At 47.9% G+C, this 133,518-nt stretch overlaps 1 protein-coding gene and 1 long non-coding RNA gene across 2 annotated transcripts; both read right to left on the reverse strand.

Moving 5' to 3' along the window:
* Positions 1-18,053: 18,053 nt before the first annotated feature.
* Positions 18,054-86,005, reverse strand: Pink1 (PTEN-induced putative kinase 1). Its single transcript, XM_077695377.1, has 11 exons — positions 85,864-86,005; positions 85,285-85,762; positions 75,479-75,683; positions 72,514-72,600; positions 68,280-68,372; positions 64,322-64,505; positions 57,872-58,042; positions 50,154-50,320; positions 38,903-39,027; positions 31,751-31,978; positions 18,054-19,048 (listed from the first exon to the last, which is right to left on the reverse strand). Exons 2-11 carry the CDS (start codon positions 85,705-85,707, stop codon positions 18,653-18,655), a joined length of 2,079 nt encoding a protein of 692 aa, XP_077551503.1. The 5' UTR covers positions 85,708-85,762; positions 85,864-86,005; the 3' UTR covers positions 18,054-18,652.
* Positions 86,006-128,421: 42,416 nt separating this feature from the next.
* Positions 128,422-130,086, reverse strand: LOC144165251 (uncharacterized). Its single transcript, XR_013321425.1, has 2 exons — positions 129,970-130,086; positions 128,422-129,721 (listed from the first exon to the last, which is right to left on the reverse strand). It is a non-coding gene; the product is annotated as an uncharacterized LOC144165251 (long non-coding RNA).
* Between the last annotated feature and the right edge of the window lie 3,432 nt (positions 130,087-133,518).

Here is a 133,518-nt window from a genome sequence, read left to right on the forward strand (position 1 = left end):
CGGCGAGGAGAATGGGGGAGGGGCGGACGCCGACGACGACGCCGGATGCAGAGATAAGGCGAGTGAATGAGATGCCTTCGCATCTAAAAGTGCTGCGCTTACAGCGGCCCCTGTCCAGTGCAACGTGCCTCCGCAGCTATCGGAGATTACGACGAACCGTAAGAGCGCAATCGGGCCACTGCGAGAAACTAGCGGAGAAACGGTCGCGGTGCGGTACCCGGAACGTCTGCGCATGCGCACAACCAGTTTGTTCGCCTCGGCGCAGGCGCAGTGGCGCCGGTACCGAACCGGGACCACTTCTCTGCTCTGCTATAACTCTCTATTCTCGTTCGCAGAGCAGCGCTCAGGCCATCTTTTCTTTCCAGGTGATCTGTACGAACTGCCCGCTCCATCAGGTGGGGCTAAATTGAATCCTCGGCAGCTTTGATTCGCTCGCAGTGCCATCTGCAACTGCTGGCATAAAACGTAGAAGTTGTACCAATCAACATCAACAGTACCTATCAGTACCGGCAATGTTGTTCAGCCCCTAGGCCAAAACACGACCGAGTAAATAAATACGGAACTTCTGAGGTAAACTGTGGACTCGAGCAGCGCAGGACAGGAGCCGTTGGATGTCAGTGGGAGACGCCTTCGTCCTGCAAAAGGCCTGAGTAGGCTGATGATGATGATGACCTTGAACTTCCGTGCAAACTTCAACGTACACAAGTAAACCACACTGGTGCCATGCCTGTCTGCTCGACTAGCATAATTTATTTTTGAGCGTTCCTATTTATTCAAATATTAAACGTTTTGTCGGCTTTCAATTTATTCGATGAGCTTTGTTTTTTGCTTGAAGTTCTATGCACAGGCAGAATTTCACTATAGTTGCCCGAGTTTGGGTAAAGTAGCCTTAACAGGCAGCCTTCTGTGTTGAACCGCCGTCATTTTGGCGCGAAAACAATTTTTTTTTTTTTCAGCGATTAGAGCACTAATGTAGGCAAACATTGCCAACAGCTGCGGCTTTTTCACAATTAATTGCAGCCATGCTTAGCACAGCTCTCTCGGCGTGGCTTCCAAATACACGAAATTCAAAGTTATAACTTTGACTCCCCGCACGTGCCTGAGATGAGAACTGTAGATATCTGCCGGACATCTTCTTCAGCCACTGCACGCATACCTAAGCGGTGGGCATCTAGTGAAAAAAAAATTTCTTTGCCGTGCGGCCCCGTGCCTTTCTCCTGTGCAGCAACAATTTACCATCGCGTACGATTATCTGTTCACTGGAAGCCCAATGCAAAAGTCACAAAAGAAGCCTGAGCGTATTCTTATGTGATGAGAGCACGAAAGCGTTGGTCCCGGCTAGGTTTGTCGCGGAGTCTTTACCAGACACACTGCTGCTACTTGTGGCGAAATTCCTATCCATGCTGCTGCGACACTGCCTGCACTGAAGATGAAGGCCGACCGAGACATCTAGGAGATTTCTATTACCGACATGTTTCTTCGTGGATTTTTGTGATTCACGCGGTATGGAACGCGTCGAAGCCAAGGGAAATTGAACGCGCGCTGAGCATTTATTCCTGTAATAATATTTTCCGACTTAGTACATCGATCAGCGCGCGCCAAGTGCTTGCATAGTTTATTTTTTATTCACGCCATGAAACAAACAGCACGGAATATTTCTTTTGCGTTTAATTTTTTCGGATGCATGCGTCGTTATGGGAATCGTGGAACGCTACTCAATGCGTTAGAAAAGGGTTAGCTGCTCCGACGTTTTCCGCGGACGATATGCCGGTTAGCTTTCTGTTGACGCCAGCCTGGTGCGCGCTTTTTTTCGCCGGTCTAGCCAAGCAGCGCTTTCGCGTTAAAAATTCACCTAATTTAGGCACAACGTCGAGGCCGCACAAGGAGCCTGGGGTAGGGGCAGATTTCTGTTGACATTAATTGAAAGGAAACGCTTTTATGACCCCCGGCCTGTAACAGTTAAAGATCATACCATATCTTACGGAATGCGTCCGCAACATTCGAGCGCTTGATGGACATGCTTCTTTACGGCCTTAAATGTTACACTTGTTGGTGCTACCTGGACGATGCTGTTTTTTTCCCCGTGACGCTCGAAGCTGACCTTGAACTTATCTGTGCAGTTCTTGAAATTTTTTTGTGCTCGCGGACAGCAGCTTAACCCGGCCAAGTGCCCTTTCAGTTGCCGCCAGCGTACCATCTTCGGCCATCTTATAGACGCCACAGATATTCGGCCTAACACGGCTAAAATTCAGGCCATCACAAACTTTCCGCTGCCTCGGTTCCGCAAAATATATCAGCAACTTTATCGCGCTTCACCCTTACTCCCTGCGTTTCATCGAGAACTTCGCAAAACATCGCTTGCCCTTTTACCGACATCCTTAAGCAGAATGTTCCCTTTACGTGGAGCGACTCTCAAGCCCAAGACCTCTACTCTGGTCGCACTCTGTTACGAGACTGTTGGCCATGGCGCCATATTCAAGCGGTGGCAGCGACGACACATTAACAAAACTGCCAGCACCAGAAAATAATTGATGGCAGCTTTCACTCACGCACAAGACTTCAATGACGAAGCTGTTGTAGGTGAGCATTGCCGGACACAGAGTTAAGTTTCAGTATCATTTTTTGTTTGCATAGTTGCGGTGCCAGGAATCGTCGTCATATGCATCGAAGAGGACGCGTCGCCTTCTTCGCGGCGAGTGGTGGATGTAAAGATTTCCTCAGCGTTCTAGACTTCCACCAGCTCTTCGTCATGGACTCGAGGCAGCTTTGGCGGGATCTGCAAGTCGTCTCGCCAAGGAGTGGCACACTCGCAACCATGTCTCCAATTATCCATAATGCATTCTACAGAATGCAGCGGCCGCAGTGACTTCTCCCAAGCAAGGTGTCTTTTAACCGTTAGAATTAGCGCTAGAGTTTTTTTCTTACATGCGCGGTATAGCGCTTGACGACAGCGCTGGAGTTTTTCTTCTTTTTCTTTTGCTAAAACCACTGCGTGTGCCGGGGACTCGGCGATCGTGGCGAGGCCCCGAGCGCTCGGCATATTTTTGTATTTTTTTTTTCGGCAACGGCAAACGTACGGCGAGTAAAAAGAGCTACGCTGTTATAAAAAAGCGAAGATCACAAAAGTTCTCCATGGTGCAGAGGCAAATGCACTGAAGCCGAGAATGAAGAGAGACAATGTAGAGCAAGCCAAGAGGATGAAAGAGTGCCTCGAACAGAGGTGGAGGAGAGACGAGACGTCAGCATCTGACATTCAGGCCCTTTACGTACCAATACGCTCATACAGTTGAACACGGATATATCGAACACGGATATATCGAATTATTGTCTATATCGAACAGTGTAAACATCCCCTTGAAAATCCCATGCAAAAGTATAGGGCTGTTGTGCGCGTGTATCGAACTCCTGATCACGGGCAAATTCGATATATCGAATTCCGCGCCGAAGGCTCCCCTGAAAGTTTGCGTCCTCTGATGGGGTGGAGTTGATGATAATGTTGACTCATCGCAGGCGCTGCCTGGCTTGGTGAGAAATAGGTGGCGTCCGTGGCATTATGTCGCTTCGATGGCCTTCAACAGCTTGTTTTCACGCTAGCACGAGGGGCAGCTCCATCATAGCTAGAACGCGGATAGTGTTTGGGGCGAAAGGACATAAAGGAGCAAAAGAAATTGACCGGGGGAACTCTTTTTCTGTGACTGATCTGTTTGTTGGCTCATGCAGGGGGACCGATGCGGCGTTGTATGTTTGTTTTGTACAAGTCATTTATTTCGGAGCAACGAAGGCGGGAATTCGTCGGGTGCAGGATGCTGAAACGATCTTGGTTGAAAAGGCGTTCGGAATTCCTCGCAGTAGTTTTGAGGGCGATGCACCCATCAACGTCGACGTAAAGGCGAATGCAGCACAACCCGCCCCAGCTATTCCGGAGCGTGTTGTGTGCAAAGCGACTTCGTTGCACGCCTCTAGATGGGGGAGGTGTTCGGTTCGGATACTGAAGATAACGGCACGCAGTGCCTGACAACGTTCCCAACCGCCTACTGCAGCCGAGGTTACGTCAGCGTTATTCGCCTTTGTTGTGGCACAGTGTACAGCGTTGATTTTCTCATTTGTGTGTGTTTGTAACCTTGAAGACAATTTGGCGAACTCTACGGCGCAGAAGAAAAAACAAGCGAAGTTCAAAGACATTTCAATGATAATTAAAGTGCGGTGGTCATCATGCTGCTGTTCGAATTTTCCGTGCTTTGACGGTCAAAGCGGTAAATTACCGTTTACCACGACTTCAGAAAACTCTCAGTGATGTGCGGAGTTGTCAGATAATCTTCAGATAGGCCTATTTTATATATCGAATTATCGATATATCGAATTCTTTCACGATCCCCTTGGAGTTCGATATATCCGTGTTCGACTGTATTTGAATGTCATTTCCTCCAGGTTAGGCAGTATTCGGGTCTAGGAGAACTCGTCAAAAGTGAACTCGTCGCAGCCAACTCGTCATAGGTGAATTCGTCACATAGGGCAAGTCGTCATAGGCCATCTCGCACTAGGGAAACTCGTACCCTAGGGCAACTGTACACTCGGCCAACTCGTCAAGATTTACGTTTTTCGTCTATAATGTTCAAATTAAAGAGTACAGAAGCTTGTATAATTTTCATCTTATGCGTAAACATTCTTACACTCCTCCTTCAATTCACCACCCTTAATGTTTCCTTTGTCGCCTTCGAGGAACGCGCCAGCCAGACAGCGTATCTTATTTTTTTTCTTTGTGCAGCTAATTACGTGAGTCTTTTATATTAGATTTAGTTTGCCCGTTCTGTTTTTTCTAATAATTTTTTTTATTTCTTGGTAATGAAGTGACGGCGCTGTATTGGGATTAGCGATTTCGTTCTGTGTTTTGGCTTTTTAGTATTTTGATATTTTGTTTTCATGCCTGCTGCCAAACGATGATTGTCAAGCTGGGTAACTTTCGTATTGTTAGTCTTCATATCACCTATACATGGGAGCGAACGTCAAGGCAGGGCTTAAAAGTTGACCCCCCCCCACAAACACACACTCCCACAAAAAAGTGTGACGAATATTCTTTAGAAGGAGAAAAAAAGCAAAACAAACCGGAAGTTGTGCTGAAACCGAAAAGCCGATTTCAACCACCACCTGCAAGCAAACAAGACGCCAACATATACACAAGCAGGCAAAAACCTTCAAAAGATACCGCAAAAAGAGAGAAAAAAAAAGGAAAAGTCCACCCCCCCTCTACAGAAAAAGTGTGAGGATTATTTTTTGGAAGGTGAAGGAAAAAAATAAACCTGAAAAGAAACCCCATACCCAGTAAAAAAATTCCCCGCATTTCCCCGAGGGGAATAATGTGAAAGTGCGAATGCAGGAGTTGAATTTGCGCGGTTCGGTAATGTTCGCGAAAGAGAGATCACACACACACACACAACTACAAAGAAAGAAAGATGCATTTATTCACAGACACCTATTTGTGTTGTCGTTGTACTTGATTGCTAGAGCGGATCTCAGCTTTGAAATTTCGTGTCAGTGCTCCTTTAAGCGGGTGCATTAGCCCTTCTCACGCCCGATTCCTGGCCAATCCCCCACGTGGGTATGTGCCATGTCAGCGGCCAGGCAGCGCGCGCCCATCTCCCCCCGTTGCTAGGGAAGACGAGGAGCGCGCGCACCCGCAGCTGTTGCTATGCGGACTACGGCGGCGGACGATTCAGGCTCGCTTAAGAAGTGCATTCGCACTTAAAAAATGTGACTTTTTTTTTTTGCAACCAGAAGGGAAATAAGAAGGGTACAGAGGAAAATGTGTTAAAATAGAAAGACCATTTCAACCACAGCCTGCAAACTAACAAAAGCAGAGGACCTCCCGAACTCTCAAGAGGTCAACCTGGGAGTATAAGATTAGACGTTACTAACTTCCTCTCCCCATTTCCTCGACATCGGCCAAAAAGGGAACCGCGAGACTTTTCCTAGCACGAGAAGGTCAGTGCTACCACTTTTCCTAGTACGGGATCACCTAGAACGAGATGCCCTCTTTGGCCAGTTTCCCTATGACCAGTTTTCCTAGGACGAGTTGGCTGCGACGAGTGGGCCGGTTCCCATGCACTGTTGGCCTGTTTATGCGTCTCATCCATCGGAAGAAAGGAATGCGCAGAGATTCCGGTCTCATATTATATAAAATTTACGTTAGCCCTATTTTGAGTGTTTGGCTGCGTGTTATTCTCAGGGTCTGCGGAGTATAAACTGCGTCGTTTGGTTCTTCTGTAGTGCCAGTGTCTCGCTGCTGCTTAGGTCTACCTTAGTATACCGCTAATGCTGCACTTGAAGCGCGCGTTCCTCCTCTGCTAAATAGGTTCCACATACGTACCGTGGAAACCTCTCTGAGGGCCTATGATTTTGGGGTTAACAGGCTGCAGTCTGGCCCAGATCATACTTCCCGCAAAGCACTTTATTACAGTCTTTTTTTTTTTCGTTAGGTTTAGAAATCAATAGGTTGACTCCTCTGCTTGATAAGAGTTTCGCCTTTCTAGAAACTTCCACAACATCTTCCCCCAAAACGCCAACCACTTGCATGTGCGACTACTCAACGGTCTCCTCCCAGATCATTCGGCCTTCACGCAGCCAGTCCTGAGCTATATATTATAGGCCTCCTGCGCTGGAGTTTTGGCGACATGCAGCGCCCCTAGCGGCCAACGCCTCTGGGTAGTACAAAAGCAGACGACCCTCGCCGCCCTCCATGTGTTTTCAATTACAAGCCAGAGTGAAAGTTGGTTGTGGCGTTTTGTGGCGTGTTTAAATGACTGCACACTGTATGAAATAGCCCTTAAAGTAGTTGCAGAGGCCAAACAAAATAATATCCACTAAGAGAAGCCGATTTGTCGGCTTTCTCTTGAGCGAGCTGTCGCGGTGGTCGCGGCGTGGGATAGTATCGCCATGTCGGGTGGTTTAACTGTTTGACGACAGTTACAGTTTTTAAATGCAGAGCATTTCAGTAACTCACGATGTCACCCGCGTTGGCGTCCGTAGTCCGCACCGTCATTGTCCTTACTATATAAAAAAATTACAATCCGTCGCCAGGTTTCGATCCCTCGACCTGCGGGCGGGACGCAATGTACGCAACACTCTACCCACTGCGCCACAAAGCCGACACAGAATGGAAGGCTACAGACACGCCTTATATCCTTGACTCATTCAAATTACTGTTGACGAGCGCTCTCTCGTCAGCAGTTGCCACAAGTGCAACAACATTAACGTAACGCAAACTACTTAACGTCGTGCGCCCTCGGAAATGCTCTGCATTTGATCGTGCCCCTCGCGAGGGGGATGTTGACGCTACCTCTTGCAAAGACCGAGTACAACCGCCGAGAACAAGGTCCCACAGGGCTCGCAAGCTTGGACGTTCCCTGTCTTCCCTATAGGCGGCGTAAAAATCGACGCCCCACGTGACCAACCTTGACCAACCTAAAGCGCTGTTTTCGACCATCAAGCCCACCAGACGGCGCAGGCAAAATGTTACTTTTGGTATAGAATACAAAACATTCATTCCGTGACTCAAAGAGCCCACACAGTTCGCTTACAATGTGTTATTTAAAAATACTATTAACAAGTTCCGCATCAAACATCCGTTGAGCAAAAATGTACGCAACTTTTTACGAACAGCCGACTGGTGCACCACCTCGTTTCTGAATTCGCAACCACAAAGCCGCCAATTCAAATTGAAACCGCTGCAACGGCCGACCGTTTCAATGTGCGCGGAGCACCGGTTTCGTGACTGTTATTGCTGTTATGTGCTTTTGCGTCCATCAGTTGTTGAGAGGACTGGCAAAACACGAGAATTGAGTGCTTGTGGAATGACAAATGTGGGAAATTCCGCATCGGAAGGCAGCTGTCGAGGCCAGAATATTCGATTCTTCAAACAGAAGGTGAGTGTTATGCACTCCGCTAGAAAGACGGTGCAAAGGAAACCGTTGTCGCCGTCAATACTTCATTTGTGCCCTTCGTTCGAAATCTTAGCGCAAGTGAACGAGTTGTTATGGCAAAAAAAAAAATGTTGTCACGAAAGCGACGTACAATTGCAGCGATCGAAATGAAATGATGTCCTGGCCTCTGTAAACTTGCGGATGTCAATAAACGATTTGTTCTCACTTGCTGCTCACTGTGGTCTGTGCCAGTCGAGGCCATCTGGTCACCTGGCGTAACATCACTTCACTAGCGCGGCGCAAGTAAACACGCGACCAGCGTGCCAGCCAGGAGCCAGCAGGAGCAGCCACGGCCGGACTCGACGCCCCTTTCGCGCGCGGGAGGAGGAGAGTCGAGTCCGGCCGTGGAGCAGCGAGCCGGCGGCCGCCGTGCGAGGGCAGCCATGTTATTAAGGAGCTCAAGCGGCCTGTGCAAAAAGCATCCGCCATGTTTACAAAGCCGTGTTTACAGCGCCATCAAGCGGGCGTACTGGGTAGTTCACGACGCCGCCACTACGCTTTTTCTGGCACTACAGGCAAAGCTAGACCTTTGCTTCTCTAAAATCCTCCCTGTTCTGTGGGTCCCACGAGCGGCGCGCGCGCCATGGACTGGTGGCGCCATCTGTCAGATGCGACGCGAACTACTATCAAGGCAGTGCGAAAAACAAACGCGCGAAATACAAACTTTTTCTTCTTGCGTGCGGTCGACAAAGGAAAGTTCACGCGTAGCATAAACACGGAGCGCTGCTCATCCTATATCCTGAGGTAACTGCAAAAGGTTGCTTCAGCGGGAGCATGCAAGCGAACGCATGAATTGCGCAGCTGCCTCAGCTGACACTGCTGGCCTGCAGCACCGCCTTGCAAACGAGCGGAAATTTTGTTTTGTGTTTTCGCAAACTAAATGATTCTTGCGTAACGTTTTACGCCACACGACTTACGAACGGCAGGGTACATGTATACTAGCGAGTAGGTGGGGCAATAGCGCCAAATAAACAAATTAGGCGCTATCAAAGGACGCAAAACATGCACCAAATCACACGCCCGCTGCCTGCAGAGATGATGTACTTCTATCACATAACAGAGCCGCATACACGGCTCGGGGCCCCGAATATTTATATACGATCATCACTGACTGTGTTGGTTTTCTAGTGCAGGGCCCGTCGAATCTGAACGCCGACTCGCCGGTTTTGACTTCAAATGGAGCTAGACAGCGAGACAAGAATAGAGAATTGGCGTCCTCCATTTAAATTGCCCCCCCCCCATCTTCACACTTCGCCAGATTATTGTCAAATATTATTAAAAATTCGCTAAATTTTTTCTCTTTGCATTCAAAGCCCCCCTCCCCCCCCCCCCCCCCCCCATTTGCCGTCCAGCCCTCCGCTGTGTCGGCTGCATGGCCGTTGCTGACCCTCATTCTAGGCTGTTAAGTGCGAACTGGGAATGTATGCTGCAAGAGCGTAATTAAGTAACGTGAGAGCAAACAAGAAAAGCGAGCGGCCTCTCAGTTCGCCCGATCACCTCGTTTTACCGCCACTAATTTTAGAATCGCAAAACAGATTTCACGCTACTGACGGTAGCGGCATTTTGTCACTGAGACACGCAACAAAACGGCAAGCTAACGCTGCACCATGTATTCGTAACGGCGACGCAAACGAGCACTATTTAATGAATGTGCACGCATAGTGTGCAGGTACGCAAAAGAGCGGCGCACCGCAGCAGGCGAGCCTGCGGTCCGACGGACTCTGGCTTTTTAAAGCGCGATCATCGCCGATTGCGTCAGTCTTCTTTTTTGATCGGCTGTTTTTGAGAAGTCTTTGTCACCTAGAGTGTTAGTTTAAACTAGAAATTTCACTTAAAATTTCATTTCGTACGACCATCGATCGGTGAACTTGCGAGTAGCAGACGCCGTCACGGTCCCGGAACTTTCGTCAGCGCTGTAAACGTGCTTAGCGCTGCAAATCTTTTTCCCCAAATGCGAAGTTGATCGCTGAAATAGATCGGACGCGTCGGGGATGAGCTGGTGACCACAACGCAAAATAATCGGGAGCGTCGAGCTCATTTTGCTTCTGTCAACACGGGATCCTATGGGACCCCCGCAGCTTTGTACTACCCGGAAGTACTGCCCGGAAGCCGCTTGCGCAGCGCCCCCTGGGCAGCGCAGGAGGCCTATACAGATACCTCCCAGAGCGATCAAAAGCACGGAATAGCTATATTTTCCACCTCCTTTAATTGGTCGTTTTTCAGTCCGTCTATTAGGCTTTATTTTTATATTTCACGCAGAATTTTTGGCAATTACCTAATTGGCTCTCCGTAAATTGGATGCATCAATTGTGCCCCCGGTAAGAATTTCAGATTCGCTTTCAGTCTGCTTAGCTCTTACTGTCCCTAAAGAGAACCCTCTCCAACGCACGTTTAAGTCACTCCTGCCGTATCTGATTGAAATCCAACTTCTTTGCGCACCTGGACATGCGGGGATCTCTTCAAATGAAGCCGCTGACTCTCTAGAAAGAATGGCGCTATTTGTGGCCGTCATAGAAAACCGGGGATACTTAAAATGCGTCAGTACCACATTCCTCATTCCTGAAGTTGCATATTTTTTTTCTCGCCTTCGATCGGTACGTAATGTGTGACGTAAGTGTATTACTTCCTTGCTCTATGAAAGGTTTGAACTGTTTATTTGGTTTGTGCACTTCATTCACGAAAATTTTCATCATGCTGTGCCCTCAGAGCCGTGTCTTGAGTATTGGCCTACCTTTCACACCCTGCTCTCGGTTCAGAAGCCCAGAATGCAGCATTTGCAAGCAGAATCCAAACACCGTGACACAGAAACACGCAGCTGCTACCACCTAAACTGACGTTACCCTGAGCAACTAGACAGGCATAGACGTGAATGCATCACCACTACAGGCAATGTTGCCACCGACTCGGTTCGAGGTCTTTTCTTTGCACACTAGCTCCTTGGTTCTACGTTCTTACATTAGTCTGTGCCCACAGATTGACGGTAATCTTTTTTTGCTGGCGTGCCGCATGCATCGCTAACGCAGTAAAAAAAACAAGCAAAGGGAATGAACGTGAACAGCCGTCCACGTGCCCCGCAAGGGCAAATGCACATCCCGGGAGACTCCGACGTGAATGTCTGTAACATTGGCTGTGAACGCGTGCGCAGCCAGCCACTGATTATGGGGACACCACCAGTTGGGAAATCACTTGTAGCACGAAGATGGAACGAAGGCAGAGTTATGGTCCGACCAGCTCGGCACCTTACCAGTGGTCTGGTTGTGACGGCGGCTGTGCGGGGCAACTTTCAAAGACGTTTGCAACCTAGGTCTCAGGGTTAGTTTCAGATCATTGTGTGCTCTCTTACATTGTTAGCCTGTATACAATACTGAATGGTATCATTCCCAACAGCTTCGCTAGCCATCCAGTTCTGTAAGACGACTCCTCGATTTTTTTAGCGGGAACGGGCAAATAGCTGCAGGGAAGGATGCAATCTTTCAGGCGCATTTGTGTCTTGAAGGGCTCCTTTGAAAGCTCGGCTAAGGCACTGGACTGCCTACAAACACTTTGCTGATACTAGCAGCTTGGTAGCCAAGACGTCAATTAACACCACGCTATGCTTGGAAAGGGACTTGGTACATTCGTGTGCTTAGTCCACATTCCTGGCAGAAAGCATTAAGCAACTTCATAATTCGGCGGCACTCTTCAGTCAGAATATCAGCTTATTTAGAAGGACCAAGAAAGGCCGTCCCTGGGCTGGTTCCTGACAGAGCTATTTAGAACTCAAATCTGTCCTAGACGAAATTCCCGGATTTCCTGTTCTAAAACTGTCAAAAGTTCTGAGCAGCAATCATCCTGAAATTCCAAGTCAGAAATGTATTGAGCGCTCCGAATGTAAAGTAGAGTCCGAAAACTTCACAAGACGTTGAGCATTCTTTTATCGCCTATATCTGCTCAAAAGAGGCACACCTTGCTGAAAGCAGACTCTGAGCTGGGAAAAAATTAGTTCTACTTTGTCACTTTTGACGAATAAATGACAAATAAATATTCGCAGTTTTGCGTATACGCTTAAAGTTGACTCAGTTCCGTAAAATACAGGTCGGGCTCTACATTCCCAGATTCACTGCAGATAGTCCACAGGTAGTCTGAGGAAAAACAAAAACCTGATATCTTCTCGGGGAGTTCGTGGTAAGTATGTGACTAATAAATCGAAAAACCATACTGCATTTTTGCTGAACGACTTCAGTTGAGCACCATTTAGCGTACGTTTTTCTGTGCTCTTCCCCGTTTTTTCCTCCTTTATAGGCAGGAGATAAAAAACGATGGAGAGAAAAAGGGTAGGTAGAGAGGCTAAGAAGGAAGAGTAAGGAGTATTGATAGCAGGAACGGGCGGACTACACGCAGTGCATTCAGCATTCTAAGTGGCACAGGTTACCAAGCAGCAGAGCACCTTCACTGCATACGCTGCTACAAATTGTCTTGGTTCCATGGTAGGTGATCAATACCCTCCTCCGCCACGACGGTTAGACATGGGCAGCACCCTACTTTAAGTCCAGATTACAAAAGTGAAAGGGCCACTCAACTACAAATACTTGGAGAAGAACATCCTCGTCCGCGAAACATTTCAGAGAAAGGATCGAGCAGTTGCATCAGCAAATTACAAGGCAGATATTTTTGAGCCAAAAAAGGCGACACGACCAGAAGGCAGTGAATTGATAAGGATTCAATTAAGACATGCGGAAAATGTGGTTGGAAAAGTTCTGAGGAACATTCAGGCTGTGTGCTTATAATCATCCTGGCAGACTCAAAGCATATTCCTGTTGCCATGCTTCCCTGTGCTGATTGAACTAGTGTGCACATTCGACCCTGTGTTGTAGAGCGTTTGCAGTTTTGCCAGCACAACGTACAACTTGGAGTACAACTCGATTGAATGAGCACAGGTGACTTTTGACATTGGTCAGGCTTGCGGCAGTGACTGTTCTTCCTCTTGGTGGAATGGCTGCTTCTGTGTGCAGCACAAGGAGGGCCGCGGAAACAGTAGTCATGGGTGCATGACGCCATGGGAGAAGGTGTTTTGGTCAGGGGAGGCTCGCCGTAGAAGTCAGTATACAGCTACGACCACTCACAACAGGATGAACTTTGCTCTTTGCTGTCATTTTCGAGGTTCGTGATGATGATGAGCTGAGAGAGTTCCTGCACAAAGGAAATAGAGGGACACCAAAGTACCGTGTCAGTGCAGATGGCTTATCTGTTAGCACCCTCGTATTGCACCGCCACTGGGTGTAATTAGGCCACGTAAGGCAGTCGCGGCTGCAGGCTGGCTCACCACTTGCTGCAGCAATTTTTTCCTGCGAGGTGCACAGCTACCAAACTTTACATGTCTTTCCGCTGATTTGCTTTAACGTTCACGCTGTTCACTAATAGGACGGCGTAATAGTGAGGCACTTGCATTTGGAAGTCCGCATCACAAGGCTGCCTGCAGTAATCGCCGTCCGTGCAAACATCGCATTCAGCCGCTGAGTGCAGTGACATCAACGGCGATAACAAGCTTAGCGCAATGTCTTGGCTAACCTGGCCTTTACTATTAAAAGCTCTCTCACCGTGGAATCGGGCGATATACGTGAACACAATAAATTCGACCGCGTCTCGCTCGCCCATTTACCATGTATTGCATCATCGCAATCACAATCCAAATTGATACGTCCAGATTGCCACCCCAATTCATTACATCAAAGCACTTCATTTGATCATGTGGCGAACTCTGGCGCTTGATGCATGTTATCAGCTGATGGCAACGTGATTTGTAAAAAAGGAGCACAGAAGTAGTCGTGGCAAACTTTGTCCTCTGTTGCTGGTTCAATTCTTCAGCAGATGGCTCGGTGCCGTCGTGCTGTCTCCGTTTTGGCGGCGTTGTTCGAAGCAGTATTGTCACTTGCAGAGCTCACTGTCGAGAACTCAGCACGCCGGCTTTGCCTGTGGGCTGGCTCAGGCGAGAACAGAACGCGAAGCCGAGCGATAACAGCTCGACGCTGCACTTACTTGACCACGACCATGGAGGAAAGAAAAGTTTAGGAGGGAGCGTCACGTGACAATTGTGAAGCCTAGTCATAAAAAATAAAAAGGAAAGACTGATGGGAGGTGTTCTATTCACGTGACAGGCAAGCGGTAGTTCTTTGCGCCTCATGTGGCCTTCGCCGACGCTGCGTGCGTGCGTGCGTCTATCCGTTTGGTTGCCGGGCCGTCCGCGTATTCGAGTTTCGGCGACGAGTCGTTGCGCGCGCACAGCTCTGCCTGCAACCCGAAACGCGCAGCGGCCTGATCGTGCGGGCAAAGTCGTCGGACGGGAGAGGCAGAAAACATCTTTGTTTACTGAGCTTTCCGACCCGTCGAAGTTCACGCCGCAGTCGGAGAGTTGTGTGCCGCCGCCACGTGCAGAAGTGGAAATGATCTTTTCAACTTTGCCGCACAGGCAAAGTTGAAAAGATCAACCATTTCAACCATTTGTTTAACCATTTATTGGCAAGGCGCAGTCAGTCCACAATTCAGCAAGGTCCCTCCCAGGCGTAATCTAGCATTCGTTTTTCTTTCTTTTTTTTTTTTTTTTTTTTTCATATACGTATCGCACCGATCGAGCGGTCCTCGCGGACAAACAGCTGGCGTACTGCTTGCGACGCGAGGTGGTCACACCCAACATAAGGGTTCTGAACTCTTTGTTTTCCAGTGCATTGAAGTAGATAAAAACGTACCATCACGCCGGAGCACCGAAAAGGCGAACGTATGCAAAAGCGCGCGCGAGCGAAACCAAAGCTAGTTTCACCACCTCCCCGCCAACACGACACTCGTTACGCGCGATAACACAGCAGAATGCCAAACGCAATCGTCACAGCACACCTGGCAAACACCGCGCAGCTGTAGGCCGCTCCATGCTTGTGAATGTTTACGGCGGCGCGTTCGAGCGATCCAACGTCAGAAGTGAAATTCGGCTTGCAGCTCGTGAGGGTGCTTCGTAAGAATGCGATCGAAGTCTCGCCTTGCTTTGAACAGCGACAACTAGTACTTCCACGATATGAAGCTTGGAGCGCAACGCTGGCGAACAATCTTGTACGGCGCCTTCGGCGACGGCGCTCGCCTCCATCTCCACCGGCAGCCAGCCGGAGCCGCTAAATGCTACCGCGGGCCTGAGCGTGGTGGATTTTCCATAATGCATTGCGCGGGAGGAGCCCGAGGAGAGGAGAAAGCGGCGTCAGAGGAGTGGCTTGCCGAAGCTGGGCCGCCTGACGTCATGCTCCCTCCTAACATTTTTCTTCCTCCATGACCACGACAACGTTATCCCACGCATAACGTTTACGTTGAGAGAAACCAACTCGAACGCCATACGCCGAAGCGACCGTACCACAAAAACAAACGCACAAAGTATTCGTGTGTAAAGAAAGTGACGAAAAAGTCTTTGTCGCATGACTTTTGGCTGTGACGTCGCGCTGTTATTAGAGAGTTTTAGCTGACCGAGCGGGGCCCCGCTCCGCTAGCCGGGGCCTCTTAGCGGACCGTCGCCCGCGATGCGAGCGCGCTCCCGCGAACTCCGTTTTTTTAGTTGAAATGCGAGCGAACAAATCGCGAAAGTTCTTCCAAATGGGCAAAGGTGCCACACTCATCAACAAGCTTTAGTATGGAAGCGAAGGCAAGCGAAAATTACGCCCACCTCCCCTCGCGGGAACCCTGGTGTGATGCGACGCTGAGGGGGGTTCAAGCGCAAGCGGAGAGCAACCGTCGACCGAAAGGCCGCCGGAGAGCGGCACACCGGTTATATGCGCAGCGCGCCCGAAGGAGAGGAGACCGCGGAGAGAGGGAGTACTGCACATGCGCAGCACCGCGCGCAGCGCCGCCCACCGGCGAAGTGAGAGCGCGCTGGGCCGCACACCCGCACATGTTGAGAGAGAGTGTTCGCTCTCACTTGGGCACGCGCCGGCGCCAGTGCGTCTGCCGCGGCTATGACGCAACACAATCCACTTTAATCCAAATCCAATCCAAGCCAATCGAATCCAATCCAATTCCCCTCGCGAGAGTGTGTTCGCTATCGGAGAGGGGGTGAGCGAAGGAGAGTGCGGACGCCGACGACGACGGACGCACGCAGGAAGGACAGGGCCGCCGACAAGAGATGCTCTCAGCGTCGCATCTAAAACTATGGTACTAAAACGTCGACCGAAGCGCGGGTACAGTGAACTACAATACTTGGGCAGTGTAAAAAGCGGCGGCTGCTCCCTACGGCGCCCTTGAAGCCAAACATGTTAACCGCCGCGTGTGGCGCGCTGGTGTGCCCGCCTGAGGAGATCCCGAAACGGCGCGCGTTGATTCACGCTGTGTTTTGGCGTTTTTTTTAACCGCTGCACACGATCTTTTTTGTGTGTAATTGCAAGAGGAGCCTAGCAGGCACTGCACTGATCCTTGAGTGTTCTTGATTCTGTCTTTTATTGGTGATACGGACAGGGTGTTATGCGTGCGACGGTCTCTCATTGCAGAAGGGCCATGGCGCATGCAGTTTGAAAGGATTGTGCAATATTGTGGGGTGAGACTGCACCCCTAATAAATTTGTGCGATTGATAGAAATATTTTATATTTGCGATTTGTTTTATTTCCTTTTATTTGTTGAGTTCGTAACTGTTCGTAATTATCTTACGTCTGCAAGACGTGGGCAGTACATTTCATGCACTTCTGCATTTCTAAAGCAGTAATTATTTTATGTTAATGGGTGACCAGCGTTTCAATGAACTGTGCAGTTTTAAAATGATCGCGTGATAGTGTGCCGTGTAGTGCTTTTCTGAGAACTACGTACGGTTGCACATGTCGATACTTTTCTTGCTCAGAAAACTTGGTTAGCTTTCAAATTCGGCATCTCTGCTTTGAGCATCCGGCAACCCTTGCCCAATGTCACATAGGAACAGCAATAAGGTCATTTTTTTGCAACTACAGTTAAACGTGGATATAACAAAGTTGACAAAAATTTGCAAATTTTCGTAGCATCCAGGTTTTCGTTACAAGCAGGTTTCAGGTAAATGAAGCAGAAACGAAACCAAAATGCTATAGACATCGGTGATGGTGCACACACACACTCTTCAGGATTTATTTCACAGTGAAGAACTGCGTGGTTTGTGCCAGCGGCTTTTTACGAAGTCACTATACTGCACTCCGAAGAGGCAAGCTTACTTACCTCCGTTTACTTACTCGAGTCTTTTGACACTTTTCGGTGCCTCAACCCGTTTCAATGTCCAGACTTACGCTGAAAGGGCGCCTTTTCGCGAACTTGATGCTTTTTTCCACACTCAAAATTGTTGATAGGGTGTTAGCTGGGATACCGTATACCGGCGGCGACGTTCTTCTCGCCGGCAGAGATGGCACTGCAATTGCGGACTTCTCTTGAAAAGACAAAACTTTTCGTTTCCTGCAAGCAGAACTCGTCATTGATGGACCGACAGCACAAATAGCAGTAGAGATGCGTGACTAGATGCCGACAGGGAGGCCTAATCGACACTGCTCTGTCACTGGAAAAATGCATGGTAGATTGTGGTGCGGGTGAAGTTCGCTAACTTAGTCCATTTCTCCAGCCGATTTTTGAGAAAAAGTGCAAAAAAAAAATGCCTCATCAGCGTAGCGAATTCGTTACTCAAGGCTAACCACTGCAATGTCTTCGTTACAGAAAGGTCGAAAACACGTGGGTTTCAATGGGGCTGGAAATGGGGAATTGAAAAACTTCGTTAAATCCAGGAATTTGTTAAAGTTTCGTTACATCCAGGTTTAACTGTACATAGAAATTTCCAGCCTGCACCCCTCATGTAGTTCAGGACGATACACCAAACTCAGCTTTTACCACACAAGACCCAATCAATGAGTTGAGTCTAGGACAGTAGTTAGACATAGTAGGTGCAGATTCTGCACAGAAGCAGCAGTGACGGAAAAACCAAAAATTTTCCCCAACTTGAGTAGTGGTGCCCTAGGTTGAAGTGTTCTCGTCACTCCCATGCCCAGTGGTGTTCCCACTGGTTATGTGGAACTCTGTCCACAGCACTTTTTACGAGGCTATTCAAGAACCGAGACGCAAGTCGAGAGAAACATACAGCGGCCATTCTGGCCAAAACATTATTTTATTGAGACAGCCAGTGAATATCGTGTCCTGCAATTTATTCCCGTGCCATCAACACAGTCCCACAACCTATTCTAAGGTAAGACAGGCACAAAATTAGGTAACGTGACTAAGTAGTTGTGTTAATGCATGTGGAGTGCGCCACTAACTGTTCTGTGCACTGTGTGCCACTCTGCTAGTGCCGGCAGCATCTCCTGGCCTCTGGCAAAGTCCGAAGTTTTAATTCTGCTTCACGAAAAATTTCAGGAAAACAAAACCGGTTCATTCGAGCCACAAATTCACAAAAGCAACCTGCACTATATCACAGGAGGGTGGGACATATCACTGCCTTGCCGCCATAGGCTACCTTCCTCTAAGAGTACACAGAGAGCCTACAAACTTTGCTTGTCAGTTGTAAAGCGAGGCCTCAAACTTTGTCAGTAGCGAGGTCCTTCTTGCCAATCATGGTAACCACGGCGCAACTAGAAACCTCACAAAGATCAGTGAGGCAGAAGATTGACTATGCAAGCAGTGCTACGCTGCAAGCTTGTTTGACCCTTCCCCTTCCTCTTCAACAACCTCCTCATTATTTCCCGTCCTCCCAGTGCTCTCGGATGTAGCGCAGCGCTTCGAGTGCCTGCGGCAGGCTGACCCTCGACAGCAGCACCCTGGCGAGTTCCAGGGGCACGGGGCAGGGTTTGGTTGATCCACATCCGGCATCGGAGATGGATGGTTTAGGCAGGGGCAGGCTCCCTGTCCCGTCCGTGTGAATGGCTTCCGTGTAGTCCTGCGGCGGGGACTGCCTCTTCCCGGAAGCGTGGTCCCCGCGGTGGTTCCAGTGGGGCAGCGAGTGGGCCATCAGGCGGCAGAGCCAGCGCAGCAGCCGTCGAGCGTCCGAGGGGTCATTGGGGCCGCGCAGGAGGTCGGGGGGCGCCAGCAGCAGCAGCTGGCACACGGTGGCCGCCAGGGCGGCACTGGGGCGCTGGCAGGGCAGGCGTAGGGGAGGGCACGGGACGGGGGGTCAGAGGGCAGGAGGGCACTGTTACCTCGCTAAAGCTTCGCAATGCATAGAAAGCAGAACTTTGAGCAGCACCTCAAAGTCTGGCAGATGCTAGCCTCTTTACAATAGCACCCACCAAAGTTACATGCCGTGTTTATTCGAATATATAAGTAGAGTTTTTTTTTTCAAAACTACGTAGTCTTAAAGTCATACCCCGCCTTATATTCGAAGCTCAGTTTATATAAATGGCAATTGTTTTGACTCTCCAAGCTGTACCCCCACCTTATAATCGTGAGTGCCTTATAATCAAATAAATACGGTACTTAAAAAAACCTTATGCGTAAATATTACAACTAATCTCCTCTAACCTTACCATGTGCAAAGGGGGGTTTGCAGGGCATGCCAATGTCCCTCGGTAGCTGTTTGCAGAGTCATGTTTTGACACGTACACTTTGCGGCAACTGGCAGTAGACCTCACTTTGTTCTGCTGCGAACGGTTGCAACAGTTGTTCAGTTGTCTCTATTATACCTTAACCTATCTGCACTGTACTTCTGAAGCCAGAAAGAACCATTTGGCTGTGAGCTAGATACAAATGCTGGTTTATGTTTAAGGAAGGCTGTTTTGAGGCCTAGGACGTGGTGGGAAATATTTAATAGAGCTCGTAGATTTCACCGCAAGTGGACTTAGCAGCACCGAAAATTCGCGCTACTGCTACTCTGAAGACATGCGTATGATGGGTATTATGCAGATCTCCACTTTTGTCTCGGTTAAAACAGCTGTTGGGACAGTTTATTTATTTATTTTTATTTCAACATACTGCAGGCCCTTCAGGGCCCATGCAGGAGTGGTTACAATGAATTCAAGTTTTCATCGTAAGGATAACATAGGTATTCAAAAGGCAAGAAACACGAACAATATAGAATACTTATGGACAGAAGCATACTATACAGTGTAAACGTTTAGTTCACAAAAGGAAGTTATATAAACACTAAATATGCAATTTTTCTTTTATCAAGCGTTAAAATTCTAGATTATTTATGGCTCTTAGAAAACACTCTACAGATGTGCTGTTGACGGCGTCCGCCGGTAATCTGTTCCACAGTCCGATGGCTGATGGAAATAACGAGTGCTTATGTGTGTTTATGTTGCTATGAGGTTGCCTGATAGTCCTATCATGATTTGTGCGCGAAGAATGCCTGAAGGGAGCTTGGAGGTAGTTAGTTCGGGGTATTTTATAATGATCGTGAAACAAAAGATAAAGGAACTTTAATCTAGATATCATTCTGCAGTCTGAGAGAGTTCGGAGGTCTGCCCGTTTTCGTAAGTCGGAAACGCTAGTAAAGCGGGAGTAGTCGGAAAAGATAAAACGCAAAGCCAAGTTCTGTACGCGTTCAAGTTTGTATACTAAATATTTTTGGTGAGGGCTCCATATAATGTCGGCGTACTCTAGAGTTGGCTTAATCAGAGATTTATAGGCATTAAGTTTAACCTTTAAGGGTGCCTGGCGTAGTCGCCGTCTTAAGAAGTTCAGCTTACCTAGTGCTTTACTACATATGTTGTCAATATGGCTTTCCCAGGATAAGTTGCTAGAAAAGGTGACACCTAAATACTTTACCTGGTCAACCTTGACCACTTCAGTATCCTGAATTTTATACTGGAAATTTAAAGGAGCTTTCTTATTGGTGAAACTGATGCTGAACGTTTTGGTTTTGTTTAGTTTCATGCCCCAGTCTTTGCACCACGCCTGGATAGAAGTTAACGATTTGTTAAGTTTTAGCTGATCTTCTGTGTTGTTAACTGCTGTATACATCACACAGTCATCTGCGAACAGTCTAGTTGTAATAGATGGGTCAACAGAGAATTGAATATCGTTGATATAAATTAAAAATAAAATTGGGGCAAGGACTGAGCCTTGTGGCACACCAGAAAATACATTCGGAGTCTTTGAGTTGTGTTCATTTAAAGCAACATATTGTTTTCGGTTTTTTAAATAGCACTGAATCCATGAGACAACTTTCGTTTCTACTCCTATGGCATTTAGTTTTGTTATAAGGTCCTGATGGGGAACGACATCATATGCTTTAGAAAAATCTAAAAAGATCGCATCTAATTGTCCTCTTTCATTTAGTGTGTCGGCAATATCGTTAGTAAATTCAGCAAGTTGGGTAACCGTTGACAGGCCAACTCTAAAACCATGTTGACGCTCGTAAAGCAGAGAATTAGATTCTAAATGGGTCATAATTGCTTTGAAGATAATATGTTCAAACATTTTACAGCACGTGCTTGTCAATGAAATTGGCCTATAATTATTAAAATCTTGGTTTGAGCCTGACTTATGGATCGGTTTTATTTTTGCACAGCGCCAATCATCTGGAATTGTGGCGGTGTTAAGAGAGGCTGTGTAAATATTGTACAGGTATTTTGAAGTCCACTCAGCGTATTTAAATAGGAAGTTGTTTGTTATGCTATCAGGGCCAGGAGATTTTTTTAAGTCGAGCTTGCGTAAAAGGCTGAGGACACCCTCCTCGCTGATGTTTATTTCAGGCATAGGGTTGTTAACAGTATATGGTTTTAAGGCTACTTGTGAGCAAGAACGGGTAAATACTGACTGGAAAAACCTATTAAACTTTTCGGCTACGGTTACAGGATCAACCACCGTTTCATTAGGCGATTTCATTTCTGGGACTGGGGTCTTTTCAGCTGATAGGTAACGCCAAAACTTATGCGGCTCATGGCGCATAAACGAAGGAAGCGTGTTCGTGAAGAAATGCTCCTTTGCGGCGCGCACTTTATCTCGCATCTCAGTGATAAGGATTTGAAGCTGGCTTGTGTCGCCATGCTTGCGTCGCCTTTTTATCTTTCTTTTTAGGTGAATTATTTCTCTTGTCACCCAAGGGTATTCGCGGTTCACCCGTTGCTTTCGTACTGGTATAAAGCGTGTTTCGCAAAACGAGACAATGGCCTTAAAGCGGGACCACATCGTGCATACATCAGTAATAACAGCGAATTGGGCGAAACAGGATTCTAAGTATTTCATGATAGCCGCGTCGTTTGCACGGGTGTAGTCTTTAAAAAAGGTGGTTTTGGGCTTTACCCTTTTTCGCGAAGTTGAAAATGGACAGGTTAGGTTTATCATCATGTGATCGGAAATACCAGTCTCTACTGTGGTCCTACAATCTTCTAACGAACTACTAACAAGCATAAGATCAAGCGTAGAGGAACATCTAGTGTTATCGGTAACAAGCTGGTTTAATGAGAAACTGAAGGCAGTGAACAGTAAAGAATCGGCACTTGAGGTTTCCTTGCCATCGTGCGTCAGGTTAAGCCAATTGATACCTGGTAGATTAAAATCTCCCGTAATAATTATTTTTGAGCGAGACTTAGTGTGTCGACCTAAGTAATCATGAATTACTTCAACATATTCTGGACCAGATTTAGGTGGTCGGTATACGCCCCCTAAAGTAATTGCTTTGTCACAATATGCCAGTTTGCACCACACACTTTCATGGTTAATGATGTCAGGCATGCGAGAAAATTTAACGTTGTTTTTTATGGCAATAGCTACCCCACCACCCCGTGAGCCTCGATCATTGCGGTAGCCAGTCATTCATGGTAGCCATTTTTTTTTCACACTAAAGGCTGAATGAAATTTTGTTTCAACTGAAAGATTGTACATTTCGTAGCTCTCTCGGCTTTTGTTCAACAGGCAACAATGCGTTATTCGCTGAGAAATAAGTAAACAAAGCCGGCATTTGTTTCTCCCGTTTCCCTTTCACGTTTTGGTGACATAGCCACTGACTACATCACAAAATAGGAGCGAGGCACCGCTACAAGCTAGAGTGTAAACGGTTGGTGCTACGCACTCTCAGGCTGCCAATGGTAGTTCCTACCCCCGAGAACATTTCTCTGGTCGAGGCAACGCCTTTACTTCACCTCATTTGGCAATCACGGCCATCTCATATTCTCTCCTCTCGCGTGAACTTAGCATGGAAGTCTACGCTCGTTACAGCGGATCCGGCAACAATGGACTTTCGGTTGCAACAGACCATTTCTGTTGGATTATTTGGTCCCCATGCATTTTAAGTGGAGTCCACTACGCTCACAACGGACCCGGCTAGAGCAGACTGTCGGCTACAACAGACTAAATTTCAGGCGAAAACTGTTTCGACTGAAAGTTTATAGCGGACTTCCGCGGGGCCAGCATTCAATGCGCTTTTTCTTTGTTTAGTTTGGCAAGAAAACGATTATGTCTGGCAACATTGCTGGCAGCCGGGTTGTTGGTGCAGCCAAGGCAGCACCAGTGGCTTTTTTTTTTTTTTTGTGCGACCAGCGGCATAAGCGGCGGGGTAGCCGATTTCGCTGTCGGATAAATGAAGCGTAATTAACGCCGTCGAACATGGGCAAAAACAGGCAAACATGGCCAGAAGTGCAGGCCTGTCTAAGCAGAGTGTCCGCTCTACCGTCAAGAACAAGGCCGCTGCCGATAAACGCGACTCCGGTGAGACTGAACAACAGCGCTATCGAATACGCAAAGTGGTGCACCCAAAGGCGAGTCTGCCCTCGTTCGTTTTTTTTTTATGTAATAAAAAGCTCAGGTTCAGTGGAGTTCAGTCTTTACTATTCCCACGCATGCATCGTTCCCGTTCCGTTCGGTGAAAAAAGTAAGAAATGCCTCAAGTGGGGGGTTGGTTCCCATCCATTTGTGCAATCTTCCCGTAACCGTGCGCAGTCCAGCTGGTCTAACTCTCGATTTCACAGCTTTCCGTCATCAGATTATTTCATAACAGCTGTTTCAATGACCAGACTAAAATCACAAAAATTGTGGAAGCTGCCTTGGGAGAACGCCAGGCAGAGATCCGATTTGTTTGACAAACAGTTTCGGGTAAACCTTCCTCATCACAAAGGGGTTTAAAAAAGCTTAGCTAATTCTGATGACCACAACTGATGTTTTATAGCTGGTTAATAACTGCGCCTAGTTATATTCTTGCTTTATTTGCTCAGCTTATCATCCGTCTTTACACGCGCTTGACCGCATGTGCTAGGCCTTTTTCCAAGTGCCGGTGCTAAGCTTTGGAAATGGTGATTACATGATTCTTTCCCCTCGCGCAAACACTGTGCAGAGGTGCTGCAGGCGTGTAGAAAGAACAAAGTGTATGTACTATGCGTATGCAATATCGGCCAAAGTACCCACTTTAGGGCTCATACCCCCCCAACCCCCGGCAATATGCTGCATACTTCGGCTACAGCGGGCGTTTTTTTTTCGGATAAAGAGGGTTTGTTGTAACAGGCGTAGACTGTAAACACTTCCTGACACCCGTGTCAAATAGTCCTTGTGGCCAAAACTCCCTGGGGCCAAACATAACAAGGGCAGAGCTGAAATACGCATGATTTATGGATCCATTAAGCTTTGGTGTTTGAAATGCGCATTCAAAATGGTTCCTTGCCACTGGTGGTACCAAGGTTTACTGAGCTGTAAAATTAGTTCCAAGCAGTGCATCGAAAAACCAGTTCTCTTATTGCACTCACCGGTGTTCATAGCGTTGGAAAATATGAAGATTACAGTTTTATGACTAGCACTGTTTTGTATATTGTTCTTCCAAGTATGGCTAATCATCTCTTATTATCTTGGTAACTAATTGACTTACCATATTTATTCGAATCTAAGCCGGTAGTTTTTTTGAAATACTGATACAGTGTAGACCATTTATAACGTAACCGCTTATAGTGCGGGACCGGATATAACGCGGGTTTTTGTGACCACCGGTTTGCCTCCCATAGAACTCAATGCATAAGCATACCACTTAAGATCCGGTTGCCCGAACCACAATACCGTTTATAGCGCGGTTTCTCGGCGGGTCTGCTGATCGACCGGCGCAGCTGGGGCATCGTTTTAGGGTAGCAAAAGAAAAAAAGAAATGATGAAATTGGCCACCTGACGCAGCGCACACCCCTTGCTCTCCTCTAACTTCGACGCAGAAGAAAAAAAATAGGCCCCCTTTAGTTCGCGCGTACGTGATAATCACAGCTGCCCTTGCTTGATGCACCTCGGAAGATAGCGACCGACTCCCCGTCCGCGCGTGGCAAGTTGTTTCTATTAATCGTGAACCGCATGGCCCGTTTTCGCACACGAATTGTGCACATCGGCGTTGCGCATGCGTTTTTTTTCATGCTCGCGTCTACGATTCCGCGCTCGCGGTGGCTTCTTCGCATGGCAGTGGGAGGAGCCTGACGACTTGCACCAATGGAAAGACGCGCACCTAATGGCGGGAGATTCGAAGCACTCCGAGCCGGCTAGCCGCGCCATGGGTGTTTAGGCTAAAGTCCCTCGATCAGATGAAGGGACTTTAGTTTAGGCTTACCACCGCGGTATTTTTTGATGGACGCTTTCACAAGCAGCGTGGATGGCAGTTTATATTCCACTTTGCGGTCACATTTTTCTTGCATGAGCATCTTCGCTTGCGCCTCGTGCGGCATTTCAGCGAGCGGTTAGAAGTGGTCGCTGGAGCTGCCTGCACCGCTTCACGGCCAGTGCTGACGCCATGTTGCCGCCTCTTACCGCGTCGCACACATTACGCCAGTTGCAAAGCCAGTTGTATCCGCGCCGGCTTCGCCGCGCCTGCGGCGTGCGCTGCACGTTTTCGCGAGAAATCGCTCCATGCGGTTCACGCTTTAGAACATTGTGTAGATAAGCCACCGCTCTTTCCGAACAAGCGAGCCGCGCGAAGATTTCCACCACCAGTACGTTGCGCTGATAAGCAGCCGCCTTCGGCATCGTGAACACAAGGTGGGGTAAAAAAAAAAGAAAATCCCGCTGGCCTTTCTTATCATGTCCTGCGGCATCTTCATAGACGCAAAAAACGCAGCCATGGTCTTTCAAAACACAAACACAACGGAAGTTGAAGCCGCACTCGCCGTTTGTAAGACTGCGCTTTTGCAATGTGTGAGACCCGGCAGCAGCGGCTGATATTAAAAATAATACGAAATAAAGACCCTTCCTTCGTTTTTAGGCGCTGTGCGTTTGGGTGATAAAAAATTTAGGATGACTTGAGAGGTAGGTGGCGATTTGGTTGAATTCGCGCACGTTTTGGTTATAGTGCGGTACCACTTATAGTGCGGATTTTTGCGGCTCCCGCGACATACCGTATTTATTCGAAAATAGGTCGAGCACGAATATAGGTCGACCCCCTAAAAATTGAAGTCGCTGAAAAAAAAAATAATATATTCGATTATAGGTCGACCCATACTTTTAAGAAAAAACTTGAGGAAACTTTTTAAAACTCCCATTTATTTACAACGCGGTCACCTCACTGGTTGGAGCCACACACTGCGTCGTCGTCGGAACTTGCGCCGCATGCGCCACAGTTCATTACCCACCCCCGCCCCCGACTGGCTTTGAAGGCTGAACGGCCAATCCTGCCTCGCAGCGCTAACTGTTGAGCTTTGGTCTGAATATCGCACGCTCCTCTTCCACGTGCAGCCGGAGTTTTTTCTCGAGAGCATCGTGCCTCCCAATTGTAGGGCCACGAAACGCAGGACGCAGTCCCCTACAAGCAAAAAGTTCGTCCCGCTGTTTCCGCCATCCCCTGATCAGCTTTTCATTAACGTCTAACTCTCGCTGAGCGGCGCAGTTGTTCAAGTTCTCAGCAAACAGGATCACCGACCGCTTAAAGTCCGACGTGACATCGCGAAATGCGCACGAGAAAAACGTTATGTGCGGAAATCACAACGAAGCAAACACAAAGAAAGCGCATGAAACGGAGAACGGGAGATAGTAGAGACAGCGAGCGAAGCAGGCAACGCCGTTCCGTTCACGAGGTGGCTACACTAGGTGGCGAAAGTCACCTTTACCCCCACCTCGCGCTAGCCGCTACCGCGGCTCTGAAGACACCAAGCCAAGCCAATCTGGCTCTCTAGCCAGTACGTCAGCTCGCTCGTGTCCGGTTCGGCCGCGGGTAATGCGCGATAGCCGGCAGTGACTGTGGGTGGTTTTCTTACGCTGATTGTTTTGTTATTTTTTCCTTTATTTTCTTGCCTGTCTTTGTTCTAGATGCTCCGCGCTGCCGCCTCAAATTGAGGAGCGCCGGGCGCGACGGAGAAACGGATCGCTCGGTGCGCTCGCCATTTTTGATCACGACTATAGGTCGAGGTTCTTCGGTCACGATTATAGGTCGACCCTCAATTTTTAAGCACATTTTCGGAAAAAAAAGGTCGACCTATATTTGAATAAATACGGTACGTTATAAGCGGTCTACACTGTATATCAAACTCCAGGGTCGGCTTGGATTCGAGGATTTTGAAACGCGCCAATTTCCAAGTGAAATTGAGGGAAGTGGCGCGCAGCTAGCGCCACCCAGAAAAGAAAGTATTGTAGCCATTACTAGACAAGCCAGTAGCCACTTAAGGGGGGACACTGCTCTTAAAACAGCTTCACTTAATTGTTAAGTAAACTCTGTGAAACTCGTCAGTCTCGCTGATTTTTTTCCACTGATGTCAAATATGCCCTTATTTCTTGAGTCAGTAAATTAGTTGCCAAGAGAATTCGAAATAATTACAGTCGAATCCCGCTACAACGAAATTGACGGGACGTGCGAAAAATTTCGTTGAAGCGAAAATTCGTTGAGTCGAAATCTGCCCCAACACACCACGGAAAGGCCAGAAAAATAGCCCCGTGCGTTTCCGCAACATTGGCAGCATAATACAATGTTTAGAAAAAGGAGTGATGCGCAATAACTCATGTTTATTCGGATAACAAACATACGGATGGTTATCTGATTTTTCACCACCCAAAGAACGCGTTACGGAGGGGGGTGAAGATATGCAGGTGCAAAACGTATCGCTGTACAACAAGGCGTGTCCACCGAGCTGATTACTTGCAGATAGCTGCTAGGCTGTGGGAAGCCCCCCTCTCGCTTGTGGCAGGAGCAGTGCCGTTATCTTATCCTATGACAGGGCACGGCAGCTACTGACCTTGGCAGCCAAGATGCGCGCGCTTGCATTTAACATGACCGCGCGCTCGCGACTAAGATAGGATGACTAGGCTTCAAGACCAAACGCGCAAACATGATTTTCACTCTTGGCTATGAAGAATGGTAGAAGGAAAACGGCAAGGACAGCTGCTCACAACGCATACATGACGGCACCGCGCCAGCAGCGGAGCACATTCATGCAATTTCAACTGGATATGGATTGGCTGTAGCTCTGGGGCTCCGCCTTGGCGAAGCGGGCCTGCGCCTCGTGTAAAGACGGCCAGCCACATCGTTATCACCATCAAGCAATGGCGTGCGCCTATGAGTTATTTTTTGTTTTGTTTTGGGTGGCAGTGTGGTCGCAACGCGCATTTTCGGTGAAACTAAGCGTCCTGAATGTATAAAAAGTTACAGATAGCTGGCGCTATGCTTATTTTATTGTAAAATAATCGTTCGAACCCAGCCCTAATCATCGAAAATTTCGTTGAAGCGAAAGCAAGCCTGACAAATGGTTCGTTGTGGCGAGGACTTTGTTGCATTGACTTCTATGGCTAGCTGACGGGGAATTGCAAATATTTCGTTGAAGCGGAAATTTCGTTGAAGCGGCGTTCGTTGTAGCGGGGTTCGACTGTAGTCATTTCTGGAGGAACAATAGACAAAACAGTGTTAGTTAAGAAACTAATCGTTAGGTTTTCCAGTACTATGAACCTTGGTGAGTGCAATAAGAGAATCGGTTTCTTGATGCACTGCTTGGAACTAATTTTACAGCTCATTAAACTTTGGTGGCACCACTGGCAAGGAACAATTTCGAACACCCATTTCAAACACCAAAGTTTAATGAGCTGTAAAATTAGTTCCAAGTGATGTATTGCATTCACCAGTGTTCATAGTATTGGAAAATGTAAAGATTACAGTGGTATGACCAACATTGTTTTGGCTATTGTTCTTCCAAAAATGACTAATTCTCTCTAATTATCTTTGCAACTAGTTGACTTACTAAAAAAATAATAGCATATTTGAAATACGGGGAGAAAAAGCAGCAAGACTAACAAAATTCACAGAGTTTGCTTAAAAATCAAAGAAGTTTTTTTAAGAGCAGTGTCCCCACTTAAGGGGCCATAGCTGGTGGTGATGCTGCCGTTTTGAAGCGTGCGGATAGTGGCCTGCAAGCGGTGGGCGTTTGGTTTTGACAGTGCAATGGCACCAACCAAGCGGTGCCATTATAGCGCCGCTTTTAAAAGGAAAGTTGTTTTAGCCGCGGAGTTGTCGTCGAACGTTCAAGCCGGGCGGGACTTCAGCGTGGATGGAAAAGACGTCCGTTGTTGGAGGACGCAACGGGAGAGGATATTTGTGTGCGCCGCAACGAGGATGGCATTCAGAGGCTAGCAGCGATGACGACTCAGAATGAGCACCGCATCTTCATGTTCAATAAACGTGCTTTCTTTTTGTGAACGCTGACCTCGCCTTTTTGTTCGGCCTACATTCGAGGTATGTTTTTTTTTTTTTTTTTTCGTGGCTTCGGACTTTCGAGTGTCACCTTAGAATCGGGGCCAGCCTGGATTCGAATAAATACGGTACTCAAAAAATAACGCCATGTTTAAAATCAGTGGGGAAAAAGCAGCAAGCCTGACAAGTTTCAGAGAGTTTACTTCAAAATTAAAAAAAAATCGTTTGAAGAGCCTTCTGTGCCTCGCTGACAGCCACGTTGCCCCAGAACACACTGCAGAAAAGCCAACTTTCTCTGACGATGACCATGAATGTAGCTGAAGTGAAAGATGGTTGAAATGCGAAGCTTCCCCTGGCCGAAAGCCAAGCTCTTCAAAGTCCAAAGTCAAAGCCCAAAATCCACATAATTACACCGAAAAGGCACTGCAGGTGAGCCAACTCAGTGGGTTTCCCCAAGGGCCCATCAAGTGCCTCAAGAGGGAAAGCCCTTCCCGTGGTCTGAATTGAACCTACATCCCTCGCGTAACGAAGCTGACGATTTTGGACTTGGGTTGCACGGGAGAAAGCTTTGCGTTTTACCCATCTATTTTTTTTTTTATTCCCATTTCTCACGTTCTTCCGTAGGTGTTCAGTTTCATTTTTTGAAGATGTAATGGTGCACACCTTTGAAATTTTCACAGTTCTTTCGTGCAGTTTTTTTTCCCCTATTTCTTGCATTTTTTGGTGTTCCAAAATGTTGTTTGACCAATTACAGTGGAATCTCGGTCATACGAATCTCAAGGGGCGGCAAAAATATTCGTATCACCCGAAAATTCGTATCATCAGAAAACGAGAAAAAATGGAAGAGTGCCGCGCATGTGACAGGCGGCGGCAACATGGCGTCGGCTGTTGCCGTGAAGAGGTGCAAGTAGCTTCAGCGACCGCTTGTAACCTTTTGTTAAAAGGCAGCTCAAGGTGTAAATTGCTCATGCGGGAAAGAGCTCACAAAGTGGGCGAAAACTGCGCTATAAAATATCATCCGCGCCAAATATGCGCCGCGGAGGTGGCCCACAAAGCTGCTGCGAGCGCTTCGAAATTGCCGCCATGAGGCACAAGGCACACGTCTCCCCGTTGGCACAAGTCATGAGGCTCCTCCCACTGCCGTTCGCGGCAACGTTGGCGGCAACCGAGGCTGAGCACGGCCGGGCTAGGGCGGTGGCGTGCGCTGTGTCGATACCAACTCGCGCACGCGGCCGCTCTAGCCCGGCCGTGGGCAGAGGTACCACCCCAGCAGAGGCTGGCGCCGGGGTGCCGGCCCGAATCGTCAACGCGGGAGTCAAAAGAACGCGCGCTCACCTTCGACGCGACGTGCGCACGCACGCGAACCGCATGCGTTTCGTGCGCGTCGGCGTTGCGCGCGCATGATTTTCACGCCCGCGTTGACGATTTCGCCCCCGCGACAGATGCTACCTCGCTCGGAAAATGACGCCCGACGTGCGCGGCAGTGGGAGGAGCCTGCCGACTTGCGCCAATGGCGAGGTGCACTCTTCATGGCGGCAGTTTGAAAACGCTCCGGACAGCCCGGTGGCCCCGCCGGAGATGTTTAGGCCTAACACCCCAGCAGACATTGAATGGGCGCTTTCACTACCGGCGCGGATGATGTTTTATAGTACCGTTTTCACAGCTCATTTACCGCTCAAGCAACTTCGTGCGTGCCTTGAGCGATATTTTAGAGAGCGCTTCGAAGCGGTCGATCGAACTCCCGACACGACTTCGCGGCCGAAGCCGCCGCCATGTTGCCGCCGCTGACCGCGGCGCGTGCAGGTGGTTACGCGGCAGGGTGAGCGCGCCTGTGGCGTGCGCGGCGCGTTTTCGCGAGCAGAAAACGCTCCATGCGGTTCACGCTCAATGCTTTTGTGCCCGCGCGCAACCAAGGCCGCAAGGCCGCACGGCCGCACCAACACTCCCGTCTACGCCGCAGTCGTCTGCTCGCGGCTCCCGTGTTCGTATCACCCGCACCGGAGTGGTAAATGCGTACGGATCATCCGAATTTTTTTACATTGCATGCAATACATTTTCGCCGGGGAATTTTAAAAATTCGTATCACAACGAAATTCGTATCAACCGAATTCGTATCACCGAGATTCCACTGTATCTCCACGATGTGTTCCATCTGCCAATTTTGGTGGTACTCGGCAAAGAATGCTCCGCATTAATAAGAGAGACCTCAAGATTGTGTGAAGGAAAGTCAAGGGTCCACCCACCCCATTTCGGAGGGGAAGACACACACACCTTGCGGGGCTCCCTGCGCAGCATGTCTCTGACCAGGGCCCGCACCACGGGGGGCATGTCCTGGGGGGGCCGCGGAAGCTCCTGCTCGGCGTACGTGCGGCTGTCCATGCGGTGGCCGTAGAAGGGGTTGGGGGCCCCCCACAGCTCGTAGGCCAGCGTGGCCGCCACCCACACGTCCGCCCGCCTGTAGTCCAGCACCGACAGCGGGCCCGGCTGGGCAGCAGATACCTGGGCAGTCCGACGGGGGAGGTCACGCGCACGCCTTACGTCAGCAAAATAAACGGGACGCTAAACAGACAAGGACAAATGTAGACACAAGGGACATACTATACAGGCGCCTGTAGATGTCTACTTTCCTCCTCGTCTGTTTAGCGTCCTGTTCTTCATACTGCATAAATGAACCAACTAGCTCAACACGTTTCACTACATCATCACTATTGTCTTCATCAGCAACTCGCTAATTAACCCTTTCGGCCCTGGTGGTGTCAACTGACACCATCGCATAAAAGTTTCTCCAGTGCATAGAGAACAAAACCAAAACTGCTAGTTTCTTGGGGAACTGTTCTTTAATGATACCTACTGCGATAGACATCACTGTTGTTTCATTTTAGTGGATTCATCTGATGGATCGACCTCGCTACAAAGAAGAGGAAGTTCTAGTGAAAACAAAATTGTGACATTGAGGCTGAAAAAAATATGGTGGACCAAGTTTTATTCCCAAACATGTAAATCTATCAATACGTGCACTACTAAGCTTGTGTTTTGTTTGTAGGTTCATGCAGGCATAACCTTTATAAAAATATCCAACGTTATTGGATATCCAACGTATTGGATATAAAAATATCTAATAAATAACGTCTGTGACGTTATGTCCAACATCATATGTTCAAATTAATTGCCTCGTTAATAAATTTCTTATTTCTTGCACCCACAGCTCTATTTTTTTGTCTAAGAGCTTATGGGGCCTAAAAATTTAGGAAAACACACAAAATATTGTTTTGCTTGAAATGAAAAATCAGGGCTGAAAGGGTTAAGGTCCACATTACACAAACCACTCCACCCCTTGCACTGCCAGAGTCCGTTCTTTGGCCCCTATTTCTCTCCACTCGTCCCTCGATCGAGTCAACAATCTTTACCAGCTTCTATAGGCCCATATTTCAGTAAACATTCACTTACCATAAGAATGGCATCTATTACAGGGAGACAAAAATGAGAAAGGCCGCAGCAACAGGAGGGGAAGGAATGCAGAAATCCAGCTATGCAAACACTCTCTGAAGGCAGTGTGCATCGGGTTTGGTGGGCATTTAGATCGGGCATTTGAAGCTCTTATCGCAGAAGCAAGGTGTAGATAAAGTGGAAGCACGAGCGGCATGCTTGTTTTGAGGAGCAGTAGCGGGCAACGGAGGCGCTATGGCAAATGATCTTGTAGTTGGGTAATTGCGTAGTAGCGCCATATATGAATTTCGCACTGCAAAAACAAAACTGAAACTGCTGGAAACTGTTTGAAAATGTCAGGCACACTTGATAGACATGCGGGGGACCATCAGAAATAAGCTTTGGGAGAATAAAGCTGCCCTTTGTCCGAACCAAAGATCATTAGTGAATAGCTGGCGCCATTTTCAAGTAATTATCACCTCTCAACGCCGTCGGATTACAAAGCTGACCGCATTATTTGGTATTTGACTTGCCAGGAGCCTTTTGACAAAAAAAATATTATGGTAATGCAGCCTAACCACGATCTGCATCCTTTTTTCTCAAGTGCACCGCCACGCCCCCTTCCTCAAAAACACACACCTCAGCTCGCAAAAAACGCCGTCAAAAGTCTCAACGTCGCCGGAGTGGGAAAATTTAAACTGAGTCTAAAAGGGCAGTGCCTAGACTAAGCACTGGCCGCATTAGGTGTACGAGAAACGACTACAACATGTTGAAATAGGCATTATAATCATCTATCACCGGTGATCGATTTGAATAGGCGTGGTAACGAAAGAGTTAATGCACACATGAAAGCGTACCATGTGAGACATACCAAGTATCTGCGGTGCAGTGGCTTCAATTTCGACATCCCTAATTTTTATTATCTTACCATTGCTCAGGAAACTTTTACATGCAGTTTTCTACTTGACAGCACCATGCCACTACTAAGCAAAACTACTCCAACGTAACCTGCGACAATGTCAACCCAAAGCACTAGCCGAACCTCGTTATAAGAGACACTGATGTAAGAGACAAATGGGTATAAGAGACACTATTGACCCACATGGTTGGCTGCCCTATCTTTCCCATTAGATCGACCTCTTTTATAACAGACATCGGATGTAGAAGATTGGTTATAAGGGACAAGTCATCCTTGAACTTTAATCAATAATCTCGCTTGTAACAGACATTTTAACTTCAGACGCACTGCCACCAGTCACTAATTGCAGTTGCTTCCATCCTGGAAGCACAGGTGAATGACAGACGCCTGCAGTCACTATTTATTATAACTTCAGCAAACACACAGTGGTTCATTCAGTCAGCTATGAGATGACGATGAGAAGCCCTGCCAATGGAAATGCAACTGACAGAAGTGGTTGAAGCTTACTGCCATCTATTGGATGGAGTGCGATCGCACATGTGGGTTCTCCCACTCGCATAGCTCCCAATCAAGAAGCATCGCAGATGTTGAGTCCTGCAAGCATAATGAATAGCCTGAGCCCACAACAGAAGAAGCTGTGCGCTCTGCCTATTCATCAGGCTTGTGAACTCAACATGTACGATTCATCTTCCACAAACGAGGAAAGAAAAAAAAAGCTTGCAGAATCGGTTGTAAAATACAGTGTAAATACAGTCATGAAGCAAACAAGATTCGGAACTGTTTCATAAATTCTGGGGGCCAAACATAAATTAGAATGGATCTTTTGCAACATGCTGTGGCGTTCTTTTGAGCTTATTTTAGTCATATGGTGCCCACATTGAACTGGGGTCTGATTAGTAAGTGAAAAAATGGTTCCCTGCTTATAAGAGACATCTGATATAAGAGACAGAAACTGCTCCCCGGTACGTGTCTCTTATAAAGGGGTTCAACTACGGCTTCGGATGCGGCTTTGTCTTGATGCGGCTTGGAAGAGGCTTGATGGCTGTTGGCTACATCGTTCCCACAATCAGACAGTAGTGCCCTCTCTAGCAGTGGACAGCATCTCATCAAACGCTGTTTTGTGAAAAAAAATTTACTACACTACAGGACAACTTCGGCTTGCTTGTGATGTTGCAAAGAATTGCTCGTTTGTTCTCGAACAAATGAGAAATTCTAATTTTTGTTGCATGACACAAGCCAACGAAATCTATTGATTGAGAAGAAAAACCATGTCTAGCAAAAACTTTGTGGAGCAGCATTCGTTGTAGCAGGGGCCGAGTGCACAGTAGTGTTTTCAAGTGAAGCTTGTATTGGATGATGTCGCCAGTGGTGTAGAGTAGTTAATAAAGCATTTGAGAAGGCGTTTTGCTTCCACGAATCCTCTTAATTTAAGCATGCACACAATCCAGACAAAAATAAACTGCAATCGAATGCGATAGTAAATTTCTCACATGGAAGCAATTGAAGCTTCCACCCGGATTTTCAGACTCAACTGAACCAATTGGGAAGCAACCAACTGTGGCCAGTTCTGTGACCATTCAAACCATTTGGCTCCAAAAAGGCGGTAGGCGAGGCCAGTTGATGAAATCATTTGAACCCAACTGTTTTTTTTTTACCAACTAGAAAACTGTTGGAGAATAAACAAATGTCTCTGAATTTTCCTCCTGAACTCTGTTCACTGCACACTTCAGAGCAGAATAAGGTTTAAAAAGGGCACACTGGTCTTAAACACTTCTTTTTTTTTCGCTTTCCAACCAATTTTGATGAAACTTCATGGGCTTGTTCAGTTTTTTAGCTAATTTCAAATATTCAATTAGTTCTGATGTGAGAAAATTGGTTTCTGAGGTAATTAAAAATCATCCTTGATTGTTCTTGAGAACAAGAGGGAAAAACCCATTCAACAAAAAATTACCAGCCCGGCATGAATAGATACCAGAAGTTGTGGAAACTGAATTGTAGGAAGCAGTTTTTTTGTTTTGCAATCACATACAAGTTTACATCAATTCTAACTTCAAGGTTTGAAGTACTCATGCTAACCAACTAAAAAATAACGCTAATTAAGCAACAACTGAAATGCAAAATGCAAACTATGCTTCCCTTATTGGATAGGTTAAGCATTCAGCTTCAAAGTGCAAAAGAAATGATCTTCCTAGCTGCACTATATGCTAAGATGTACCCCCCCCCCCCCCCCCCCCCCCCCCCCCCCCCCCGAGAATTTCCTATCACCGTGACATCACTTGCGGCAAAGAACTGGGGAATTTCAGTAAAATATTTTTTTGTTGAAATCGAGCCCCTATGGCTTTTGTAAGTTCCTGGTACTGTTCCAAGTATAATTTTTTTCAGAGGAAGAGCTGCAAATCAAGAGGAAAGTGACAACTAAAAAATGTTTTTTTTTTTTTTTAGAATTTTTTGGTCCCAAAGACCCATGTGCCCCCTTAAGGATGACTCTTAAAACAACTTTTTAATTTTTAAGGAACCTCTGTGAAACCTGTAAGCCTTGCTGCTTTTGCCCTATAAATTTCAAATATGCCATTATTTTTTGAGAAAGTCAACAAGTTCCAAGATAATTAGAGATTATTTACCATATGTGGAGGAACAATAGACAAAACAGTATTGGTCATAGCGCTGTAGTCTTTACGTTTTCAAACACTATGGACACTGGTGAGTGCAATAATCGAAGCGGTTGCTTGATGCACCAGTTGGAACTAATTTTACAGCTCAATTTGGGCACTCAAAATGGTTCCTCACCACTGGTGCCACCAAAGTTAGTTCCAAGCAGTGCATCAAGAAACCGCTTCGATTACTGCACTCACCAGTGTTCATGGTGTTGAAAAATGCAACGACTACAGCGCTATGACCAACACTGTTCCGCCTATTGGTCCTCCAAGTATGGCTAATCATCTTTAATAATCTTGGGAACCAATAGATGGACTCAAAAAATAATGGCATATTTGAAATTTGTGGGGAAAAGCAGCAAGGCTGAGAAGTTTCAGACAGTTTACTTAAAAATTAAAATTTTTTTTCAGAGCAGTGAAGGAAATGAAGGAAAGTAATGTGGGTGAAAAGAAGCAGGGCCCGCTTGCTCGAAGCGAAATAAGACAGTCTTATTCGCAGTCTAATCTTATTGGCTGATTGATTGATTGATTGATTGATTGATTGAGGGGTTTAACGCGCCGACGCAACGCAGGCGATGAGGCGCGCCGTAGTGGAGGGCTCCGGATTAGTTTTGACCACCTGGGGATCTTTATCGTGCGCCGAAATCTCGTACACACGGGCGTTTTTGCTTTTCGCCTCCATCAGAAAAGCGGCCGCCGCGGCCGGGAATCGAACCCGCGACCTCGTGCTCAGCAGCGCAACGCCTTAGCCACTAATCTTATTGGCAGTCTTATTCGGGGTCTTATGTTCCCTAGGCTATAAGACGCTTTCTGGAAACTTATAAGACAGTGAATAAGACTCTAAATAAGAACGCAACAAGACTGTGAATAAGCCTGCTCCGAGCAGTCTTATTCACAGTCTTATGCTGACGTGGTCGGTCATTTCATCATAAAGATCGACCTCCATACCGTGAAAAACGAGTGCAGTAGCCGTAGAAGTGGCGAACGATACCAGACGATACCGAGCGGTGGCCGTTCGACCGTCTGCTTGGAACAAATAAATGCCTGATCCGAGGAGATCGACACCGTTGTAAACACCGTCGGGAGAGAGGGTGGAAAGAGACAGACAACGCAGGCGCCGGAAGCCGCAAGGCCTACCTACTTTGAAGTGGCACCGATGGCTGCAGCCAACCCCCGTTTTCAAATTTCGCTGTGCGCCATGGGCGTGTGCTTGTTTTTTCCGGGTAGCGCGGCTTTTTTTCTCCATCAGGTCAAACAAAGATGGGCACGAGTGATAGTCTGCGGCCCGATATTAGTCCCGAGCAGACATCGGGCAGCCAAGCGCGCGGTATGAATGTGTGATCGTCTGCTATGTCGGCTGTCACCACAGTAGCTACGAAAAGGTGGCATGGAAAGGACGGAACAAATGTATTGTTTTATAAAATCATGCCCATTAACCCAGGAACAACAAATAGGCGTTCACAATAGAACTACAATGTGACAACAAAATTACACACATCATCAAAATGCTAGCAACATCAAAATGCTAGTACCTCTGCCCGTGAGCGTCAAATAAAATCCCGTTTTCAACGAGAAGCTGCGCAGACTCGCGTCTTTCCATCCTTCTCTTCGAAAGTGGCGGTTACGAAGCACATTCTGCTTGAGCAAATGGGATCCGGAGGCGACACGTAAAAGCGGCATGCGTAATACCAACATTCGGCTATATTCTACAGCGCGATTGTTTACATCGGCAGCCCTCGCTAACATGCTGCCGGCTAGGCAGCGGGTTGTTGCGATCGTGTGACGTGTCGCCGTTCCAGGTGGCGTGAGCCGCTGGAGTGCTCGTTACATCCGAGTCTACGACGATGAACCGGAAGCCAATTCGCAACTTTCTAATTTACGGTGAGATGAAACGCATGACTCGTGTTGCGACAACGTCAAACGTTGCTGCTTTTTGCGTCAGCCCAGTGGGTTTCTTGCGCCCACGCTTCGAGCAGACGATCTTTGTTTTACGCGGCCGGGCGACCGAGGCCCGGTTGGCGTACCAAGGATGGCGGATCATTGTAACACATGTGTCACAAGGACCAAATACGGTATCTGATGGTCAGCATTTCTTGAATTTATCCAATCATGGTTGAAAATAAACGCTTGCGCCACGCCGGCGACGGCAACAAGCAGTTTTGCGGCGTATTCCCCGCTTTTCCCTAGGGGCCTCTCTCGTGCTCATCTAGGTACCCGCTGTCCCTATAGTCTTCAATAAGACCGCTCTGTATACTGGCCCGAGTGCTTTCGAGCAAGCGCACTAGCCCGAATCTTATTCGTGGTCTTATTGAAGTCCGTGAATAAGACTAGACTGTGAATAAGATTGCCAATAAGAACGTGTGTTCGTGCAAGCGGGCCCAGGTTTGGGAAGATTAGGGGAGCCCCTAAACAAGGGCATCTCACCTCGGGCGGCATGAGGGCGGCATTTCCCCCGCGGTTGATCTCCTCCGAGGGGAAGGGCAGCTGCAGGCTGCCTTCAGCCAGGCAGCTCCCAAAGTCGGACACCACCAGCCGAGGGCTCCGCACGCCTGCGCGTGGACAGACAGCGGGGCAGTCTCTTTCAGGATAGTCTGGGAATTTCAATGAGGAAGCTGAAATTGACAATTTCGCAAGCACGCCTCCACAAAGGGCCCGTAGAAAAAAAAACGGACCATCTCCACTAACGTGAAACCTGGTGGCAGGCAAAGCGCGCAGTGTATAACTGTTTTCTCGGTGCCCTGGCGTTTTTGCCAACAGATGAAACGGTTGGGGGATACAGGTTCACAGCTTTGCTGTAAAAGTTCTCGTGTCTTTGAAGCACGAAGCTCTCTGGCATGAGGTGTACATGAGTGCCCCGGTATTTTAGTACCATGACTACATGAGACGACGATTACGATGACGACGACAGTAGACACCAACAGTCCCAGCCCCTGCAGGGCCTCGCCCCTAAAACAAGAGGCTCATCTAGAAGGATTAGTGAAATTTTCCTCTGGTGCGAAACAAACACAAAGCAGCTATCCCGCTGCTTTTAGCTTTATTGACAGTATTTATTTTTATGTGGGACAACTATCATCTCGTGCGGTGACCTCAACTACAAAAGCTCCAGTGTGTTAGTGTAATTAGGGTAGCACCATAAGTCCTGAGAAGTGTATGATTAAAACAATTGCCAAAAATTGTTTTATATGGAAATCTACACTGCATAAAAATCAAGTTGTAACTGTTGCAGTTTCATGAACTTTTGTGTCAGTTCTACAAAGAAAAAGAAAACTTGGCATGTGGGGCAACCCAAAACATCAATAATTAGCTGGATTTACAAACCCTCTCATAGCATGTTGGAAGCATCCTCACTTTACATGAGCCTGATTACGGGTCCCTTGTTTACATTTTTCATTCAATGAAAAATGTGTACATTTTTCATTCAAAACACTTGCACCACACGCACAATAACTTTAAAGTTCCGCAAAGAGCACACTTGAGATTAAAATTGAACCACACAAAACACGCACTGTGAGCTTTGTTAGTGTGCAGCGTCAACACCTTTTTGCTACGAAAGCTTTATCATGTTTTCTCTAGAAGTAAGAAGCTAGACAAGATTGCAGTCTTTTGCAAGCCTCATACAGAATGAAAAAAGCAAAATTACCGTAAAATAAAGATCAACTTCGCCCATTATTTGACTAGAAAGCCTGAAACTACCCCGGTCGGAAGCTGGGCTTTCTTATCCGGCTTGCAACTGTTGACTGGGCGTTGATTGAGCGTTGACTGGGTCAGCTTGAAACCAACTTTATCAGGACGTGAGAAGAAAAGCACAAGAGAGGGTTTTGCCCAGTTCCAAGGAGATAAGAGGCGCAACAAAAAAAAAAGGCACCTTCGCGTCGTGTGGTTTATCTGCAAAGCCAGCTGCCATGGCTCTTCAACAACTCTAGAGAGTTTTCAGACCATGGGGCCACAGGGGTGCCCAAGTAGTCTGTCACTTGTCTGTCACAGCTCACGCAATGAGCTGCCATATTTGCTAGACTAATTTACTCAATTCTAAGCAGATAACAAAAAAAAAATGTAAATACAGAAGTGATGCTGCACTTAGATTAAAAGATTTACATTCAAGAGCAATCAGTAGTTGCCTCCAGAGCTTTCAGCGCTACCTGGAAGTTCCACTAAAAAAAAAAAAAAAAAAAGCCCTCTTGCGGTCATGAATAGCCAGTACTACCTGTGATGGCTAACAGCACAAAAACAAAAAAAAACAGCACTTGTTTGTGTCCTCCCCTTTCATGTTTCTGTCCAGTTTTTGCACTGTTAGCGAATATGGAACAGTACCAACTAGTCCAGCTTACAACACTCCTGTAGTATCCATGGCAAAATACAGGCCGCCATTTTGAACGCTGTTCCACTCCTTCCGCATCGAATTGGCAAGTGCACTGGCTTGGTTACTGCTATGTTGGCAGCAGTCTTGGGCAGTAACTAGTTACTAGTAACGCGTTACCGGTAACTAGTTACTTTTTTCAGTAACTTGTAACTGTAACTAGTTACTTTTAAGTTAGAGGAACTTGTAACTGTAACGATATTACTGTTACTTTTTTGTTGAGTAACTGTAACAAGAAATATCGTTACAGTTACTTTATTTCTATAAAAAATTATCCAATGGCAACACTCATTAACGACCGGTGTACAGTTTGCCCATTTCCCTTTTTCGGCCTTTCTTCTGCAGAACCTTCGTCTGCAACTATGCCAGCTCACTCCCTTCTCGTGGGTGAAAAACATCTGGACTAGAAATGTTTAGGCGTGCACGTGTGCGTCGTGTCCCACGCGGTCTACTAAGGGCTCGAAGTTTCTGAGTCTAAGCTGCAGTAGTTTCCTCAGCAGCGTGACATCGCTCTCACCCAGGCCATAAATAGCGCTGCGACACGCGCCTAGCGCACGTGGATGCATTTTCGCCACATCTGGAGGGCAGTAAAAGTGTTTGACACAAAGGCGAACAGGAAAACAAACACCCACAAACGCCGCACAATGCACTGAAACCTTTTCACTTTTGCGGAAGCCTGGAAAACTCCGGTCAGGGCGTCGCTTTCTCATTAGCGATGTGCAGCCCCGTTTGCAGGGTCATAAAACGCCGCGGGGAGTCTCTCGGTGGCCTCACGCTCGTCCAGCCCTGTGCGCATTGTAGAGTGTCCGATTGACAAGTCGCAGTTGCTTGCGACCATTGTTCGCTTTAGAGACCCCTGGCCGTATTTGGGACCACACGTTTGGGACCCCTGGTCTAGGGGCTCCATCGAGCTGTACCAAGTGCTCGAACGAGGTCTAGGAAGTAATAAATTTCATGCCCCTCCACACATACGACGACCCCAACGATGGTGGCCCCCGAGTGCCCTCACACCAACCACATCTTGGCCGGCAGAAGTCTGACCACAGTGCCACTGCACGAAGAAATGTTCTTGGGAAGCCTCCCGACTTCGTTTCGAGGGCTGTGGCCGAAACGAAAACAGTAGCTACATCTGCTTTTGAATGTTGGGTGCAAGGAATACTTGGGTGAGCTTCGTTCGGCCTACGCCTCAAAGCAAACGAAGGGAGCGGTTCCTGGGATCGGAGACGTGAGTGCTGTGGAAGGCTGGGATTGTGAGAGCAGTTTTTTCCGGTCGGGACGCAAAATCCGCTTTTGTGAGGACGGCGGAGGGGGGGGGGGGGGGGTGAGGAGAGGAAGGGGAGGACGAAAACAGTAAAGCGTTCGTTTCAGTTTCTATTCCCTTTGGAAATATCTTGTCTCATTCCGGGGATGGGGGCGGCTGCGGGTTGGGGCGGGAGAACGACTCCGAGGGCCCCCGGACAAACGCCGCTTCGGCAATGGCTCAAATTGGTCTTCGTCTCCGACCACAAGTACGAAATAAAAAGTCAACGAAGCGCTTTTTTTTTAGTATCCTTCAAAAACACCTCGAGAACCGATGTACTCCCACGCCCGTTTCCCCTTTCCTACGAGGGCCTTCCGTCGATCCGCCACCTCCGCCCCCTTTTTTCCATTCTCTCTCACTGCGCAGGGCGGTCAAGAGACGGCATTGTAGGCGAAAATAAATTAAGTTGACATTGAAAGATTGTTTCGGCTGTGTTGTCCTCCAGTTCGTCCTCTCTGATTCGAACTTTAAAAAACAACTAATTCTATGCTACAATGATGTTTGCAAATAAATTTCTTCCAGCAAAAGTGCAGCAACCAAAAAATAAAGTTCCTTATGATGGATAGCAAAACTTCCGTAATAAAAAAAGTGAGCCGTAAACAACGATTGTTTGGGCATGAGTGCATCATTTTAGGTCCCCTCGTGTATAGCTTTACTACGTGTAATTTTTACTACCTGCATGCCTTTGTACGTTTCTATTAAATAAGCCAAATCTTTTTAGCTATTACTTAGTTTTATACAGTAACGGAAAAGTAACGACGTTACTTTTTTGCAGTAACTGTAACTGTAACTAGTTACTTTTGGAAAATTCGTAACTGTAACTCTAACAGAGTTACTTTTTTTGGTTAGGTAACTGTAACTGTAACACTGTTACTTTTTTTCGGTAACGTGCCCATGACTGGTTGGCAGTGATGGCGGCGCAGAGCTCGTCAAATCTCTAGGCAAGGCGTAGTAACTTGACACTGGTGATAGAAAATTCCCCCTTGCTGGGTTCTTGCCACAATCCTGGTATGACACGTCGGAAGGCTTGACCGAAAAGCTTGTCTTTGGCTGCCTATTCAGAAGTATTTGAAAGTATGGAATAGCTGCATTGGGATCGAAACGAATAATGAACCGAGGGCAATTCGATCGAACACTCGGCAACACCGAATATTTCGCCCATCCCTACACATTTGCATTTTCAGAGAGCTGAGGGAACCGAGAGTGCTGTGAATCCACAAGAAGGGCAAGAAATCTTACAAAGCTGGCAAGCCTGCGCGGCAAAGTCCAGCCAAGCCATGCCGTGCTTTTCGTTTGGTAAGCAAAAAGGCGACGACAACTAAGTGCGGTAGAACGTGTACACTCATGAAGAAGACTGCTAGAGGCGTTGCTAGAGGTGTAGCGTTGTTCTACATCAAACGCGTGTGCATCATGTCATCAAGAAGTGCTGGAGGTATGTCTAACGCCCGCATAACTTTGGCAAGCATGAACCCGGCTGCTGTGCGACCCATCTTGTACCCGTCACCTCTGTCATTTCCTACTTAACACTTAAGCTCAAGTCATCTTCTGCACCAGGAAAAAAATATTTCCCACAGTACCCAAACAACACTGATAATTCCACAATCACGAAAGTGTTCATCATCTTAGTTAGGTTACGAACTTGTACATTGTTAAATTAGATCCCTGTCATCTAGAGAAATTTGCGTGTGTACCTGGATAATAAGTAAAAAATGTGCTGCCATGTTTCATTGCTTGGTCTCAACGTACTACTGGTTCTGATAGAACTAATATGCATTGCATCAGCTTATTGCCACTAATAGACACCACTAGACCCATCAGACTAATACACACTAATTAGTGGCAATAACCTTATACAGCTATCTGTTTTTGTATAAGAATTTTTGCGAGGGTGTGTATGCCTCCTCTATTCCATAGCCTTTCGATGCTTCCAAAACTACAGTGGTACTTTCATTTCCACTTTACTCCTTCTGCTCTCTTTGCTTCCACCATCGTTCATTCTGGCGCACCTTGCCGCTTCGGACGTCCTTGTTCCTTCGTTAACAAATACCTCACAATGAAGGGACTCCACAGAATGGTGAATGCCTTTTTGAAGTTGGGTGTGTTGAGATTTTGTAGTGGGATAAAAGGTTTCCAACAGCTAAAAACAAAATGTTCCAACAGCTGAAAAAATGTTTAAGAAGCACATCTATTTATTATCCCCGGGAGCCTGAAAGGCGGACAGTTGGGAAGACAAAGTTGTTTTGCAGTTAGCGCTTCGCATGTACCAGGTAGAATGGAAATACACATTTGACTATGACGAACGCATGTCAAATACTCTCAGTGCCAGCAGCGAGGTTACTTCCTTATAAATGGGGCAAATTGCCAATAATGTGCGATTAAGCAGCGTCAGAAATCAAACATATGGGTTTATGACACAGCTAGGGCAAGGCGATAAAGAAATAAAATCGTAGCCTTCCGCTGGTGGGAGAAACAAGCTCAGAAACCTCACAATTATTTTAATGCCTACCGCAACTAACAAGTTGAACAATGGGTAATTATGAATACTATGATCAGTTTTCTTTATATTAGGCACTTTATTTTTCTAAAATGTAAAAACACCGCCATAATTCTTTGTCTTTTTTCCCTGCGAACTGCTACTCAACCGTTGATTGGACATTAAAAAATGTGTTGAATGTGACCTCATTTTTCCGAGTTAGAACAAAAATAATGCAACAAATGTTTAGCTTTCTAGAATACTCGGGAATTGAGTGCCATTTTGTGTAAATATCGCGAGAATTGAGAAACATGATTTTTTTTAAATGACGTCGAAAGGTGGACATTCTTTCCGATTTTTCATTTTTTGTCGCATTTCACGAGGCGGTATTTTGATAAATTATTTTTGTAGAGCATTGAGAATGGTATGAGGTGTTCAGCAGCCCCTCGTAAACATGTCTAAAAAACTAGACAGCTTAGCCTTTGGGCGACGTGGGCAAAAAAATTTTTTAGAAGTGCCACTTTTGAACGGCATTGCTCTCGCTACTAAGTTTGAGAAATATTTTCTCCAGAAATATAAATATTGCAAACTCAATTTTCACGAATTGAGTAGAAAAGTTTGCAAATATTTGTTTAAAAAATGAGAAAATTTGGAAAAAATTTCGCTTCGTTTTACGGGTCCCCAAAGTTGCCACACCAAGCAATGTGGAAAGTAGCCCGGACCAATCGCGTACTAAATATTTTTTTTATTGAATCAACGATGGTGTTTCTCACTAGACTAATGCCAGTTCCATGGTGAAGGTACAATGCTCTACACAATATTGAAGTTTCATCTCAAACAAAAAATGGTCATGGCACCACTTTGGCTGTCCTTATCTGAACATACCCAGTTACATCACAATGGGAATGGTGTCCATGTTCACTCTCTCTCCCCCTCAGTCACACTGACGCCACTCAACATACAAACAGGCACTTAACAGCTGCGCCCTAAGAAATTGGTGCAATATAGAAACCCAGAATTAAAGGGGAAAAAAAAGAAGGAAAAAAACAGAGAAACAATGCCAACTAGACCATAAAGCTACAACTCCTACAAGTCTGCGGGATCACACTTCCACTTTACAATGTCACTCCTTGGCATCTCGTGTGCCACATCCTCTTGCTTCGCTTTTTCGTGTACCCGCAGCCAGATGTTTTTCCACACTCTATGGTGGGCACAATCCCCATCACAGTACTACAGTGAAATCTCGATATAACGAACTTCAGGGGGCCGCGGAAAATTGCTCGTTATTCTGAAAGGTCGTTGTAGCGGAAATCGAAAAATTTAAGACAGCAAAGAATATTTCAATGCCTAAGATGACCTATCTGTAGAGCAGTGCATCCTTGAAGTCATTTTTTTACACAAAATGCACAAGTGATCATGAAACAGTGCCCGTTTATTTAAAGCAGTTGGCAATTTTCTTCTGGTGCGTGCAGCACAAGCTTCCTAGCACGAGGGACTCCAACTCTTCCACATTCCTGTTGACTGACTCAGTAGCCGTGCGGTTTTTCCCCGGAAATGTGCGGAGCTTTCGTATGCTGTCCAGCACATCCGCAGTCGTCACGTACTCGCCGCAGTCTTTGAGTGCTGCCGCGGAACGCTCAGAGGCATCGTCACTCATGCCCTCCTCGCTGCCTTCTTCATCCTGAATGCCCACGGTCTAGAGAATGGCCTCTGTTGTAAGCTCCGCTGATGTCCGTGAAGGTCCAGCAAGCCACCCGAGCAGTGGCGGAAGGTAGAAAAACTTCGGGTAGGGCGCGAATAGCACGGGCAGAGGCTTTCTGGACGGAGGAGGCTACCCATGCTTCATTTTTTTTTCTTGTCCTCACCTTCTTTTTTCTCTCTGTTGTATCGGCTCGCGCATTCTGCGGAGCAAGTTGCAAGACGTCCTCTTCTGTGCTGTGCTTTGCAGTGTCTTCTGATAGCATATGGCTCCGGTTGCCTGCGATTGCTTAAAAACCTCCGGCCTTGCAAATATGTGTTCGTAGTACTGAGGCGTTGTTAACATGGCACGCAACTAAATAAAACGATCGTTATTGAAAAGGTCGCTATTCTGAAGTACTTAGTAGTGAAATAATTTTACATTAAAACTATAAGCAGTCGGCGTGGGATTTCTTGAATGCACGTTAATCTGAAAAGTTCGTTAATGTGGTGTTCGTTGTACTGAGATTTGACTGTAGTCATGAGGAGGCATTGACTTTTTCCACGACAATACCAGTGTAGAATTTCATTATCATAACAGCACCTTGTCCTACCCCTTTACAATGCATCGCTTGGAACTAATTTTACAGCCCATTAAACTTTGGTGGTACCAGTGGCAGGGAACCATTTCAAATGCTCATTTCAAACACCAAAGCTGCAATATTGGTTCAAAGAGATTCACCAAAAAACCGCTTCCTAAAGTGCATTCTCCAGGTTTCATAGTATTAGAAATAATAAAGGTTAGAGTTTTACAATTAATGCTGCTTTGTATATTTTTGCTCCAAAAAAATTGATAATTATCTTTAGCTATGTTGGGAACCAATTGACTGACTCAAAATATAATGCCATCGGGGGGAAAAAAGCAGCAAGACTGACAAGTTTCACACAGTTTACTTAAAAATAAATGACGCTGTTTTATGTCTCCCATTAAAACTACACAACAGCCTCTCCTTTTTATCCATAGAGTTTCATAGCAATACAAACTACAAAACAATCTGTCACTGCAACTGTGCGCTGTCACGGCTGTAGCCACAGCCGGCAATATGCCTCACCTACTTGGCTTGGACAAGGCTTCTTCTCGGCCCGGAGGCCAAAATTACATGAAGGGTAACATTTCTTCTTTTTTGTTCATCTTACAGGGAGGTCTAAATAATCCTAAATAATTTTTTTGAGTTCCACTATTGCACAGATAAAACAACTTTAGGTTTTTTTTACGGGTGTGCGAATATTCGAAACTTCGAATATTCTATTTGAATTTTTTGGTATTCAATTTGATTCGAGCGACCCTTTTATTGTTCGAAATATTCGAACCATCCAAAACAAAACAAAAATTCAAAACGTGTCTCAACAGCAAAGTCGCGAAGCATATACATGGCGAACGGTACGTGTTTTCGCAGACTGTATCGGTGTGTATTCGTAGTTATCAGCGCGCGGCAATGTGTACGGGCTCGGGCATGCCATCGCAACGAAGTGCAGAGATTATTCTAAAAGAAACAATCTAAATGAATGAGTGGCCAACGCCGAATGACGTTAACACCGCGAAAGAAAAATCACCTAGAAAGAAGCATTGTACCGGTGAAAAACATCGCGCCGATCGGTCCACCCGCTCGTCCGAATCCATTGTAAAGCGTGAACCACATGGAGTGTTTTCTGCTCCCGAAAACGCGCCGCCAACGCACCACAAGGCGCGCTGACGCTGCCGCGGAACCACCCGCTGCGCTGCGCTGCTGTGCGTGGCCGGCGGCAGCAACATGGCGTCGGCTTCAGCCGCAAAGTGGTGTCGGGAGCTAGAGCGACCGGCTCTCTAAAATGCCGCTCAAGGCACGCGCGAAGTTGCTGGTGCAGTAAAGGAGCTTATTATGTGGGCAAAAACGGTGCTATAAAATATCATCCATGCCGCTAGGGAAAGCGCCCATTCAATACCAGGAAGAAAGTACAGTTGGAGTTCGCGAGAGCCTTTCAGCCCGGATTGGAGTCGCTTTCCTTCACAACCGACATTTCGACATCCAGGGCTAATGAGAGCTATATTAGCCTCACATGTCACAACATGGATCGGACTTTCAAGGTGCGGAGGTATAACTTGAACCCTTGTCCTTTCCCAGGCAACCACACATCAGCTAGGATTGCCTCAGTTCTTGAGCAGCTGGTGTCCAATTGGGAAGTACCAGTGACTGTTTTCCCCTTTTATATTGTTAGAGATAATGCACGCAACATGAGGGCAGCCAGTCGCGGATTGTCATGGCATGAAAGGACTTGCTTTGCTCCCACTTTGCAGTTGGCCATCGGTGATGCTAAGGTTATGAATTTAGGTCTCGTTTCACTCTGCAAGAAAGCTAAAGTGATTGTTGGTCATTATAAGCATAGCCCAAAAGCACAAGAAAGACTTAACTGCTGCCGCAAGAAGATGGAGAAACAGCCATTGCATGTTGTTCAAGACGTCGAAACACGATGGAACAGAGAACTTTCAATGTTGTCGAAACTCTTGGAACTGAGAGATGCTATTACTATGGACCTAGCTTCAGAAGATGGGCATCTTGATTGTTTTAGTGCCTCAGAATGGCACCAAACTGGTGGGTATGTTGCAGCTCTGAAGCCATTAGAAGAAGCAACAACCACTGTTGGTGCTGATCACTACCCGACACTCTCAGCTCAAGTGCCAGTTTTGCATTGCCTGTTCATGCACCTGGACAAGACCAACTGGCAGGGGGAAGCCTGTGTTTGCTGCCAATCTGGCTAAGTGTCTAAAAACACGCTTCACGGACACCAAGTTTGACCAGGTAGCAAGCCTGGCAATGTTTTTAGATCCTTGCTTTAAAGGTGGTTGTCTACAATCAGGATGACTCAATGGCAAACTGGGTTAAAAACCTGGCTTTGGAAGAAGCAAACAAAATTTCGACAAGGAACCCAAAAATACCCTCAAAAACTGCGTTTCAAGAAGGGACTCCTTCCACATCAGCATTGTGGAAGGATTTTGACAGTCTTATCAACCAGCAGCAGTCTTCACTGCCACGTACGCCAATTGAGAGATATGTCCATGATGAAGCTTTAGGACGAAAAGAAGACCCATGCGAGTGGTGGTTTAAGCATGGTACTCAGAGCTACCCGCTGTTGGCTCTGTTTGCCAAGAGGTACTTGCCGATACCAGCCACTAGTGTGTCAAGTGAGCGGCTGTTTTCGGTATCTGGTGAAGTCGTGATGAGCAGGAGGTTGTCACTGCTCGCCGAAAATGTCGAGCAGCTAACCTTCCACCATGATAACATTTAAGTGAGTGCAGACCTTAACCTGTTGAGTGCAGTGGTATTGTGTAATTCCTAATTTTACTTTATGGGATTTTTTGTGCAATAAAGTTGCAGTTTTTGTGTCTCTACATGGTGCAAATTTTAATTTTACAAAAAACAATAAGTGTTCGTATTCGAAAAATATTCGATTTGATTCGAACTTTGTTTTTATTATTCGAATTCGCTTCGAAATAGAAAAATTTATATTCGCACACCCCTAGTTTTTTCCCTTTAATAATATTTCTTTTTTTATTTGCAGCCTCAGGCAGCTTTTGAGCTAGCTGGTGAGTCACGCGAAGCAGCGATGGAATGCTCCCCTATGCTATATGGCGTCATGTTTGGAGCACGGCCCACCAAAACGCTAGCGCCGGATTTCCCTCTAGCATGGTTGCGCAAGTGTTCGACATGCCCGGCCTGTAGTTTCGGCCGAATAAAAAGTCTCTAATAAGACCACTACATTAGCATGAAACCGTATGCCTTTGTCGCTCGGGTGCATGCTCCCCTCGTCACTGTGGCAACTGGCCCCTCACCCCGGGAGAGGTCGAGGAGGAGGTTGTCAGCCTTGAGGTCCCGGTGGGCGACCCCGCACTGGCGCAGGTAGCACACGGCCTCCAGCAGCTGGCAGAGGAGCGACAGGCGCGTGCGCGGCTCCAGGGCCAGGCCGCTGCGCAGGTACTCCGACAGGCTGCACTCGTACCTGCATGCACCGGGGGAAGGGGGGTTGCACAGGGGGCTGCTGTGGTGCCCCTTCTACTCTACACGAGGGGCGCGCTAGCCGAACCCAGAGGTTCATCACCTAAGCTCAATGGCCAGAGAGTTCGCCCCAAAACTCCATCGCCGTCAGTGTCAGTGCGCTTGACCCTGCGAGTTGAGTTTCATTTCATTTCACACATGTGTGGACCCGTCATCAAATGTGGTGGATTGCACAATTAAAAGGATGACTAAATGCTTACGATTACATTACAACTGACCACATATCCCATTTTAGCAACAGAAAAATGCTGCATACATATGGTGTGCAAACACGGAAGTGCACTGCACTCTGAAGCCTGAAAACAAGCAAAAATCCGGGTTCACCTCCACTAACGTAAAACCTGGGGAGGGGCGAACCACGCAGTGTACAAGTGTATCCTTGGCGCCTTGGCGTTTTCGGCAACGGAGATGAAACCGTTGGGGCGTAGAGGTACACAGCTTTGCTGTAAAAGTGTCGTGTCTTTCAAGCACGAAGCTCTCTACAGCGATGCGATGCGTAAATGAGTGTCCCAGTGGTTTTCTAGTACACGTTACGTTCTAGTGCAAGGCGTAAACAAGTGTCCCGGTGTTTGAGTACTGTGACTACATGAGACGACGCTTATGACGACAACGACGACAGGAGACACCAACAGCCCCAGCCGCTAAGGGGCTTGGCCCCTAAAAGAAAGTCCTAATACTTTTTCGCAGCACAACACTCCTTACAGCAGAGCAGTACCCAGGCCATGTTGAAAGAACAATTATTCTTTGAGCCATCCTCTGACGCAATAAACGGTCACACCTAAACCACAGCATGCACACAATTGCTCAAACAGGGACTACAACTGTTACGTGAGGAACTAACAGATGGCGCCACGCAGTCAACCCAAGAGCGTGCACGGTGGGAACCAACCCACGGTGTATGAAAGCCGCTGGCGGGAACAGCCCCCAACACGAGGCCCCACGAGTTTGATTCCTCTCTACCTCCCAGCGGCGGAGCGCGGTGAACCTTGAGAAGACGACAGCATCGAGTTACGCCCACGCCCTGTCCGCCACTTCACTTTCTCTTCGGTGCTGGAGCCATGTAGTCGCTTGTATACACTTTCTCTTCCTACTTTACAATAAACCCAGTTAACCCCATATAACCGAAGTCCAGTGTTCTGTATCAGAACCCACAACGAAACAACAACAGGACTTAATGCCCAAGATTCAGCCAGCTTTCCCTGTACAGGTACATCTGCAAACTTTGTAATCACACCCTGGGATGGACAGTACACGGCTCTGAACCAAGAAAAGCAGCCTCCATGACCGTAGGTGACACACACAGTCCGATTAGCATCTGGAAGCAGGCACACCTATCCGAGCACCGCGCAATACAAAAATCACTTCTCGTCAGACATGCTAAAATGGGATACCGTCTAATCCCGTTACAACGAAGTCCGCTTCAACAAAATTTTTGCTGATTGGGGCTGGGTTTGAACAATTATTTTACAATAAAATAAGCATTATGCCAGCTGTCTGCAATTTTTATACTTTCAAGGCGCTTAGATTGTCCGAAGACAGTAGCCACGTGCCTACACTACCACCGATGAACAAAAACAAACTCATAGATGGATGCCCTTGTTTGTTGGTGATAACGATGTGGCTCGCCGTATTTACATGAGGCGCAGGCCTGGTTTGCCAAGCTGGAGCTACAGCGAATCCATATCCTGTTGAAATCGTGCAAACGCGCTCTGCTGCTGGCGCAGTGCCGTCGTGTATGCGCTGTGAGTAGCTGCCACTGCAGGTTTTCTTCTACAGTTCTTCAAAGTCAAAAGCGAAAATAATGTTTTCGTGTTTAGTCTTGAACCCGCATCATCCTATCTTAGTCACGAGTGCTTGCTGGCGATAAATGCAAGTGCACGCGGCTTTCCTGCCAAGGTCAGTTGCCGCAGTGCATAGAGAGAGGATAACTCCAGGAGCATAAGATCACGGTGCCTCTCCTGACTGCCACAAGGGAGAGGGGGGTTCCGACGGCCCAGCAGCTATCTGCAAGTAATCAGCTCGGTAGGTACGCCCTGTTGTGCAGTATTATGTTTTGAGACTGCATTTGTTCAACACCCCTCCCCCCCCCTGCCCCCCGCCTAATGCGCTCGTGTATGTGCAGGTAAAAAACAGATAACCATTGGTACGTTTGCTATCCGAATAAACATGGCGCAACTGCACATCACTCCTTTTTCTAAACATTGCATTATGCTGTCAATGATGCCGATAATAGACGGGGCTATTTTCTTGCCCTTCCGTGGTGTGTTGGGGCAGATTTCGCCTCCCCCTTCAACCAAATTCTTCACACGTCCCATCAATTTCGCTGTAGCGAGATTCGACTGTACAAGCAATGTTGCACAAATCCTGCAAGGCGGCAGCTCCTCTGAAGCAACGCACTTGCGTCACAACGGCAAGAAGTCCTAAATACGCAGTTTGCTCCCATTTGTAAGGGACTTGAACCCCCGACTCCTTCCGTTTCAAGACAAACCTAAAGGCAAGATTGTTTAAATGGCAGGCAAACTTGTAGACATGCTTCCCAGTCGGATTAATGGGGCAAACAGTTCAAGGAAACGGTGTGGCCATTCAGTCCACAATGCTGCAAAGCTGTCAAAGCAACAACAGGGCACAGTGGCACACTCACTATGCAGTCCCACGTGACACGCAATGCAATTCAAACAGCATTTAGGGGCACTAAATGAACGCCTATTCTTGTGCGTTTTTTTTTATACAAATGACACTATATTAAGGGGCGAGTTCAAGAGGGCGTGGATAACTTGACTTGTTTAAAGGGACACTGAAGTGAATTTGTCAAGCTCCCGTTTTTGCTTGCACTGCGTAGACTGGCTCAAATTAGCACACTTTTCATCGTTTAGCCGGTTGACAAATCGGTAATTATTTTACAAAGCGCGAAAGAAGAAAAACTACCATGCGCGGTTTGCGGCGGCCGCACCAACTAAAGCTGTGACGTTAGGAGGAGCGGGCACCATGATTGGACGATGCCCAAGGTGAGCAACCAAACAAGTTTCGGTTTCGGTTCTGTAAAACACAACCGGTGGCGTTGTTGGATGGGCATTCACAATAACTCAGTAATCATCGTACCGCGCTTCTGCAATGTTGTCAGCTGTAAAAATGCATAAAGATAAGCCTCCCAGGACGGCTTGCAATCGTAGCATTCACTAGATGAGACCTACGCAGTGCATGAACGCCCTCCGCGTACCCGTAGACGCCCAAATGTCATGCGCTTTTCCCCCATATTTCGAGCTTGCCTCCCTCATGCCTGTATCGTAAAAAGCGTGTTCGCACCAGGCCAAGGGTCTGTTCATTCTGGCCTGTGCCCACTGCATGCAAGCAGTCGGTGCTTATGGCAACAGCACGCCAACGAGAACTCGCTAGCGCGCCAGTGCCAGCCTGCGCGCGTTCTGCGAACTAGTTCGTGAAGCCATGGACGTTGCGGCCCAAAGAAAGGTGAACTCAATGTAGAAAACATTGGCGGAAAACGAAAAAGTTAACTTACAAAAAAAAAAAAAAAAAAAGCAAGTACCCGCGGGGATTCGAACTCGTGACTTGCAAAATACTTGCGGTGACATACCTAGCACCCCAGGCCACTCGGCCACGGGCCGGGCTATGCTGGCCTTGGTAATATAGGGTATATATTGTACAACCAGTTTACACTTTTATTTAGTTTTGGCATTTCAAGCAGCTTAGGTGACTATTTGTTGTATTGCGCTCGTGCAGTAAGCGTCGCCCGAGTTTCCACAATAGCTCACGTCTAGCAATTGCATTTCGTAGGCGGGAAAGCGTTCGCAGATGCGTAGTCGTGCTGCTGACCGCTGTGGTTGTTCGCCCAGCGCAAAAAAGTGCTTCCCGCACCCTAGTTTTACGCTTTACGGTAAAAATATCAGCTGATTTTATTTCCTTAGTACCTACATTGACTTCGCTGACTCTTCTCCCGCCTTCAAGAGGCCTTATATTTTCCTACTGGCGTACCAGTCAGCGAAGCGTCGCATGTGCGCTTGTGCAGCGCTTGTGTGAAGCGACCTTGACTTGGAGCTAGATACACTGTACAAACTAACCAAGTAAAGAAAGGCACATTTTTCCATTCACAAACGTGTCCTGGCTTCGTTTCAACTGAGCGAACGAATTGCGACGACCCGTCGGCGGCCGGCGGACGAAATGCTGGGCCGACTGACTCTGTCTGCAGACCGGGGAGCCGTGCAGTAGCGGAGCCAATTGCGAGCTCGTCGACGTCACACGAAAACGCCACAGAAAATGGGCGAGCGTAAAGAGAGGAGGACAGCATTTCCGAATTAATTTTTCTACTAAATAAAATCGCGTAAACGCGCCCAGGGTGGTCGAAACATGGCCTGGCGACTCCAGACTACAATTTGCGCAAGTAATCCCGCAATGTTTACATATCACTTCAGTGTCCCTTTAAGTGATTGCAAATGGTGAAAAGTGCTGCTGGCTCGAAATATGCCAATCTAAAAGGCACGGACTTTTGCAGACTTTCGCGGTCTGTTTATGTTGCTGTGAGTCGCAGCAACACAAACAGACATTTTTCAACAGATTAATGCATTTTAGGAAGCAAACCTATGCTGAAAGGGAGCCTTTTTGTGAACTTTTGTTGGCTTTTCGGGCAGCAGCTTATACTTTAGCAGTGGTTTACGGTGGTTAATGATGAAGCAGCGATAGCAAGATACCGTATTTACACGATCGTAGGTCGACCCTTTTTTTTCAAATTTGACAATCCAATGTTGGGGGGTCGACTTAGAATCGAAGTCGAACCGTCTACCGCTAGTAGCGGCAAGAGAAACGAGAAATTGGGGGTGCTACGAGGTGGGGACAGCTTTGCACCCTCGTTCCCGTGGTTATGGTCTAAAGTGTGAACCGCATGGGGCGATTTCTGCTCGCAGAAATGCGCCGCGCTGACGCTGCCGTGAATTCCACCCGCATGCTGCGCGCTACGCGATCGGCAGCGGCAACATGGCGGCGTCACCAGCCGCGAACAGGTGCCTGAGCTCCAGCAACCGCTTTTAACCACTCTTTAAGATATCACTGAAGGCACAAACGAAGACGTTTGTGCAGGAAAGGAGCTGATAATGCGGTCCAAAACGGCACTATAAAGCATTATCCGTGCCGCTAGGGACAGCGCCAATCAAATATCCGCCACCGTGGTAAGCCTAAACATCGGCGGCGCCAGCCGGCTGGGGCAAGTCGTCAGGCTGCTCCCACTGCCGCGCTTGTCACGCGTCATACCGAGGTAGAATGGTAGAACTTCAAAGCAGCAGAAGCTGCCGCGCGCGCGGAATCATCAACACCGGCGTGAAAAAGTTGCCCGCGCAACGCCGACGCGATGGTGGGAGGTTAGTAAATCGCGCGCGGCCGCTTCCATCAGCCGCCATGTTGTTTGTTATGGTATCGCGCGGCTGTGGCTGCTGCTGGTTGCTTCGATGTTTGTCATCTCACAGCGGGTGTGCTCTTTCCGCTCAACCCACAGCGCATGGTTATTCCGGGTGCTTTTACAAAAGCTTTTCTTTTTTAACAAATACCGCGCATACCGCGAGCGCACGGCTCTTGTGGAGGGTAGAGGTGCCGTGTGGGTTGACGGTAGAGCTTCTCTTTGTAATACAATTTTCTAGGCGGCACTCGCATTTTTTTTTTTTTTTTTGAGAGATTCAATTTTGTGGGGGTCGACCTACATTCGAGTCGACTTATAATCGTGTAAATACAGTAAGGTAGGTGCTCAGTAAAATATTTCATTGAGATTTTTTTGTTTGGTGCAATTACTGTACCTACTAACTTTGCATCAATTTATTGCAGAAAAAAAAATGTGCGGGCCTTAAGCAAGTGACTGTGGTACTCACTGTGACTGCTGAGCTCTACAATGCTTTGAAAATATTCAGAACACTCCTATCTAACCCTATCCTGAAAGAAATGTCGCCCTGTTCACTTTGAATGGTTGAAAGTTTTGAATATTCCCAAACCCCCGTTCCTTTTCCTCCTTTTATGCGACTTTCACCACAATCATTTCTCACACTCTCCGACCTATCTGTTGTGACGGAAGCCCTGTGTTTACACTGTTTGAATGTGAAATACCAGTTTCCTGTGTTTCAAAGCTTTAGTCGCTGTTTCACCATACCTCCTCTGCCTGTTCTACGCCAATTCATCCCAATGCTCTCTTGCTGTGGGACATACGGACTACAACAGAGGCCTCCCACCACGTTAAAAGTAATGCTTGGTGTCAGGCTGGCTGGTGCAACATTGCTTGAAAGGATTGCACCGGGTACTGTTCACTAAATGGGACGCAGCAGAAAATAAAAAGGGTACACTTTGACATGAAGGAAATGGTATGTTCATGTTAAAGTGTACCTTTCCATTTTAAGTGCAGAGCACTATAGGGGCTCGCCCTGTCGTTGTATCTAGCTCACTGGACCCAAGTAGAGCCCCACGGTGTTCCATTGTAGTGGCTGTCATCGTGGCGTAATCCAGAGACTTCAAAAGTCAAGTGGTTTATATAGTCACAAGCGTTCCAAACTCGTGAACCACTGGCGCTTGTCCTATATCTCCCCATTGTTTAGCGCAGAGAAAACTCCAGGTACATTTGAGGCAAAATATATGTAATTAACCGGCAGCGCTCGCGTTCATTTAGTTAGGAACGCTAGTTGGGTTGGTTTTTACGATAGTAAGTTAAAAAAAAGTGGTAGTGGATTGCCGGCACGTGCGCGAGGAGAAGCAAGCACAAAAAGAACAGAACTTGCCCTGGCGCTGTTTCAGGAAGGCGGCATGCGAGCACTGCGAAGGCGGGAAATATGATTTGCTTTGGGTGGTGGCAGTGAGCGGATAATGGCAGTACAGCCCATTATGGCGAGTCACTTTCTCTGCACTTCTTCCGTCAGCTTTCACACTGACTGGAACGGCTTTCATTTTTTAGGTGCGGAGTACCTTAGGACCACACAATGTCCATACGCGTCCATGCACATAGCATTTACAATTGAAAAAAATCACCCAGGCACTGGCAGAATTCAAGCCTGTGTCTGGCAGACCGGACAGAGTTAGTGCCAGTTGTCTCACCCATTGGGCTGCGACCGTGAGTTGGTACCCGAGAGTCAAACGGCTTACTCCCTCGCCTGTAACGGTGCGGAGTACCTTAGGACCTCCCAATGTCCGTCTGCGTCCATCCGTGCGCGCACCACCATCAAGCGAAATTCGATTTGAGCCGTGAGTTGCAGGTTTATTTAGGGAATAATCAAGGCGCAACTCATGGCTCAAATCGAATGAGGGTCGGGGCACAAATAGGATGTCACTCGGGGCGCAACTTGGATGTCATTTCCAGTCCCCGTACTCCGCACCCTCGCCATCATCCACAGAGTGGAGATGCTGCCATTTTTTGCGTCCTTTCTAGCGAACAGTACATGGTGTGGTCCTCCCAAAACACCTTCTAAAACACATGCACACAGCCGGGCGCAAGCAAGAGCGGCCGGGCATTATTACACACCTGCGCATGACGAGGTAGAGGGTGGCATTGCGTCCGCAGCCCCCCGGGTGCAGGCGCGGGGACAGGGCGCTGGGCCACAGCAGGGTGGCCCCTGGGAGGAGGCACACCGAGTCGGCAAAGGCCGCGGGCATCTCCACCACGTGGGCGTGCGGGGGCAGCGGGCAGCGCCACCTGCCAGAGGTCCAGGGAGGGAAGGGGGCTCACTCGCACGCTTCACCAACGCCTGCTTGCTTGCTCTGGGTAATATTCCGTTACGAACCAGGCACTTGCACAGTGATGCAGGGCAATAGTTCCCTGTCCCTAAACCGACTTCAAGAAGGTGCCCCAAACAGCACCCCCATTTACGAAAACAATGCACAGAACTGCGCCAACAGAACATTTCACGGCCAAAAGAAAATCATGGGCCTGTGGTTTCTGGTTCCTTTCTTTGTCCTGTCCTTTGTGCTGTTTGTCTTCATATTCCATTGTACCAACTGGCCCTTCAGCAAACCCTTCTGCAACTTACTTCTCTCGCAAAAATTTTGGCGCTGCTGGGCATCGAACCCTGCTCGTTTGAGCCAAAGCCCCCCCTGGGCTACCTAGGCCAAACAGCGGGTGTTGTTCTAACAGTTGCTCAGATCAGAAGGAGTGGTTGAAACAAAGTAGTACACGGCACAGGCTGAGTACAAGAAGTCGTGGGTTGTACCCACATGGACACGGCATGTCGCAGCAGAGGAGCCTTAGTCTACCAGGGTGCTGTTAACTGTGCTTGTCCTAACTGATCCTCCACAGTGCTTTCCCATGAAGAGTATCACCTAACCTGCCTGTCCGTTGTAGCTCAAAGCTTTCTCAAAGTTGCCTTCTGCTTACATTGAAGTTCACATTTGTCATTCTTTTACACTAGGGAAATAAGACTGATGGGACCTCTCACATCATTATTTCACAATCAAATAACAGTGAAACCTCTGTGGGCTTTGCCAATTTGAACACCGCGCATGTTCTCACTCAAACAGAGGCAACTTGGACATACGGATGCTATATAAGTGCCTTATACTTGAATTGCATGGTTCAGCTCAGTGGCCTTAACAGAAAAGGGGTGCCTCCAGACTACAAAAAATATTCAGTCACTATGATCAACATTGGTATTACGTATATCGTTTGCATATTACTTTGATGAAAAAGATAAGAATAAAGGATTCTTACAAGGAACGCTGAAATTCCACCATGTTAACTAACTCTTTCGTTACCACGCCTATTCAAATCAATCACCAGTGATCGATGCTTTATGTTGCAAATTTGGACATGTTTTAGTTGTTTCTCGTATACCTAATACGTCCCAGTGGCTAGTCTAGGCACGGCGCTTTTGGATTCTGTTTAAATTTTTCCGCTCCGGCGAGATTGAGATTTTTGACAGCATTGTTTGCCAGTTTTGGTGCGTGTGCTTTCGCGAAAGGGAGAAAAAAGGCATGCCACTGGTGGTTACGCTGCATTACCATCAATTTTCTTTATCAAAGGCCTCCTAGCAAGTCAAATACCAAAATCATGTTGTCAGCTTTGTAATCCAACAGAACTGAGAGGCGATAATTACCTGAAAATGACACCGACTATTTACCAGTGATCTTTGGTTCGGAGGATGGGTAGCTTCACTCTGCCAAAGCTCATTTCTGAAGTTCCCCGGCATGTCAAACAAGTGGGCCACGCATTTTCAGCCAGTTTCCAGCAGTTTCGGTTCTGCTTTCGCACTGGGAAATTCGTATTTGGCACTACTACGCAGTTCCCCGAGGCACTTGAAATATGCACGCCGCTCGATTCCACTTCACCCACACGTTACTTTTGCGATAACAGCTTCAGCTAAAAGCCAAAAGATAACACCAAGTCGTCGGATATCAGCTCAGACGAGGAGAGCGCTTCCAATCGGCCTTGAACACTGCCAGCTGTTCATCGGCCAGTTTCGTTTCCGTATGAGAGTATTTTTGGAGGTCTAGTGCCGCTTCTTAGTAGAACTGTCTATTCTGACAGAGTCCTTAACAGGTTTGATAGGTGCTGCTGCAACGTTAATTTGATTATGGGACTTAACACGCCGACACTACACAGGCGATGAGGCGCGCCGTGGTGGAGGGCTCCGAATTAATTTTGATCAACATGCGCCGAAATCTCGTACATATGGCCGTTTCTGCTTTTTGCCTCCATCACAAAAGCGTGCTGCACTCTCTTCATAGCGTGACAGCTGCTTGGTGAAAACTTGGCGGGCACGATTCTAGTGCATCGCACCTCATTCCTGCAAGCAGGGCTACCATAGTGAGTCAGAAAATGATATTAAACTGCAAATGAAAGTTCTGAGAGATAAGTGACGACCAGAACGTCAACAAGCATCCACCACTGAGCTTTTGGTCTGAGCTACAAGTGGATTTCTTTGCATCACTTGCTTGCCTTGAATCTTGTGGTGGCTGTAGTCTTTGACAAGGGGTTCTTACTAGGGGTGTGCGAATATCAATTTTTGAATTTCGAAGCGAATTCGAATAATAAAAACAAAGTTCGAATCGAATCGAATATTTTTCGAATACGAATACTTATTGTTTTTTGTAAAATTAATGTTTTCACCATCTAGAGACACAAAAACTGCAACTTTATTGCACAACAAATCACACAAAGTAAAATTAGGAATTACATTGCACTCAACAGGTTAAGGTCTGCACTCACTTAAATGTTAACATGGAGAAAGGTTAACTGCTCGACATGCTCGGGGAGCAGTGACAACCTCCTGCTCGTCACCACTTTACCAGATACCGAAAACAGCCGCTCACTTGAGACACTAGTAGCTGGCATGCCCGAGCCCGTGCACATTGCCGCGCGCTGATACAGTAAAATCTTGATGATACTATACTCGCGGGACTGCGAAAAATATTCGTATCATCCGAAATTCGTATGAACCAACACAGACCAAAAAATTTAGCGCTGAAAAAAGTTTTCGTTTATTTCTTTTCCTACTTTCGCGTGAAGAAATTCGTGATTTTTTCTGCTTTTTTAACCCCCGTGTCGCAAAGCAGTCCTTTCTGGAGCACGTAAAGCTTCGCGCTCGTCTCCTCACTCGCTGTGCCCAAGCTCGCTACACGCCGAAACAGCCAAGCGTGAACCGAATGGTGCGTTTTTGCACGCGATTCGCTCGCCTCGGCTCTGCGATTTCGCGCCCGCGCTCGACGATTTCGCGCCCGCGGAAGCGCCTACCTCGGTCAGAAAATGACGCACGACGCGCGCGGCAGGATGGAGGAGCCTGACTTACTTGCGATGTGATCGAGATAGCCGGCTTGGCTCCGCCGGAGATGGTTAGGCTTAGCACCCCGGCAAATATTTTATGGGCGCATTCACTAGCGGCGCGGATGATGTTTTATAGTACCGTTTTCGCATGCATTATCAGCTCCTTTACCGCACAAGCAACTTCGTGTCTCCCTTGAGCCGCATTTTAAAGAGCGGTTTGAAGCGGTCGCTCGAGCCCCCGCGCCACTTCGCGGCTGGAGCCGACGCCATGTTGACGCCGCCGGCCGCGCCGCGCGCAGCGTGGGCGTGGTTTCGCGGCGGTGTCAGCGCGTTGGGCGTGCGCAGAGCGTTTTCGCGAGCAGAAAACAACAGCCCGGCCGTTTCTGGAGAGAGAGTGACAAACAGGGGAGCGAGAGCCGTCACTTGCTCGTTCGGCAGTCGGGTGCCTCGCCGGCTCGTTCGTATCTTCCGCCGGGCCGCGCAGGTCCGTTCGTAACAGCCGAAATTTTTCCCATTGCAAACAATACAATTTCGCCTGGACTTTTCGGAAATTCGTATCATCCCGTAATTCGCGCCCCCAGAATCGTATCATCGAGAGTCCACTGTAAATAAACACCGATACAGAAGACACGCTCTGAGTTTTTTTTTTTTTTTTTTTTTTTTTAGTTTTGGGTGGTTCGAATATTTCGAACAATAAAAGTGTCGCTCGAATCGAATCGAATACCAAAACATTCGAATCGAATATTCGAAGTTTCGAATATTCGCACACCCCTAGTTCTTACATCATGTGGGGACTAACTCGTGCCTTTATTAATGTCAAACCACCAGATTTCTTCCAGAAAACCATCCAAATTTGAAATACAGGTTGGGGTTCACCGCAAGGCACGGGCGCCATGCGTGCTGGCACTTTCCTTGATGTCTGACAAATGGTTCCGAGCAAATCAATTTTTTTTTTTTAGGACGGGTTTTTGAAATGCGCACCTACAAAATGCATATTTTAAATTTTTCTACTACTTGTGGTTTGTTATACAAACCTTCCTATCTTTTCTTCGGCGCCTGGACAAAAATTTAGAATTTGATCATTTTTTTGGCAATCATTATTTATGAAAAAAATTAGGTATTAAAATCGGTGTCATTGGAAAGGGCGTTGAATCATCTACATTTTACGTCACTACAATATGTGCCTAACCAATATGTTTAGCACAGAAAAAGTGTTTTCTCAGACCCCTAAAAACCGGTCAACTTCCCACAGTAACGAAGGAGTTAAGCAACGGAGAAGTGCGTTAGAGCTTCCCTAACCACCTTCAGGAAGCACACGTGCACCTAAACTGTAGCTAAAAGGCCATGGTGTGCACAAAGTGCAATTCTGCACATCTAGTCCTGTAAAAGGAAGTTTCCTTTCAGTGCAAGAGCACCCCTAGCCTACCAACCTGGACCTCACGGTTGTTTGTCTGAAGCGTACCACACTTTCCCCTTTACAAGTTGCCTGTGCACAGAGCCAAACTGCTCGCGCAGCGCAGGGAGGGGGGACGTCAGTACGGGACAGACCGACGTTAGACCTAATGTCGCACTTTTGAAGTCTAACATCCTAAACCAGTGCTCACAGCCAGACATAAAAAAGGTTTAAATGCTACCTGGCATGTTGGACGGCTGGCACAACGTTAGTTACCTCACGTAAAGCCTCAATATAGGTGAAACGACGACGACTGGCCAAGGCTTCCAGTTGCAGCAACAAAGGAAGGAAAAGACGCGAAGGAGAATAATGAAAATGAAAAACTCAGCAAGAAGATAGGCTCGTGTTCCCACGAAACACCTAGAGCAGTATGCGTGCCTACACGATAACATACACCAGCAGCGCGGTTTTGGACGTCACTTTGTAAGCGCCAGTGTACGTCACTTTCTTACAATGATTTGTTATTAGCACACCCAGACCCAGTCTTTTTAGTCTGCTTTTTTAAGAGTGTAGATTTAGTTTTTTTTAGGGGGGGGGGGGCATTTTAAACTGACATAAAAAGCGACGCCTTAGTCCACAATACAAAGCTATGCACTTCAGACACTGCATTAATACTGCAATGAGCGAGAAATTTGGACTGAATGGTAATGGTAGATTTTTAAAGACAGCCTAAAAAAATACTGCATTTTTCATTAGAGTGTCAAAAAAGTAATTATAGTTTTTCCATCACTCTGAAAAAAAAAATTTTTTTTTGTTCCCCAGTGATTTGTTGCGCGCTTGCGGTTGAAGGGCATGGGAGACAATCATGACCATGGGGTGGCAATAATGACAAGAATACAAGCTGTCCTTTTAGTTAAATGAGTTTAATTTCAATTCCTGCAGTACTGGAACTGTTAAAACTGATTCATGGTAAGTAGTGATTTATATCCTCATGCTTGAGCATCCCTACGACAAGTGAAGCCATCCAGTGTTTACCCACGAAAGACTCTCTCAGAAGCAGTCTCACTTTCATTTGCAATCAGAAAACTGTGAAAAAAAAAAAGTGGTGAAATGGGCTTTTCCTGTAACCTGCCACTGCCCCAAAACCAAAAAGGGCATAATTATATTTGCGTGCCTGGGGCATGAACAGTTAATGCTGACACCACATTCAATCATCGGATTCATCTCTGAATGAGTGACGAGATGAGCTGAAAATTTTAGCAAACACTTTTTTTTTTCCTTCCCTCGCCAAATCAGTTCTCGGTTACATAACAAACACCTTTGTGGCAGTTGCCGTAATTTTTAATGATGCACTACTCCTTCAAAATGCTATAATGCCAATTAAAACACGTCGACAAGAGTTTGTTTCGTTTCTGTGGCAAAAACGTTGTTTGGTGAGCGGCTCAATGGCCATTCTTGTTGCCGCATTCCCAGAAATTGATTGATTAATTGATTGGTTATACGGTTTAACACGCCGATGCAATGCAGGCAGTCAGGCACGCCGTAGTGGAGGGCTCCGGATAAATTTTGAGCGCCTAGGGATCTTTAACATGCACCGAAATCTCGTACACACAGGTGTTTTTGCTTTTTGCCTCCATCAGAAAAGCGGCCGCCGCGGCCAGGAATCAAACCACTGTCCTTGTGCTCAGCAGCGCAATGCCTTAGCCACTGAGCCACCGCGGCGGGTCACTCCCAGAAATGTTCTGACATGTTGATAATGTGAAAAGCACTGCAGTCACCAAACACTTAAGCCAAACGTCCCAGACGGCATCCCCCCAACTGACCTGCCCGGAGGCAGCAGCAGGTTGTGCAGCACGGGCAGGCACTCCTTGCGCAGCGAGTGCCAGATGGCGGCCGCGTTGGACGCCGCGTCGTAGTTGAACATCACCTTCACCGCCAGGTCGTAGGGGTCCTCCTTCCCCCCCTTCCCCTCCTCCTCCGCAGCAGCAGCGGAGAGGGGGCTGAACTCTGCGCACAGAAGGCAGCCCCGCTCCATCTCACACACAATGTTGTCATCGTCATCGTCATCATCATCATCATCATCATCGGCCTGTCTATGCCCACTGCAGGGCAAAGGCCTCTCCCATGGATCTACAATTATGCCTGTCCTGTGCTAACTGTGACCAATTTATCCCCGCACACTTCTTGATCTCATCTGCCCACCTAACTTCCTGCCGCCCCATGCCACCCTTGCCTTCTCTAGGGATCCACTCTGTTAGCCTTAATGACCAATGGTTATTTTGCCTTCGCATTACATGCCCTGCCCACACCCATTTCTTCTTAATTTCTACAAATATGTCCTTAACCCTTTGAGGGTCATGGCCCTACATGTATGGCATCGGCAAACACTTTCAAATAGTCAATGACGTACATGTACGGCATTACTTGTATCTTTAAAAAGCGCGCCTTTTTCGCTAACTTCTCTTGCTTGGCATATGCTTCCACACTTCGGAAATATATCAAATTTTTTTCTTGCGCCGATGGCTCTTCTTTTTATTTTTTTTCTGATTTACTTAAGCGGCGCGCCAGCTATATATTGCGCATCCGCTAACGAGGGGCCGCGCTGAGGGGCCGCAGACCAAGGTCGCCAGCAAAACTGATGAGGCTCTTTTCTCCTTTTCTTTTTTGTATTTTATGGGCAGTGCACCGTCTATTGCTCCCACGTGCACCCTCGCACGCGCAGCGGCTGGTTTCGCAGGCGAAACTGATGTCTATCTGATTTTGATCCATTCAAAAGGTGCCGGCTTGTTACTCTCTCGTTTTTATTTAGAATTTTTCTTACGTTACTCATGAATAAACCACATATATGTAACAACACAAACGATTTTTTTTTCACTTTATGGCCACCCTAAAAAAATTATGATAACTTTTTCTCGAAATAGATTCATCCGAAGAATTTAAATCAGCAATTAAAAAAAATCGACCCTTGGGGGGTCGCGTTTGGCGAAAAAATTCGACCCTCAAAGGGTTAACATGCGTTTTTTCCCTGACCCACTCCGCTCTCTTCTTGTCCCTTAATGTTACATCTATCACCTTCCGTTCCATTGCTCGCTGAGTCGTCTTCAATTTAAGTCGAACCCTCTTAGTGAGCCTCCAAGTTTCTGCCCCGTAGGCGAGTACGGGTAAGATGCAGCTGTCATACACTTTCTTCTTCAGGGACAATGGTAGGCTGCCATTCATTATCTGAGAATCCCTGCCAAATGCACTCCACCCCATTCTTATCCTTATAATTATCTCTGCCTCATGGTTGAGATCCAGAGCCGCAACTCAGGTACAATGTAGTACACCCTCAACTGATTACTGTTGGCCAGCTGTCAAAGGTCTCGAGGTAATTACTCCATTTCGCAGAGTAGGACACACTGTTCATCAACACTTAGCGCTACGGGTCGGCAAATACTCGAATATTTGAATACGAATCGAGTAGTACCTCTGCAAATAGTTCAATTCACAAATCGAGTGTCTACTATTCGAAGTTTTATTACACGTACTAAATCAAAAATCCCTTGAGCACAAATTTAAAAGCAGCATTCTACTTTAGCAGCAAACACTGCTTTTCTATAGACAGGCTCATACATAGCACTTAGATTGGGCAGGTTCGTGCAAATTAACTACAGCTGAACTATAACAGATACCAATTAACTACATCAGATACTAATTAACAACTGCGGACTCGCTTTATGATGAGGTGACTTCATTGCACGCAGTCTCGGGGAGTGCGATTTCTCCATGACTGAAGCAATACAATCAGACCTCGGCATAGAGGACAAAGACTTTGCTGAATTCCTAATTCGGTCAGCCTAGTTTCATACGCCAAGGCAGTCCAAATAATAACCCCAGTGGCTTAGAGCCCCCCTGGTAGCTGACAGCAGCAGGTGAACAAAATTTCCCCAGAAACACCAGAAATAAATGGTCTCCTCCATTTCCCTGTCGAAAGCAGTCCTGAGCAGCTCATGGGCAGTCCAAAACTGCTCTCGAAACAGAAATTCTACGGGCAAATAAAGTACGCAACAGTTCTCAACAGTCCAAAATGACAGATTGTTGTGGTAACGGCCGTTACTACCCACTTACAGTGCTTATTTTGCACACACAGCTCAACAATACGTCAACCTGAAAAAATGTATGCGGCAAGTCATCTAGTTACGTAGTCAGCTGGGTAAGTTCTTTTCCATAAACAAATGTGTCATGTTGCTTAAAGGAGCCATGAAGAGAAAACACAACTTCGTTTAATTTGAAAGAACTAGGATTCAGTATCTCACTCAGCTCCATTAGAGCCACAAAAGATGTTTTTTTTAAAAGAAAAAAAGGCAAGAAGTATTTAAAAACTTTCAAATTTTGCACCACAGTGACGTGTTATGAGCAAGAATGACGTCATACGGGCCAACAATAAAACATAATTTTCAGTGCGTCAACTGCACGTTTGCATTCAAGTGATGCGGTCAAATGGAACTAGAGGCCCCATTACAGACGTCCAGTCACGTGTCGTCGCGACAGGTCAGTTAGGCGGCCGCCATTCGCACAAACAAGGTTCCGTGACGTCATAGAAAAGTTGCGGGAAATTGGCTAGGGGGTCGCGACTGCTTCACACGTTTTCTTCAATATCTCCGTTATTTGTTCGAAGATTGCGATGATATTCGTATCATTGTTATCGGGACTAAGCAGTCTTTCTAATAAACCCAACTTGTATTTTGTCTTCATGGCTCCTTTAATTAAGTAGTAGCTTTGGTCCATCCCTTTATGTATAAAATGTGGGGGCAATATGCGGGGACATATTTTTTTTTATTTGTCAACGAAAATTGGGGATGCAGGTTATGTACCGAAGATACGGTATATAGGTGCACTGTGCGATAAACAGTCAATTTTCGGTAGCCCACAGAGGTGTTAATGCATCGGTGTACGTTTCTGTCGTGCCAAGGTCCCTCTGTGGCACCACACTTATAACCAAGTGTCATGAATGTTTCATTTTTGTGACATCGTGCTCAGTATAAAAAATAAAACTTAACTTTACGAGCTGTTCTCCAATCGTGTCCAGCAAAAAAAGCAAGTGCGGGCAGGTGCTGGGAGGGAAGTCCAAAAAAAAAAAAAGCAGACAAAAACAATTTGAAAAAAGATGGCCATGAAGGGGAACTAACTGCCGGTGGCACGAAAAGGGAAATAAACAATGGTACAAGGCAGCAAAAAAAGGAAGGGTGGATAAAAAAATGAATGATGGGGTGACTCGTCACGTAGAGCTGTGTGAAAGGTGCTGATAAGCAGAGATAACCGGCCAATGGCAGACAACAAACACCGGGGCAATGCAGCAGATAACGCAACAAGCACTGCCATAGAGAGAGAAACCCGGAACCGAGCGGTGAGCAAAGCAGCGTGAAAGGTGGGAAAGACGCTCGGCCACGAGAGGCATTTCCCATTTCACGTGAGCCATCGTATCAAGCAGCAGGCCACACTGCATTGTACAACCGGGGTATTCAATGCACTACAGAAGGTTTGTGGGAACTGCAGTGATGTGTCGATCTTAAAAAGGGTGCTGCGAGATGATGGGGGGGAATACTATAACCAGGGTTCTACTCTACCCAGTCTACCAGCACCTCAACTCACAGAGCGTCTTCCCAGCCAAAGATTGCAAGTGGGGCTCCCAGAGTTACTACAGGTGGAGTAATCCTCTGGCATTTTGCCGCCTAACGCCCACCGACTGTGCAGTGGCCACGAGGCACGTATCCTCATGAAAGCAGAACAGGGCCAGCTCACCCTGGATGGGCTTGGAGGGAGGGGGGCCCACTGTGGTGGCAGCAGCGGGGGCCTCGTTTCGGATCGATTCGATGATCTCCGCCTCGGAAGAGACTGCAACACAGCGTACACAGCACTGCTACACTGCCTGCCAAGGTAGACAGGCAAAAGGCATTCGGCCCCCCTCATGAAACATGGTAGGGCATAGCTGACATGTGAGACCAAGATCAGCAAGGATTCTAGCGTAGTACAAGTACAGACTAAGACAGTACAAGTACAGTACAACACAAGTACAGTACAGACGTAGTACAGACGACCAAGAATTCTAGCTTAGTGCACAGTAAAACTTGATCACGGTAAGCCACTGGGGCACCAAGCAAAATATTTGATAGCAGGGAATTTAAGGGGATTCACTCCATAGTTACTTAAGGCCTCGAATTTGCTTGAAAACTGATGGAGGTGTTTATTGTTCACATAAGCACACGACACAAAACAATCATCTACGATCCCTTTAAGATTAGGGAGAAAATAATGTTTTCTGTCCCTTTAGGAAGATTTTCAGACTTGAATTGAGCACAATCGGTAGTGCTTCTTTTTAGCACCCTTCTCCCCACATGGCCTTTTTTGAAGGTAGCACAAGTTTGTGCCCTGTGGGGGCACGTTCAGACAAGCTTCTAGCATTACTTTGGCACTTGCTTTTTGATAACCTGTTCTCGCAGGGTTACATGCTTTTCCGTTCATTACTGTTCTTTCCACTGCATCCACAGCTGGTTACTACAAGCAAAGTAGCTAGCGAGGGCAGCTGCATCAAATGTTTGCCAAAATTTCTGCCTCAAATGCTACTGCCGCCATAACTCCCAGTGTTGACTATTATGGGTTCACCTGCTTTCCTGTTTCCTTTACAGAGTTTTTTTTTCACCATAGGCACAGGAATTCTGTCAGCACCAGTATTGCCATTCACTATAGGAAGAAATTCACCATATCCAAAGCTACTGCACTGGACCACGGAAGTTACAGCCGACCCAACTTTCACAACACATCTGCCAGGCTAGTGCAGTATCAGTATCAAGGCAATTACAATAAACACCCAACCAGTTTTGAAAGTCTTCTGAACCAGTATTTCCCGCAGAACAGCCAAATTTCTTTGTTATGAAACCAAGAGTGCTCAGTATGTGTTTGACCTCACTGCAGCTAGTAGCAAAGCCAAATCCCTACTGATAACAGTGAATCCAAGTACTACACAACTAGACAAGCAGATATAAAGCACTGATAACTTCTGGATTCTTTCATGCATTCCTATTTTAAATGGAACACATATCAGTTCTAGTAAGCACGACCACGGTAGGCTTTTGGCAGATACCGACCCAATTTACAGCAACATTTCATGGAGTGCAACGATTTGCCTCGATTTGGGTGTCCAAAGTAGTGGAAAACTACAAAGACCAAAGCATGAAGGTAAACTCATGGATAAACTGAACAAGGAATAGGCGTCGTGTGGGTGAAGGATTGCTTGCAGTAGACAGCTTTGACGATTCTGTTCAATTTGATGTTTTCAAACTTTCGCAGGTGCTTGAGCTTTTTTTTTTTTTTTTTGGACAGGCACCATTTGACCTGTACCCTTGGTGCTTCATTGGTGCATGAGAAGCAAAAACCACACGAATAGATTCTGCCAAATGTACTTGTTACAAATACCGGAACTACTAGAGTTCTTCCTTAAAGAAACCATAATACTGACACAACTGCAAGTGCATTACACAAACTTTTCAAACTTGGACATCACTAAATCACGCTGCCGGAATGCGGTGCATAGTTTTGAGTCACTGCTGTAGTCGTTGCAGCCGCTGCAGACAACGCATGGTATTTTTTTCAATTTTCTGCCTTTACCAATTAAATACTGGTTTGGGGCTTACAAAAACGATGAAATGGAAGTTTATTTCCGCCAGTCCATGGAATATAGGCATGAACATATGTTTGCCAAATTCACTTCAGTGAGCTTAAATTTTAAATGTCATGTTTTGGAACAACGTATTTTTTGGTTACTTCACACCTTACATCAAAGTGCAGAAGGCAACAAACCGCAAAATGCCATCTTTCAGCGATTCAGTATGTGGTTTTAGGTATCACTTGAGTCTATCTGCAGCAGCAAAGCAGTAGACGTCCAGGCAACACCCAAAAAAAAATCACCACAGCCCTGCCGTAAGGTTCTGTGAGAACGCCTTCCCCCGAAACATTTCCCATGCTCCTTTAGAGGTGAAATATTCGATTTACAAAAATACCCCAAGATCGCCAAACCCCCTAACTCTTTCGGGACCGCTCCTATAGGCCATCGGTCACATATGATCGATGGTTTCGCGAGCCTGCAGAATAAAAATTTTCGCTCGATGGAGCACCTAGCGACATCTAGGAGATAGTTTGAAAACTATAGTTTTCTCTTTTGTGAAGTTTCTTTTTTTATCGCCAGGCGGCAACGCATCAGATATTTTATTCTGACGGGCGGTGGTTCCGGATGTAAACATACTCACGCGCGAGCGCGATAAGAGATCCGCGTCGTCTCGTCTCGCATATCTTCGCCTTCTACTGTGGATTTTGACGATGAGAGTGGCAGTGAAGAGTCGAAATGCGACTTTAGAGATCGCATTTCAGCTGAAGTGAGGATTCGGGTGTCGATCAGCCTGGAACATGAATCGCGCTCAAAGGTGGGTGTTGGTTTCGGTTTCAATTGGCTCTGGAGTAGGTATGTGCGCTCGAAATATGTTCTGGCTAGTTTATATCTGTTCGCTAGGGTGTTAACTACCTATTGTGGTGATCTCCTGCCACCAGCGCAGAAACGGATCAAGTTTTCGCCGAGCCGAGAGCCCGGCGTGTACCTGGGCGACGACGTAGCCATGGCCCTAGTGCCAAAGAAATCACACACAAAACAAAACACCAGTTACACCTAGCCGCATCAAACTTTCGTGATGAATAAACAAAGCATTGTGTTAGATTTTGTATATCCTGAAATAATTTTATTCTTTTTAATTATTCTTAGATTTACGCTTTTTTCTATCTTTTTCAGTAGTTTTTTTGCGAAGTTCTTACTTTCTGATTTTTTCATGGTGCTATCGTCAGTGTTGAAGTAAAACACGGCATTGTATGTCAAAGAACATATAATTAGCTGCATTTTGGTATATGCTAAAGCAGGATGGTATCTTTGCTTCATGTAATAAAAATTTTTTACCGAGACCTCCCTTTTTCATCACTTTTTCCGGCGGTCCCGAAAGAGCTAAAGTCAATGGCTTTAGCGCCAATGAGTGAACAAAATGAACTCGAATCATCTATTCATGCGTTGACACGGTCACTTATTTGACCTTTCTGCACTTGACCTCAAAGTTCGCCAGTCTCGTTTTTTTTTTTTTTTTTCTTCATATCACCTCAGTTTTGGTTCGCAGTGTGGCCACTTTTTTGGCAGTTTTTGCGTGTGACCCAAAAGTTTGCCCATCACGTATTTTTTAATTCAAATCTCTGTACTTTGGGTGGGCATTCTTTCGGAACTTTACAATACGTTTTCTATTCTGCAAAGTCGAAAACTGCCCTGGCTACAAAGCCAGTGTATCACCAACTTCAAGGTTGTGTACAAGTACCTTCCCTCGTAACCTCACCACGTCCACAGTGCTGGATTAGACCGTTTGCGGCCCCCTTTCTGTGACCACGTAGGTTTCTGAATACCCCCATATTTGCCTGATTTTCTGCTAACTTACACTGGCTGTAAAGACTCAGATAGCCTTTTTATGACTGCACATTTGCTGTTAGCTTCTACTAGTGCCTTTTTGCCTTGCCCATTTTCTGCCTCCTCCAAAAAAAGCCACCCCTAAAAAAAACACACCAGAGTCTTCAAGCAAATATCAATGCCTCAACACTGTGTCTTCTGCACGCCTTTCTTAGACGACACGAATGTTCTGCTTGCAACAAAGCTGTCTCTTCCCTTTCTAAAGTTCCGCTTCTGCAGGCATGTTCACTGCATACGTTAACCTGGCACGAGCCCACCTGTTTGGTGCAAGCAAGAAAGAGGGAATTGCAGTGAAAGCACGGCCATCTTCGCACATGCCTTGCCAACCCCAGCTTCAAAAGCCGAGCCTTCTTGAATGGATATTTTGAAATTGCAAGGCCCACTAAAAATGCACTTCTGATGATGACATTATTTCGTCCGACTGACCCCCCCAGCCCTGACACCCATACAGCTAGCTATATGTCCTCCAGCAGAACAGGCCCCACTCACCCTTCTCAATGGACAAGGCGGGAGGAGGGTCCACCGTCGCAGCCTGCTTGTTCTGGGGTGCCGGGACATCCCCTCCAGATGAGGGAACTGCACGCAACACAGAGCACAACGGCTGCTACACTGACTGCACCGGCATCCCGCCAAGGTCAGGGACTAACGTCCCCTTCTGCTTCACCTTCAAGTTTTGCTGGCACTCACAAAGACAGCACACAAAGAGTTGCACGTTTGTGCGAGTGTTATAGCAAGAGAACAGCAACAGCCTTTTTCAAGATGTTTTTCCGAGTCAACAACATTAATTTTTCCTCACATAACACTCGGAACCCTGCTCCAAACATGATACAGTTTCTTTAATAAAGGGGCCATGCAAACAAAATGCAAGTTTGTTTTATTCGAAAGATTTGGTGTTTTATAGTGCCCTCAGTGCTTGTCCGGCAGCAAACAATGCTGCACTCACTGAGAAATTTTAAGCATTTTAAGGCAAAATTTCAATCCCCCTGCCAAATCGTGTGTTTTCGTAACGTCGACAATGACGTATCCAGAGCAGGGCCTTAAACCAAAGATAGCCTCCTGACCAAGGCTGCTAACATCTCACAGATGGCCGTTTGGTTATCTTGTTTATCCCCCACTTTCAAAGATGCCTCGCTGAAGAGCCAGTGTTCGCGCTTTGCTTCTGGCTGGACTTCTATACCTGCCGTATTTTTATTACTGTTCGTACTAATTGTTTCCTAAAACAACACAAGCTATGACTCGACAAACACGCTTATGTCAGTTGGTCAGTGTTCTGACAGACAAGTCCAATGCGTCCGACGGCTGTGTTAGGCAGTGTCAGCAAGCAAAGTGCCGCACTAACTACTTCAGTGTTTACATGTTCATTCGTAACTTTACCCGCCACGGTGGCTCAGTGGCTAAGGCGTTGCGCTGCTGAGCACGAGGTCGCGGGTTCGATTCCCGGCCGCCGCGGCCGCTTTTCTGATGGAGGCGAAAGGCAAAAACGCCCGTGTGTACGACATTTCGGCGCACGTTAAAGATCCCCAGGTGGTCAAAATTAATCCGCAGCCCTCCACTACGGCGCGCCTCATCGTCTGAGTTGCGTCGGCGCGTTAAACCCTACAATCAATCATTCGTAACTTTAACTGTTCACCCCACCAGCCTTACTGCTGTAAAAAGAATAAGCCCTCAATTTAGGTGCAAATAGCTTGCTTTATATGACATTATGGGTTCTGTTGGGGTACATGAGCTAGCGGGTTGCATGGCCATTCCCTTTTTCCTAATTAACGTAGCTTATTTAAGCGAAGTGTATGCTAAAAGTGGTGTCAATATGATTCTAATGAGGCAATCTTTCAAATGAATCTTTCAAATGAACCAAACTTGTGTTTTGTGTGAAGGGCCCCTTTAATGGTACACAGCCACATTTGTGATCAGAGTTCTTACAATATGTTCATGTCCTTGCGATGCCACAAAACTTACGAAGAAATGCTTCATGACATGCAAAGTGAACAATGCAGACACCATCACAGCAAAAGTGAGCCCCACCAGAACCTATTTTCACTGCTCAAAAGCATTAGGCTTACAAAAAGGTGTGTGTAGCCCACTTGTGCCTTCATTTTCTGCACTTACTTTGGACAGCATCTATTTCGCAAGGATGTCAAAATGTATAAAAGAACATTTTATTTTGCACGGAGGTGCTCAAAATTGTGACAATTTTCCTGTTTTTCTGGTAAAAAACTTTGGTTTTGCAGGCCTACCTCTGACTGAACAACATTTTGATGCAGGGATGCCAGGTCAATTGAGCAAATACTTCCAAGGCAGTTCCAACAATTAATAAAGCCTTCTGTGGTGGGAGACACAGTTGGCACACTAACATTGAAGATAAGCTCAAGGAACAGACAAAAAGAAAACTCCCACCTCCCCTCGCGGGAACCCCTGTGTAGATGCGACGCATAGGGGGTTCATGTTGCAGCGTTGGACAGCGGAGGTACGGCGCTGGAACGATGGAGCGGAGCAGCACAGGCACCGCATTTTATAGCGCACATAACGGTGAGGGGACGCGCCGGCGCCAGTGCGTCTGCCGCGGCTATGACACAACACAATCCACTTTAATCCAATCCAATCCAAGCCAATCCATTCGAATCCAATCCAATGCCCCTCGCGAGAGAGTGTTCGCTATCGGAGAGGAGAGGGGGTGAGCGGCGGAAAGCGCAGCTGGCGCGGCGAGGAGATTGGGGGAGGGGCGGACGCCGACGCCGCCGGATGCAGGGACAAGGCTAGTGAATGAGATGCAATCGCATCTAAAAAAGATACTGCAGACAGAGACAGCCTCCCTACTGTAGCCGCTCGATGTCTGCATTGACAAGGAACCAGAGCACAAAAAGTCAGAGGAATCGCTCAGAAATGACGACATCAGCTAGCTGCAGGAAAGCACGAGAGGCACTGCCACACAACAACCCAACAGAGCGCCATTTTTTAAAGTTATGTACATTGAACACCCTTGATGGCTTAGACGACATGTCTTACATGGACAGTGAGAAAGGCCTTCACAGCAAACTTCACGTGTTAGCAGAGTCATTTGAACAACAACCCACGCAACCCAACTTCATCTCAGACTCAGAACGGAGGGTTTAACACACCTCTGCAATGAGGCACGCCATAGCGGAGTGCTCAGGGTTTATTTTGACCATTCGGGGATCTTCAGCGTGCGCCTGAATCTTAACACACGGCTATTTTCGCTTTTCGCCTCCATCAGAAAAGCGGCCCCCACGTCTAGGTTATCAGCAGCACAACGCCTTCGACACCGAGCCACTGCGGCGGGCCTCAACTTCATCTCATTTCGTCCTCTGTACCAATTTGGTTTCTCTACTTGTTTTTAAAGCTAAACGTGCACTGTCCTGTCCCCACAACAGAGTTCCCCGTGCCTCTTCTTGTCAACGTCCCCTACCCATAAGCAAACTCTGCAAGAAGTACCCACCAGTGCGGCTGTCGATACCCGGGCTCTGTGCGGCGGCCGATGGAGTGCCGGTGTCCTTCCCCTTGTTCTTCCAGCGTGCCCGGTAGATGACCGCATTGCACCCCTTTCCCAGCGGGGCACCCAGCTCCAGGTCATCCAGATGGAGCTCTGCTTTGTCCGGCACCTCGGCCAACTTCCGGCCAGCGCTCAGGTCGGCCGCAAGCTCCTGCGTGCGCATGCAGGGCAATGTTTCCCTGTGGTCCTACATACATTCTCAGGCAACCACTGTCACACCTTAATTAAGTGATGAGGGCCCTTTGCAAACACAGCAGACAAGCCCACAGTATTCTATGGCATTGCTTCGACAGTGGCACAATGTTTTTTTTTAAAAAAGGGGCCATGACGGCATATTACAACTTTGTTCAGTGTGAAAGAACTAGCCTATGGTGACTCACTCAGCTCCACAGACTGCTTCTTTAACGGCAAAAAAAAGTGCAGTAAATACAGCAAAACTTTCAAATGTCGCGCTACAGTGACGCAAAATGGGCCAGCCCTAAAAATGATGCATAATCACTGTGTAAAACGCAAGTTTGCATTCAAGCAACACAGTCGAGTGCCATTGCCCAATCGTGTTTCTTGTTTCTAACTTAGGGTTGGAGGCCACCAATCCCATCAGAGAAATGGCCGGAAAGTGGTTGGGAAGTTGTTGTCACTTCATTCCTTAAGTCTATCTGTTTAAAGTTTACGGCAAAATTGGTATCACTGTAATCGAAACAAAGCAGAGCTTTCAATGAGTCAAGCTTGTATTTCGTCTTTATGCCCCTTTAAAGCTCTATCACCCAAGCAGTTCTAAATGCCCACTGAGTCGGTGGGTCATTCAACTCACCATGAAACTGGTCATAACGCTTGCACCTAACCACTCCCACGAAATATTCAGTTCGATTCTACCTGATCGTGATTCCCAAACGCCACTCTGGTTTTCAAGGGCCACTGAAAATAGGCATCAATCCTCTCAAGCCCCACTGAGCAGTTTGACAAAAAGCAAATCATTAAGCAACAAATATTTTTCCATGATTTCTAAAACGTACTATTGGTCGAACACGCAGAAATTTAGAAATGTTCGCACATATTGATATACCCACTCTACCCCTAGTGGGAAATAAAAAAAGGGCTCATGTCTTAAACCAGGAAACTACAGGACATGGTTGCCCTTCCGTGCCACTTGTGCATGCTGCTGGATCCTATTAAAGGGACACTGAAGTGAGTTTGTCAAGCTCCCGGTTTTGCTTGCACTGCGTAGACTGGCTCAAATTACCACACTTTTGATCGTTTATCCAGCTGATAAGTCGGTAATTATTTTATAAAGCGGGAAAGAAGAAAAACTACCATACACGGTCTGTGGCGGCCGCACCAACGTGTGGCTGTGACGTCGGGAGGAAGTGGCACTGTGATTGGACGATGTCCACGGTTAGCATTCAAACAAGTTTCGGTTTCGGTTCTGTAAAACAACATGCTTGACATCCGACGGCAGCTTTGGATGGGCATTCTCGATATCTCAGTAATCGTCGTGCCCAAGATAAGCCTCCCAGGACGGCTTGGCATCGTAGAAATCACTAGCTGAGGCCTACGCAGTGGATGAACGCCTTCCGCGTCACCGCAGACGCTCAAATACCATGCACTTTTCCCGCATATTTGGAGCTTGCCTCACTCAGGCCTGTATTGTAAAAAGCGTGTTAGCACCAGGCCAAGGGTCTGCTGATTCTGGCTTGTGCCCACTCCCCGCAAGCAGTCGGTGCTTGTGGCAACAGCACGCCAACGAGAACTCGCTAGCGCGCCACTGCCAGCCTGCGCGGGTTCTGCGAACTCGCTCGTGGAGCAGTGAACGTTGCGGCCCAAGAATGGTGAACTCAGGTTAGAAAACATCGGCCGCAAATGAAAAAATCAACTTACAAAAAAAAAAGACTGCACCCTCGGGGATTTGAACTTGCGACTTGCAAAACAAAAATCCTGGCGCTTCAGACCACTCGGCAACGCGCCAGCACTACCGAAGTGGGATATATAAGGTATATAATGTACAACCAGTTTACACTTTTATTTAGTTTTAGCATTTAATACTTTAGGTGACTATCTGTTGTATAGCGCTCGTGCAGTAAACGTTCCCCAAACTTCTACAACATCTCACGTCCAGCAATTGCATTTCTTAGATGGAAAAGCGTTTGCAGACGCGTAGTCATGCTGCTGACCGCTGTGCTTGTTTGCCCAGCGCAAAAAAGTGCTTCCGGCTCTCTCGTTTTGTGCTGTACGGTAAAAGTTTCAGTTGATTTTATTTCCTCAGTACCAATATTGACTTCGCTGACTCTTCTCTTGCCTTCAAGTGGCATTAGATTTTCCTAATAGCATAAAGTCAGCGAAGCGTCGCATGTGCACTTGTGCAGCGCTTGCGTGGAGTGACCTGGATTTGGAGCAAGATACAGTGTACAAGCTAACAAAGTAAAGAAAGGCACATTCTTCGATTCACAAACATGTTGTGGCTTAGTTTCAACTGAGCGAGCGAATTGCGACGACCCGTCGGCGGCCGGCGGACTAAACGCTGGGCTGACTGACTCGGTCGGAAGGTCGGCGAGCCATGCAGTAGCGCAGCCAATTGCCAGCTCATCTCCTCCTGACGTCACACGAAAGCACCACAGAAAATGGGCGAGGGTTCAGAGAGGAGGACAGCATTTTCGATTTGATTTTTCTACAACTAAATAAATTCGCGTAAACGCACTCAGAGTGGTCAAAACATGGCCTATGGACTCCGGACTACAATTTGCGCTAGCAATCCCGCAACGTTTACAAATCACTTCAGTGTCCCTTTAAGAGAAAATCCGAGCCACGATTTCTGCTATGGGTACTTTACCACTTCTTGGACTATGTGCTGGTACAACTGGGAATGTTTCTGATTAGCACTGCTTTTGACAACAGCAGCACGCATCAAATTCCCTCAAAAAGACAGTGAGCTTTAGGTGCAACAAGCAATGAGAGTGTTTGCACTACTAAAGCCCTGGTACAAAGCTGCTCAAAAGATTCGAGGCAGCTCTGTTTACAAATAAGTGCTTTACACATCAACCTTTACACACTACCCCCATCAAAATATAACCCTGGACAGTATTGCAACACACCTAACGATCTCCTACCCCAAAGTCTCTGTTTCAGGGTGCCTCGTTCATGCCGGACCTATGCAGTGGTGTTAAAATAGCCAACTTTTAGCTGATTATTCATATTTGAAAGTTTTTCATATTTTTTTTTTTTCATTATTCATATTTGAAACACTTGACATTTGAAGCACACAGCCAATGTTGGACTCTGTTGCTGCATCACAAAACTCCTCTTAAGACTTTTGTGATAGTACTACCAGCCACATGTCCCGCCAATTAATAAATGCATTTAACCACCACCACCTCAAATACCATTCCTTTGCGTTTTCCCCTAACTCCAGCTTTCAGTGGAAACAGTTGCAATTACAACACGAATCAGTTCTGATTCAAGATCACAGGCAGCACAAACTTGGACTGCTCTGCCTGTGAGGCATCACATTCTGACTGGTTACTTAATACCTCCATAAAAAGGACGCTTTCAATTACAAATGGCCTCTGTTAACCCTTTCAGCCCTGATTTCTTTCTTCCACTGAAAATATTTTTTCTGGGTGATTTCTTTCATTTTCAGACCCCATAAGCTTACCACCGAAAAATTGAGGCCGTGATGCAAGTAACTGTCTTTTTGCCTTTTTTTCACTCTTTATATTTTAGTGATTCTTCATTTGCGGCTATGCACATTCTTCCTGCGCATCACACTTCCACGCGTGTTGATCACATTCAGAAGGTTTCGCTAATCTTCGTAAGAAGAGTCAAGTATCAAACTTCCCTATTTTTTTGTCAATCAAAGAACGGAATGCGTTGCCTGAATGCATTGTGGCAATAAGGGAGCCTGCTTCATTTCAGAAAGCCCTTTTTGCCTATCTCGAGTCAAGAATTGTGCATTGATTGTAAGCGATTGTCCAATGTTGAAAGTGACTGTTGAATATTCGCGACTTTAACCCGATTTTAAACCCGCCATGCTACCGTTCAAGTTCGCCCCGATGTTCTACTTCCTGTGCATGCCTTTTCTCCCTTGTATGTGTTTGTAATATTGATTGTGTAAATTTCCCCCCCCCCCCTATGTAATGGCCCTCGGGGCCTTTAGGGTATGTAAATAAATAAATAAATTAGCAATTTACAAGCATAAAATTTAATTTGGTCATCAGGCAATTAAATTTTAAAAATACAGCAGGAAACATTTTTCCCTTGTTTTCCTAAATTTTGGAAAGCATTGGGACCACACACAAGAAATGAAGCTGGTAAGGCAAGTATTTTTAGATGAACAGCCTTGTCATCAAACCAGGACTTTTACAGTCCTTGGGGACACTCCAACGTCAGTCTTTTGTTCACTGCAATGCCTTCCTCTCTCTCTAGCTCTCAGCTTTAGCACAAACCGAACAATGCTGGTATCTATCGAAAGAAGCATCCAGGAAGAACTATTTCCCAGAAAACTAGCTGCTTTAGTCTTGTTCTCAAACTGCTAGGGGACTTTTGGTTATTGTTCTATATATAGGGCACCAGGGCCAAAAGGGTTCAACAAGCCTTTGCTCGTTCCCACTGAAGCCAAAGACAAACATAACTCCGAGGTTCCTTGTCAGCAGCAAGCCATGGTCAGGCCATAGCTCAAATGAAAAGCTTTGGTTCCTGGTGGACTGTGTGAGCCCAGTGCTACTGACTGACTGTAAACAACAACTGTAAAGGACATGCAATCGCATGGCCTTCGATGCATGCAGCTGCAGATAGCTGCTGACATGACCAGAAAGATATGAGGAAGGCACTTCAGCAGCCAGGCACATCACGGACGCTCACTTGTTTTGTGGGGCCAGGTTCAACACCAACAATCCTTTAACACGATAGCGTGCAACGCCCACTGTGGCTGCTAATCAGTGAAGGCCTCAGTTCACCTTTTCAGAGGCTCTGATATAGAAAGAGCAGAATGTGGGCCTGGCATGGTCAACCCAATCAACGATGTGCAGGAAAAGAACAGGCAGAAGCATTCGCTCAACAAGGGACTACTGTTACTAAAAAGATTTTTTTCTCGGTGCAGAAAAATTTCAAGTGTGCAGATCGGCCAAGTTATGAACAGTCACAACAGCAGGCAAAAATGCTTGTGCCAAAACTGTGCTTAGAGGTAGTACACAATTACATCCGCTAATAACAGCTAATCTACAATGCAAGTTGGGCATCAGCTCAGCAATGACGAACAATCATCACTAAAGTACTCACAAATTATTAATTCGTTACATCACAATCTCGTTATGAACACCTCATTAATTACGAACTTTATAAATATGCGCAGTGTTAGTCCCAGTACTGTTCTCTCTTCAGTCTTCGTCCCTCTGATGATTTCACGTATGTGTCATGCAACCCACTTGATCAAACTCAAGCATTAGTAAGATGTGGCTGTTAAACAAACCAAGTCGCACAAGCAAACGATACCGCAGGAAGCTAATGAGGCCATTGTCCAACCAACTAGATTTGATTGATAGATTATGAGGTTTAACGCGAAAAAACTGCACGGGTCATGAGGTGCACCGTAGTGGAGGGCTCCGCATTAATTTTGACCGCCTGGGGATCTTCAACGCGTGCTGAAAACTCGAACACACGGGCGTTTTTGCTTTTTGCCTCCATCAGAAAAGCGGCCGCCACGGCTGGGCATCGAACTCGCATCCTTAGCCACTCCATCCAATCAGAGTTTGCAATGTCCCTTTATCAGCCGCAACTAATCTATGGAAATTTGCCAGCAAAATGCCACTATGCATAAGACTCAACAACAGGATGCATGCCGTTTAGCATGTTTTCGACACGTCATTCTAAAATTGAAGATTCATCACTCCGCCCAAGGAGGTTGAAAATTTTTAATCAATGTGTTGTCTCATTGCACTTCCAGTAGTACGCGTGCTTTTTCAAACATTGAAGGCTGACGTCTACCCAGGATAGTTCTTTTTACGAAGGAAGCATACTGAAAAAATTAAACAGCACAAAAACAATGAAACAAGATAAAAGTACCAGCAGACACAGCGCTGAAAATGTACAAACTTTTCCCACTTTTCCGTTTTGGGAGGTATAGTTCCAGCAAATCACTGCCATATCATAACTTTTATGTAATGCCACTTTTGCGATGTAAGTACGCAGATTACTAATATTTTCTACAGGTTGTAGGACTGTACGCTACACACACACTGCACAGAGGGCAAAAGTTTGAACATAGAAGGCTGCATGACGCGGAAAGGCCTGGGACCTCTTAAACACATCGATGGCAAGTTTAGTGCAGCTGCTTACATGAGGATAACTGCAACAGAGCTTCTCGATGGGCCATTTACAAATGAACTATTCTCGAGCTAATAAGACCCCTTACATATGCAATAAAAAAATTCAGCATCCTGCTTCTACCATGGCTGGATAAATCGCCAGATATGAGCACTCCAGCGAGCAGGCACTGTTCTACAGATGATTTGAGGGAAGGCATTAAGAACAGTTTGGGAAGGCTACAAGACCACAGTGAAATGGTGGCCTCTTTGCAACACTCTCCATTGTCAGGAAGGATGGAAGTTGTTTGTAGGCAAAGGGAAATACTCCACTTTTGAGTGCATGTGGCAGACCCTGTTGCCCTTATGAAAGCACTGGCATACCAAAGTTGCCCGAGTCTCTCAAGCCTTGAGCGTGTTGGGTTCGCATTTCTTCTTCTACTTTTCTTAGTATTTGTTGGCAGAAAGCTTGTGTTCTCATTTTGTTTTCGGTGTTAAAATACACGAGATAACCCCTAAAGATCACTTTGGGTGATTACTTTGTTAGAAATGACGCACGAAACGCTGCGCAGCACGACAGTCTTTACCACACTTCACGTGCTCAGAATTCGTGGTGTCGATAATAAATGCCTCGAGGTAATTTAAAAGTTGCTGCTTAGGCTTCCTGCACATTATTCATTAGACTGGTTGTGCCAGGTCCACACCTCACCTTTTTATCTCAGCCACTGCAGAGGGCAAAGCATGACTTGCCAGTTATCAGTGCAAGGCGATAGTAACCCTTGTACAGAACTGCGTAGATTTCAATTCTGCATTTTTTTTGCAAAAAGAAATACTAAAACTGAACGTTTTTGCTAGTATAGCATAATTTTGTATCCTTCATCTAACAATGAAGATTTTAGAGCCATCTGGAAGCTAGTAAGATTACTCCGACCGCAAACAAACAAAATGGCAACACACACGATGGCTTCAGCAGCTGAGCTTTTTCTCCACTCTTTCTCCTCGTTTCCTCAAGACTTTCAGCCCTCAAAAACTACCGGAACATTGCATATCACACAAATATATACCTACGCAGAAATGTTCAGCGCTACTTGACGCTTCTGGCCACTGTGACGCTACATACGCAATTCTGTACATGACTGTAAAAAAAAAAATGATAATAATAAGATTGTGTTGGAGTCAGTAACATGCCAATACATCTTATTTGCTAAGATACACAGCACAGGAACAACAACAAAAATTTTGTAGAGGGAAATAGCGAGCAGCATCTGAAAGGGTTAAAGCCGGTGTTAGCTGCTCATGTGTTGAGAGATTGCTGGTGTCAACAGTATACCACGAAAAACACTGGGCATTTACAGTAGCTTTCGCATTTCTAGCTGCTGCAGTGCTGTCCCCCAATCTCTCTGGTCACTTCCGTTGCTACCACAAGGCATCACTGCCAGCATTGCAGGCCTTTACGCACATAAGGGCTACGCATAGAGGCTACGCTTTTATGCGTAGCCTCTATGCTTTATGCGTAGCTTTATGCGTAGCATGGCGAAAACCGTCACTGTGCACTCTGGAGGTGCAACGCCTACTGTTTAGACCAACCCGGTGCACATGTGCATCCTTGCTTACCCCCAGGCTCGGTGGTTTTCTCACTTTCAGCAGCTGCGCTACAACTGTCTGTACGGTAGTGCAGGGCGACCGATGCCTTTGTAGCATCTGTATAGCTGCGACAATCCATCTACAGCCAGACTGGCCAATTCACCGTATTTTGCACATGTTTTCTTCATGCTCTAACTGATCATCCCTCGGAAACGTTTTGTTTGTTTGTTTTGATACAGCTGGGAAAACGACAGCATACATCATAGGGACCCTTCCGGGAATCGATTGTAGGGTTTAAAGCGCCGACGCAACACAGGCGATGAGGCGCGCCGTAGTGGAGGGCTTCGGATTAATTTTGACCACCTGGGGATCTTTAACGTGCGCCGATACCTCGGCACAGGACCGAGGTAATTGGAGAATAATGGGAGAGGCCTTTGCCCTGCAGTGGGCGTAGATAGGCTGGTGATGATGATGATGATGATGATACCTCGCACACACGGGCGTTTGTCCTTTTCACCTCCATCAGAAAAGCGGCCGCCGCGGCTGAGAATCGAACTCACGACCTCGTGCTCAGCAGTACAATACCTCAGCCACTGAGCCACCGCGGCGGGTAGCCTTCCGGGAAACAATGCATCAGCATGCAGGGCACACATGCACAAAGGCTAGTGCAACTGGATCGTACGCAAGGCCGCAGGTATGTAATTGGAGGGCGTGGTATCCCACAAAGGCATCGCCCTCTGGCGTGTTACTGACAATCGGAGCTTGCCTGCCGACAGTGAGAAAACGTACTTGCATGCGAGTAAGCAAGGATGCACATGTCCGCCGTGTCGGTCTCAACAGCAGGCGCCGTCGACAGCAGTGGCTCTTTTCACCACGCACTTGCATGGTCCAAAATATTGTGTCTCCAACTGCACACCTCAGAGTCTTTGGTACCACATATTATCGGAAAAGATTTTCGTAACACTCTTCAGGACCCGTTGTCAGCCTCTCATGGCAAGTTGCAAAAATGTATAAACAGCCATTTCACCTGGATGGCCGCGCAAAGGGGTTGCAATTAATCTCCACATACATCCACTGTTTGGTCTGTCAGCCCTGGTGTGGGGGGCATTATAACTTTGCTGTGGCAGGTAGCAACCAAGGCGAACGCATTATCGGCGAACCAAGGCGAACCAAGGCATTATCGAGAGGAGAGCTGCTGGACTCGACTTCTCAGTTGGTTGCGCAAGATAGCAGGTGGCCAACGCAAGGATGGAGTTGCAAATACTATGAAAATGCTAATTACAGCTACGTATGAGGAAAGCAAACAGTAAGTTCTTAAGCAAACAGTAAATTGCAGTGCGTAAAAACAAGGTACATCATAGGGCGCTTCAACCGAGAACATTTTCGCTTTTTATGTCCGTCGTCTTTACACTTTCGTTCAAAGTGGTTGAACTCTTACAGCTCAGCCAAAATTTTATTGGATTTGACACGCCGGAACATGATTACTGACAGCGGAGCGCTTATCCGCAGCGAAACAAAGCGCAGCAGCAACTGCAAACACTGCAGCCCAAGATGATAACCGTGATACTGGACAGGTTAGTCACGAACGGAGAGTGTCACTATAGGGTTCACGCGGTACACAAACGCAGGCGACCTTGAAACAGAAAGGCTGAAATTTCCGGCATTGCCATGCGCTCCCGGGACAACCGAATGCTAAGCAATTCCTGTCACGACGCACTGTTTGCATACGCTGTCACGCAGAATCGGACCACCGGAATTTCGATAATTTGCAAATTGGGAACTTACTGCCGCGGGTGACACATCGAAAGGTAACTACGACGCCATTGAAGCGAAACTTCGGTCAACGACGCTACTGAAGCGAAACTACGCAGCGCTCACCCTGAGCGAGACGCAGACGCTCTCGAGCTCCTCTTCGCTGGTGACAAGCGAGGGTTTGGTGACGAGGCAGACACCCGTGAGGCCCATCAGCGGCAGTCGAAACCCCGCGAACAGCTGACGCGCGGCCTGCCTCCGCAAGTCGGCTGCATGCGAGTGCTTGACCCAGCGCTGGAGGCAGCGCGACAGCAAGAACGGGTGGCCCCTGCGGCCGCTGCCGTAACCCACGGCCTCCCTGGCCGCGGGCCCACCTCGGCCCTTGGGCCAGAAGGTGCGCAGGGCGACGCGAAAGCGAAGCACCATGTCGCTCACGTAGCCGCGCAGGGCGAGCTCGCCGCCGCCGCCGCTGCCGCTCGAGTAGTAGTAGCGGCGAGACGACTGGGCGCAGGCGCTGCTCAGGGACTTCCACGCCGACGTCCACTTCATGGCGAAGACGACGGTGGAGCCTCAGAGCACAAACACCAGCGACAGACCGCACGCACTGCGATCAACACAACAAATGAGCCACCGTGACACGCTCTTAACGACCTTCACAGATACGCAAAAAACAAGCCCCCCACACACACACGCAAATGGACGCACCGGTGGCGCAGTTTCGCTGGCCAAGCTTAGGGTGCCTTCTTCACAGAGGCACCCCAGCTCACGCGGGACGAAGGGCGAAGGAAGGGTACGGCAGCGGGACTTGAAGCTCGTCGACTGACACACGCACGAGGTTACGCAATATGCGCGAAACCACGGCGTCAACAAACGCCAAAAAAAAAAAAAAGAGTGCGAAGCTAGCGCCCCTACAGCGGTCTAGGGCTACGTCTGCACAAATTCTTACTAATATTTTTAATGTGTTTGTTTTTTGTTTTGTTTAGCGGGTCAAAAATGTAACTATCTTTACTGCAAGCTGCAAAAAAATGACAACGCTTGGAACACTGACAAATTTTGGTGACGTCATTGCGAGGCGCCAAGTTTGACACTCTAAAAAAGCTGCCTTCGTGTTGGCTTTTTTGCACGACACAAACCCAGCAACGCCCGCGATATCCTAGGTTCCTTTTCATCATTACTGTCGCAAGCTTTGATAACATCATTAGTCGACCCCAGTAGCAGGCATCTCGTGCTTTAACTGAGGGTTGAAACTGCGGATCCCCGTGAAAATGGAAAGAGCACTTCTAGCAAGAAATCATAATTTGCAGCTTCCGTTCGGACTAAATTTATAGATTCTAGCTGTAATTGGTAGCTTCTAAATAGAAAAATTCTTAGTCTAGCTAGATACGATTATTGCCAGCTTGCAGGTCATCTTTTTTTTCCCTTCCAGCTGGAAGTGATAGCTGCCAGCCGGGAAAAAAAATCTCATTCAACTAGAAATCAGCTAGAAATTGAATTTCAAGCCAGAAATTGTGCCTATTTCTAGCTAGAACTATCTTTAGCTAGAAGAAATTTCTGGTTTAATAATCCAGCTACAAAAAAAAAATATTTTCACCTGAGGAGAAAGTAAAACAAAACAAAAAAACAGGCGGTTTTGGTATATTATAAAGAAAAGAAATGGTAGCAGTGTCCAGTCTTCTTTAATTAACTTTAATAAAAAAAGTTAAAACAACTGATTGAAATACAACACAAGACTGAAAAAAAAACTAGACTCTCTTAAGCACCAAAAGTACATTTTTCTGGTAGTACGTACGCTTTTCTTGTCGTGGAACTTCAATGAGTTCTACATATTTTAAGATGCATTTGTTAGTATTTCGGTCAAGAAAATTTAACTGGGGAATTCAAAAAGTTGGGGAATTCTAAGGTTGGGGAATTCGAAAAAAGCCATTTGACAGACACGCAGTTCTACACCTCCTCACAAAAAAATTCATAGGGATTCAAGCATTCGTTATTACTGATAATTATTTGAAAGTTTTCTGCATTACTTGTGCGTAAATGAAACTTTTTGCTGGTGCTACCAGCTGAACTCACCAACATTTGAGAGGAATCCTCCAAGGTCGAATAAGCTTCTGCAAAGGAAGGAATTGCAAGCACCTGGAATGCAACCTGACGATGTAAACGAAACAGTCTGACCTCTATATGTTGGTTTAGCGGCTGCCCTGTCCTGGATAGGTAGTGGCCGCAGGTTCAAACCCTGTGGCCACTAAAAAAGCTTAATACTAGAGACGGACCTCGGGTAAAACTTATTAAAAGGCAGACGTATAAATTGTATAGCAGAGCCATGAGTGTGTGAGAGAGAGAAGGCTCTTCATTAGAAGAGAAAGCCGAGATGTTTGCCGGAATTGCGACACCGACATGCTACTCGGCGGGGGAAGGGGGAGGGGGAACGAAAAGGCCCCATAGATTACAGGGCAGAAGAAAGAGGAAGAAAGAGAAGAAATAAAAGAAGACAGAAAAATGAAAAGATGACGTTAATTTGTGAGTAGTGGGATTAAAAAAGTGTGTTTTCTAAACTCTAAATCACTGCAATCACGCCAATCTCGCCCAGGTAGTCGAACAACGCCTCCAGTACTTTTCGTTGAGCTGTTGGAGATGGCCATGGACCAAGAAGTACTTTCAAGGCGCTCTAGTTTCTGCACAAGACTGCACCTTGCGTGTATGTATGCGGAGCATTCCAGCAGAAAATGCTTCACGGTTTCCGGCGACCCGCAGTTGTCGCTGTTTGTGGTGACACCAAGTCGAAAAAGGTATGAATTCGTAAGCAACGCAAATTAAAAAACTGCGCAATTTCAGATGGCCACAAAAGGGGGGAAACACAGCTAGGACAGGAGCAGACTTCACTAGCGCTGCATTGAGGCGATGTCGGTGGTATAACGTCTCTAATCGTTGCGGAAGTACCTCTGGCCGCCTCATCCTGAGCTCGGGGTCTATGCAGCGTATACGAAGGCATGGTGGTGATCTGGAATGGACCAGAGACGGTTCCCTTCCATTAAAACGAGTGCTTTCACCATAGCCGTGGCATCGCGCTTAGTGAAAAAAAAACTTCCTCACATTGCGCATTTCCAGGCCCCTGCGAGCAGCTTCATCCGCCTTCTCATTTCCTAGAACACCACAGTGACCGGAAAGCCACTGAGACATTATACGGTGTCCAGCGCACTTGGCAAGGTGGTGCAGGTATGTGATGTCACGAGAGGCATGTTCATGAATGGTAAAGCAGTCGCTGCGTTGCAGGCTTTAGAGAGCCGCCTTCGAGACTGTGAAAACAGTCCATTGCTTCGGCCGCTGGTGTAAAATGTAGCGCATAGCTTCCTTGTTGGCGTGAAGCTCGGCGGTCATAGATTATGTCGCACGCTCGAGGCGATAGGAGAACGTGTGGTCAGAAGAGGGAATAAATATTCCGGAGCAACTGCGCGCAGGTGTGCAGGAGCCATCTGTGAAGATGTGGTTTGCTTCAGAGTACAGCCGGCTGATATGGTGAAGTGTTAATTGTAAGAGTCCACTTTGAGGCATGTTCATTTTGGAGTAAGTTCCGGGGATGCTGCGTCTGATATGTAGCGGCGAAGGGTCCAGGGTGGGCAATTAGATGACATTGCCTTTCGTGCTTGTGAGGGAGTAGAAAGATTTAACGTCCTGAGTGTTTGCCTTAATCACAGTTAAGGCGGTAAATCATTGCAAATGTATCATTGCCAGCGGTCTTCCCCTTGTCCTCGTTTCTGTTTCACTACTAAGTATGTCGTATTATACTATAATCACAATAGATTGAAGGTTAGCAGTAGGGAAATTGTTGTAGGTGCGTACAACTCATTCTTCCGGGTAAGCCGTTGTTTTCTACCTCAGAAGGCGTCACTACAATGTGCCTGGATGCGGTATGCTTTGTCAGCAAAGACTGTCTCTATGGCAAGAATAGACACAAAACACAGGACAAGTCGCAACCCATGGCATCCACATCAAGAGCACATAGACGCAGAAACTCTTGCCAAGCGAAATAAAATCAAAGCACAGGGAAGTTAAAGAAGAGCGTGCTGTGCACTGAAGATTGCTGTTTTATTTACATGGACACTGAAGTGAATTTGTCAAGCTCTTGTTTTTGCTTGCACTACGTAGACTGGCTCAATTAAACACACTTCTAATCGTTTATACGGGCTATAAGGCGGCATTTATTTTGTAAAGCCTAAAAGAAGAAAAACTACCATGCGCGGTTTGCGGCGGCCGCACCAACTAACAGCAGTGACGTCAGGTAAATGTGCTACGTGATTGGACGATGTCCAAGATTAGAATTCAAACAAGTTTCGGTTTCGATTCCGTGAAACAACATGCTTCGCATCCGACGTCATCCTTGGATGGGCATTCTCAATATCTCAGTAACTGGCACACCTCACTTCTGTTATGTTGTTGGCTGTAAAATGCGCCAGATAAGCCTACCAGCACGGCTTTGAATAGTAGCGATCACTATCCGAGGCGTACGCAGTGAATGAACGTCCTCCGCGCCACCGCAGACGCTCAGTTGGTATGCACTTTTCCCCTACCTTTGGACTATGCCTGGCTCATGCTTGTATCATAAAATGCGTGTTCGCACCAGGCAAAGGGTCAACTGATTTGGGACTGTGCCCACGGCCCGCAAGCAGTCGGTGCTTATGGCAACAGCATGTCAACGAGAACTGGGTAGTGCGTCAGGGTCAGTCTGCGCTGTTTCTGCGAACTCGCTCGTGGAGCGATGAACGTTCCGGCGTAACAATGGTGAATGCAGTATAGACAACATTGGCCAAAAGCAAAGAAATCAACTTCAGAAACACAAACAAAAAAATGCACTCTCGGGGATTCGAACTTGCGACTTGCAAAAAAAAAAAAACCAAACCTAGCGCCTTAGACCACTCGGACACGAGCCAGGTTTTTTTTTCTTTATTTATTACATGGGGGATCACGTTCAAACATGACAGTACGAGGACTACTTAGTCAAGCAATCATAAGAATCTACTGAAGTTAGGAAAAGCACATTACATCAAAATTCGGGCAAACACACACAAGCGTTCAAAAGAGGGAACCAGTCAGGTGGTTGGTAAAGCGCACTATGTACAATTGCCACAGTTTCTCGGAAATGTGACATTGTTGATCTTGGTGGCTCAGCATGCCTATCACACAGACACCAGCGCCAAAGGCTGTACAAACCAATAAACACAAACATGTCACAGGGTGTCTCACCAGGATAGCCAAATGGCAAAAATCGGGTTGAGAAAGGCGTGTTTTCCATGCCTTCCCTGAGCGTTCGCTGTAAAATGTCCCAGAAAAAGACACCATCTCTGCAATCTACAGAATAGTGATCAATTGTCTGTGGTCGACAACAGAGGCGGCAGTCTGTCGAGCAAGCTATAAACAGTCCTCGCTCTTTCATGCAAGTTTTAACAGGGAGCGTACCAGTGTGTAATTTAAAGAAAAATGTTTTAACACCTGGCGGAACACAATTTTACACACTCTACTGAGGATATACTTGTACGGACACTGGAGGTGCGGAATACGATACAAAGGCAAGGGAAAACGCCCAGAAAGCACGGCATCGGGAACAGACTCGCGCGAAGCACTAAATATGAACTCAAGGCGCCTGCCCGCGACGGGGAAATATAAGGTATATAGTGTATAGCCTGTTTTCATTTTCCTGTAGTTTCAGCATTTCAAGTCGTATAGATGACTATTTTTTGTATAGCGCTCGTGCAGTATAAGCGTTTCCCAAATTCCCACAATACCCCGTATCTATACAGACAGCGTTCCTTAAACGGAAAAGCATTCGCAGATGTGTGGGCGTGCTGCTGACCGCTATAGTTCACCCAGCCCAAGAAAACGAACTTACCGAACCTTGGTTTTACGCTGAATGATAAAAGTTGCGGTTGATTTTAATTCTTTAGTACCTATATTAACTTCACTGACTCTTCTCACGCTTTCAACTGGCCTTAGATTTTCCTACTACGTACCATGTCAGCGAAACGTCGCATGTGCACTTGTGCGGCGCTTGTGTGGAGTGACCTGGACTTAGAGCTCGATAAAGTGTACAAACTAGCAAACTAAAGGCACATTCGTTCATTCAAAAACGTGCCGTGGCTTAGTTCCAAATGAGCGAACGAACTGCGCCGACCCGTCGGGGGCCGGCCGCTGGGCCGACTCTGTCGGAGGGTCGACGTGCCTGCAGTAGCGCAGTCAGGCCAAACGTCTTTTTTTGTGACGTTGTACAAAACGCCGAAGAAAATGGGCGAGGATGCAGAAAGGAGAACATCATTTTTAATTGCTTATTCCAGTGAATAAAGTAGCGTAAACGCAGCGATAGTGGTGAAAACATGGCCTACAGATTTCAGACTACCATTTGCGCTAGTAAACCCGCAATGTTTATAAATCATTTCAGAGTCCCTTTACGTAATGTGTAACATAGTGGAAGTTCTTTTTCTAAGTAAAGCTGAAATATCCACTTAAACATTAAATGAGTCCAACAGTAAAAACTTTATGTAGTAGCTAAGATGGATATGGCTCCTCTGTCCAGGAGCTCCAGTGATGACTTGGCGGTCGCTGCCCAGTAGTTGCTGACGTAATACCCTTTTTTCAAATAAAACTAAAACAAACATATGAAAATTAATTATTCACAGCACTTCTTCATGGCTAAATAACACAAAGCTTAGTGGCTTAAGTACAGTTGCTACACTTGTTTTACATTAATGTGTTCTTTAACAATTTTTTTGCTTTTGTGGGCTCCATCAAAAAGTACCGTCGGTTGGCCAGCATGCCACAATGCAGGCTGCGCAAAACATATGGTCGTATGCATGCCGAAGCTATCAGGTTACTTTCATTGAATTTTGCAGTCACTGAATCACGCACTGAAGAAAAAAAAAGAATGGAGGGGGCATCATCTGTTAGTTTTGCAGACATGCCAACAGTGAACCAAACTTCAGGACCCCAATGTAACACAACCACGTAAGGGTAAATCAGTTTTATTGCGTCCCCTGGCATTTCGCAGATTGCAAAGAACATCACTAAAGTATACCCATGCTCGACAGGGCAAAAATCCCTTTCTCCAGCCACACTACAGGGCTCCTTTTTTTTTTTTTTTTGGGGGGGGGGGGGAGAGGAAGGGGTAAACATAGCATAACTGGCTTAATAGGGTCCCACTTATTTGTGTACAGAGCGCAGTGGTGACGAGGACATTTCATGCTAATGGCAATACCCCTTCATATGAGCTACCTTCAGCCCTTCTTCTGTTACATGAGAACCATTTTATTTATTCTCTTTACTATCAAAATATGCTTTTGTGAAATTCTCTTGTACTGTGAAGTCGAGGGTTTGACGGAAGCCCGTCTGGTCGGGAGACATTTTGAAGCAAAAACGGAAACACCGACCCCCCCAAAAAGTTAGAAACTTTAAAAACAACAAACAAGACAAGGCTTCCGTAGTGAAACCGAAACGTCTTGTCGGTTGTTTCTAAAGTTTTTAAAGTTTTCAACTGTTTCTGTTGGTCGGTATTCCCGTTTTAATTTCTTTTGAACTCTAAAACGTGACACAATGAATTTGCTGAGTGTACCTGCAGCGCTAGCTGGCCAGTCACCTTTTTGTCTAGCCAGTACACATATTTTCTGTGCATTCTTCTCAGTAGGAGGACTCCACCAGCCGTGTTGGATCATTGCATGTGCTGTCTCGACTTCTCAGCCCCAGGAAAGACTGGTGGTGGACTGTGAGACATGCTGATTTACACCAAGAAAAAAAAAATAGAATACGGGAGGAATAAACGTAAACTTCAAGTATGTATTTCTGAACCAACCAAACACCATTTGTCAACCAACAAAACGCATCTACGAAAGGCGTAATGTTTCACTAATTAAGTTATGCAACCTCCTCATGTTTGCCATATGCCCTGGTTGTCTTCAAGAGGGTAATAGCCTGGTATTCTTCGGAGTGCAAGGGCCTTTTAAATGTGACATATTCGCAAAATATTCATTGGGGTTCTGCAAACTATCTGGGGTGCACACCATCAGGGTTCTGCAAACTATACTACTTAGTCAAAAAGCTCTTTTGCGGGGCAACCTACTTGTACCTAGCCCCAAAACATCTGGCACTAACAAACGGAATTAATTTTGCCGTCCCCTCGCAGATAGATAGATAGAAACTTTATTGATCATGGGATGGTGGAGCGAATCAGCCGCCTCGGTCCAGGCAGCCGCAGAGGGCACTGATGATGTGGGCCGCCAGTTCCTGTTGCTCTTCGACACTCGTTCCATTCTCCGGTGTAATTGTGTGGTTGGGTAGGGCTGTAAGGGCACTCCTACAGAATGTGGTCCTGGGAAAGGGGAATAAGGCAGTGGGGACAGAGTGGGACAGGAGTGTCTGGCGCGCGTTGGAACAGATGGAGCCGAGTGGGTGTGTGCAGTGCATATGTGTTTGCGCCTGCCGAATGACCACTTGCTCGCGACGGGTAAGCCGGGAATGGAGGGGAGGAACGTGCAGCGTATGCTTAAGTCTGCTAAGGTGGGGAGTAGAGGGGGAGGACAAGGATTTGTGTCGCGAGCGTCGGCAGGGGCCCGGAGGAGAGCTTCGCGGGCAAGCTGATGAGCGCGTTCGTTCCCTGCAACGCCTGCGTGACCAGGGCTCCAGTGCACGTGAAAAGGCCATTTGACGTTGTTGACGAGGGACAGTGATGAGGGGAAGGCAATACCTTAAGCCAGGTGTTAGCATGATAGCAGGTGTCTTGACGCTGTGACACCTGTGGTTTGACTGGCAAACGAGCCTAAGCATTAGACATGTGACGTCACTTGTGGCCTCCCATGAATCCCTTCTGTTAAGTTCGGGTCCCTCACTTATTAATTAAGACCGCCCGGCAACTAGATATATTTCGCTGTGATTAGCTTGTTTACCTGTACGGTGTGTTTTCACGCCGGCCCACCTGACTTGGCGTGAGGGGCGCGGGGAGAGACCGCGGACGCTTCTTTGTTATTCGCCGCGCTTTTGTGTCCCCCGAGGAGGGGGCCCGGAGAAGACGTATACACCATTTTCCATAAGCAGCCGGGAAAGGAGGAAAATACTCTCAAACCAGTTCTCTCGGCGGCCGACCAGTGTTGCCTGTGCGCGCTGGGCTGTTAACATCGCTCGGCGCGGCATGCTCCGCTGCGTATACAAGGGGGTATTTCACACCGCGTGCTTAGTTTTTGCGGAACTTTCAACTGTTTTAGCCAATGCTGCGATGCCGTTCAAGGCGCAAACGGCACTTGGTCAGCACTGCGCGGTGGTGGGTTATTGAACAACCAGAGAAAGCGAGAAACAGTCGCTGACAGCACGCATGTGCACGACACTGCCTGGAGAAAATGCAGTGCGGTTGCGGCGTGTTTTTGCTGCATCGCTTCCCAACACACACCGAGTTAAGATATTGGTGGATGCCGCTGATAAATCGCAACGACTTTGTACCAACGACCAACTCCATGGTTTGTTGGGTGCACTTGGACGGCAAGCAGACTGAGCAAAATCCATTTATCACACGCAAAGCTGCGACAGGGAACGGAACCCCCTGAAATGTTAGAAGCAACTTTATCCTTTACCATACAGCATTGATTGATTGGTTGATTGATTGATTAATTGATTCATTATGGTGTTTAACGCCCCGACGCTTCTGGGTGATGAGGCGCGCCGTAGTGGAGGGCTCCGGGTTAATTTTGACCACCTGAGGATCTTTCACGAGCGCCGATACAATACAACATTACAATAACTTCTGGTTCCTTGTAGTCAATTTAAAATACCATATATTGTTTGGTCATTACAGCCGATTGGCATTACACAAAACCCTTTTCATCGAATCTAACCTTTAAAATCACGGCGTTTTGTTTACTTTTTTTCAGGCCAACGCATTACACTGCCAAACGATATGAAAGGATAACTTTCTCCTTCGCACACTGCTGATCGATAGCAGGATAAGCAGGCAGCCCAATGTGGAAACGAAGCTCGAGGTACGCGTGAACGCTGCATTTGGAAAATAGCTCAACCTGTTCACAACGCGGTCAAAGGAAAAACTCCTAATCCTTTTGCGTTGTCACGGAATCTAATTACAATTACAAAACAGTTACTGCTGGTCGCGTAAAGCATTTGTGGTGCAAGCAGCGGTTTCACAAAGCTGGGCTCCGAGCGACAGGCCACATGCGCTGCGCAGAGTTAGGTCAATCATAATCACGATCATGATCAACCAGAATTAACTCGCCCGAACGTCGACCCTTCTGCTCAACCTTCGAATAGTAATTTGTCTGGTTGTGCAGTCGCGTTATTTTTCCGCCCAGGTAATTTCGTTTCGTCAGTAACCGTCATAAGTCTAGTTAACTAAGATTACATTGCAATGTCAGCAGCGTAGCAATCGCCTCGTCGAAAGTCCATCGCGAGCACGGATCACCGTGACCCACATATGCTGTGCGCGCTTCGCATTCGACGTCCGCACTTCCGTAAACATGACTAATCGGTGAACATAACAAGCACGGTGGCATTGAAAACACGTATTTACTCCCCGATATCGATTTCTATGTCAGTCGGTGCCATACCGGTACGTTTGCATCAAGGAACTGCGGAGCACCACCTGCACCACCACTACACTGCTACTGCTGCTCGCAACAGCCGGGAGCGGCATTTTCCGCTCTGGCAGCAAATGAAGACCTAAAATCCGTCCGCAGATGATGAAAACAAAACAGAACACACACACACAAGCACTGCAACCGCTAACTTAACGCCAAACCACTACGGTTCACTTGGTAATGCACGGATAGGCCTCCTGCGCTGCCCAGGGGGCGCTGCGCAAGCGGCTTCCGGGCAGTACTTCCGGGTAGTACAAAGCTGCGCGGGTCCCATATGATACCGTGTTGACAGAAGCAAATGAGCTCGATGCTCCCGATTATTTTGCGACATAGACACCAGCCCATCCCCTTCGAGTCCGATATCTTCTGGCGATCAACTTGGCATTAGGGGAAAAAGCTTTGCAGCGCTAAACACGTTTTCAGCGCCAGTGAAAATGCCGGGACCGTGACGGCGTCTGCTACTCGCAGGTTCACCGATCGATGGTCGTACGAAGTGAAAGTTTAAGTAAAATTTCTAGTTTTAAACTAATACTCTAGGTGACAAAGACTTCTCAAAAACAGCCCATCAAAAAAGAAGAGTGACGCAATCGGCGATGATCGCGCTTTAAAAAGCCAGCGAGTCCGGCGGACCGCAGGCTCGCTTGCTGCGGTGCGCCGCTCTTTTGCGTACCTGCACACTATGCGTGCACTTTCATTAAACAGTGCTCGTTTGCGTCGCCGTTACAAATACATGGTGCAGCGTTAGCTTGCCGTTTTGTTGCGTGTCTCAGTAACAAAATGCCGCGACCGTCAGAAACGTGAAATCTGTTTTGCGATTCCGAAATTAGTGACCGTAAAACAAAGTGGTTGGCGAACTAAGAGGCCGCTCGCCTCCTTGTTTGCGCCTGCAGCATACATTCTCAGTTCGCACTTAATAGCCTAGAATGAGGGTCAGCACGGCCGTGTTCCTTGCAGCCGACACGGCGGAGGGCTGGACGGCAAATCGGGGGGGGGGGGGGGGTGGAGGAGGAGGAGGAGGAGGAGGAGGAGGGGGGCTTTAATGCACAGAGAAAAAATTCAGCGAATTTCTAATCATATTTGACAATAATCTGGCGAAGTGTGAAGATGGGGGGGGGGGGGGGGGGGGGCAATTCAACTGGAGGACTCCAATTCTCTGTTCTTGTCTCGCTGTCTAACTCCATTTGAAGTCAGAACTGGCGTGTCGGCGTTCAGATTCGACATGGAGGAAAGAAAAGCTTAGGAGAGGCCCTGACGTCACACCCAGCGCAGCCGGAAACGCCATTTCTGTAAGTCGAATGGCGGACCATTGGCCCTCCATGCCATTGGCGGACTCTTTTTGCCTCTCTCTCTCGGTGCACCTTCTCCGCCTCCTCCGTCCTGTATCGCCTCTCTTGTCGTCTGCATCTGCCAGCGCCGAGCCGGCGGAAATCAGCTGATAGGCAGGTAGAAGGCCGTTTTGCAGCGCGTGACCGTGAACCTAAACGCGCGGTTACACTGTTACACGTCTTCAGTGTGGCCGCAGCAGGTTTGCGAAGCGGCTCGCTCTAACAATGCCGCAATGCTCGGTGCCAGGCTGCAAGTCGCGATCGGTACCCAAGGAATTGGGCGTCACTTTCCACTGGTTAGTGCATCATTCCGCTGACAAGTATTGCTGTACATTGGTGTGCATTCATCCTTTGTTTGCAATCGCCGCCGTTTATAGGTTCCCAAGCGATGGAGAACGCCGCAAACAGTGGGCGAACGCCGTGCGGCTACCGGACTGGAAAGTGCCCAAGTTTGCGTAGCAGTTTCACTGGCAATCCCAGAGATGACTAGTCAATTAAACGGCCGTTCTATATATATAGGTAAGCAGTACTTCATGCAGATTTCACGCTAAAAAATTGTGGAATGTTTTTACCGTTGTTTGCGTGCCTTCGATATAATTTTTTTGCGAAGGAGGAGGAGCAGGAGGAGGAGGCAAAACGTTTTATTGAGTAAAAAAAAAATGAGAGGGTGGGTGGCGTCCATAAACTTTTTTTCGCCAAGTTTAAACTTGTCTCAGTGTCAATAAATTCAAGGTGATATCAGTTGAAAACGTTCATACACTAACCTCGCAGTATGAAGCGTTGAAAAGCGAAATCCAGAGCGAGACCACAAAAAGATCTAGCACTGCCGCGCATGGCCGGCCTAGCAAACTATATATTGCAGCGGCGATAACCAAAAAATTGAGTTGCGAATCGTTCGGTTGCAAGTCGCCTACGTACTGCACACCGTGTATCACTTCCCGAAAATCTACCAGACAGGTGTCCGCGCGTACGACGGGACGGCGCGTTCACAATATCTGCACTTCAATAGGCGCGTCGTGATCGCGACCGGAGCAATAGCTTGACGTGGTACAAGGTGCACTTGCAAGTAGAAATTAAATGACATATTCACATCGGCGCAGCTGTCGCAACTCGCAGCATCCTTTTCGAGTTCCGCAAGACCACAGCGCAGCAAAGCGAAGCAGCAATCTTCGCAATCGGACGACAAGGCAGGCGCTGCCTTTCCTCCATGACTGGCGAACGGCGGGCGGGCTGTTGCTAGGACGCCGTTGCTAACGCGACTTCCAATGGCCGCCGAAAACACGTGACTTCCTCCACACTTTTGCCAATGCGCGGGGATAGCTGGGGGCCTCTCCTAAGCTTTTTTTTCCTCCATGAGATTCGACGACCTCTAACCAACACAGTCAGTGATGATCGTGTATAAATATTCGGGGCCTCGCGCCGTGTATGCGGCTGTGTTATGTCACGTGATATTATAGAAGTACACATCTTTGCAGACAGCGGGCAAAGGTGCGTGTTTTGCATCCTTTAATAGCGCTTAATTTGTTTATTTAATTGGCGGTATTGCCCCACCTACTCGCTAGTATACATGTACCCTGCCGTTCGTAAATCGTGCGGCGTAAAACGTTACGCAAGAATCATTTAGTTTGCGAAAATACGAAACAAAATTTCCACTCGTTTCAAAGGCGGTGCCAGGACAGCAGTGTCAGCTTAGTCGGCTGCGCAGTTCTTGCGTTCGCTTGCATGCTCCCGATGGAGCAACCTTTTGCAGTTACCTCAGGATGTAAGATGAGCAGCGCTCCGTCTTTATGCTACTCGTGAACTTTCCTTTGTCGACCGCACGCAAGAAGAAAAAAGCTGTAACTGTCGTCAAACAGTTAAACCACCCGACCTGGCGATACTGCCCCACGCCGCGACCACCGCGACAGCTCGCTCAAAAGAAAGCCGACAAATCAGCTTCTTTTCGCCGGTATTATTTGGTTTAGCCTCTGCAGCTACTTTAAGGGCTATTTCATACAGTATGCAGTCATTTAAACACGCCACAAAGCGCCACAACCAACTTTCCCTCTGGCTTGTAATTGAAAACACAGGCTTGTAATTGAAAACACAAGGAGGGCGGCGAGGGTCGTCTGCTTTTGTACTACCCAGAGGTGTCGGCCGCTAGGGGCGCTGCATGTCGCCAAAACTCCAGCGCAGGAGGCCTATTGGCGGTGAGATGTTTGAGTGGCGCCCCCTGGATCTGACGTCAGCTTAGGGACCCGCTCCGCTGTCGTCTGCTACATTCGCCGCGCTGCTACACCCGCGCCGCGGTCGTCCGGTTGTGACTGCCAGCAGTGCCTTTGCTAGAAATCGCCCGCTTTGATGCTTTGGTGCTTTAAAAAGCGTGTTTTCAATCAGATTCTGACGGCTCTGAATAATTTCAAGCTTTGTCCCGCACAATTTTACAACACACGAGGAGAGAGAGAACGACTTTCAGAGAGCATTGCTCAGACGTAACTCGCCCTCGTCCTATCTAGCGTATTTGCGAGTTTCAGCGCTCAGAGCTCCTCGATAAGTAATCAAAATGCGTAGGCTTCCCTTAACTATTTCTCAGATGCTCTTATGAAAACTCAAGAGTCTAATGCTACGCATCAAGCAGCAGGTCGCACAGCAGGAAATAAAACGGGTGTTTTCTCTTTCTTTGGTTGTTGTTAGATGAACGTTTTTTTTTCTGTGCCCAACGCATTCATTTTCTGCACCGTCCTAAACGTCCTAGGAGGTTTGGGGATGTTCGCGAGGCTCACAAAGTTCGTGTGAATATTCAATGCAATAAGATCTGTGCTACGGCGCAGATAACGTTGTCCACAGTACTCGAAGGCGGCTTTTCTGCACCTAATTTCTATCCAACCATCGATATCGTAACGAACTCAATCTCAACCCGAAAAGTTCTGACATGATTACGGTGTTGAAAACTTGATATACTTGCTAACTAACGCAATAAATAGTATACATGCCAATTTTCAGTATAACACAATTCGAAACCAATGAATATGTCCAGACAGCTCTTTATTGTTTTCCAACCCCTTCAGTCGCAAAGAACGAGTCCTGGACTACTCGGGGTGACGTTCGGTGAATTGAAGAATGAATCTTACTCTCTCGTCTTGGATTGAGGAGCCTGCCCACTAACCAGCTCGATTTTACTGTTTTCTCCTCCTCCTGGTCCTCCCCCTCTTCAGTGCAGTTTTACTATAATGCCTGTCTGAATATTGGGATGATATGGTTGTGGCAAATGTACCGAAATATCCCTCCGAATATGAAAAAAACATAGTCTTACTGTATGTTTGCCTTACAGGTTACTCGTTTTGCTCAATAAGCCTGCATATTGGTTAGAAGCCAGGTAGAAAACCAGCACGCGCCTATACACACAGCAGGTTATTTGGAAATCAACCTATATTATTTGGGCCCCATAGTGCATGTCGGCACACTTTCATGCCGTGACAACGTAAAGTGACTTGATACAATAGTTTCGAGTGTTAGGCAAGGTTGCCAAATCTGTTTTACCTTACATGCGATTAGCTGGAATCGTAATGCCTTCTGCCAAAGCCGACAGCCCCGAATGCCTGGAATTTGTTTTGGTCTTCCATTTCCGCTGTTGTCGGTTGTCAGCCTGCGGCTGTTACCTCTGTTCGAAAGACTGCTGAACACAGAGGCTGACGCCTAGCTCCGACTCTTCGCGCTCCGCACAGGACCAGCTTCGCAGCAATGCATGGGCGACGCCGGTAATGTTTTTTTTCCGGAGCGGTATCAAAAACTATACTTAAAATCACGCCTTAAACTAGTTTACGCTATTTTAAGTCTTTTGTTACGAAAAAAAAGTTGCGCATTCGCGAGATCTGCTGCGGACAAGCACAAAATCTCAACCGCGCGCAAAGAAACAGCATAGAGAGCGAGCCCGAGTGAAGCAGACGACAAATGCGAGAATCCCTAAGCCGACGTCACGGAGGCGCGCTCCGCAGCGCCGCCCGTGGTCGCGCTCACCGCCAATACCGAGCACACGCACGCAAAGAACGGCGCACTTAACAGCCCAGCGCGGAGGTTTCGGCGGTCGCTTCATAGACGGCGCTAGCGTCCGGTCAGGAGGTCGAGTTCGAGCTGTCGAGGTGTGCGGACGTACAGAGCGCGGCGGAGACATCGACGACGAAAACGGATAAGTGTTTCAAATTTATTATTCCTTTTTTAGAGTGGCCATGTTTTAGAGAGAGATGTAGGTTAGACTAGTTGAAAGGGGCGGTAGTTAGCGTAGGGAAGTGACCGAACCAGAGGTGTCGCGCGGTTGTTGCACGTGGCGGTTTGTAAGCGTTGGTAATTCGTGAAAGAAGAATTGATGCTGTAGGAGAGAATCGCACGTTGCGGCTTACTTTTAGATTGGAAGGGAGCGCGCGAGAACGCGGCACTGAAGTAAGCCAGAGTTGGGCACGCCTTGGACGGACAGTACCATGCCTCAGAGGAAGAAGCCGGGTGTGATGTGCACGGGATGCGAGCACGAATACCCGCTCGAGGAGACGAGATTCGAGTCGGTCGAGGACGCGGAAGGACAGGACTTCATGTGCAGAGTGTGTGTGCTAGCGTCGCGCCTCGACCGGCTCGAGGAAGAAAAGGAGCAGCTCAGAGTTCAGGTAGGCGAGCTACAGGAGGAGTTGAAGGATGAAAAAGAGCAGAAGAAGGCACTCGAATCGAGGTTGGCGCAAATGGAGGTCAAAATGGCGACGAAGGGTGACATCCAAACAAAGGATGAAGCAGGTCACCAGGCAGATGCGTCGGCAGTGCTTGATCCCGAGAAGGGAAAGGAGGAGAACAAAGACGCCACGCCGGAAGACGATCCCGGACTGGCGCTGACTCAGCCGGTGCCGGAGCAGGTGGCCGCGCCGGGGGGCAGCCAGGAAAAGGAAGAAAGGCGCATGGTGATAGTGGCGGGGGACTCCAACGTGCGGTACTCAGAAATGGAGATTAGAGGCCGGGTGAGAGAGGACGAGAGAGTGCAGGTTGGCGTGTTCCCGGGGCAGACGGTCAGGGTAGTGTTAGAAAAAGCAAAGGATAAAATGTGGGAAAATATGCAGGGGCAGAACCTAGTGATTATCGCAGGAGGAACCAATGACGTTCTGCAGGGAAGGGGTGCGGGAGTGCGCAAGCAGCTAGAAAAGGGGGTGAAGGAACTTCGGGAGCTGTGCCCACATGTGCAGGTCGTCGTGAGCACAGTACCAGAGATAATTGGGAGAGGGGTACATGTGGAAAGGGAAGTTGTGGCGGTAAACCGAGACATACGGGAGCTGGGCAAGGAGCTGAGTTTCGCTGTCGTAGACATCAACAGGGATGTCCGATGGATGGGCCGGCAAAGGGCGTTCCAGCGTGACGGAGTGCATTTCAGCGGGCAGGTGGGAGCAGCCATCGGAAGACGACACGCGGCGCGAACTGTGGCTTTTTTAGGGGGCCCACAGGCCTTTGCGAAGATGGCGTAGACAAATGCAAGGAGCAAAGGGAGATAGCGGGGCCGGTGCAGATCGGTGCAGACAAACGAAAGGGACGACGACGGCGTGTAAAGAAGAGAGGGGGAAAACTGAATATCGCGTACATAAACATGCAGGGTGGCAGGAAAAGAGAGAAGTGGATGGAGATTACTAAGCAGCTAGAAGAGGAAGATATCCAGGTATACGCTGTGACCGAGACGCACCTGAGGGACTTGGAGGAACCTCCGGTAATCGGAGAGTATGTATGGGAAGGTTGTAACAGGACGGCTGGATTGAGAAAAGGCGGAGGAGTAGGTATGCTGGTACGGCAGGGGACTAATTGGAAGAGAGTGAAAGAAGACTGTAAAGAACATGTGTGGATGAAAGGGATAGTGGAGGGTAGAGATGTGGCTTTAGGGGTGTCTTACCTGTGGACGGGTAAGGATAGCAAAGAACAAAACGAAAAACTGGTGGCGTGTCTGAAAAAGGACATCGAAGATTTGAAGCGTTCTGGGGAGGTACTATTGGTAGGGGACATGAACGCCCACATTGAAGATCTAGACGGGTACACCGACTTCAACGGAAATCTAATGCTAGATATGTGTGAGTACCAGAAGCTGATCATAGTAAATAGGGAACAAAAATGCGAGGGTCAAATAACGTGGGAGTGTGGTAGGAGACAGTCGAGTATTGACTACTGCCTTATTTCAGAGGGACTTTATGAATGGTTGGATGGCATGACCATAGATGAGGAAGGGGGCCACAGTCTGGGCAGTGACCACAAGCGCATAAACCTGAGTTTTGGGAAACTGGGGGGCGAAAAAACGGGTCGACCGGAGCAGCGCACAAAGTTAAACAGCAAACAAATTGCGGATATAGCCAAAAGCATTGAGGCTGACATAGAAAGAAATCCTGGAGAAGAGTGGGAATATGACAGGCTCATCAAGACTATGCAGGAAAAAATAGTCAAGGCAGAGGGGTCCAACCGATGGAGAGGAAAAAAAAACACCCAAAAGCTGGTGGAACAAAGAAATAAAGGCGGCGATAGAGAGGCGTAAACAGGCGTCTAGAGAGCACAGGCAGGCCAAGAGGATGGGGAGACATCAGGAGGAGGTGGGCCTAAAATGGGAGCAGTATAAGCAAATGAAACAGGAAGTGCAGCAATTAGTGCAGGCGAAAATAAAGGGGGACAGCGAGCGATGGGTAACGCAAATACGAGGAAGGGGTAGAGACGCGCCGAGAAGGTTTTGGAACCATGTGCAGGCATTAGGGAAACGTACGAGTCCCACAGAAGGCGGTACTATAGAAAACGAGCAGGGACAGATGCTCAAGGGAGAGGAAGCATTAGCATACCTGCACAAAATCATCACGGAGAAGTTCGGTAAGGTTGATGAAGAGGCCCCGCAGCGACACAGAGATGTCGCGGCGGGTAGGCCGAAAGGTCTGGAGATAGATGGGGACAAGCTGAAATGGAAAAGAGCAGAGGAAAAGGTCCCCAAGAATACCGCGGCAGGCACGGATGGGATACCGATGGAGTTGATTAACCAGTTAGGACCAAAGAGCAAGGGAAAGCTACTGCAAGCCATCAGAACAAGGATAGAAGAAAAGGCAATACCAGCCGCGTGGCAAATGAGCAGGATGAACTTAGTGTACAAGGGCAAAGGAGTCAGGACAAACCCAAGCTCGTATAGGCCAGTAACCGTCACGTCAGTGCTGTACAGGTTAGCAATGCAGGCAGTGAAGTTCGAACTAGAGCAGTGGGTGGAAGAAAATAGGATATTAGGGGAGCTTCAAAATGGGTTTCGAAAGGACAGAAGACTAGACGACAACTTATTCGTGGTAAGCCAATGCATAGAGGTGGCGAAAATGCAAAACCGACCTTTGTGGTTAGCCTTTCTGGACATTAAAGCGGCTTATGATAATGTAGACAGGGAGCGGCTTTGGAGTATCCTGGAGGACGAGGGAGTTGGGGCAGAATTCATTAGCTTACTCAGGGAGCTATACCGGGAGAACCAAGTGCAAATAGTGTGGGAGGGGGTAACATACAATAGGCCTGTATACACCTACAAGGGTCTGAAACAAGGATGTCCTCTCTCTCCGCTGCTGTTCATGATCTACATGACGGGGTTAGAAAGGAAGCTAGAAGTCAGCACGATGGGGTTCGACTTATCCTACATGAAAAACGGGCAGGTGGTGGAACAACGGGTTCCGGGACTAATGTATGCAGACGACATATTGTTGATGGCGGACAACCGGATAAGTATGCAGGGCTTGATGGATAAATGCGGTGAAGAAGCGACGCACCTAGGGCTATCCTTTAGCAGAGAAAAATCGGGGATCATGGTCTTTAATGACGGCGAGGAGCACAAAACAGTATCAGTGCAGCAAGTAGAAATACCATTGGTGAAAGAGTATAAATATTTAGGAGTATGGCTGAACAACAGCGAAGATTACACGCAGGCGCATGAGGCTCACCTTAAGACGAAAGGAAGACGGAACGCGGCTATAATGAAGCATAGAGCCCTCTGGGGATACAGCAAATACGAGGTGGTAAGGGGAGTCTGGAAAGGGGTCATGGTACCAGGATTAACTTTCGCTAATTCGGTTCTGTGCATGAAGTCAGAGACCCAAGCGGGCCTGGAAGTAAATCAGAGGGCGGTAGGCAGATTGGCCCTAGGGGCCCACAGTAAAACTACAAATGAAGCGGTACAAGGGGATATGGGCTGGTCGTCTTTCGAGGCGAGGGAGGCGCAGAGCAAGATAAAGTTTGAGGAGCGACTTCGTGACATGGAGGACGAAAGATGGGCCGCGAGGGTGTTTAAGTACCTGTATTTGAGGAGCGTGGACACGCGGTGGAGACGGAGGACCAGACAGCTGACCAAGCGGTACGGAAAGTCGGTAGGGGAAAGCGGGGTTTACACAACAGTTAAAAAGCAGGTAAAGGCAGCAGAGACGACGAAGTGGGCAGAGAGAATGGAAGCGAAAAAAACCCTGGAGACTTATAGGACAGAGAAACGGGAAATTAAGAAGGAGGGATTCTATGGCAATACGAGAGGCAGTGCGTTGCTCTTCGAGGCACGGGCAGGGTGCCTGAGAACCCGGGCATACACGGGTAGCTACAGGCAGCAGGATGAAACGTGTGCATGCTGCGGCAGTGATCGAGAAACTATAGAACATATTGTCAGGAGCTGCACAGAGATACGGCCACCGTGGGGTGAGGGGGAAACGACGCTGGCGGAGGCTTTGGGATTTGGGGCGAGGGGGAACCTCAACTTCAAGGCCATAGAGGTGGCGAAGAGGCGACTGGAGTGGTGGTGGAGGAAAAGCAGGGAAGGGATGGGTACGCAGGTTGAGTAATCATGCGGACGAGAATTTAGAACAGCGAGGGGAGAAAAAAGGGGGGTGGGGGCGAGGAGTTTAAAACAGAAAAGAGGGAGAAATGGGAGGGAGGAAGCAAATCTATAGATTAACCTGGGAGTAGGGCATGTAAACGTAATAAAACAGGCAAGTCGATTGCTGACAACCGACGCCCCGATTCAAAGGGAAAGCCACTAATCATCATCATCATCAAAAAGCAAATGGCGGCGCCCATCTCTAGCAAGGAAAATGGTGTATACAAACGCGTCGGTCACCCCATATAAGCCCCGGATACATGGACTCGACGAGAAAGGGTCGAGTCGACTGGCGGGTTCAGCTGCCTCGACCCCTCCCACGTTTATGTGAACCCCGTCCAAAGAACCGAGGTGAGGGGAGCGCAAGGTTCCAGGAAAAGGAGCTACCGTATTTTCACGATTCTAACGCGCATCTTCTTTTGCTAAAAGGCAGCCTTAATATTTGTGTGCGAGTTACAATTGGGCTCAAAAACCGACATAGGCTTTAAAGCGGCCAGCAGCATTGCCATGCGGAACCGTCGCGGAGTCCCCGCAAAATACAACTCAATCAAATAAAAACAATCCTTCAACCGCGAGTGAAATTCGCCGCATTAATTCCTCAATTGCATGTCACATACCTTGGTCAGCTGTTGCACATATTTTGTGGTGCTGCAATTAGCCCGTAACGCCTAGAATTATGAAGATCAAGGCACTTGAAATCGCAAACAGCTTCAGTGTTTTCCGCTGTGACTTCATTTGCAGCAGGAGCTGGATAAGCAATCTTATGAAGCACAATCATTTTTGGCTTCCACAGCTGCATACGCCAAATAAAATCTCCCTCTTCCAGGTACGTGGTGTCGTGCCTTTTCCATCTGCGCAGTACCGTCAGTGTCAGTGTCTAATTTTTTTTTTCGAATTTTCCTGCGCGAACTTACCCGCGCGCTACGATTGGGGGCGCGTTGGAACCGCGAAAATACGGTATTCTTATCCCCGCGGCACGCCGACTCAGCCTGACGAACCAGCCAACCCAGCCCCTGCCTCCGAGTCGACTGGACTCACCGCGACGGCTCTCCGACCCAACCCGTCCGCTTATACATGAAAGGGTTGAGCCCAAACAAGAAAACTCCCACCTCCCCTTGCGGGAACCCCTGTGTAGATGCGACGCATAGGGGGTCCACGTTGCAGTGTTGGACAGCGGAGGAACGGCGCTGGAACGATGGAGTGGAGCGGCGCAGGCACCGCGTTTTATAGCGCGCATAACGTTGAGGGGACGCGCCGGCGCCAGTGCGTCTGCCGCGGCTATGACGCGACACAATCCAACACAATCCAATCCAAATCCAATCCAGTCTAAGCCAAGCCAATCCATTCGAATCCAATCCAATGCCCCTCGCGAGAGAGCATTCGCTATCGGAGAGGAGAGGGGGTGAGTGGCGGAGAGCGCAGCTCACGCGGTGAGGAGAATGGGGGAGGGGTGGACGCCCACAACAATGCCGACGCCGGATGCAGAGACAAGGTGAGTGAATGAGATGCAGTCGCATCTAAAAAGCTGTTCATTTCGCCTCAACGGGATGCGTAAATGGGTAGTCGACCAGGCTTTGTTAGGCGCTCCACGTGTTTACAAAGGAAAGGAATTCTGGCGGAGTGGAGCCCAAACATAGGCGTGCATGGTATGACAGTACTTTAAGACGTGCTGCCCGAGAGCCGATTCCCGTCGTTAGGTCTACTTTTAGTTGGTTGGTTTTCATTTATGTTATATTTGTGTGTCGCGGAATACCTTTGGATTTTTTAAGACAGTGGAGAGGTGGGTCACGTGACTATTTTGAACCCACCTAGCTTTGTCACGGTGGCCAATCAGTGGCTCGGTTGGGGCTTTTTCTAGCAGCAGTTGAATTGTGTTTGGTTCATCCTTTCAAGGTGTACGATGTTCTGCATATGACACATGTTAAATTTATTTTGGATCACTTCCGCGTTTTCTTGGGTAAAAAAAATATATGCACCCCTCAGCCTAACGACGACGACGGTTGAACGCGAAGATTTCTCGTGATGGATTCCTTGATTGGCCGATCCCAAACTGTGAGTATGCACCCATATGGTCGGCCTTACCTTATTCCCTTATTCGACGCCCTGTGTGAACTGCAGCCAAGATGCCCCCCGCTCGTCAAAATCATTTTTACAGCGAAGCTGTCTATGGTTAGGATTTAGCCATGGAGGGGAAAGCTCAGGAGAGGCCCCGACAGCCGCCGTCTCATTGGGAGGAGTATGGAAGAAATGACGTAATATTTTCACGGCCATCGTAGGCCGACGGCAACCGCGTCCCACCAACGGTGCCGAAGGCCGGCTCACCGAGGCACGACGTCACTGCGCGACTCAACCGGTAGCCAATGGTCGGCGGGCAAAGACGCAGCAGACGACAGTGGAGTGAGCGACGGCCGAGGAGGTAGCGCTTGCGAGCAAAATACAAGCAAAAAAGGGCGGCTGACTAATATGTCGGTTCCGGCTGCTCAAGAAGTGACGTCAGGGCTTCTCCTAAGCTTTTCTTTCCTCCATGGATTCAGCAGACCATCTCTGAGTGCAGAGTGATGTAGACAAGAATATCACGCGAGCGTAGCGCCACATTGCGGCGCCCACTCAAATTCCTGGAATCGTGAAACTGCGCCACACCTTCAGCGTAAGGGGAAAATCATAAAAAAAGTTTGTTTGATCCCTCTTTCCAAGGAATTGGTAAAACACGAAAGTGAAATGTGCCTTCACAGCGCTAGTTGAATGTTTATTCTGCTTCGAAATGAACTTGCACATCTCTATTTATATTTCGCCGGTACGACACCGTCAGACGCATCATTAAACCATTAGACACTGGATTGCGCGCGCCGGAGCACTGCGTAAAGCGCCAGACACATGGACGATTAGTGCATGCGAATCGCATGCGATTGATCGTTACGACTGTCCCCACGACTAGTCGTACGCGTGAATTTGAGATACATGGCCCGATGCGCGGGTGCGATGCGTCGTCGGCGCCGCTCCACCCACTGTTTTTGCTCCATGATCGTCTCCCTGTTTAGGCGCACTCAGGCCGATTTAGATATGTGCAAGAGAAATCCAAGCAGGAAAAGAAAACATTTATCAACTTGAAGTGATAATGAATAGTGCTATTACGTTATACATTGCATTTTTATATGTTCAGTACAGCGGTGTGGAAACATTTAGCATCCATGAATCCGCTCATCCATGCTGCAGGTACCGCTGGCAGCATGTGTCTGCAAGGCGGAGAGCGCACAGGACGGCGGCGGCGGCGCAGAGGTGCTCCCCACAAAATACTCGGAATTACCAGCGGCGCCTCCTCGGGGCTTTATAAGAAACTTTCTCAGCGGGCTCTCATTGGCCGTGGCCTCACAACGATCGCAACGACGCCACGACTGCATCTGGCTTGCCAGTCGCACGTCGTGAGCCTCCTCCGACCAGCGAACGATGCCAAAACCGGTCCTAACGATCAGTCGTAATGGTCGGTCGCATACGAATCGCGTGCACCAGTCGTCCATGTGTCTCGCGCTTAAACCCGAATGAAACCACACCCGCTCGCAAACATGCGAACGAAACCGAACGGGTTGCCAGAGAATCTTTTGGTGAACTCAAGGTCTGCGGTAGCGAAAGAGCATGGTTTGCGGGGCTGTCTTGTGGGTGCGCTTGGCGAGCGCCGACCCGCTTTGGCAAATGTGCGACCACTGCTCTGTGTAGTGTACGGCAGAAGGTTGCATTGCGACGAGCTCAACTGGCGCCAACTGCCGGCGCTCATTAGCGTCGTGATGCACTACTTCGCTTCACCGCTCTTAGACGGCAGCACCATCTGAATGGAGGAGGTTATAGGAAAGATATATGGCGCGTTCATACAGCTGCCCGCGCTTCAGCACGTAGCGCAGTCGGTAAAGCGTCTGGCACCTCCCGTTGAGGCGACGGAGATCCCGGCTCGAATCCTTGCCACGTGACGGACATGACGTCAGTCAGATCTTGGTGGATCCCGGCATGAAACACTTTCGTGTTAAAATAATTTTAAAAAGCGTAGTGGGGTATCACACGGTCTATATTGCTCCTGAATAGGTGTCTTCTTAGCCATAAATTCGTGCTTAGAGGTGACGACGACTTTATTGGCCTTTAATTGGAAGCTAGCTCTTCAACATTGTGCGTTGTGCAGTGAAGCACGTCCGTCTACGGAGGGAGTATGATTAGAGGAAATGGCTGTAACTCCTTTTTCATTGAAACTATCTCGAACTCAATTATATGACAATTAGTTGCTAAAAACGTCTCTACCATTACGCGAAATTTCATTTGCGTTTCCAAATTACATATTTCACAGTGAAGTTGTAAATAATGGGGAATTCCCGTCTGCTGTCAATGCATGGGCTTCTACTGGACGGAAACGGACAGCCCGTGCTTGTCCGCTGAAATAAAACTCCAGTCCGTTCGAGTTTCATTAGGTAATTAACTAGGAAGTGTGCTCAATCGCGAATTGCGCACACACGTGTATTCGCTTGTGCATTGTTTGGACTGTGTCCCGGTGAAAGCATATTGTTGCCCTCGTTGAAGCTTGGCACGACAGCTTCCTTGGTCACTGAGCGGAAGGACACTGAATTTCTTTTAAAACAAACACTTTCTTTTTGGGACCAATGGCATCCTGTGCAAAATGTAATGCATTTTCCCAGAGACTGGTTGGCCGACCGAAAATCTCATAAAAAATTAGCAGTGGCTTATCTCGGCTATGCCAGGATATACGTAGCGTCAGCTAAGGTTCAGCACCCGTACTCCAATTGGATTGGATTTCAATCCAACACAATCCAATTTAATATAATCCAATCCAAATCAAATGCAATCCAAGCCAATCCAATCCGATCCGATCCGATCCAAATCAATCCAATGCTTCTCGCGCTTGCGCAGAACGGCCCTTCACGGCACACGCGAACCCGCTCAACCTCGGCCAGTGTGGCTTACGCTACAAAAGGTCCAAACAGGTCTTACGGCCTTCATATTTTCATGACATATTACATTGCTCCTGGAGACATGCTTTCAACCTCGGCCAGTGTAGCTTACGCTACAAAAGGTCCAAACAGGTCTTACGACCTTCATATTTTCATGACATATTACATTGCTCCTGGAGACATGCTTTCTAGCAAAGCATTTGTGTCTAGAGGTGAAGCCAACTTTTAAAGTCTCGGTGTAAGCTTGGTCTTTGCGAACTGGCTTCCCCACACTGCCCATTTTGTACTGAAGCATGAAAGAAATGTGATTACAGAAAACGGCTCAAACTCTTCGGTTAATAAAAGTATCCCGATACAAACTACATGACAATTAAACACTAAGCTGACTCTACAAGCGTGAAACCGATCGTTTATATTATGTCAAAACGGTCAGTTGAAAATAGCGAAAAAGGAACGGTACTGGATAATCCAATACATGCATCGATCATGAAGCAGGAGTACAATAACGTATCTCTCATAAATCATGTGTCTTTCATTTAGGTTGTTCGTAAATGCGTTGTTAGTGCGCAAAAATTTGTCGCTTTCAGACTTCTCTCAACTTTAATTGGGAAGGGATGGTGCATTTTTTATGATTACCGTTTTGCGGTTGATTTTTGTTTTTGTTTTTTAGTAGGATTTCTAATCGCAAAACAAAACTGTGTTTGACAGTTCATTCACACAAGCTATGTATTTCGGTGGCCGAAGACTGCAACGGGGACCGCGAATCAATGCGCCAGCCAGAATTAGGTTCTCATGCATGATGCTGCGTAAGGTCCGATCAGGTCACAGACCATATAAATTTTAAGCAGATAATGCCGTTTGAAATGCACAAACGAAAAGAGGCTTGCCAGTAAAAAAGAGATTAGTTGTATTAACCAAAATGTCAAACAACTACAGTTATTCATCAAGAAACTAGCGCGCACTAGCGAAGCCCTAATGCGGTCTCATTGACTTTCTGATTTTGCCTGTCTGATTTTAAACCTTCCGTTTACTGTCCGATTTTAAGCCCTTACATGGAACCGACCAGTGTTAGAGGCACGAATACGACGGACATTAAAGCGAAACAAGTAGTGCCATAGATACTCTCAAATAGCACGAACGGGAAGGGACCAATAAAGTGTCCCTTTTTTCCCGTAGATTACGGCCAAAAATTACGGATTTTTATACATTACCCCGCATGCGCACCTCCTCATTGGTTATGTGCGCTGTGCAGACGACCAGACAGACAAGGCAACATCGTCGAAATGTTCAAGTGGGGGTCTTAGTATTAGATAACTAAAACAATGGGTGCGATAGCTCTAAATGGACATCTCAGGTAACATACTGACAGAAGGACAAAGTTTGAGCGTTAAACTTGACGATAGTGCCATGGAGGGGGGGGGGGGGGGGGACTGGACTGGACTGGAAAGGACTTTATTGAAACAAATCCTGCAGTAGGCAGGAGCCGGGTGACGACTCCGCCTCGACGTGGCCTGGCGTCGCGCCTTCTTCTGCGACCCTACTCGTCACAAGCCCGTTTTACGGAACCCGGGCCTTTCGAGCGCGGCGAAGACCTGCTGGATGGCCCATGACTGGTCGATCTTGCTTGTAGATTCGATGGCTCTCTGGAGTTCTTCCGGATACTCTTCGAAGTGCGCGCCGTCTGGGTCGGCGGCATAATCCCACATGATGTGCCACCGGTTGGCCGGTCCTTCCTTACAAACACTGCACTGGTCACTCGGGTGCTCGTCCGGGTACATTCGGTGTATGGAGGCCAGCGTTGTTGTCGATGCCTCCTCTCGGCCCAGTTCTCGGTGGGGCGGCGGGTACGCTCGTCTGGCCAGACGTAGGGTCTTCAGTGCTTCGCCGTAGCCCCTGGCTCTGTCTTTGGTTTCCGTCCACCACTCCTCTTCGGGACCAAGTGCCTACGTTGGGAGCGCGGTGTGTCATAGCGCGCGCTTCCCTGTGGGCCGTCTCTTTGTGGTTCGCCGCGTACGGCGAGCAGTTGCCCGCACGCAGTGATCCATCTGACTTCCACTCGTCTTCAAGTCTCAAACTCCCGATCTTTCTATAATTCTTGCCGCCTTGCCGCTCACTCAACCTCTTTCCAGGTTGCGGATGGCCTCAGGGGGGAGGGGGGGGGGGCATCTCTTGGCTTTTACGTAGAAAACACACATATAATATTTTTATGATCGTACATTTATTAGGGGCTGTATAAAAGTGTCTCTGCTGTGGTCTGAGGTTGGCGCACCACTTTTCCGCACACACAAAGGCAAAAGTCGGGGCCAAATGATTGCTGTCAATATGAAGACAACCTCCTCAAGTAATGTTTGCGACCGTGCGAGGTTTGTCCGGATAGATAAGGTTAGTTAACCCAATATGCAAATGAAGCTTAATCTTATACTTTAAAGGGCATTATTCAGTTTCTTCTTTTTCTCTTTAAAACGTTCGGCAGTACACGCCAGTAATTTCAGCATTTCGCCTTTATTTTCTTTAAAAAACAGCCCTGCTTAGACACGTACAGTGCTCAGCGATTGAAACACGATACTCGGAACGCGTGGCTGCCGGAGCCTGTTGCGCCACAGGTGAGCGCTTGTGAAAGCGAGCTGGCGCATTGTGGTATACGATGAGGGTGAGATCGTTCGTGCATCCGGGAGCTTAGTGCATCCGGGAGACAGCCCTTCAGTGTGTGGTTCTTGGCGGCGCCATTGGGGTGCTACATGCCATGGCTTCAAAACGCTGCGCCTGCGTGCCGTGCGCGCCACGATAACACATCGCGATAAATGCGCATTCAAATTCTTCATAACGCGCGCGGTGCCAGCTCACCCAGGTTCGCGCGGAGCGGCGCGGCACGCAGGCGCAGCGTTTTGAAGCCATGGCATATAGCACCCCTATGGCACCGCCAAGAACCACACACTGAAGGGCTGTCTGTCGGATGTCGGATGCAGTCAGCATGCGTCACGAACGCTCGCACCCTCACCGTATACCACAATGCGTCAGCTCGCTTTCACAAGCGCTCACCTGTGGCGCAACAAGCACCGGCAGCCACGCGCTCCGAGTATCGCGTTTCAATCGCTGAGCACTGTACGTAACGGGAGACAGCTGTATACCCAAGGGTGGCCGTAATAAAGTTTCAAAGAATCCCAGGGATGCCTTCCACGAAGCAAAGCCCACAACATCAACCTCTGCTCGATAAATGAAGATTTATTATCTTTGTCTCTCTCACAATAAAACCAACTCGGGCTTTAAAATAATGTTAGACCCCGCAAATGCAACCTCTCTTTCCGAAGTAGTAGCAAAATAAATCGTTCTTTACTCAAAAATACGATCAATTTCTTATCTGTGTCCTTTTTTCTGACATACGACAAAGCGCCCTCTCAGAATAAGTTTTGTTGTTGTTTCAGCATTTTGTTTAAGCGTAAGTGCCGAATGGCAAAAGTTACACTTGAATTAGTTTCGTGAATACAACCTCCAGAAGCCTCCGAAGCCGGTTTGTCAGAAGGCCAATTCCACCTTCGCACCCTTGTTTTCGTTGTGAAATTATGGGGCCATGTTTCTCGGTGTAAGCTTGATAATTTGGGATTACTTTTACAGAGACGTCTTTTCCCTCACCTCGAAGGGCACCGCCGTAGTCTCGTTTTTTGATGGACGGAAGACAGAGAGGTTGGAGCCCCCTTTTCGCCGGCGGCCTGGTCGGCCACCCCTATGACCGGCCCTTTACCCACTACCGTGGAGGTACGCACCGCTTTTCTGGAATAACCGCAGCAACTCTCGGATATGCACTCCGTAGGCCAAACGTTCGGGTTTGGGGTCTACGGCGTAAATCTGTACCGGCTGCGTGGTGTACAGGGAGTACTTTTTCGAGTGGGTGGCGGTTCAAGCTGTTAAACCTCAAGGCCGCCCACCGAGCCTGCATCGTAAGGGCCGGTTTTCCTGACGTCCGCAGCGGGGAAGCTGACGGAGTACACGAGCCTGGCCCGCCTCCTGTGGATTGCTGATCGTCGGGGCGTCTTCAAGGAGCAGCAAAGCGGCTAGCGGTGCCACCGCTGCACGGCTGACTCCCTGGCAGATGTGGTGCCTATGTTGGAGCAGGCCCGCCATGACAAGGAGGTGGCCTTCTTGCTCCTGCTGGAAAGGAAGTCGGCTTTCGACTCCGCCCCCCACACGTCCATCCTGGATGCCCTCGACAGCATGGGCGTTTCGGGGCACCTCCGGAGATACGTGAGGGCGTTCCTGACTAACCGGACCCTACGAGTCAGGGTGGGCCGAGCAACGAGCAGCCCAAGAAACGTCAGCTCTGGGGTTCACCAGCATGAGCAGCACGAGTCTTCCGCGCAAGACTTCCTCAGTCGCAACGACATTATGGACGAAACTGCCATCCCTTGGATTGACCTGCTGGCCAGTCAGGAACCGAGTGAGCTGGAGGACACTGAACGAGCACACGTGACCATACCACAACTGGCTCAAAACTTTGGAGACTCCACTGGTGCTCGTAAATACCAAGCCCCACTCTCGCCTGCTCCTTCTTCTGCTCGAAGGCGCCGCAGCGGCAAGCGAACGCACAAACTTCGTGCATCTCGAGGCCGAGTCGTCGTTCTCCATCCCCCAGCCCCTTTCACGACATTGCCGGCGCCGCGAGCACTGCTGAGGAAACTTCTGGCTCTCCACCATCGCCAACAGCAGCGTCGCGTACGGCAGACATTGGTAACGCGTCTACGTGCTTCAGGCTCGTGTTCCTTCAGACGTAATATGAGTCACTGGACAAAGCAACCACGAATGTTCATGTCACTTCGCCAATCTCCTATCCTTAGGCGACTACGGACGACCCTTTGCCCCTCACACGGTACACGTTATCGTGCCCCGCGTAACCACAAAGGTGCCAACACAACGGAGCCGTCCAGCACACGCAAGCCTTCTCCTCCCAGTTACTGGGACCATTTTGTGGACCCCACAATGCACCCGAGCTCTTCCCGACCTCTCTTGTGCATCTGGGTACGCCTGTTTGATTTCGCATCAGAAGACGTACGTTGCAGTCTGCGTCCCCTACGCCACTCCCAGGCTAGGCCACCGGAGGTCTGTCTACGCCCCGGACGCTCTCACCAGACCGACGAGGACTGCTTACTGTCTTAAACGCGGACAAACCTCCATAACTGCTTGTGTAGTTCATACCTGTACGTAGTTTTTTATCGCGCACAGTGCATCAGACATACAATTATCATAACGCGCTCCGCTCTAGGGGGGGAGCCCTGTAGTGGTGGCAACACTATCTGCATTTAGCGCCACTATCATCGTCACCAGCATCCTTTCACAATCATCATCAGCGGTGCCTGGCCAGCGTAAGCAGTTCCACGCGACAGGAGATCGAACACGGCTGCGCTCCAGGGGCGGTCGCATATCTACGCCGCTCTCTAAATCCCGGCACGGCCTTACGCACGTGAATAAATGTAGGAGAGCCACAGCCCATAACCGAGTCCACGGCTCCCTTTCCTACAATATGACATCCATCGCAGCCACCAACGTCAACGCCTCTCCGAAACTTTTGGAGAGGCATTACATTACGATACCCGTCCACATTAGGATACCCGTCCCGTCCTCCCCGACCTCTAACAACTACTCTAGGCATCGAAATACTCCAACATATTACCGTAGCACCTATTCCCCGCCACATGGACAAGGAACGCAATCCCAAACGCCGTCTTATTCGTGCCGCACACCACGCCAAGAAAGTAAACCGTGATACCGACAGCCGCCACGTATTCACAGATGCGGCATTTGAAGATAACCTCGGTGCGGTCGCCTTCATCACTTCAGGGGGTACTCACTACTCCATCACTCGACGCTGCACCTCCCCAGGAGAAGCCGAACTTTTCGCCATCACTTTTGCCACTGCTGACAGCACATCTCCCGTCCGCACGACAATGCTGGTCAGTCAGCCAGCCAGAAAAACCTTCGAGCCATACGCTCGGTTCTAGCTGATCGGCAAATCCAAGAAAGAAGGAACCAAACACTTGCAAAGATTGTACACTTGGTTACAACTTAATAATAGCAGCGGATGTTGCCCAGCAATTGACTGAACATTCGCACGGCGCAAAGCGTGCTTTCCTACGAGCATTAATTGAATGCAGAAAACAAGAGCAGCCACAGAAACAAAACAAGTGAACTTTATGTCCTTGGGAGCGTAGTTTTACTTATTCAGGTACATTTCTACAAATAATGTTTGTCAACCAAAGTTGGAATTATTTCCCGTACAAGTCAATGACCAGCGAAGCTGTCAAGTGTACCAAACCAAACGCGATGAAATCAGTGCACATAAAGAATGCCCGTTGGAAGAGTTTTATGTCGACCGAATTTACACAAAAATCTACTTGTTGGTGCGCAGCTGTTAGCCCAACCGAGTGGCCCACAACCCGCGCCACATTTCCGGCGAACAAAAAACCAATACAGATACTCTTCCACTCATTCCGCCTGGAAACACGCCGTGCAGTGCTCGCATAGCAGCCACCTACTTCGGCGAGTCTTTCCCTCTCGCGAGCTTGGTCAAGCCACTCTAGTGTCGCAAACAAGCACATATGCTGCACGCACGTCCGAATTCATTGTTCAGAAATTGACGCTTGAACTTTGCGTCGGCCCCATTGAAGTTTTGCATTTTTGCAGCTAGACACCTGCGTCTGTCGGCAGAGCTGCCCGCTTCGCAGAGCGCGAACGTCGTACTTTTGCCAGCAAGTCGCTTACGCTCAGCTTCGATGACGCGAACGGATTCGTCAGCAGCCCTTGCTCGCAACAGATGCTCACGTGGCTTTCTCACGGAAGGCGTCGCGTGAGCTCCTGAGTCGTGTGCATTCCTTTGTCGGCCTGGTTTTATTGATAGCGAAGCTTTACACGCCTCGGATTTCACAGAAAAGCGTGCGTCTGACGAATCGGCATAGAACGGAAATATCTCGCACCCAAGAGCCATAGTGTGTAGTGTTTCATTCGTGAAGGGCCCCTGCGGTGGTGTTTTGGCCGTTGCTTTTTTCGTCCGGACTGAAGCGCCTCCGGAGCGACATTTTGGCAGGTGTGTTTGGAATATCTAAGCACGCGCACACCCCCGGTTACCCAATCATACGGGCACGGAGTCGGGGGTTGTAAGGGGTGGGGAATGTCCACGCGCGGCCAGGCTTCATGCGCTCAGCGATGACATGCCTGTGGGGCTGGCGGGAGGAGGAAGAGGAGGGAATATTTTAAAGACGGTAGTCTTTTTTTTTGTTATTGCGCCATTTTGCCACAGGGCATAGGTAACAGGAAAATAATAGACAAAACAGGACAGGGGAACGACAAAGAAGGAAAGAAAAAAAAAAGGAAAGAAAAAAAAAGGAAAGAAAGAAAGACAGACACAATGTGAGGCGGGCGCACTACAGAAAACTATAGAGTCCAGTTTCGGAAATGAATTCTAACAGTTTCTTGTGAAGTGGGCCGTGCGCCCACCGATGAATATCGGGAGGTCGCCCTGGACGATGTCCTGTGGGCCCCATGTGTTGAGCTCGGGTTGATTGAAGTCCTGGGCACGTCCCTAGCAAGTGTTCCAATGTCGCTTCAGCAACAGGGGCAGGACAGTAGTGGCAGGTCGGGGAGGGATCTGCAAGACTAGAAGTCCACGTTGCTCGCACAGCAGGCGTCAGTGCGACGCCCAGGCGGATTCTTCGAAGCACGACCTCTTCACGGCGGGTTAAGCCGCCAGGAAGGTCAGACCGACACGGAGGGAAAAGGGCACGCGTGGAGCGCCGAAGAATATCTTTCTTGATGAGTAGGGTGTCTTCCAGTGAGAGCTGTAGAAATGGGAGTGGGTGCACCACTTGCTGCGGGTGAGCGGCCGAGTCGGCGAGGGCGTGCGTGGTCGTGCTCCGGCGGGTCCAGAGGACGCGAACAGGGCACGGAAATGATTGGAGTATCTGGTGCACCTCGCATGTAATGCCAAGTGTACTGTTGACGCGCCGGAGCTCTCGAGCAGCCTGAGTGGAATCGGTGTATAACACCAAGCGCGGTGGTGGGGCAGCGCCGAGCTCAGAAGCTAAAGCACACAGGCCATCTCGAATGGCAACCAGCTCCGCCAACAGAGAAGGAAGTGGCGCCGCTGTGAAATACCAGCATGTCTGGTTGATGGATGGCATAGTGGGGCAGGTAAGGCTTGTGTGGAGGATGCCGTCGGCTACCCCTGCGTCCACATGCGCTTGAAGTCCCTCTGGCGAGTCAAAAGGGAGCGGTGGGTTGTCCTGCTTCTCTTGGGGGTGAATGCTTTTTATGCACCCTAGAGGCCGGTTGTCCGTAGCTTGAGGTCGCTGCCCTGGAGGGGGCTCCGCTAAGCGAGGTAGGAGAGGCGAAGCACGCTCGTAGTAGTGTGCAAGTGCTGCCGCGGCGGGAATCGATTGAATGTTTAAACGACGAGCCGATCGACGCTGATGTACGATTTCATCCAGCGTGTTCAGTCGCGCTTCGGCTTGAAGTGTCGGTATAGAGGTCATGCGAGGGAGTCCGGTGATAACTTGCATTGCTTCTCTATTTGCAGTTTCTAAGCGATCCCAGTCGCGCAAGGAACTGGGCTTGGTAAACTAGTCGAGGCTGGAAGATAGCACGCACTAGCGTACGCATGACTCGAGAGCAGGCACCCCCTGACTTCTGGCCGATTCGGCGGAACAAGTGTAACATTCTGGTGGCCTTTTGTCGGGTGCAGCGGACCCATGAGGATGCCGACCCAGTTGCACTGATTTCCAGTCCCAGTATACGCATATGATCAGTGGCGGCAAGGGGTTCACCATTCACACTAAACTTTTTTACACCCTTTTAGCCAAAAAGGGTGTAGCATAGGTGGAAAAAGGGTGTTTGGAGGCCTTTACACCCTTTTTCTTGAGTCTCAACACCATTTTCCTAGCTCTACGCCCTTTTTGTTTGAAAAAAAGGGTGTTTATCAACTTCAACACCCTTGGTTTTTCTTAGGGTGTTGAAAGGGTGTGGAAAAGGTGTTCAGCTGTTCATTGAATAAGGCCATGTTCGGATGCATAATAGCACTGTAAAGAAGAAGACATCCCCTCATATACTCCTCTACTCGCAAGAAATTTCCAAACGCAAAAAAAATTGCTCTTATGCAATCATCGCTCGTTTCCTTATTCGGTGCACCACATGCCCCAAGTTTAGCTTTGGCACGTGAAACACCAATTTGAACCTTCAAAATTAAGAAGACTGTAGTCGTGTGGCGAAAAGGATGTTTACCAACTGCAACACGCTTGGCTTTCTGTAGGTTGTTGAAACTGTGTGAAATAGGTGTTCAGATGCAAAAAAAGACCAGCGGAGCTGGGGGTCGACCTAGTTTCTTCCGGTGTTGCTAAGTTTTGTTATGTTTGCTATGCTTTACAATGTTCTTGCTAAGCCAGGATGACCGCTCAGGGATGAGACCAAATTTAACCTAATTTCACAAGGCTGTTCCAGTGTGCCCCCTTCCCCCCCCTCCCCATTTCCAGGAGATCCAAGAGGGAAGCAAGGTAGGTCGGCCCCCAGCGTTGCTGTTTCTCCAGCCTTGCACCACTATTGCAAGCTGCGCGAATTTTTTTACCTTTTAGAATCCAAAAAATACTTGTACCTTTGAAATGGTACAGTAAGAGGTGCGGATACGCATACGCCCCTTGTGCTCACACTCTAACAAGCTCGAAAGCCGACTTCACTGTTATAATACCCTATCTGCGGTGGTGCACCCTTTACAGGTGCCCCAGTTCTTTTTCTTTGTATTTTTTTTGCTAATGCCTCCGAAACTACCTCCTGAAGCTTAAAGAGCTTCACTGGTAATAAATTATGCCAATTCATATAGCTGTAAACATCGTGAGGTACAACCCCCCCCCCGCCCGCTTGTAGAGAATGTCGAGTCCACCCGTGTAAACAGGTACAAAATGCCTCCAAAATTGGAGGTCTCTCCACCTTTTTTCTTCGTTGGCGGTCTTTTCTTACACCCTTTTTTTCTTTACGCCCTTTTTTTTAGTTTCGAACACCCTAATTTGTAGCTTCACACCCTTCTGGGAAAAAGGGTGTTGAAATTATGAACACCCTTTTTGAAGGGTGTTGAGGTGGTAGGGAAGATTTGTATGGTATTTAATGAAATTCTATAAGTTACGGATCAGAAAAACTACCAAGTAATTAAAAAGTTTTTGCAAATCCGCGTGTTGATTTGTATATTCTCGTAGTAAAATCCATACTTCCAAAATTAGCGCTAAAATATCAGTTTTTTGCGACAAGCCCACCGACTCCATCTGGGGGCTTTCCTCTGCTGGGTATAAAAGCAAGAACAGCACATGTATGGCTAAGTAAGTATGCACTCCCTGTACGGCTTGCATCCCGTGTTCGAACTGTAACTTGTTCGTATTGGCTGTTTGTGTTGAATGCTGCGCGCTCCGCCGTTTGACATTGCCTCTGCGCATGCCATCACCTCAAAAAAAGGGTGTTGGCATCCTCAACACCCTTTTTTAAAGGTGTTGAGCTCAACACCCTTTTTTCATCCATACACCCTTTTTTGCCAAAACACCTTTTAAGGGTGTTAGCCATGGGACAAGATTTTTACACCCTTTTCGGCCAAAAAGGGTGTAAAAAAGTTTAGTGTGATTCGAGAACAGGGATATCGGTGTTTGCAACAGCCGTTCTCGACCCCTACGATTTGTGACAGACATGCAAGTTGTTTTTTGCGGAGACAGCTTCAGGCCAATAAGCGAACACCACTGTGACGTAATGTCCACGGCATCCTGTAGACCTGCTTCTTGACGAGACAACATGTCGTGCACCGACCACACAGTGATATCGTCCGCATAGACGAGGAAAAACGTGTCCGGTATGCTATCCAGCTGCCACGCCAAGGGTAATAGGCCACGTTGAACAGCACAGGAGACAATACGGAGCCCTGAGGCACGCCTCGCTCCGAAACAAAGTGTCCCACGCGTTCCTTGCCTATGCGGATAGAGAACGAGCGGTTGTGAAGGAAGGACTTGACAAAATGGCATACTGCTGGTGGAAGGCGGAGTCTCTGCAGAATACTGATTACAGCTGAGTGGCTCACGTTGTCATACGCCTTTTCAACGTCCATGGCCAAGATCGTACGGATCTTACGTGACCTGCCACCTAAAAGCACCATAGATGACATATGGTCCAGGCCATCTTCTGTTCCCAGGTGAGGACGAAACCCAATCTGAGCTGGGTGATACCATCCGTATCGTTCCAGCCACCAGGAAAGGCGCGTGGCGAGCATCCGTTCCAGTAGCTTGCACAGGGTGGATGTCAGTGCGATAGGACGGAGGTTACTCAACTGGTCTGGGGGCTTCCCAGGTTTCGGGATAGGTACCACTTCGGCATGTTTCAAGGTACGTGGAATGTCGCCGGACGCCCAGACGCAGTTGAGCCAGTCCAGTAACCACTGCAGACCGAGACCGTCCATGTTCTTAAACACTTCATATGTTACACCATCTGGGCCCGGCGCTGTGCGAAGTTTAGCCTTATCAATAGCTGCAAGGAACTCAGCCATGGTAAATGGAGCCTGTATCCCGTCAAGATCTTCCTGGCTTGGGAGCGACCCAGCCTCCGGTGGAAGAGTAGGTAGGCTAACAAATGCTGGTGGAGCTTGGTCGTACTTCGGGAAGAAGTGCTTGGCCACATCTGGAGCAAATTGGCTCGGAGTGCGTCCAGAGGCAAGGCAGGCCGAGGCTGCCGGGTCTTGGGGGCGGCCACCACGCTCCATACGACGAAACGTGCGCCATACAGACGCGCTGGTAGAAGATGGGCCTAGTGAGGCACACCAGTCCAACCACCGTTGACGGGATAGCGATTTTTCATGACGGCGCGCGGCTGCAGTGAGGCGGTTCAACGAGTTCCGTAATTCCGGATTTGTGGGCTGTTTATTGGCCGCCAGTTCTGCTCTGCGTCGAGCTGCCCACAGATTTAGAAGATGGAGGTCTGGTGCAGGCTTGTTCTCCTCTACCTAGGATGCGCGCGTGGCATCCCGAAACGCACTACATAGCACACGTAGCGGATCCGAGGTTTCTTCACAGACGGACGTGTTCAGGCCCTTCCGAAACAAGTCCCAGTCTGTGACAAAGCACTGGCGTCTGTTTGAGCGCTTTATATCCGGAGCTAAACCGAGGCGAATGGGATAGTGGTCACTTCCCAAGCAGTCCGGTTCCCGGTCCCAAGACACTGTCCGCGCTCCAAGCCACCACGAAAGGTCGGGGGAGTATGGAGGGCTCCGCGGATGCTCCTGTCGACGGGTTGGGGTGTCCACAGGATTGAGGAGAGCGGAATGCGCATCCGTGAACGCGTCCAACACTATCGCTCCTCGGGCACTAGAGTACGGATATCCCCATGTGGGATGCGGTGCATTGAAATCTCCGCCGACCAGCACAGTGCACCCTGGGTGCGCGCGGAGGAGATGCTGAATCCACCCTAGTCGCAACGCCGGAGAACTCCCGCTGTGCGGGCGCACGCAGCAGGACACTAGTATTACCTTTGTGTGAGGAAGGCTCACTAACACGGCCACTACTTCCTGCCAGTCAGTGCACTACGGTTCTAGGTTAACCTGAGTCTGCGGGTAACAGTTGGCGACATAGACTGCGGCTTTGCCGGGCGGGTCAGACACATCACTGCACCGACGATCCAAAATACTAGGTGACGCATAGGCGTTCAATCTAGGCAAATTAGGAAGTGAATTAGTTTCTTGTAGGAGCAAGACCCAGGCAGGGAGTCTCCCGATAAGTATACGGTAGCGAAGCTACCCCACCTTGCTTGCCGGTCCTCTGCAGTTCCACTGCATCACAAACTTGTAGTCCCTCGGAATCATTGCATCGATGGAAGGTGTGCCAGCAAAACCGATGAGAGATGTTGCAGTTGCTGCGCTACGAAATTGAGGAGTTCCATCGGAGATAGCTTGGCAGATGGTGGTGGCGCAAGTGAGGCAGGCGTAGCAGCAGCAAAAGAGCGATTATCAGATTATCAGCGGTCGCTGACCGTTCAGACAAGCGGGTGAGCACAGTTCTCCGCTGGCGAAGGCGAAGACATCGTACTTCCTCCTGAAGCGTACTGAGACGCTTTTCGACTTCTGCCAGCTCCCCAGAAGCTTGCATTGCTGGCTCATGCAGGTGTTCCTTACGATTCCGGCGTGTCTTGCCCCGCTTGAGTGCTTCCTTATACGTAAGGGTGTCCTCGGGCTCAGTCTCCAGGCTTAACGAAGGGAACGTCTCCTCATCGGTGGGTGCCAAAACCGCGTATTGGTTAGACGTCGCAACCTCACCATCGGACACGTCTTGCTGTCTCGATTTGCGGTCGCGAGTGTTCTGGCGACGAGCAGCTTCATTAGCCTTGCGCTTAACGGGGCACTCCTTGGACGTAACATCGTGGTCGTCGTTTTTGCATATGCCACATTTATATTTAACAGCTTTTTGCGTGTTTTCCGTTTCTTGTTCAGGCTGCGGGCATGAGGAACGCATATGGCCGGGCCGAAAACACCGGTAGCAATAGAACACGCCTGACTTGTACGGGCGGAATCGCAGGATACCACCATAATATGTGATGCGAGCTGGGGCAGAAACCGGGCCCTGAAGGGTGACTAGGCATGTTCGGCCGCGACCCATGTATCGGGCTTGCAATATCTTGTCGGACGTACATGTAAGCGTAGCCGCAAGGGTTTCCTGTGACTCGTCGGGGTCGACGCCGAAGACGACATACCTGCGAAGGTCGGAGCTCGAAATCAGGTACGTTTGAACCCCCACTTCAGTACGGGCGGGCAAGGGTGTTGTGTCGTGGGCGACGGCGAGCGGCCTCGGCAGCGACGGGAGCGAAGGCCGGCCGCCGGGCCCACCCACAAGCCCAAGAAGAAAGAGTGCGGCCTGCTCGTACCAAGACCAGAACCCAAAGAGAACGTTTATTGTTCAACAAGACGACACCGAGACGCATACGCACGTGACCCGTCACGTGCGTCCACAGCAACGACATCTAGTTACAATTTATACAACCAAGCGTACACAGTGAGCGGGCGCTCCACTAGAGGGCGCCACTACACCACATCATCTCCCCGTGCAAAAGAAGTTCGCACACTCTGCGAAATACCTACAGCATCTTAAATGCACTACACCACATCATCTCCCCGTGCAAAAAGAATGTCTGCATCTTCCTTTCACTTGACTCACACAACAGGCTATCAGTCGCTCACGACAGTTCTATAAGGTCCCCCCCCCAAAAAAAAAACCCGTCCAAAACACTTTCAATGATGATATACGATTCAACACAGACAGGACACGTCCAACATGACGCAAAGCATGAACCGTACGTATACCCCTTACTGCACATATTCGCGAAGCCACTGAGGCTGCTTAGTCTTACGGCGCGGACGCGTAGACGTTGAACTTGCATTATTTGACGATCCAGACGCCCCCTCATTTTCCCTTGTGTTGTCTACATGGCTATTTGGATCTGTTTGTTCACTATTTTCTTCCTGACATTCTAATGGTTCCCGAGGGACAATGGATTCAGACCTTGCACTGGTAGAAACCTCCGACAGATCAGGGTCTGTCTGAACACTGGGGCTTGTCCCTTCTGACAACTGTAGACTAGGGGACTGACTGTCACAAATGTCCAAGTTAGACAAAGAGTACAAAAACTCTTTATGCCTCGACGAGAGTTCAACATTGTCAAAGGAATACGGTGCTGAGCCAACCTCGATTCCCTTCGGAACGACTGTGAGTTTTGAAGCGTTCCAGATCTTTCCATCACTGAGCTTAAAGGTGAAAGGTGCAACCTGAGCTTGCACTGTCAACGGCTTACTATACTTCAGAAATCCTTGCTTACGGAATTTTACCTTCACGACATCTCCCACCTTTATGCGGGTCTGCTGCGCACCTTTCCTTCTGTCAAAGTACTGTTTAGCTTTATGCTGCTTCGTGAAGACCTGATTCCGAACATGAGGCAGGAAATTGTCCGATTCTGCTGCCCTTTTACGTATCCTGAAGTTGCTAATATCCACTTTGGAACGAGGCTGACGTCCATGCAGCAAAAAAGCTAGAGAAAGACCTGTCCCTGAATGTGGTGTGACCCGATACGACCCAAGAAATTGTGTAATGCTCTTCGAAGCATCCTTGCCTTCAAGTCTGGCTACCTGTAAATGTTCTTTGAGAACTCTGTTAAACCGTTCAATCTGGCCGTTAGCCTGAGGGTAATAATTCGACGAGAACACGTGGCGGATACCTTTCTCCTTTAGATACTCTTGCATTTGTTTGGAGACAAACTGGGGTCCATTATCCGTCACTAAAACCTCAGGGAGCCCTTCCCGACTGAAAGACCAGTCCAACAACTTAATGACATCTTCAGTTGAAATGGAATTTGTGCCCAGAACCTCAGGCCACTTAGAGTAGTAATCGACTAGTGTAACAAGAAATCGGGGGTACGACACATCTAACGGACCGACGATGTCCATTCCCAACTTTTGCCAAGGCCCTTCAGGCCATTCCACTGGCTGCAACGGAGCTACATGAGGCTTAGCAGACTTGTCTGCCAGCTGACAAACGTGACAATGCTTTACATGTTCTTCAACATTGCGATCCATTTGAGGCCACCAGTAACGTTCCTGGAGAAGTTGCTTCGTTCGTACTATTCCTTGATGATTTTCATGTGCTAACTCGAGAAACGTAGGTACCAGTACACAAGGAATGACTACACGGTCATCACGCATGAGTAATCCGTCCACAACAGAAAGTTCATCCCTTACATGAAAGTAAGCAGTTAAATCACTGTGTACCTTTTTTTATCAGGCCAACCCTTTGACACATACTCTGCTACCTTCTGCAACGTCACATCGGCCTTCGTTGCCAGCTGCACGGTTTCTTTATCGACTACTGATGTTACCAACGACACTATCTCTTCCTCCTTAACAAGTTCTTGACCGGTCTGAATGGGTAATCTCGATAGAGCGTCAGCCACCAGATTTTCTGACCCTTTGCAATACTCGATGTCAAAATTGTAGTACAGCAGACGAGCTGACCACCGTGAAATCCTTAAAGGTCTCCGACCTGAGTCTCCTGCGGCTAACAAAGCAACTACAGCCTGATGGTCAGTTCTAAGTGTGAACCGTCTGCCCCAAAGAAAAATGTGCCACTTTTCGCACGCGAACAAACAAGCCAGCGCTTCGCGCTCTCCCACAGAGTATTTTCTCTCAGTCTCCGACAAAGTTCTAGATGCAAAGGCTATGGTTTCAAGCCGAGAACCATACCGCTGCTGTAGTACCGCGCCAATTCCCACATCAGATGCGTCGGTAGTAACTACTACAGGCAAGTCAGGATTAAAGACCTTCACAACCGGGGAACATGTGAGGCACGCTTTCAACTGATCGAAACTGCGCTGAGCATCATCAGACCAACAAAACGTCTGACCCTTCCTGAGCATGAGGCGAAGTGGTTCAACTATCTCTGCATAGTTCTTTATGAACTTAGCATAGTATCCTGCAAGACCTAAAAATGATTGCAGTGACTTTATGTCCGTAGGAGCCGGAGCATGAACTATAGCTTTTACTTTGCTCTCCAAAGGTGAGATGCCCTCAGCCGAAATCTTGTGACCCAAAAAATCTTTGACCGAAAAAAGACATTTGTCGTTCAACTTCATGCCACTGTTTGCTATACATGTTAAGACTTCAACCAGGCTCGCGTCATGCTCAGCTTGAGTCTTTCCCCACACAAGAATATCATCAAGATAGCAAACAACATTTTTGCAATTTTTTAAGATCTGAGACATCATTTTTTGAAAAACCGCAGGCGCCGACGCCAGACCAAAACACACTCTCTTAAACCTGAATAAGCCTTCATGAGTCACGAAAGTAGTTAAGTCCCTACTGCCCTCTTCCAGCAACAACTGATGATAAGCCGACGCCAAGTCAAGCTTAGAAAAACAAACAGCACCATGAAACATCTGCAACAGCTCTTCAACATGCGGTAAAGGATACCCATCAATGATAATTGCCTTATTCGGTTCCCGGAGGTCCACACACAGCCGAATGTCACCGTTCTTTTTCCGGACGACGACGAGTGGCGAAACCCACTCCGAGGCGTCGACACGCTCAATGACATCATTGTCCTCGAGGCGTCGCAGCTCGCTGGACACTGGATCACGGAGAGCAAGAGGCAATCTTCGTAGCTTAGATGCAACTGGAGTCACACCTGGCCGCCGTTGGATCTTATGCGAGACGTCCTTGAGAAGACCCAACTCGCCGTTGAAGAGATGTTCGAAACCCGGGGGCACGTTCACGGGACACTGCACTGCACACACCGATGCTAGTCGACACGTAAGAGACGCACCGTCGATCTGAATGCCCAGTTGCTGGATGGCGTCGAGACCCAAAAGAGATGTCCCTTTGTCGGTGACGTAGAATGTGACGGAGCAAGACCGTTGCAAGACTTGAACAGGGGCTTGGAATGAGCCGCGGATGCCGATACGTTGTTTGGAGAAATTCCACAAGTTGACGGAAGTATTGGACAGCGCATGCTGTTTACTGAAGTGACGCTTGAAATCTTCGACAGTCATCAACGACACGGATGCTCCGGTATCGACTAAGAGTTGCATGGTCACTCCGCTGACTTCGGCTTGAACGACTAAGTCCTTTCTTGGAGGATTGTTGACGCTGACTTCCGCTTGGACGACTAAGTCCTTTCTAGAAGAAGTGCTGACTGTTAAGACGGAAGATCTTGCGGGTGCGTTGATCTCCGTGGATGCTGGATGCTCTACAGGTTCCGGTGTCGAAGCGGATCCCGTAGCTTCCTTCGAAGAAACTCGATGCACTGGTGCCGGCTTACGGCACATCGATGCGAAATGTCCCCACTTATTACAAGAGTTGCAGCGCCGATTTCGGGCTGGACAATTTTGAAATGCTGAATTATGCCATTTATTTCCGCATCGTTCGCACAACTGAAGCTTGCCTGCAAACTTCTTCTGCTGAACTGTACCGCGGAACTCTACAGCTGACTGCGGATGGAAACGTCCATCTTGGAGGCCACCATCTTGCCTTCCCGAACCCGGTGGAATGACGTCACGGCCTCCCCGGCTGGCCAGGCCATCTTGAATTCCTGTGCCGCCATCTTGAGCGCGCCGGCCTCCCCGGCGGCCCAAGCCATCTTGATTCTCCACGCCGCCATCTTGAGCGCGGCGGCTTCCCCGACTGTCATCTTCCGCGACGCCACCTTCTCCTCGTCGACCTACTGCTTGTACTTGATGATGCGAACCGAAGGCTTGGTTCGCCAACGACAAAGATTCAAAACTCCGACCAATCTCTTCAGCTTTCTCCAAAGACAACTTCTCACCATGCGCGAGCAGCTTTTCTCTAACCTGGGGGTTAGACGTTCCATGTATGATTTGATCTCGGACGCGCTCCGCGTACGTCAGCCCGAACTTGCAACGTACGGCTTTCTCCTTTAGAGCGGTCACGTATTCTAAAAAACTTTCCCCCCGAAATTGACGACGGCTTGTGAACTCATGTCGTTCAACAAGCGTATTTGTGGAAGCAGCGAAGAGCCGGTCCAGCTGCTCCAAAAGTTGGTCGAATTTCGAAATGGCCGGAGCCGAGGATGCGGTCACACTACAGTCGGTCGCGGAGTCGGTCACGATAGGGCTGGTTACATTAGCGTCGGTCACGTTACTGGCGGCGTCCCTCCTTGCTTCGTCCTGCTCCGCCTCAGCAAAATACCTTCGTTGCCCCTCCCTACCCAAAACGCTGACGAGCGCCGACGCGCGTCGTCCGTCATTCCAGTCGCTGCCGCCAGCCGCCTCGAGATGGGCCTGAAACAATTTTTCCCAGTTATGCCACGGAATAGGAGGCGGCCCCGGCAATTCGAGGAAAACGGGCAGGTTATCGAAGAGGCCCATGCTGCCAAGCAGGAAGGAGAGAGATGCAGGAGCAGAAGCAGAAGAACGAAGTAGGGCGAGGCCTAAACGACGGTTCGACAAGCGTCAGCACAAAGAACGCTAGGCCTCGCGACGCCAGACGCGCCGGACAGTCACACTCGAGCGAGGTCAAACGCACTCACGTTTTCATTCTGCCGGACCCGTCGACGACGTCGTCGCAGCAGACGAAAATGATCCCATCCTCGTCGCCAAAAAGATGTTGTGTCGTGGGCGACGGTGAGCGGCCTCGGCAGCGACGGGAGCGAAGGCCGGCCGCCGGGCCCACCCACAAGCCCAAGAAGAAAGAGTGCGGCCTGCTCGTACCAAGACCAGAACCCAAAGAGAACGTTTATTGTTCAACAAGACGACACCGAGACGCATACGCACGTGACCCGTCACGTGCGTCCACAGCAACGACATCTAGTTACAATTTATACAACCAAGCGTACACTCTAAGCTGGGTAACCCTTAATAGAGGTATACATTTTCGAATTTTTGTAACCTATAATTTATAAGGTACAAATGTAACCTATATCTTCGTAACCCTTATATACGTATACACGTAAGGGTTACTCAGTTATCGGTTACTTTGCCGCTTTCTGCATGTATACCTTTATATAAGTTACATCTACCGCCGTCCAAGGTCACACACCTGGAAGGTGTCATGTTGCGCGCCAGGCGCGCTTTCGCCGGCGCCGCTGCGGCGACGCCCCAAAGGCGCCTTTCCCGCGTGGTAAACAAATATCGCGTTAGTGGAAGACGATATGTGCGACCATGCTGTCCATTGCGCCGTCTAAACTTTTGCGTCGGGTGTCTTTTGTCCGTCCCTTGAACAAACTGCCGGCCACACTGCTGCGGCTAAAAGAGAGGTTACTTTTATAATTCCTAAAATTGCGGTACTAAAAAGCTGGAAAATGTTGTCTTAATATATATGCATTGCATTACCTGTTCGATAATCGTTACCAAGGTTGTCACCCAAAAATCTTTGTGAGTATTGGCAACGCTTAAGTCTTATAAACAGGCATAACTAAATTTAATGTTCGCATCAGCTTTGTGCCGTTTAAGAAACCAGAATCAAACATGCATGATAGGTCTTTTAATAAATTGCGGGTATGAATTTTAGCTTTAGTTAAACAACATTAGGCTTTAGTGAAACCAAGCTTTAGTGGAAACATGCACTTGATAGCATACTTCAAAAGGACGCCAAAGTTATGACATAGCCTTAAGCCCAAAATTCTTGTCTGACAACTTAGGCCATGATTATCAAAAGAGAATTGCAGTACATGCACACATATTTTCGCATTTAACAGGAGCACATTTTAAAAAGTTTGGCATCAGTAGTTTTGAACATTCACATTTATTATTATGAAACACCTGTGGGCTATTTATTAAAAAGCAAAGCTGCGAACCACCGTAATGTAATTATCGTTCCTTAATGAATATTAGACGAGTGCGGATTCCTGGGCGAACTGGTGTTTCCTATATTGCTTTAGACTTCCAGGTAAAACTCGGTTTATTCATATATCCTTATTTAACCTATTTAATAAATGTTACGTGAACAGCTTCACAAACATGGCCAAATATACAGATTCTTTACCTCAATATTTGATGTATGCAAAGTATTTCAAATTGTTTGGTACTGCAATTGAACAATTTCAGACGAATTCGAGTTTGAGCTACATATATAAGATGGTTCTCAGAGGTGCACTTTCCCAGTACAGCGTTATTGTCATGGTTCCCCACAGAAAAAACACAGAATGTGGGAAAGTAGAAAGAACATTTATTACAAATTCACTGTTTATACAAAGCAGTGTTTATGGCTATGTTCCCTGCATTCTCTGTTTCACTGAGAGTTTAATATTACACTGGAATTCACTTGTCTTTACGAATCCATCTTTACACTTCCGTCTTAGGTACCTCTTTACAGTTCCACCTGAGTTGTGATTCCCACGCCAAGTTATGGTTTTTTATGCAGCACTAACAACTTTCTAGGCCAATTGCAATCTGTCTTTTGGACAAACTTTAAATGGGATCTATAACTTCCTGCATGAAAAAAGGCGCTTGGAAACATTCAGAGATAAGCTTCGCAATTTACGTAGTACACAAGCAGGCACAAAATCAGGGCACGCTGAAGATTTCCCCGAGGTCATCTGAATGACTTGTTCCCTGCTGCCGCAGATGGAGGTATATATGTGAGGGGCCGTCACTTGGATTTCCCCACCTTGAAGAGCCATCTACAGAAAATTTCAGAAAAAGAACAAAATCCAGTGTACCATAAGCCCCTCAACCAAATCACAGGCACGTGAAGTACGAAAACTATATTGCACGAAAATGAAGACGGAGACCAGAGAATGAAATGAAAGGCCACACCAGAGAAGGAGTGATTTAGGGCCTTTCAAATAATTTCACATCATTTCAGTAATCGTTACACAGAGTAATTTGGCCTCATTGTTCACAACAACGCGAAGCCACTATAGTCATATCGGCCAACCTTCCCGAATTTTAATCGTGCCGTGCTCCTGTTTATCTCGCGAAATGTTTCTGCATGCTCACCCAGAACAGGCAGAAACTTTCGGCTACGAGATAAACTGACATACGTTTGCAAAAGAGAAAGCAAAAACATTTCCGCACCTTCATGTGGAATCACTACTACACGCAACAGAGCGAACGTCGCCCTAAACCCAGGAAACGTGCTTTCACGATGCTGACGCCGTCTGCGTCACATTTTTCGCTGTACTTAAACATATGCCTCCGCCCGCCCCCCCCCCCCCCCCCCCCCCCCCCTTGTACTGGCAGTTTCATTTTGAACGAGGATCCCACGTGGAAGCCGAAACGTTTTTCACTTCAGTAAGGTGTTCTTCTACCGGTGGTTTCTTCCTCGGCTATTCGTAAAAAGGAATCGACAACTTACATTTTTTGTTCGTTGAAATGTGTTGTGGGATAGGATACATCTAGAACTTGCACCGATCTTCAAGTGGGCATTCCCGGGAGGTCTGTACCTGTAATGAATCAAAGGGTTACTTGGGTTGAAATTTAATAGGCTTTAGAGCTGGGCAGTTGGTATACATTCATAATGAAAGAAGACCCCAAACTTGACAAGACGAAGAAAAGAACACAGCACAAGCCCTCACTAACAACTGGAGCTTTCTTAAAGAGCTCTTTTAGAAAAAGAGTTCTTGTTGGCTCTGCAAAAACTGAAAAACTACAAAGCTCCATGCTGGGGAAATCGTTATGTGAATTCATAAAGTTCATGTAGTAACGAACTGATAGAAAGAGTCATTAAACATGAGGCGAAATAAGATACGAAATATAACATCATAACACTTGAAGTAAGGCCTCGCATTTTTACAAGTGAATCATACTTTTGTCTGCGCAGGCCTGGGTGCCATCTTTACAAAGAATATTTGAATGAATGAGTTTTAGTTATTGCATTTTCATACCGTTGTTTCCACGGAAATCAGACTTCATTTCAACTTGTGTCATACGCAGGGGAGTCCTGATTGTCAGCTCAAGGAACACTGCCTGCAAGAAAAACAATAGTGCTCATAAGTCATAGCATAGGTAGCCAGATGCAACCACACTTTTCCAACAGCCAGGAACCGATGAGGGTGCAGCACCCATTTTTACACCTGCACTTGTCTCTGTGTAATTCGTCACAATTTCTGTATCATCAAAAAACAACAATCAAGCAG

This window comes from Haemaphysalis longicornis, unplaced genomic scaffold, assembly GCF_048455015.1.
Source record: "Haemaphysalis longicornis isolate Haplotype H1 unplaced genomic scaffold, Haemaphysalis longicornis Haplotype H1 scaffold_14, whole genome shotgun sequence".
NCBI classification, from domain to species: Eukaryota; Metazoa; Arthropoda; class Arachnida; order Ixodida; family Ixodidae; genus Haemaphysalis; species Haemaphysalis longicornis.

Excerpts from the sequence above, each read along its gene's own strand:
- Pink1 (XM_077695377.1), bottom strand. The coding sequence starts at position 85,707 with ATGAAGTGGACGTCGGCGTGGAAGTCCCTGAGCAGCGCCTGCGCCCAG. Across the intron at positions 72,601-75,478 it reads GGGTATCGACAGCCGCACTG|TTCCCTCATCTGGAGGGGAT; the intron begins GTGGGTACTTCT and ends TGTTGCGTGCAG. Across the intron at positions 68,373-72,513 it reads CGCCTTGTCCATTGAGAAGG|TCTCTTCCGAGGCGGAGATC; the intron begins GTGAGTGGGGCC and ends GCTGTGTTGCAG.